The sequence below is a fragment of the Sciurus vulgaris genome (assembly GCF_902686455.1).
Source record: "Sciurus vulgaris genome assembly, chromosome: 18".
In the NCBI taxonomy this organism is placed as follows: Eukaryota; Metazoa; Chordata; class Mammalia; order Rodentia; family Sciuridae; genus Sciurus; species Sciurus vulgaris.
In genome coordinates this window covers 25366504-25487569 of record NC_136479.1, presented here as the reverse complement: position 1 = coordinate 25487569, position 121066 = coordinate 25366504, and the positions used below count along the sequence as shown (strand labels likewise).

The following is a 121066-nucleotide window of genomic DNA, read 5'->3' as shown; positions in this document are numbered from 1 at the left end:
GCGGGGTGTCCTTGGATACAGTCAGGGAGGGGGGCTCAAGGGGAGTCCCGTGCCCTGGGTCCCCTGCGCCTGACCACAGTGGGCGCAGAACACTCGGGCGACTGCAGCCGGTGCCACCCAAGCCAGTCAGTTCTCTCCCGGGGTGCGAGGTGGGGCGGGGTGGGTCCCGCGTGCCGGCGGGCGCGGCTGGGCGCGGGAGGAGGCCGCTCTCCGCCGCTGTGCGCCCGCGCCGCTGGGGGCCGCCCGCGGGCCGAGCCGGCCAGAGCGCGCCGTGCGCCTGGGCCCCGCCGCACAGCTCCGCGCCAGGCGGCCGGCGGCGACACACGGGCGGCGGTGGAGCCGGGCGGGCAGCAGGAATGCGGAACCCGCGCGCGGGCTGAGCCGCGGGGATGGCGCAGGGGCGTCGGCGGGCGGCCTGCGTGCGGCCCTAGCGAACACGACCCCTGGCCCCGGCCCGGCATCGGCATCGCAGGCGGCATCGCGGCCATGGCCAAGGAGCGGCGGAGGGCCGTGCTGGAGCTGCTGCAGCGGCCGGGGAACGCGCGCTGCGCTGACTGCGGCGCCCCGGGTAGGTGCGGGCCGGCTGGCCTGGGTGCGGGCCGGGCGGGTGCAGATCCAGGTGGATGCGGGCCGGGCGGATGCGACTCGGGCAGGTGCCCGCCCGCCCCAGGGACCAGGAGGGTACCCAGAGCGCCTCCGGAGGTGGGGGCGTCGCCGCCCGGCTCTGACCGCGCTAGGGTGGGGCACGGCCCCGAGTGCACCTGCGGGCGGCGGGCTGGGGCGCCTCCCGGCTCGCGCGCCGCCTCCTCCCCTCCCCCGCCAGGCTGCGTGTTTCGCTGTCACCCGCGGACCGCCCGCCGCCTTGCGAAACCTCGGGCTTCTCAAAGAAAGAGGAAATTGCTGGGGGCGGCCGGCTGCAGGGAAGGGACCGCCAGCAGTCCAGGGGTTCTGCTGGGATGTGGGGTCCACCTGGCTCCCAGCTACCTGGAGGTGACGTCATGGCCCAGGAGGCACCTTCTTACACTGGCGGAGAGCGGGGGTGGGGCAGGGAGCTGGGGGCAGAGGAGGCCCTGCCCAGCCGCGAGGACCCTGTGGGGAAGGACTCCAGACTCCAGCTCCCTGCACCTAGCTGCTCTGGGGCAGGTGGTCTGGACAGATGGGCATCAGGACAGGTGAGGCCATGGAGATAGGCCCTCCGTGCACCTGACGCTCCATCTTCCTTGCCAGACTTCAGACTTTGTCCCTTAGTGACCCCTGGTCTGGGTGTTTTCCAAGGCGCCAGGATCCAGTGGGCCCTGTGGTTGACTGTGCTCTCATACCGGCCTGAGCCTGCTCCTCAGCTGCTGCCCAGGCAGGTCCTGGGCTGTGGAGTGAGGGTGGCCCCTAGAGGTTCTCCTGCTCTTGCCACCCGCAGCAGCGGAGGTGCCCCACTCAGGGCCCTCATCCAGGTACACCAGGAGCCTGGGGGCTCCCGGCTGGAGCCCCTCAGAGCAGATCTCTCACCAAGGGGTGGCAGAGACCCCCAAGGGATGTGCACCATGCCTGGGATTATTGGCTGGAGATATATAGCCTGCGGACACCCTCAGAATAGGACCTGTGTGACTGTCCCCACCTCCCTTCCCTCTGGGCTGGGAAGGATCTCTGACAGCCCAAGGTCCTGGGGATCTGCTGGGCGGCTTGGAGAGGCCACACCAAGAACCCCTTGTCCCTCAAGGGACACAGTGACTGGATTTCCTGGGAAGCTGGCAGAGTGTGGGGCTGAAGTGGCCTTTTCCCTGGCCTCCTGGGCCCTGCTGATGGTGCAGTGGGGCGGAGGCTCCTCGCGCGTGCAGCGCCCCTGCCAGCCAGGCTGGCTCGACCAACTCCCCACCTCCTCCTCCAGGCCTGCACTTCCACATGCTCAGGAAAGCTGTGCCAGGCAGAGCCTGAGAGGGAAGGGCGGTCAGCTCCCAGGCCTGCCTGGAGGCCATGCCCAGGGGAAGGGGAGCTAACCTGGGCACACATCCACTCCTAGCCACCTGTCCTCCCAGCCCGGGAGGAGAAAAGGGGCTTCCTTGGCTGTCAGGGCTGCAGTGACTTCTCCTCAGTGGAGCTTCCATGGCTGCCCACTTAGTGTCCCCAAGCCCCTCAGTCCCAGGGCCATGGCCCTGCAGCAGCCTTGCTGGATGCTGGAGCACAGCCTTGGCCCTCTTAATGCCCAGCACTTTCTGGCACTGGGCCAAGCCACCAGTTTTTCAGAATTGGTCCATGACATCAGCTGCTTGCCTTATCTGACCAGCAGTCCTGTGGAACAGGCCAGATCTGGGATTGCTTCCACTTTACAGCCAGGGGAACTGAGGCCCTGAAAACATGGGCTTTCCTAGGGGACGGGAGCCCCCAAGCAGACGAGGCCTGCTGATACCTGGCCATGCCTGCCCAGGCTGCCCATGCCAACCCCCCAGCTTTCTGCCTGGCTCCAAGCTGTGGGCACAACCCTGCTCTTGCCTCGTGACCCCCAAAGCATGCCCACACAGGCTCTCCGCTCCTCTGCTGAAGCTGGACTCTCGGTCCCTGTTCTGTGCCGCCGTGGGACAGAGCAGCAGGGGCCATGCTGGTGTTGGAGCTGGGGAGGGAGAGCATGTTTTCCCCACAGTCACCAGAGCACCATCATGTGGGCTCATGGCTGCGTTTCCTGACTATGCCAGCAGGCATGTCTCTGGACAGCAGGACAGCAGGGCAGTCCCAGCCACCTCTGACCACCACCTGGGGACCCTGGGGTGGACTTGGGCAGACCCTCCCAGCTGGCTATGCCTGAGGGTCTCTGCAGCCCCCGCAGAAACTCCTCCCACACTCTTCCCCTTCTCTCCCCAGTAGCAGGCTCCTGACCTTGAACCTGGACCATCCACCAGCTGTCAGAGGCACTTTTATTTTCACAGGCTGGGGTGGGTGGGTGGGTGGCTGTGCTTGGGCCGCTTCTCCTGGGGGAGCTGCCCTGGGGTCCCTCTCCTGGTAGGGGCTGCAGCAGGGAGGAGGTGCCCTGGGCCTACTCTGAGCAGCCCACCTAACTGAAGCAGCTTCCAGTGCTCAGGTGGGCTTGGGAGTCTGAGCTCTTTGGTTGGGTTGGGATGTGGGCAGTGATTCCAGGAGATGCTGTCACCTGGGCGCCCCTGGGAGCCCCTGGCCTTCCAGCTGTGGGGGTCTGGCTCGCAGAGGAGGCCTTTGCTTCTAACTAGTCCAGGGGGTCCGAGGCCTTCACGTGGAGGTGAAGTGCTTTTTCATGCCACCCAGGGGCTGAGGATCCTGGCAGGTCAGCTCTGGGGGGCCAGAATGCAGGGATGGGGTGAAAGGGACCCTGAGGCCTGGAGCAGGAGCTGCAGGGTCAGGGGAGTGGGCTCAGAGTGGGAAGTCCTCATTCGGCCCCAGGGCTCCAGGGCAGAGCCATGATTCCCATTCAGACATTGCTGGCAGTCAGGTGGGAGGAGTCAGGAATCTGGCTTGGTTTGGAGGAGGGTTTGTGTGGTGACAGGGGGCTGCCAAGAGGCAGGCCTGGCAGGCCCACCCTGCCCCAGGCAGCAGCGTACCTGTTGCTTCTTGTTGTGGTAAAATAAAACGTTTGCCATCTTAACCCTCTGTGACTGTGTGACCCAGTGGCATCCACATGTTCCCAATGCTGTGCAGCCATCCCCACTTCCATCTCTGGGTCCTTCTCATCTCCCCAGATTGAAGCTCTATCTCCGCTAAACACTGACTCCCTGTCCCTCCCCTCCCCTGGCACCCACTATGCTACTTCCTTCCTCTATGGATCTGACCACTCTGGGGACCTCCTGCCAGTGGAATTGCGGTGCCTGTCTTTGTGACTGACTGTTTCATTCAGCAGCATGTCCTCAGGGCTCATCCATTTTGGAGCGGGTGATGGAATGTCCTTCCTTTTCAAGGCTGAATAATATTCCACTGTGATCACTGATCAGCTTGTGTGTTCCAACCCGTTGGTACATGGTGGCTGGGTCGCTACTCCATCCACATTTTATCTGTAGTGTCTAGTGCTGCTGTGAACACAGGGATACAAGTATCTCTTTGAGATCCTGCTTTAGAAGTGCTGAGTCCCACGGCAGCTCTAGGTTTCCTCATGTGTTTTTTTTTTTTTTTTTTTGGTGTGTGTAGTGGGGTGTACCAGGGATTGAACTCAGGGGCACTCACTCGACCGCTGAGCCACATCCCCAGCCCTATTTTGTATTTTATCTAGAGACAGGTCTCCCTGAGTTGCTGAGCACCTCGCTTTTGCTGAGGCTGGATTTGAACTCTTGATCTTCCTGCCGCAGCCTCCTGAGTCACTGGGATCCTCACCTGGTTTTCGCTCAAGCTACAGGACCCACGTGCCTGCCCACCACAGCCGGGCGCGGCTGGTGCTGGCAGCAGCTCTGTGCTTGAGGAAGTCTGGAGGCCTTTCCCTTTGCTCAAGCGCTGGGGCCCTCGCCTTTCCCTCCCTCCTAGATGGCAACTGTCTCCTCACCCCTGGGGACCTGGCACCCTGGTCTGAGTTGCTGGCTGAGGTCGCTCCATAGTGGACTTCTTGGGCGGCTGGGCCAGCCCTGGTCTTCACTGGTTTCTCCTTGAATGCGGGCACTCTGACCAGGCTCACACAGTGCGCAGGTGGGGGTGACATTCCCGCTGGCCCCAGGCCCCGCAGGCTGCTGCAGGGGCATTTGCTAAGGCCTGCTTGGCCTCAGGTGCCAGCCAGGCAGGTCTGTTCCTGCCTGCTTCCTAGTCCCTATGAGACCACTGCATAATCCCTCTTCAAAACCACAGGATCCGTGCTTGGACCCAAGAGGGCGCTTCGCAGTGCTGAGAGTGGCGGAGGTGGCCTGCGGAGGTGGCCTGCCGAGGGGGCCTACGCAGTGTGGCTGGGAGCTGCGTGCTCATGTGCCTGACGGAGCTTCAGCCAGCGCCTTGCCCCACACCGGGCCAGGGTGCTGCGTGCCTGGCTGCGGGCAGCGCTGGGGTCTGGGGAGACTGAGGCAGACGGGCACAGAGACAGGCAGGGTGCGGCACCTGTCCTGCTTCCTCAAGTAAGAGCCTGAGTGTGGCCGTGCTGGACAGCTGCTCTGTGAGGAGTGGTCAGGCCGGAGGCAGACAGCTGAGACCCAAAGACAGGAGCAGGATCGTAGGCATCTTGAGGAAGAACGTCGTCCACTGGCACAGCGGATCCAGAGGCCCTGCTCTGGCCTGGCCTGTGTGAGAAACAGGAAGAAGAGGAGTGGAAGGTGGGGAAGATTCTGGAACAACAGGGCAGAGGTGTCACATCACGCAAGGTGGTCTGAGTTCAGCGGATGTCTTTGAGGTTCCTGGTTCCCTGATCTCCCAGGCCACAGCAGAAGGCAGGGTGAGGGAGGTGGCCCTGAGCAGCATGAGGTGGGAGCAGGGAGGCGCAGGGGGCTGGAAGCTCGGCAAGTGAGCTGGGCTCTCAAAAGGGGGTGCTGCCTGCAGGAGAGATGCGGGGACCAGCAAGTTGCCCCGGGCTCTGTGGGGTGCAGGCTGGGAGCTGGCGGCAGCACTTGGAGGCATTCTGATTTTGCTCTGAGGGGAGGGGTCCCTTGGGGGAAGCTGGGGCTGGGGGTGGGGAGGCTCAGCAGGCTGGGAGGGATGCTGTGGTTTTCCTCCTAAAGAAGAGGCCAGACCATGGCCAAGAGGGAGGCTTGGGGTGGGAGGGCCCGTTTCAGAGAGCTAGAAGGAACTGGGAAAGTGTGGCTGAGAGTGCAGGGCCCACAAGGTCTGTGGTCCTGAATCAAGCAGGGTGCCTTCTATAGGGCTGAGTCTCTCTCTCGAATGTTCTGCGTCTTGGGCACAGGCCTCAGTGGGTGGAGAGGAGGGCTCTGCTGGAGTGGCAGAGGGAGGGGCCAAGGATATACTTGGGCTTGAGAACCTCATGGGATAAGGGGGAAGCACAGACGTGGGGGTGGGAGGAGATGGGGTGGGTGGGGTCTCGGGAGATGGTGGGGGGCAGGGCTATCGGAAGGGCAAACAGGGAGAGTGTGCGATTGGGGGGCACTGGGTGCAGGTGGGGCTGCCAGGCGCCTGGTTTGGGGTGGGGGATCTCCAAGAGATGTGGCATTGTCACAGAGGGACTTGAGATCTGGGAGCAGCATGAGGGGGTGGTGGAGGGAGGGGCCCGGGCAGCCTCAGGGTGGGAGTGAGGCCCGCCATGGGGCAGGGCCTGGGGGCTGGGGTGCTTCACAACCTGAAGAAGTGAGGCCCGCGTGTCCCAGCCAGAGCAGGAAGGCTAGAGGGCCCACCAGGGTCCCTGTAGGACTTGCCTTTACTCTGGGTCACATGGGAGCCATGAGGCAGGTCTCATGGGAATGATCCAGAGCGAGATGTGAAGCAGGACCCTGGGCTGGTGGGACAGACGGATGGCACTCGTCAATGTGGAAGGGTGACTGCGGCCTGGGTGACATTCGAGGCAACAGGATGTGCTGGCAGCGGGGCTGTAGGGTGTGCTGGACAGGGAGGAGCCAGGAGCCCCACAGTCTGGAGGATGGAGATGCCCGCAGCCCTGGGGAGGGTGGCGGAGGTGCGGGAGCTCCTGGGGGTGATGGGCAGCCGTGGGGAGCGGAGCCTGCGGCCCAGCCAGGCCCTGAGGAAGGAGGCCGTGGTGGAACTGGGCGCCGTCCGCATTTAAATGTTTCTTTCTCCTTTTTAAAAAAACTCGAGGCAAAATCCACATATGATAAAATTAACCGTTTAAAAGTGAAGACTCAGTGGCATTTAGAACATTCACAGTGTTGTGCAACCACCACCTCTATCTGGTTCCAAAAATACGGCTCTCGCAGCCGAGCGACCAGATGAGATGCAGAGGAGGGAGCCCAGGCCGTGCCCTGGGTGGGAGTCGCCGTGGGGCCGGCAGGGGCTGTGGGAGGCCGAGGGGGAGCCCAGGCCAGGGGCTGGGGAGGTGGGGTCCAGAGAGGGCCTGTGGCATACCAGCAGGTCTCATGGGAACAATCCAGGAGGCTGGGTGGGTGCTGCCTTTGTGGGAGACGGGCTGGGGGCTGAGCCAGGGGGAGAGGCACAAACCTTTTACCCATCCAGGGTCCTGATGTCCACTGGTGCCCATGGCTGAGGTGTCCCTGTGTCTCTGGAATCTGCCGGTGCCCGGAGCAACATGGCTCCCTTGGGGAGGTGCGATTCCAGCAGGGAATGGAAGATGGGCAACATGACAGACACCTGGTGACGTGGAGTGCTGGAGCAGGTGACGCCATGCAGGCAGGAAGTGGAGCGGCAAGGAGTCTGTCTCAGTGCAGGGTGGGGTGCTGTGGGCTGGGGGACATATGCCCTGCTTCCCAAGACCCCTGGAGACCACTGGAAAGGGTGGCAGGCACCAGAACCCCTCCCGAGGGAGCCCGGCTTGCCCTGAGGTCCACCCTCCCACCTGAGCTGCCCACCTGCCCTGCCCAGAGCCAGGCGCTGCCACGCCAGGACCTCATCTGTGTGTTAGCACCAGAAAGGACAAAGGTCTCTGGAGCCAGGCCACTGGGCTATGCCAGAGCTGCAGTCCCAGCAATAGGGTGCTCTGCACCCTTTATCCACACTGTGTGGGCCTCAGCCAAGGAGACACACCTGCTGCACCTGGCTGAGCCCCAGAATGAGCCTCACCTGCCCAGGTGCCTGAGACCAATTTCCAGAAATGGCGAGGGGCTGAGTCAGCTCAGGGAGAGGCAGGGCCAGAGGGAGGCTCAAAGGAGGTGGACAGAGCTAGGAGGAGGGGTGCAGGGGAAACTGGCAGCAGGGTCACACCACCATGCCCCCACCAAGGCCGGGCCTCTGACTTGATCCCAGGCTCGTGGTCCCTGGAGGTCCCTGGATCTTGGAGGGATCCCTGAATATCGTGAGTACACAGTGGGGGGAAGGCCCAGTGTTCCTCCTTCTTCTGTCTTCCGGGATGGGGGCTCAGAGATGCAGCAGTTCTGTTTAAAGTTCATCTCTGCTGGGATGTAGTTCACACCCAACACGTACCCATAGAGTTGGAAGAAGCGACCACAATCACACTTCAGATACGGAACACTTTTATCATCCCACAATGTCCTCAGGACCCTCCACAACCAGCCCTGCCCCCATTGATGGCTAAGGGTGCTGGACATCTTTCTTGTGCCTATTGCCACCCACGGAACCTCTCTGGTAAAGTGTGTTTCGATCTTTTGCCCACTTTTTGATCGGGTTGTTTGTTTTCCTATCACTGAGCTTGAACTGTTCTTTATCTGCTTTGCATACAAATCGTTTATCAGATAAATGATTTGCAAATGTTTTCTCCCAGTGTGACCTGACTTTCACTCCTTCGGTAGTGGCTTTCAAAGAGCAGATTTAAAAAACAAAAAAAAAAGTCTGGGCCGGGTTTGGCGGTGCACGCCTATAATCTTAGCAGCTGAGGAGGCTGAGGCCGGAGGATCGCAAGTTCAAGACCAGCCTCAGCAACTTAGTGAGGCCCTAAGGAAATTTGTGAGACCTTGTCTCAAAATAAAAAATATAAAAAGGGCTGGGGATGTAGTTCAGTGGTTAAGTGCCCCTGGTTCAATTCCTGGTAATAAATAAATAAATTAAAAAAATTTCTCATCAAGACATTTTATCTCTTCCCACCCCTCAATTCTGATCTTGGTGATGTATCTAAAAAATCTTTACCTAACCTAAAATCACAGAAATTTTTCTTCTGTGTTTTAGTTTAGAAGTTTTATGGCTTGGAGTTTACATTTAGCACTAAGGAGGTATTTGGAATTATATCTTCCATCTGGTAAGAGGTAGGGATTGAAGTTTATTGTTTTGTAGATGATATCTAGCTGGTGGAAAAATTATTCCTTTTCTACTGATTTATATTTTATCTTTGTCAATCATTAAATGCTTGCCTATGGGTGGGTCTGTTTTTGGATTTGCTGTTCTGTCCCATTGATCTATTTATCCATTTTCATGTCACTTCCACACTGTCCTGATAATTGTCATTTGATAATAGGTTCTGAAAGCAAGTAGTGTTAGTGCTCCATCTTTGTCCTTTTTCCAAGCTGTTTTCACTATTCTGTCTTTTGCATTTACATATTAATTTGAGAATCAGCTTATGTTCTGCTTTTAAAGTACTGTTGGAAATCTGATTAGGACTGCATTGAACTTATAGATTAATTAATTAATTTTGGGGGGTACCAAGTATTGAACCCAGGGGTGCTTTACCACCTTGTTATATCCCCAGTGCTTTTTATGTTTTATTTTGAGACAGGGTCTCACAATGTTCCTTAGGGCCTTGCTAAATTGCTGGGGCTACCCCACAACTTGAGATCCTCCTGCCTCAGCATAGCTGTGTGCCACTATGCCCAGCTGACCCTACAGATTTGGAGAAAGTTTTTTTTTTTTTTTTTTGAGATGCTGGGGATTGAACCCAGGACCTTGTGCTTGCAAGGCAAGCACTCTACCAACTGAGCTATCTCCCCAGCCCTCATATTGGCTCTTTTGATCATGAAAGCTGGATCTCCCTTCACATCTATTGATCTTCTTTAATATCTTGGAGCAATATTTTTTAGTTTTCTGTGTACTAAGTTTCATATCTTATGTCATATTTATCCCTAGGTATATCATACATTTTGTTATTATAAATGGTGTTTTAAAAATTTCAATTTCTGGTTGTTTATTGTTAGTATATAGAGCTACAATGATTTTTTTTTTTTTTTGTATATTTGTCTTGTATCCTGCAACCTTGCTACACACTCTCATTAGTTCTAGGAGTTTTTAAAATAGAGTCCAGTGGACTCTCTACATGGATGATTATGTTGTCTGTGAATAAAGACCATTTTATCTCTCCCTTCTCAGCCTACATGCTTTTTATTTCTTTTTCTTTTTTTACCTTATTGCACTGATTAGAACCTTAAGTTCAATGTTGAGTAGTAGTCTTGTTTTATTACTGATCTTAGAGTGAAAACATTTAGTGTTTCTATTTTTTTTTTCTTTTCATGGTACTGCAGATTGAACCTAGGGGCACTCACTCTACCACTGACTATGTCCCAAGCCCTTTTTATTTTTCATTTTGAGACAGGGTCTTACTAAGTTGCCCAGGCTTGCCTTGAACTTGTGATCCCCCCGGCTTAGCCTCCCAAGTATCTGGGATCACAGGGGTGGCCACTGCACCTGACTGAAAGTAGTCTTTCTCAACGAAATATGATGCTCATTGTAGACGTTTTGTAGATACTCTGTGGGGATGCTTCCTTCTATCCCTAGGTTTCTGAGAGTTTTTATCAGCATGTTGTAGTTTGTCAAATGCTACTTTTGCTCCTATTGAGATGATCATATGGCTTTTCTCTTTTAATCTGTAAATATGATGACAGATTTATTGTCAAATATCAAACCAACCTTGCATTCCTAGTAAAAACCTGTTGATCATGGCATATTCCCTCCCTCCCTCCCTCCCTCCCTCCCTCCCTCCCTTCCTTCCTCCCTCCCTCCCTCCCTCCCTCCCTCCCTCCCTTCCTTCCTCCCTCCCTCCCTTCCTTCCTTCCTTCCTCCCTCCCTCCCTTCCTTCCTCCCTCCCTCCCTCCCTTCCTTCCTTCCTTCCTTCCTTCCTTTCTCCTCTTTCTTTCCTTCTTTGTATCTTTTTCTCTCTTGTCCTCTCTCCATCCCTTCCTCCCTCCTTCTCCTCGTCCTCTTTCTTCTCCTTCACAGTTCTAGTGATTGAACTAAGGGTGACACTGTCATTGAGCTACATCCCCATCTCTTTTTAGATAGGGTCTGGTTCAGTTGCCCAAACTGGTCTCAAACTTGCAATTCTCTTGCCTCAACCTTCTGAGTAGCTGGGATTATAGGCATGCACCACTGTACTTGGCTATTATTTTAAAATATTATTGGATATGTATATCTTTTTATGAACATGTTTTGAATTCTCTCGGGTAAATATCTCAGAGTAGAATGGCTGGGTTATGTGGAATGTGTGTGTGTGTGTGTGTGTGTGTGTATAAAACCACTCATCCAGCACTGCCTGCTGACTCGTCAGAGGTGGCGACACTAGAAGGCTGTAGTCTTCTGTGTCTACTTGTTTGGGGCTGCCTATCTTTCCCTCTAAGCAGGAGTTGGCAGATCTTTTCTTAAAAGCTAGATGGTAATGACCTCAGGGCTATTTGGTCTTGCCACAGAGCTCACCCGTAGGACAGGCATGGTACGTTCATGTGCCCTGGTGCAAAAGGAGGCAGTGGGCCCAGGGAACTAGTGTGTCAGCGGCTGCTGGAGGGTCTGGTGAACAGCACTCCCAAGCCGGGACCAAGACAGCCTTGCCCTGTAGCTTCTCTGAAGCTGGAGGGTGGGTGGGCACAGGCACTGCAGCCCTTGGCTGGGCAGGAGCTTTTGGCACTTTTGTTTGGCCATGGAGCAATTTCCAGATTAGTAGATGGAGGCCACAAGAAGGGAAGCCTGCTCACTGGGCCACACTGTCAGAGCAGAGTCCTGCAATAGCACCATGCAGTTGAGAGTGGAGTTCCCAGGCACCCAGAGATTGTCCTAGTTGGCTCCTTGCATCCACCACCCCTTGTGGGTGGATACCACTGTCCCTTCTTACAAATGGAGAAGCCAAGGCCATAGATGGGCTGCAGCTTGCCCATGGCTGCACACCAGCGGGGTGCCTCATGCGCAGCCACGTGACTGAGCAGCCTGCTGAGGGTTCCTGAAGACGGAGCTCCGAAGGGGACTGGGTCTCTCCTTTCTGGGACATCAGTCCTTCCCCACGTATTCTCCAGGAAAGCATGTGATGTCAGCTAATTGCCACCCCTTCAACCCTGCACTGACAAGCTCCTGGCACTGGGCCAGTGCCACTCTGCTGAGTGAGGGTGAGGGGCAGCCAGGGCTGGTGAGGAGGGACCAGCAGGTGGTCATCCACTTGCAGACACACGCAGACCTGGCCTGGGCCAGGACTTAGTGCTGCAAAGCCCACCATCGAGGTGAGACAGACAGGCTCCATCAGGCAGCCTGGCTGCTGTGACAGGCAGCTCCCACCCCTCAGACACAGAGCAAGTTACCTTTTACTTCAGCAGAGCACTGCCATAGTGCCCACCTGGGCTCTCCTGGGTGGGTCTCCTCTGGGCACTGACTCGAGGCCAGGACCCTCCCACCCTGTGCCCCACCCCTCCTTTTATCAGAGCACCCCCCACAACAGCCAAGGACAAGGACTGTTATCAGCCAGATCTGGAGGGACCGAGGTCTGCTCTGCTCCCCTTTCATTGGCCAGAATTTGGTCCATGGCTACATCCGGCTGGTGGCAAATGTCTTGATTCAGTGGACCTCACCTAGGAGAGCCTTTGCAAAAAGCATTTTGGGGGTGTCGTACCCCTTTCTCGAGAGATTGTTCTCTTGAGGACTCCTTTCAGCCCCCAGTGCCCCCTTTGCTCAGTTCTTAGGATGGGATGTATAAACGGGAAGAAAAATAACCACGTCTTCCAACAGGCGCCGTCACCCAATTTAAGCAGCTTCTCTGTTCGCTTTGTCGTGTTCAACGTGGAACATTTCAAACACGTGCAAAAGCGACACAATTATTCCACAACACTGGCACACGGACCATTTAGCCCAACCATCATTAGCACGTCATCGTATCTGAATCATTTGTCAGGTACGGGATATTTTTGACCATTCTTTTTCATACTGGGAATTGAGCCAGGGAGCTCCACCACTGAGCTACCTCCCAGCCCTTTTTAGTTTATTCTGAGACAGGGTCTTGCTAAATTGCCCAGGCTGGCCTTGAATTTACCATTCTCCTTCCTCAGCTGCTGAGATCGCTGGGATTACAAGAGTAATTGCAGCCTTGTTGAATTTTGTAAAATAAACTAGGTACCAAGATGTATAGTCCCTGAGGACATCGGAATGCAAGGTTAGGGCGCAAGGCCATCATCGCCCCTGACTACCTGAGTGCTGGCCCCGTGCACTATCCGTCCGGGGCATCTCTCGTGACTGTGTTGGCGGGAGGTCGCTTGCAGACTCAAAACCTTCTCCCAGTTTTCTCTTCCAACTTGGCCTCTTTGCTCTGAGAAGTTTTCTGCCTGAAGATGTCCCCAGTTCTGCTGGGGTCTCTGGAGTGCTGGGTGCTTCTCCAGCCCTGGGGCCCAGCACTCACCATGACCCCTATATGGATGAACCTCAGCAAATCTCTGGAGTTTCTTTTTTCTTTTCTTTCTTTCTTTTTTTTTTTTTTAATATTTTTTGAGTTGTCAATGGACCTTTATTTTACTTACTTAGTGGTGCTGAGAATTGGAACCCAGTTCCTCACACATGCCAGGCAAACACTCTACCACTGAGCTACAACCCAGCCCAGTGCTCTGGAGTTTGAGGGGAGCACCGTCCACATTAGGGGGTATCCAGGACAAACAGGTGGGGTTACTCCTCTGTGGGAGGCAGGGAGCCCTGCTTAGGCCACAGAGATGCATGAGCCTCAGGGATCATTCCTGCAGCTTCCCCTGAACACAGGCCGGTGGTGGCTTCCGTCCAGGAACCCTGGTGACCCTGATTCGATGTTCACGCACCCTCCAGAGTCCCCAGCCGAGCTTCCCTGACATCTGCCTTTCCATTCCAGACCCTGACTGGGCTTCCTACACCCTGGGCGTGTTCATCTGCCTGAGCTGCTCTGGAATCCACCGGAACATTCCCCAGATCAGCAAGGTGAAGTCAGTCCGCCTGGATGCCTGGGATGAGGCCCAAGTGGAGGTACGGGGCTGGAAGAGGGACACGGGTGGAAAGCAGAGGGACTACCTGCTGGGGGACCCCAGACCCCACCTCTCTGGGCTTCAGACACCTCTGAGGTGGCCCCCTCCAGTCTGGGGCTCTGGGCAGCCTGGCTATGACTGGTGAGGGTCTCTTCCTGCTCCGAGGGGCTGGGGCTGACCCAGGACTGAGGGTTTTATTGCTGACCCTCCTGGGGAACCACAGAGGGTAACTAAAGCCAGGACACTCGCTCATTCACTTATTCACGCATCTTCTGACAAAGGCTTATCAGCACTCTCCATGCCAGGCAGAGGGCCCAGCAAGGCGGAGGAGTCCTGTCCCCTGAGAAGGCCCGGGGAGGGGGAAGGGCATGAGCAGAGGCCCAGGATGTAGGGCAGCTGGCCTGATGCTGCTGGGGAGGGAGTGGCTGTTGAGACAGCAGGCGCAGCCAGCACAGGGGCACCCCACACAGAGTAGAGGGGACGTGACTGGGGGATAGCAGGCCAACATAGGGTGGGGGTTTGCTCTAACCCCTGATGGGGGCTGTGGGGACAGGGGCTTTGAACCTTGGTGATAGATCTGAAAGCCCACCCCCCACCGTGCCTGGGCTGCTGGTGACTGGGGCTCCAGGAGGCCATCGTGGCCACCAGATGAGAGCAGGTGGGACCAAGAGGCAGCTGTGGGAATGGGGTAGGGCTGGTGGCACTTACCCCCACACACCTGGGAACAGCAGTTTAGAACCCTGGAGCTTGTTGGAAATGCACTTCAGGCCTAGCCTGCAGGCCCCAAGGCTGTCCTGTGTGCTGTGCAGTGGAAGGTGTCCCTTGCCCTGCAAGTGCCTGTAGGCTCCCCACTGGCGAGACCTTGGCACTCCTTGGGCTCACTGCCGTGGGCCCCGAGTTGGACGCTTGGATTGTTGTATCAGTCTTTTTGCAGGCAGCCTCGGTTTCCCTCTCTGAAAAATGAGCAGGTTGGTCTCTGGATTGTCTTCTCTCTAGTGAGAACCAAAGATCAACGTCAGGGTTGGGGTTGTGGCTCAATGGTAGAGCGCTCACCTGGGTTCAACCCTCAGCACCTCATAAAAATAAATAAATAAAATAAAGGTCCATTGACAACTAGAGAAAAAAAAAGATCAAAGTCAAGGGGTGCAGTGGTGCACATCTGTAATCCCAGCAACCCGGGAGGCTGAGGCAGGAGGATCACGAGTTTGAGGCCACTTTGGCAACGTAGAGAGGCCCTGTCTCAAAAAAACAAAAAGGACTGGGAGTGTAGCTTGGTGGTAAAGTGCCCCTGCATTCATTCCCCAGTACCGTTAAAAAAAGAGAGAAAATAAAGTCAAAAAGAGGGCAAGAACTGTTGTCCCAGTTCCAAGTCACCCTGCCACGGTCTTGGAGGGAAGAGCAACTGGCAGGGCCACAGGGGCCCAGACCTCTCAGGTTGGGGGTGAAGTCTACAGGTCGACCCAGGGACTCCAAAGGCAGATGTGGCCAAGCACCAGGGTAGACTCCACTGTCATTGCTGGAAACAACCTACACGCAGTGGAAGAGAGACCGTGGCCCAGGCAGCCTAAGAGCAGCTCCTGGGTTCATGAGGCTGCACCCACGGGACTGGGCACAGAGGACTCTCCTCTCCCTCTCCCCCTCCCTCCCTCCCTCCCTCCCTCCCTCCCTCCCTTCCTTCCTTCCTTATTGAACTCAGGGCTCTTAACCACTGAGTGGCATCTCCAGCCCTCTATCATCATCATCATTATTATTATTTATTTATTTTGAGACAGAGACTCACAAGTTGCAAAGGGTCTAAGTTGCTGAGGCTGGCCTTATACTTGGGATCCTCCTGCCTCAGCCTCCCGATCTGCTGGGATCACAGGCATGCGCCACCGCGCCCAGCCTCTCCTCCCCTTTTCTTCACATTTCGTGGGTCGTTCTCTTTTCGACTTTATATTCTTCTATAACTTCTTTCCACTTCATATTTATTTCTTTATTTTTTTCAATGCTGGGGATGGAACCCAGTGCCTTCGGCAGGCGCTCTACTGCTGAGCCACACCCCAGCCCTAGGCCATCCTTTTAGACAAATGTTTCATTGACTAAATTCTCATACCAAACAATTCGCCCACTTAAAGCGCACAGTTCAGGGGTTTTAGCGATTCGAGTTGTACTGCCAACATCCCAGCCAATTTTAGACGTTTTCATCACCTCAGAAACACACCCCTTTCCTTTCAGGCATGACCCTACCCCCCACCCTAAGCAGCCACGCAACCTCTCTTTATAGATTTGCCTATTCCGGATACGTGGTGAAATGGGATCACATATGATGAGGCCTTCGGCGTCAGGCCCTCTGTGTTCAGCTGTGGCAATGCCATGTTCTCTCCTATGGCTGATGTTTTGCCATGTGGATGCCCCACGTAGTGTTGGTTCAACCACCAAGGGACCCTGGGTTGTCTCCACCTTGTTTAGTGGGTTTTTTTTTTTTTTTTAGGTTTGTTGTTGTTGGTTTTGGTACCAGGGATTGAACTCAGGGGCGCTAAAGCTGAGCCACATCCCCAGCCCTTTTTTATTTTTTATTTTAAGACAGGGTCTCCTTAAGTTACTGAGGCTAGCCTCAAACTTGAGATCCTCCTGCCTCAGCCTCCCAAGCCACTGGGATTACAGGTGTGCACCACTGCCGCCCAGCTTGTTTAGTATATTTTAATAACTTGGTAGCATATGCACATGTCACACATCCAACAGCTTCAGCAGAGCCTGAGTGGGACACAAGCCCTCCTTGGCCTTGACTCCAGTCTTTCCCAACCCCCAGCGTTTTGTGCATCTTTCTGGAATACCGTCCTTTGTGGGTACAAGTGTGTGTGCATCTTATAATCGGTACTGGGGACCTTTCCATCGGGTCCATGGTTGTGCTGTGGTCCCTCAAGTGGGACCTGACCCCACCCCCATGGACGTTTGGGTCGTTTCCAGTCTTTCTCTGCATGATGGTGGGCTGGTGGACTGCCTCATCGTGTGTGACTCTGCGTGTGTGGGAGTTTACTGGCGGCCTAAGTTCCTAGCGGTGGAAGTTCAAGGTCAAAGGTCACACAGCTTGGTATTTCTGAGGGGTTTTGCCCAACCCCACCTAAGCTAGGCCTGCAATGTGAGTACTGCCATCCCTGCCCACGTGTGGCCCCTGGTGGCTTCTTTGCTGATCTGATAGTGGAAACCTTCTGGGTGGGGGTGGGGTCTGGACTTGGGATTCCTCATCTTGGATGGAAGGGAGCATCTTGGGATGTTTTTCCCTCAGGAAAAACCTCTTCACACCTCTCTCCTCATGGCTGTTCGTCATCTTGGTTTCTTTTTTCCCTCTGAGAAATTTCTGGAAAACACTTTTTCAGGGTTGTCTTTCAGCTTTGCTCATGGTGGTTTTAGCATGGAAAGTTTTTTACGTTGACTGAGTCAAACCCATCTACCTTTTCTTCTGTGGTTTTAGGGGTTGTGGGCCCAGACTTAGCTGGGCCCGCCCCCCTGCCATCTGTCCTAGTAGAGCTTTCCTGAGGTCCCTTCACGCGCCTCCAATTCATCCTGGTTCAGCGGCCGGTGCGGCAGCTTCAGACCGGCCTCAGAGCGGGGCAGCCCTAAGCGCCATCTAGTTCAGGGCACTGCCATATGCCAAGCAGCCACTGCCCGTGTCCCACCCCAGGGGGACAGACCCGCCTGTTCTGGCCTCTGCCTGTGCCTGCCTGGCGCTTGCGGCTGGGCCTCACGGACCTCACCTCAGTGCTCACCCCTCTGCAGAGCTGAACGGCCCCCGCCAGCGCTGGGGACACAGTCTGTCCAGTCGCAGTCGATGGGACTTGGGTTTTATTTCCATTTTCTGCTATTCCGAATATATTGCCAGGAGCACGTCTCCTCTCCCCGGAGAGGGATGAGCCAGCTGGGCCCCGGGGGACACCGTTCAGGTCACGCGCCCACCTGCAACCCAGGCGGCTGGAGCGTCGCACATGGCCAGGTCCCGCTGGCTTAGTCACCCTTGCGTGTGTGGGCGAGGCTCACTGCGGCTCTGACGGGCACCTCCTTGGTGAGTGGCGCTGAGCCCATCGACGTTTGTACCTCTACTTCGCAGAAATGTGCGCTCGAAGCCTGTACCCATTGAGAAACTGAGGTCTGTCTTTTACTATGGAGCCAAAATTCTTCCTATCTTCCCCAAATCTCTTATCCACTGTGGCTTTTCAATAGTTTTTCCTCATTCTGTGGGGCTTTTTAAACTTCCTTTTTAAAAATAGTATTTTAAGAATGTAAAAAGTACAGTTTATATTTTTAAGGAACTATGTGATTCTTTTTTATTATTGAGGTGAAATTTACATCAAAAAATTAGCTATATTATTATTATCATCATTATTATCATTATATGTTTGCAGTACTGGGATGTTCAGCTTCTGTACTACATCCCCAGCCTTTTCTTTTCTTTTTTAACTTATTTTTTTAATTTATATAGGTACTGGGGATTGAACCTGGGGCACTTAACCACTAAGCCACATCCTCAATCCTTTTTAATTTTTTTTTTATTTTGACAGGGTTAAGTTACTGAGGCTGGCTTTGAACTTGTGATCCTCCTGCCTCAGCCTCCTCAATCGCTGGGATTACAAGCATGTGCCACTCCACTGTGGCTGGCTCTTTTTTAAATTTTGAGACAGGGTCTCGCTGAGTTGCTGAGGCAGGAGCCTGGCCTGGAAGTCACAGTCCTCCTGCTTAGCTTCCTGAGTGACTGGGATTCCTGGCAAGTCCACCGTCTGGCAGCTTGTTAATTTTTAAAATGAACTTTAGAATCATCGCTAGCTTGAAAAGTTTCAGTTCCTACTTTTTGGTGAATTGTAAAAAACATAGACTAACAAAGGAGATGAGGGTTTTCCATCTTCCCAGGTCCTTGTTCAACATTTTTTCTGCATCCTTTAAGAATTGGATTGTGGCTCAGTGGTACAGTGCTTGCCTGGTATGTCTGAGGTACTCAGCACCACATATAAATAAATAAATTAAATAAAGGTTCATTGACAACTAAAAATAAATAAATAAATAAGTAAGTACTGGGTGTGGTGGAGCCCCCCTCTAATCCCAGTGACGTGGGAGACTGAGGCAGGATCATTGTAAGTTCAGGGCCAGCCTGGGCAATTTAAAAAGACCCTGTCTCTAAATGAAAATGGGAAGGACTGGAAGTGTTGCTCAATGGTTAGCACTTGCATGTGTGAGGCGCTGGGTTCTATTCCCAGCACTGCAAATAAATAAATAAATAAATAAATAAATAAATAAATAAATAAATAAATAAATAAATAAATAAATAAGAGCATGTGATTTTTTTCCCCCAGGAACTTTGAATGCATCTTCCTGAGCTGCATCTTGGCATTTTCTCCAGTTAGAGATGGAGACATCACCGATATCTATTATAGCTCCCTAAAGAATCGACACTTAGTTAAAAAAAAAAAAAAAAAGCCTTGGAATTCAGAATTTTAATGTGGTACTACTCATCACGGGATGGTCTCATTGTCTGTCATTTCTTTCAGTCAGTCCCTTTGGTCCTCCATGTTCATGACCACAGGGTCCTCAGAACACAGTGGGGACAGGACTTTTGTCCATGTGTACCTGGAGGCCATATCCCAGAAGAAGCCTCCGTCAACCTCAGCTCCAAAGGCTACAGTGGCTTCCCAAGCACACTCCTGCCCTCCAGACCACTGTGGTGTGTGGTCTGGCCCTTGGCTATTTGGCTCCTTCCTTCCTGCTCAACCCACCCAGCCAAGCTGCTGTGGCACCCCCTGTGCAGCCTCAGGGCCTTTGCACATGCCATGCCTCTGGTCAGAACCCCTTACATTACTAGCCATCTTGGGGGCTCCCTGTTGGCCTTTGTGACCTCTCTGCCCTGTTTTTTTCTTCTTAGTCTTCCCTCCAGTGTGAACAATGTTCTTGGTGCCTGTGCCCACCTCCTGTCTGGGCTGGGACTGGGTCCTGTCTCTGGGCCTCTCTGAATGTACAGACGCCTGCCAGCTGGGGTTGGGTGAGACAGGAAGGCAGACCTCAGCGAGGCAGAGATGGGGCATCTCAAGGCCCAGCAGGCGGGAGGCCTGGGTGGTGTGTGGGGTGGAGTCAGGGCCGTCAGGGTGGGGCTGTGCTCTCGGCCGCCCCTCTGTGGGCTGAGGAAGGTGGTCTCCTCCCTCCCCACTCACTCTGACGTGCCCTGGGCAGGGCTGTGGAGTTTCTGTCCCACTGCTGGCCAAGCCCTCCGTGTCTGGGGTCAGCCTGCCCCTTGGTGGCCTGAGGGGCAGCAGCTGCCCTGGCAGCCAGCCCTGTCCCCGACCCGGGATCCCAGCGCTCTGACCCTGGCCCCCTCTCTTGCAGTTCATGGCCTCCCATGGGAACGAAGCCGCCAGAGCCACATTCGAGTCCAAAGTCCCATCTTTCTACTACCGGCCCACGTTTTCTGACTGCCAGTAAGTACAACGGGGCCTTGTCAGGGTCTCCGGTAAACAGCCTGGGCTGCGGGGATGGCGCTGGGAAGACCCGGAGTCTGGGGAAAGGCCGGCGTGCCTGGGTCCTTGGGAGCCCAGCAGGGAGGCCGGCGAGAGGTGCCTCCTCTCCTGCTTCCCATGAGTTTGGCTTTGGTGTCTGGTGTGGTAGGCGGAGGGAGTGGGGGTGGGAAAGGCTTCATCAACCTGGGTGGGCCATGGGCAGGGGCTTTTCCTCAGGGGGTCTCGGGGGTCTTGGGGTCCTCCTGGTGCTCCCCATGGCCTGGGAACTGGATGATGCTGGCATGGTGCTCCTCTCTGGGGTCCACTAGGACCACTCACCTACCTCCCTGAGCCTCAGTTTCCACATCTGTCCAGCCAGTGGGATGGTGAGGAGGTGACAGCTTCAGTTGTACTAGCGTCCTCTTACCCCACCCAGGGAGGGGACAGTGTGACCCGCTAGGCTTGTCCATGTTCCCAGCCCCAACTCCTTGTCCAGCTGGGTCTCCCCTTTCCTGATCCCCCTACACCTTCCCACCTACTCTGACCTTTGCCCACTCTTCCCTCTACCTGGAATGCCCTCCCGGCTCTGCCCGGCCCTGACCAGCGCCTTGGGCAGGCTCTGGTTGGCTGCCGCAGTGTCCTGGGGTCCCCTCCCTCCCTTGAGCTGGGTGGGGCTGAGCCCCTCCCTGGTTCTCCTGTCGCCTTGCCCAGTGGGCCAGGGCAGGCAGGGCAGGGCCTCAGGCCTGGTTTTCCTGGGACGCAGCACAGGCAGGGCACTTGGGGAGTGGGGCCAGCACAGCAAGCTGCTGTGTTTGTGAGGCACAGCATGGGAAGGGGTGTGTCCACTGGGGCCACCCTGGTCCTTCCATAGCTGGGGGCTCCCAGGAGACCCTCCCCTGCTCCATGGCGACTCCCCCGGGCCTGAGTGTGTCACCTCCTTCCTGGCCCTGCCCTCTGGAGTGTCCCCCAGGACACTCATGTCCCCCTATCTTCCCAAAGCAGGAAGGGCCCCTGGGTCAGAGCCCTCCCCTGCTAGCCACAGATTGGGACGAGGCCCACATGACCATTCAGTCCAGCCCTCCTAGCTCGGCACTTTTTTTTTGGTATCAGGGATTGAACCCAGGGGTGCTTACCCACTGAGTCACATCTCCAGCGCGTTTTTTATATTTTATTTTGACGCGGGGTCTTGCCGAGTTGCTTAGAAGCTCACTAAGTTGCTGAGGCTGGCTTTGAACTCACGATCCTCCTGTCTCAGCCTCCGGAGCCTCTGGGATTATAGTGTGGGTCGCTGTGCTGGGCCTACCTGGGTACTTCTGAGGCCCAAGGAGCTGAGGACACAGAACAGGGGATCTCGGCCCAGAATTTCCTATTCCTGGGCCAAGTAGGGGTCACCCCGACAGGGGTCAGAGGTGGCAGGCTGGCAGGGGGGAGGCCACTTGGTACTCAGAACTACACAGCAGGCCAAGTCGCCCACCCTCCTGTAACCTTCCCTTTCTTGGAAATGGGGTCAGCACCTGGCCCCACCCCCAGGCTGTGGTGAGACCCACTCTCCGGGCCCCATCCGTGACTCAGTTCCGGCACACCTGGGCTCCACCCAGTCTCCTCCTGTTTGCTCAGCAGTTTTCTCTGTTTGACTCACCTGTGACCCCAAACTCCTTGGACCCACCCACAGGGACGCCTGCAGAATTGCACAGGAGTGCCCCCAAATGCCTGGGCCCCAGGTTCCCCAGTGAGCGAGGCCACCCCCCACAGTGAGGGTCCCAGATTGCTGCTGCCCTGGCTGGTTCCTCAGGAGTTGCTGGTGGGGACTGTGGTTACCCCTGGGCCCCATGGAACCCGTGTCAGGGTCCTGTTGGGGTTGACCCCAGCACAGTGAGAGGGGAAGGGGTTCTCATGGGATCTGCGGGGATCATGGGGGTGCAGGTGGGAGGGGGTGGGTTTCTTGGCTGCAATCCCAGCCCATCTGGTCATGGTCAAGGCCTGTCTGGGGCCCTGTTATGGGAGGAGGAGCCAGGGGCGTGTCCCAGGAACAGGTGACTTGGTGTCTTTCATTGTGTTTACTGCTGACGGATAACGGGTCACCATGTGCCAGGCCCCGACAGGCTCTTGGTGGGGACTTTCTTTGTGAGCCTCACTGGAACCTGGAGGCAGGTCCTGTCGGAACCCCGCCCCACGCCCGTCACAGAGGAGAAGGCAGGCTGGCTGCTCAGCCCGATTCTTCAGGGGACATCCTCCCCTGGGTGGGAGCCACCCCTCCCCAGCCCTCATGCTCTCAGGGACATCTGCCACCTAAGTCCTGCCAGGTCCTGCTCAGGAGCCCAGGCTGTGGGCAGCTATTTTGGGCATGAATTGTCACCTAGAGGCTGCTCTGTGGCCAGGTCATTTATATGTGTGCCATAGATACCACCTGGTCCCAGTGGAGACCAAGGCGACAGTGGAAGCCCCTCCACTTCCTCCTCCTTGGGCTCTGTTCGGCCTGGGGGCCTCTCTAGTGACCTGGCATCCTAGGCGGGGTCTCTGGGGCTGACACTCCCCCAGGAGAGCATGTGAACCCTTGTGTAAACTGTGGAGTGCTGTAAAATGGAAGGAACGGGGTAAACCGTAGAGCTCAGGAGGGCAGGAGGTAGGGACGTCTGCAGAGCGCTGGAGGAAGTGGGTGGGAGGAGCTTTGTAAACTGTAAGGTGACAGGGAGTGGTGGAAAGCTGGAGTAGGACTTCCTGAGGAATGCACAGGGGCCCCGTGGCCTGCTGGCATTACCAGGCGGACCTGTGAAGGCCCCAGGCTGCAGCGCTTGGCTGCCCAGGGTCCTTGGTCCCTGAGTCCCCAGTGCAAAGACCTTGTCAGAGCCTGTTTCCAGGGCAGCCTCCCAGGGAGGACCCCACCAGGACAGTGCCCACAGGGACCTGGAGTAGGACAACACAGGGCTGCAGGTTTGGTTTGTGGACCTTGTGGCTCCGGCGGGCCCAGCCAGTGTCCCCCATTCTGGGGGTGTGTGGGTGCTGTGGTTGGTGTGATCCCCCCGCCTGCCCCAGCCTGCAGCACTCAGGCCATGGCCAGCTTCACGGAAACGTGCTGCACAAATGGCGGGCCCCAGGTGGCCAGTTCCAGACCAGCCTGGGGAGGCCTTGATGTTTCCCTCTGTTCCCTGGAGCCCAGAGCCCCTGACAGGCCCAGATCAGAGGCACAGGTCAGTGTCAAGCTAAGCACTGCATAGGTGCTTTGGTGGCATCTTTGCAGGCATGCAGAGCAGCAGCAGGGACACTGGGAGGGACAAACAATTCTGGGAACCCCAGGATTCAAACCCTGCTGCCGTGGCTTCCCAGTGTGCACTGAACATCACCTCCATGCAGGACAAGCGCTGCGTGGCCTCCAGAGGCCTGTGTACCTCAGCGCGAGACAGGAGGTCGCAGCCTGCTCAGGGCTGTCGTGAGGAGGCATGTCAGGTCAGCTGCCTCCCTCCCTTCTGCACTGTGGAGCCCTGGGAACTCTGAGGGTCCCTCCCGTGTCATCCTTGGTGGCAGGAGGGCCACGACCCAGTAGAGAACAGTGGGACACCCTGTCCTCCTGCATTGCTTGTAGTCCCCAGGCCTCTCTTGCTGATTGCTCTGCTGAGCTGCTTCCGGTGTGGGCGGGAGGCTGCACGGGGGTTGAGGGGGAGGCCTGTGCAGCTCTGCGGCTGAGCGCCATTGCTGGCTGCTGGTCTCTACTGAGGCTCCTGGGCACCACAGGTGGGCAGGGTGTCCTCTGCCACTTGCCTGCTCCATGCTGATTTTCTGGGGCCACTCATAGAGCACCACAGACCAAACCCCAGAACCTGGAACAGCCCTGGAGGCTGCAGGTGCAGTGGGGGCTGGTTCCCCTGAGGCCAAGATGCCACCTTCTGTGGTGTCCCCATGTGGCTCCCCCTCTCGTGTGTCTGGGTCCAAATTTCCCCTTTGAGGGCTGTAATCATATTGCATTAAGGGTCAACAGCAGCAGTACGACCTCTTCTTCATTTGACAAATCTGCACTCACCTATTTCCAAATAAGGCCGCACTGAGGTCCCAGGGGTAGGACTCCAGCATAGGACTTGTGGGGAGGAGGACAGTTCAGCCTGGAGCAGCCTCAGTGTTTGCCTAATGTCTGGGGTCTGCAAGTGGCGGGCCGTCTGCAGACTTGGCACATGACCTGTTTTCTCAAGATACAGAGGAAAACCAGAAGCCACCTGCAGGAAGGATGCTCAGAGGAGGGGGCTGGGCTGGAGGTCACTTTTATAAGAGGCAAGCCTGGCCTTTGCCACCTCTGGGCAGGGTTTTATGATGTCCTAATCCATGTGGCAAAGACCGCAGCCCTGAGGGCAAAGGATCTTCACCCACGAAAGCAGGGGATGCTGGAGCAGCAGGGGACCCAGAGCCAGGTAGAAGGGGCACAGCCAGTACAGCCAACCCCGATGCCTGGGGGGACTGTGGGAGAGGTGGGCCTGGGGCTCAGGGCGGGAGAGAGTCACCTCCAAGCACCTGCCTAACCCTCAGCCCGCCGGCTCCAGGCAGTGGTGGCCTAGCTGTGACCCAGCCCAGAGTCTGCTGCAGGTTGAGGTGACCCATCCCCACCCCAGGGGCCCTTAGGGGTGGGGGGCTGGGTGGCCTGGCTTCGGATTTCCCTAACACAGGATTGACCCCAGGGAATGGGTGGGCAGGGACCTCTGGAACCCTAGGTGGGATTTCCATCTCGGGCCCCTAGGAGCCATCCACCGACTGCTTCATGGTCAGCCCTGGGCGACACACCCCGGGGCTGTGGAGGGTGAAGGATGCCTATCAATACCAGCTCGCCCAATGCAAGGATAGAATACTTGCCTGGGTGGAGGAAGGCCCAGCTGGGCACCTGGCCTTCTCAGGTTGAGGCCCATGGTGATGGGTGGGCATGGGGACCCTGCAGTGGCTGTTTGCAGTGTTTTCAAAGCCCCTCTGGGTAGCCGTCCCTCCCATGGCATGGGGTCTCCTGTGACTCACCCCCAGGTTAAGTACTGGAGTCAGGAGGGGAGCTGGCTCCCCAGCGAAACCCCGGCAGAGCTGAGTGTGTCCCACCATGCTGCCTCTGTTGTGACCAGAGCACCTGTGAAGGCTGGCATGTCGGGAGGCAGGGCCTCTGCAGAGTCTTCAGGCCGAGAGAGGTCATCCTGCAAGGGGCGGGCCTGGCTGGAGTCCCCGTGAGAGAAAGGAGAGGGACACAGAGACACAGGGACACTTGTGACAATGGAGGCAGAACATGAAACGTCACAAGGCAAGGGACCCTGGGAGTGTCCACACCCTGAACTCGGACTTCAGGCCCCTTCCTGTTACTTTAAGCCGCCCAGTTTGGGGTCATTCGTTTCGGCAGCTCAGGACCACATCCACACCCAGACACCCAGCCAGAGGCACCAGGGGTCCCCACCAACCTGGATTTGAGCCCCTGCTTCGAGGCTGACCACAGGACCCCATGTGAACCCAGAGGTCCCCTAGTCTGTTCCATGTAATCGATCAGAAATGGAAACACCCAACCCTGAGGAACAGCGCTGAGGCCACTGGCCCCGCGTGGCCTAGAAGGTAATGGTTTGACCTCATGTGAGTCAGGAGAGGCAGAGAGGCCATGGTGGCCATGGAGGGGTGGCCTTCTGGGTCAGGTGTCTCTGGACCCCCTCCACTCTCCCACTCTCACCTGCCATCAGCTGTTCATCCAACAGTTTTTTCCTGAGGCCCCCAGGGACGCCCATCTGGCCAGGGGGCATCCCTGACCTCTGAGCTGCAGAGATATCCCTGGTATCACCAGGGGGCATCCCTGGTGAGCTGTGGACAGGGACTGAGAGCCACCTGCAAGCTGCAAGCAGGGAGGCCATATCCCCGGTCTGACCAGCGAGGCCACGGAGAGGCGGGGAGGGCCCAGGCGTCTGGCTGCAGGGCCCTGTGTGACCCCTAGGCAGACTGTCACTGAGGGGCCCTGGAGGACTCTGAGCACAGGGGCTCAGGTGCCTCACTGCAGACCTGGCTGCACAGGGAGACCAGGACCTGGGGCAGCAGGGGGCCAAGAAGAGGCACCTGGAGGGGCAGGGAGGGGCTGGGCCATCAGGACTGCTGCTGTGGTGAAGGGGCCAGAGGCCAACCTCCATCTAAGCGCCTCACCTGAGGTGGAGCCACCAGTACGTGCTCACTGCTGGAGCCTCTGACCCACTGGTCACTTCTGGGGCCTTGGCCCAGGCTGACCCCAAGTCTGGAGCGTTTCAGGAAGGGCTCTGTCCACAGCCGGGTGGGATCAGGGTCCCTGACTGAGTCCCCTCCCCTCTCCCAGGCTCCTTCGAGAGCAGTGGATTCGAGCCAAATACGAGCGGCAGGAGTTCATCATCCCCGAGAAGCAGGAGCCCTACTCTGCAGGTGAGCGGCCCGGCCTCTGGGTCTGGGCCTCCGTCTCTCTCTCCCTGTCTCCCTCCGCCCTCCCCATAGCAGAGAATCTTTCTCTGTTAACCTGGTAATTGGCACCTGGGCTGGAACCCTGTCCTGCCGCGTTTTGCTTTACAGCATGGAGCTGAATCCCCTCTGTTTGGTGGCCGTGAAGGCCACAGGGCTGGATGGCCCATTCCTCTGCAGGGCCACAGGAGGACTGTGGGCAGGGGCCCTCATACCTGGCCTCAGTCTCCCCAGCACATGAGCTGGGCCTGGTTTCAGACCACACCCTTCCCAGGTGGCCCTGCAGCGGCCGGCATCCTGCATCTCATTTAAAATGAGATGCCGGGTACCCCGTGGATCCCCAGCCTGGGTGCGCAGGGCTTCCTCCTGCTCACTATTCTATGTGCAGTGGGCTTCCGGCCTGCAGGGCTGAGCCGTTTCCCCAGGGCAGGGGAGGTAGCTCCATGCCACTCCAGCACAGTCTCCAGGGCTTCCATGCAGACTTTGCTGGGCAGCTGACCCCTGGGCCAGGCTGGCAGGTGCTGCAGGTGGGTACCTCCCAGCTGAGACCTAATGCAGACGTGGCTCCACACCAGGCTCTGGCTTCATAAACCTCCCTTCTCTACTGCGCCCACGGTCGACAGAGGAGGAAACCGAGGCAAGGGAAGGCGCAGACCGAGTTTTGAGTGTTGGCACAGTCAGCATGGGGTGGGTTCAAGCGGGAGCTGTTTAGGGGGCCTCATGCCTTCTATGTGGAGACAGAGCCTTGGGCTGGCCTCACCTTGGATGACATAAGAACCGCCCTGTGTCCGCCTCACATACAAACTGCGGAACACAGAGCTGCCGGGAGCCCCAGCAGTTCTGCTCCTCAGCATCTGCCCAGGAGAAGGGCAACGGGCCTGCAGCAGATTCTTGTGCACAAATGCCCACAGCAGCTTCAGCCAGAAGTTGGGGGCAGCCCAGATGCCATCAGTCAACAAAGGGATGAGCAACGTGGCCCTCTGCACAGAGGGACATTGCTCAGCCACAACAGGGACGGACCTGGACCTGGTGATGCCGAGCGAGAGAAGCCAGACCTGAAGGTATAGGTCACGATTCTGTTCTCAGGCAAGTCCTGAGCAGGCGCCGTAGGACGTGTCTAGGGCAGGCTGGTCTCCAGGGGAAGCATGTCAGTGTTGTGGGTGGGGGCGAGTTCCTGCTAAGGGGTACAGGGTTTTCTCTCAGGATGCTGAGGAAGTTCGGAACTGGACAGAGGTGGGGGTTGCACAATGTCGTGAGTGGGCTAAAGGGCACAGTCCTTTGCTTTAAAATGGTGTCTGAAGAGCTCAGCTCAGTGAAAGCAAGATGGCTTCCTTGGCTGGTTGGAGAAAGGACAGTGTCCTCGCTGCCCTGGGCAGAGCTTGGAGCTGAGACAGCCAGGTAGTCGGGTTCTGGAGGAGGAGCCCCACCCCATCTCCAGACCCTCTGATTCAGCTACTGTCCACCCCAGGCATCGCATCCCACCTCTTCTAATGGCCCAAACTTCAGAGCAAACGGGAGAAAGAGCAGTGGGCACCTGTGCCAGCTCAGCCCCAGATGCTCCTGTGCTTGTCCCTACCCAGGTCGCTGATGCCAGAACCCCAGGAGAGTCATTCAGAACTCCTTTGTTCTTGGCATAGGCACCTTAGCAATGTACAACAAGATGGCGTACAACCTCGGGTCAAAGGCAGGTGTCGGCTGGGCTGATGTAACCACATCCCTGAATGTGACATCTGTTCTTATAACTTTCTTGTTGTCAGTGACAAAAAAAATCAGCTTAACTGGGGATAAGCAAACCTAGAAATGGGTTGGCTCACATAATTGGGTCTAGCTTCAGCTTCTGGCTGAAGCTGCTGTGGGCATTTGTGCACAAGAATCTGCTCCAGGCAGATTGGCCTAGGGGTTTAAGTGGTGTTGACAGGACTCAGTTTCAGGGTCACCACCTTCCAGTTGTGCTTCTCTGGGCTAGCACCAACCTGCTGGGGACACCTCGACTCTCGCAGAGCTGGATTTCACATCCCCTCTTGCTGGGGCTCCAAGTGGGACGCACAGAGGTAGCTGGAAAGACCAGTGTGGCTGGTCTGACTGGTCCAGGTTGTGTGTGTGACCCTGTCACTATAATCAGGGAGATGGGAGACCCTGGGTCATATGCTTGCCTCTGGAACCACAGGTTCTCCTGAGAAGAATTGGGGTCCAGGTTCCAGAAGTGGGGTGCATGCTGGCAACAAAACCAAGAGATGACACTCTGGTAGTTTGGAGGGCGAAGCATTCTGTGGGTGCACTTGGGCGTCAGTTCCTGGTACTTAGGTTGCCAGGGACCTGGTCTTTCCCAGCTCCTAAGCAGGGTTCAGGAAGTGGGGACACCACTGTCAGTCAGGAGGCCTCCCCAGGCCTGAGAATTCCATATGCCTTGTGACGGATCCCAGCTTGTCGAGAGTGTTTGCGATGGAGCTAATGGCACTTGCTGGGCCACCGGGCAGCAGAGGCCTCCCCGCATGTGGACCGGAGAGGTTCAGGTGTTCTAGGGCGCATACTGTTTGGGCGAAGCTTGGCCTGGCATGGGCCTTGGTGGGTCACGGCTAAGCAGATGATGGCTTGTCCTTTCAGCCCAGCCTTCAGATCTGGGCTGGGATTCACTCATGGAGGGCTGGCTGTCCCAATGCACTTGTGTCCTGACTGTGCAGCCAGGACAGCGCGCACAGGGCAGGAGGCAGCAGCCATCTGGGCTAGGTGAGGGCTGCGGTGAGCACTTCGTCTTTCTAAACGCAGACTGTGCAGGAGAGGCAGAGATCAGCTGAGCCCGGGAGACTCAGGACGTACCTGGAGCTTGGCTGTGGACACAGAGCAGGAGATGGGGGTGCAACCATGGGCGTCCACCCAGATGGAGGCTCCCGCTATTAGAGGTGGCTGTGCCTGTGGCACCCTCAGGGCCCTGTGCTCTCCGACCCATGGACGGCCATGGAGAGCTGGTCAGGAGGAGCAGGGCTGGACCCACTTCATGGTCCTTCCGTTCCAGCCGGCTTCCTCCTCCGCTGCAGGGGACCATCGGCATCGAGGTCGGTCTGAGTAGGGCTCGCCCCAAACGAGATAAAACTCGCCCTGGCAGGGAGTTGGCGGCCTTCTGGTCCTTTCTGCATCTGATCTCTTCCCTTTTACCTTCAGCATCTCTACCCGGAGCTCCTCCCAGCATCCACCCCCAGTGGAGCTCAGATCAGACCCCCCTCAAGGGAATAAGACCCTCAGCCTCCCAGGTGCTGCCTGCACAGAGGGATTAATTACAGACCCCACACAGGGACCTTTGGGGACACATTTATATCCCATTCCCTTTAAAGCACTTCCACTCAGAATGCTAGCTCCAGGCCTGAACATTCCACCCTTGGGTGGCCCTTCCCAGCGGAACCCTGGGTGTGGGCAGGACCTGGGGTCATCAGCACACCTTCCTCCACCACCCACAGACAAGTCACCTGCAGGGTCATGTGGTAGGTACCAGGCCATGGGCCGGAGCTTGGACATAGGAAGCCCCTGTGGTGGGGAGCTGCTTCAGTCCCCTTGGATCCAGGAGCTGGAGTTGCTTGGCTCTGTGCTCAGGTCCCCTGAAGTCACCTCTGCACCCCACCTGCTCTGGCAGAGTGTCTGCCTCTCCTGTCTACCCACTGCCTCATGCCCAGGTTTGCTGACAAGAAAGAAGCTGGGCTCAGAGTAGTCAAGCCCCCAGCCACCGTCCCTGCTTGCGGGGTGCGATGTCCTTCGAGAGCTTCCCTGCCTGTCCCTGCAGGCAGAGTGAGTGTTCAGAGAACCCACAGATGCCTCTCTCTCAGACCTGCTGGCCGCTGGTGAGTCCTGGGTCCTGCACCCCAAATCCCACCCGGAGCTCTGCGGGGTAGACAACAGGAGAGGTCCTAAGAGCTCAGGTGGAGCCAGAGCCCCCCCTCCAGATCCCCTCATCCTGCAGTGCCCAGGGGGTGGAGTGGGCAGAGGAGACTCCCCAGGCAGGCGGGGAGAGGGCTCTCTCCCAGGCCTTCTGGCTCCACCCCTCGCTGGCCACAGAGGCTTTCTTACAAGTGCAGGTGGGCCCCACCCTGCTGCCACTGCGAAATGCAGAAGTCCCTCGTGGTGGAGAAAGGGGAAACACAGGGCTTGGGAAGGCCTGGGACTCTGCACCAAGAAGTGGCCCCAGACCTGCCCTGGGATGGCCGGAACTGTGGGCTCGCTCCAGGGGCTGCTGCAGAGGGGACAAAGTTCCACCGAGGGTGGCCAGCAGGACCCAACAGCCTGAGCGGAGGACAGGCTTTGCTCAACGCGTCTTACCCAAGGCCGGCTAGTGACCCAAGGCCAGGTGGTGACATCTGGGAAGGGGGGGACCTGGACGCCCATTACTGTGGGTTGACAGTGGCGTCATGGATGACGTGGGCACCTGGCCCAGCGCACCGAGAAGCCAGGTCCTGCAGCATTCTTGCCGGAAAGGTGGAACCTCACCCCCACCTAAACTCAAAGGGAGGGAAGCTGAAGGAAATGACAGATCCGCCCTCTGCCCGCGGGCCAGTCATCAACTCAAGTCAAGCCCCAGATGCGGGGAGGGACGCTGTGCACATGGTGGGTGGTGCAGCAGGAAGACTCAGCGTCACCAGCGCCATTGGCTGAGCTCAGGTGCTCACCACGTTCACATCCAAACTCTAGGTCCCACAGGCTCAGGGTGTGACAGCCAGCGCCCCTTCAAAGCAGTTCACCCGGGAGGAGACTCATCCCTGGGCTGCTGCTGCCAGCCTCCCCCAGCCCTGGCATCCACCAGCTGCTCTCTGTCCCTGTGGGTTTTCCTGCTCTGGACGTTGCACATAAATGGAATTGTGAGACATGTGGCCGTCTGTGTTTGGCTTGTCACAGAGCACGGCGCTCATCCACGCCGTTGCATGTACTATTTTTGCAACTTTCCTTTAAGTCTAAAATTAGTTCAAAAGAAGAAGTCAGACAGAAGGACTGGCTTGTGCTGGGAGGGGGAGGTGCCAGACAGTGGGGTCTCCAGGTATCCTGGCTCCCACCAGCCTTGTGTCCTGTCCCCCACCCTGTGGGTCCCCATCTGGACCCTCCCCCCCAGGGGAGCCCTGTGGAGGCAGAGGCCACGCCTCCATTCCAGGTTGGATGCCCCCAGGGCCTGCCAGCCACCGTTCTCCTGGGTGTCCGGCTTTGTTATCCCACCTGGGTGGGTGGGTGGGGCAGGTCCGGGGGTCCTGGGCATGTCTTCTCCTGGAGTGGGGTTTGGAAGTGGTCTTCATTTCTGGGGGGACCAGCACTGTTGAGGGTGGGTGAGGGAAGTCTTGTCCTGGGCTCAGGGTCAGGCAGGTGCTGGCGGCCCCAACTGTGCCTGCCCTACCGGCCAGGGGGTATCTACTGGGAATAGACCTGCACCCCCAGGGATACTGGGGGATTGCAAGTGCTCAGGAACCAGGGCCACCTCTGACTCGGGCTGCCCAGGGCACCAAGGGAGCAGATGGGGGCTCCATGGGTGGACTGGACCCTGTGGTGGGTGCAGGGGTCAGGAGCCTGCAAGCTCTTTGGTGACATGCTTGCCCCCAGGGGTCAGCTGACTTGGCTGGCCCTGCACTTCTGTCTCTCCATGTCCTGGAGCCAGGAGTGTGGGGTGTCAGGGGTACAGATCCCGTCACAATAACGTCCCTGCCACCCCCACTCTCTGAGTGGCCCTCCTTGGCCAGAGTCGTGGGTACACGGGAGAGGCCCAAGCCTTCCCAAGACTTGGAGATGTTGGGCATTGTGGGTGTGTCCTCATGCTGCCCCTCCCGGGCTCCTGCTCTTGGATTGACCCCGTGAGAGCTGTCCCTGCCTCCAGCCGAACCTCAATGGTGGCCTTTGACGGGCCCACACAATGCCCCATGTTGTCCAGGGGGCCAGGCCACCGCTCACCAACAGACCCGGCTTCCTGCCCATGGCTTCAGAACGGGTCCCTCTGGGAATGGCCCTGCCTCCGCTCCGCCTCCCTTCCCTGGGGCCGAGTGGTGGCCCTCCTTGGACGCCTGGTTGTACCAGGCAGGGATGTCCCAGGGCTGCCGCCACCCTCAACCTTTGTCCTGTCGTAGGGAGATGGAGAGGTACAGCGGGCTGGGGCTTCCCGAGTGCCAGGGCCTTGCCCAGCCTTGGCTTGCCCGGATATGTGGTGGGTCAGCCTGGTGCCCATCGCAGGGGATTCCTAGGTGCTTGGCAGTGTGGGTGTTCCTGGGCGAAGATGCCAAATACCTCGACGTGTTTGTGGGGTTTGGGGGAGGTGGGTGGGGCTGCCTGTCCCTCCCTGGGGCAAGATCCTTGCTGGACTCAGGACTGTTGGCCCTACTTCCTGGCAGCACTTTCCCTGTGGAGGTGGGTCTCAGGGTTTGGGGGTGTGCAATGGGAGGGGCTCTCTGATACCCAAGGGGTGGCCCCTGCAGCTCTGCTCAGGCAGCCTGACCCCTCCAGGCACTGTGGCGACCGGCTGGCCCCTTCAGAAGTGCAGGGGCTCTTCTGGGCCTGGTGTGTGCCCTGTGCTGTGGGGCGCAGCCAGGAGAGGAGGTGAACACTGGCTCGGGAGCGCCAGCCCCATCCTCTGCTCTCACCTTAGGATCTGTGGTCACTGTTCCTGCCTGTGACGTGCTGAAGTCACACCAGGGGCCCTGTGTCTGAGTTGTGCTGGATGCACTGGATAAGTCCAGTGGTCTCGCTGGCCCTCAGAAACTGTGGGCCCAGGAGTCCTCACCTCAGCCCTGCCCATTTGATAGAGCCAGGAGGTGGCAGTGGAGGTCTCAGTGGGGCCAGCTGGAGAAGCCCTGACTCAGTGCCAGCTTCCATGCTCCTCACTCTGCAGCCCCACAGAACCAGGCAGCGTCTCTGGGCCCTGGGTGGCTTGGGAGCAGGGTGGAGCGGGGTTCACACGACCCGAGGAGGCCTCTGCACCTAGAGCCCACTCAGGATGACGGCCCTGAAGCCTCACTCCCCTGCTTGTCCTTGCGGCCCCCTCCCCACTGTGGAGCTTAATTCTCAGCGTGAGATCCCAGCGGGCAGCGGGGCCTGGGGCAGGCAGAGTCCTGAGCAGGCTCACAGTGTGGCCCTGGGCTCTGGGTGGCGCTCCACAAGGTGTGACTGGTCCCCCATGAGCTCAAAGGCCCAGAGACCAGTCCTGAGCCTGGGCTGGGGCAGGCTGGGTGAAGGGGCCTCAGTTTCTCTGGTGGCCCCCGCCAAAATCCTGGCTCCACGCTCACCCCTTCGTTGGGGGCAACACCCTAGCAGGAGACCCCTGATGGTGGGAGGGGACCCCACAGCTGCCCAGCCCCAGCCTTGCTGGCATCCTCAGAGCAAGGCTGTATAGACTCAATTTAAACACACACACACACACACACACACACGCACACACACACACTTTATATTTATGTGGCATGATTTGCATATATTTTGCATATCCTATTTAGAGCACAGCTCTCAGAGCTGCAGCAGATGCGAGACGCAGTACCATAACTTCACAGAGAACCCTGCAGTGTCCTCTCGCCTGCTTCCTGGAGCCGTTGTCCTGTCTTCTGCCCGTAGCTCTGCCTTCCTGCGTCACTGGGTGGAAATGGCTCCCTCCCTCAGCCCCCTGCAGGCCCAGTGTCGCCCTGTGGCCGGGCCACGGTGTGCTCTCTGTTCCCGCCGAGCGGTTTGGGTTGTGTCCAGGTTGTGACTCTTAAGAGTAAAGCCGTCAGAAACACCAGTGAGCAGCCACTGTGTGCACGTCCCTGTCATTTCTCCTGGACTTTCACTCCTCTCTGGTCACATGTACGTGTGTTTCCCGTAGAAGAAGCCGGCAACCTGCTTTGCTGGTGGCCTGCTGCCGTCCCCAGGGCAGCCTAGCAGTCCAGCCGCCTTGCGTCTGGCTGGGTTTTGCTGTCCTTGGGTGCAGCGAGGCCTCGTCCTGACGGATGCTGAGTGTGCTCGAGCATGCGTACTTCAGTCATCCGAGGAGTTTCTTCACTGTTGGGAAGAGGCAGCTCCTGGGGCGCTGGGTTCACCATGCAGTAGGTATTCAATCAATGCTCCGTAAGCTGACGACCTGTGCGCTGGATGGACAGTCCTTCCAGAGAAGCTGGTCGCTTGGTCTGCTGCCTCGAGTGTGGGCAGGAGGACAGTTGCGCAGGTGCCCCTGGGCGCATCCTGGAGTGTGTGCGGGGCCTGGGCAGTGGAGGTGCAGCCCTGTTGGCTGTATCACTGGCCAAGGGCCCGGGCTGGGGTGGGCGGGTGTCTGCTAGCCAGGTCGTTCGGGGTAGCAGAGGCTCTGGAGGTTTGGACTTGGGACTCTGGCCAGGGACCCTGGCCAGCCCATCTGAAAACACCCTCATGTCTACATGCAGCCTCCTACTGGCTTGCTGTCGGGAAAGACAGATGGACTCCACACACACCCCTGGTCCTGTGGCCTCAGATGTGTGCTGGATCGGGAGCATCCAGAGCCGGCCAGAGCCTGCCCTGCCCTGCCCTGCCCGGTGTCCTGCCGGTTCCTGAGGCACTGCTGCCACCTGCTGGGCACTGCGGGCGTGGCAAGCAGAGAGGCAGTTCAGGGCCTGCAGCCCCGCAGGGTGGGCTGGGGGCGCGCTCCTCGGCTGTCTGTAAGATGGGCTATTTTACAACCACAGGTACCTCGGAGGTTCTGGCATAAGTGAGGCAGGCGTGTGAAGTGCCTGCCAGGGCTACATGGTTTGTGTCCAGGGCTGGGGGCACCTTGCTACCAACATCCTTCCTCCGTCCTGCTGGGAAGGCACTGCCCAGCACTCCTTGGTGTCCTGCTCAGCAGCTGGGGCAGAGAGGCTGGACCTGATGCTGAAGGGGACCAATTGGTCCTGCAACCCTGCCTGGCTTGGTGCTCGCTCAGTTGGTTAGCGCATGTTCTGAGTATCCCCAACACACAAAGGGATCTGCCCACTGGTGCCATGGCGAGGGTGCCAGGGGTAGGTCAGCCTCTCCACAGGCTTCAGAGATTCTTGCAGGGCCCCTTGAGTTGTAGTGGTGGGAGTGGGCCATGCCTGTCACCGTCCTGAGACAGGCTGGCAGAGCCACCGCCCCCTCCTGACACTGGGCTTCTGCCTTTTTATGGCCCTGTGTCTCAGGGAGCAGAGAAAATAGCCCTTTGTTTCTGTTGTTGGGGATGAGGCTGCCCAGCGGCTGAGGGGACGGGATGGGGGACTTGGTGGTCAGGATCGAGTGGTGTCCCAGGCCACTGGGGTCTGGCTCCGTGGCTGCTGGGTATGATGAGGACATGCAGGAGCTGTTTTCCCATGATGCATTGCCAGCCCTTCCCTGCGTCCAGGTGAAGTTTCTCTCGAGCCCCTCAGGTGGACACCTCACAGGGCTTCCAGACCACAAGGGCAGCAGGACCCTCTTCTTGAAAGAGAGCTGCTCTGAACCCCAGCAAGCCCCTTTCCCGGGCCACTCAAGAAAGACACCGGGAAGCACGGGCTTCACGCACTGATGGGAGGACACATTCCTATAGCACAGGAGGGCCCACGATAGGCAAACCCAGAAGCAACCTAGATGTCCCTCAGCATGTGGGACGTGTGGGCCCATGGGCAACTCACAAGGAAATCCTGTTGCATATGGCAGCTCAGTTATAGCTCCAAAAACATCCCAGGGAGGGGAAGCAGCTGGCTACCTGATTCCATGAATTCCAGATGGATGGGTGGATGGATGGGAGGGTAGGGGGATGGAGAGTGGGATGGGTGCAGTGGGTGAATGGATGGATGGATGGGTGGATGGGTGTGTGGGTGGAGGAGTGGAGGGGTGGATCGGCGGGTGGGTGGATGGGAATGATGAAAAGTGAAGCCAAGTGGTGGGGGGGACAGATGCTTTGGAGTTGGATGGTGCATGAGTCATTTACTCAGTGACCAAAAACCACCCACGTGTATTCTCTTAAGTTCTGAACTCCAAAGTGATGCTCCGGCAGCTAGAGCAGGTGTGCGGGGTGCTGGTCCTGGGTGCTCCGTGGTGCCCAGACATGGCTGGGCGTCACTCCAACTCTTCCATCTCATTTCCCTCCTGGCCTCCCTGTGGTGACCACGTTCCACCTGGCCACCCAGGATACCTCCCATCCCATGGGTCCGCAACCATGCCTGCAGGTCCTTCAGTCAACTTTGTGTGGGGAGACAAGTAGACACTGGGGCCTCCACTGCCAGCACAGGTGGTCACGTGGGCGTGCACCTGGGCGACAGGTCCAGCTGGGCCTCCCAAAGGGCAGTAGGTGCAGCCTATGTGCTGGTGGGGAGGGAGAGGGGTGCACCTGTGGCTTCTTGGCAGTCGGGGGGCCAACGTCAGGGAGGGAAGGACAGACCCAGCCCTGCTGCCTCCCGTCATGGCTCCTGCCCAGCCCACAAAGGTGGCAGAGAGTCCCTGGAGAGAGGTACAAGGCCAGCTGGCTAAAGTCCCAGTCCCTCGTCCCCTTGCAGGCTGGGATCTCTCTGGTCAGGGCCTGGTTCGCGCTGACCTGCTGACCCGGGATCTCCTCTCTACCCCCAGGGTACCGCGAGGGCTTTCTCTGGAAGCGTGGCCGGGACAACGGGCAGTTTTTAAGCCGGAAGTTTGTGCTGACGGAACGAGAGGGGGCCCTGAAGTATTTCAACAAGAATGACGTGAGCGGGGCGCAAGGGCCAGGGCGGGTGCCCATCCAGAGGCAGCCCAGCTCCCACCTGGGGTCCCGCAATGTCAGACTTTCAGCCCCTGGACAGGAGCTCAGCCTCCCTCATGCAGTTCCCAGGAACCATGGCCATGAGAAGACCTCCCATGAGGGGGGCCCCCCCGGCCATGGGTCACCCCCCCAGGAGGCCAGTTCCAAGGGGCACGCCCCTAACCCTCATGAGGCCACAGTTCCAAGGGACACACCTGGAGGATACAACCCAAGGACACACCCCCACAAGGACACACCCCAAGGGCCTCTGGAGGGTGTTGCCTAGGAGAGCACAGGGCCTGCGGCCCAGGTGCAGGGAGGGCACAGCGCCCTGCCCACTGCCTGGCTGACCCCGCCAGAGCGCACCACTATGGCTGCATGGCCCAGTGCAAAGGGAGGAAGGGATCAGAGTCTGAGCCAGCCAGGGGACAATCCAGATGGGAGGGGGTCTGATACTGTGTGCCCACTGCAGAGTGGCATTTATTCCTCATGCCCAGGGAGGGAGATATTGTTAACTGTGACTTATAGGCTCAGAAAGGTTCAGTAACTTGCCCACGGTCACACAGCACAGAGGTGTGCCACCAGCATCCATACACAGCCCAATCTCTCCTTCCTTCTAGCTGAGCTTAGACCCAGTCTCATTCTGCAGGCCAAGGAGCCCAAGGCTGTCATGAAGATTGAGCACCTGAATGCCACCTTCCAGCCGGCCAAGATTGGCCACCCCCACGGCCTGCAGGTCACCTACCTGAAGGACAACAGCACCCGCAACATCTTCATCTATCATGAGGATGGGAAGGTGGGGCTTGTGGGCTGGGTGGTGGGGGCTGGGTGTGGGTCACCCAGGTGACCCTTACTGTCTGGGGAGGGCTGAGCCTGCCCCCTGCAGGGGTCTCCTGCTCAGCCAGCAGTATCCATCACCTGCCCCTGGTGCCCAGTGGGGATCCTGGCCTGGGCACCATGTGGCAGAGCAGAGGCCGCTCTGGCTCTGGCTCTGGCCGGTCTCCTGAGCTCCCACAGGCCCTGCAGGGGGAGGCCAGTACTCCGTCCCCACCTGGCATCTCTGGAGGGGTGTGGCAGGCCCCACAGGCAGAACTCCCTGGAACCTGTCCTTTCGTCCCTGGACCAGACTGCGGGGTCTCAGTGGTGAACCCCGCACTCCTCATTCTGGTGTTCATTTCTATTTTCACCGCAGTGCCCATTTTAAGTGTTCTGCGGGGCTTGGGGATGGGTGTTTGAGGCTCTCCCTCTCCCGAGGTGCCTCCTTTCAGTTTGCTCTGGCAGGTCCTCTGGGAAGACCCTCTGGGAAGGCCCTCTGGTCTGTAGACACCATGTTCAGGTGGCTGCCAGATCTGCCGCTCTCTGCACTTTCTGGAGACTCCAGCTGGGGAGGGGTCACCGGTGCCTGCAGATCCCCTCCTGATTCTCATGCAGTCTGCTCACACCACCCTGACCTCTTGAACATGCCATTGGGCCTGAGCAGCTGTGACACTCTTCCCGCCTGCCCGCCGTCTTGTTTCCCCAGGGTAGACACGTGTGCTTCCGTGGTTGGCTGGTTGGCTGGGATGGTTAGGCACCAGGCCTCCTGCTGATCCGTCTCACCTCATCCTTCTTCCTCCTGGACCCCAGTTCGCTCTGGTTTCCGCCCTCCTCCTGGTGGAGCACACCCTTAAGTAGCTTCCTGAGAAAGTGCCAACATCTGGCACACTGGGAATTCTGCCTTCCACTGGATGTAGCCTGGCTAGCTCGGCAATTCTAGGTTGGAGGATTTCTTCCTAATTCTGAAAGCTTGCATGCTGATTTTTCTGCCCACCATCATCCCAGGCTTTTCATGGTTTCTGGTGACATGCCTCCTCCTGGGCCTGTCCCCCTTGGTTGTGCTGGCCCTTTCAATCCAGGGAGCATTTCCTTGAATTATGTCTTTAATAATTTTCTCCTTCCATTCTTTTCCAAAAGCCCTGTCATCCAGAGTTTATGCTCTGATTTATTATTATTTTTTTTAATTGTCTGGAGAATTTCTCCAACTTGTCTTCCAGCTGTGTCAGGGGCTCACTTCTCTCAGATGGTTGACTCCTTGGGTTCCTGGGATGTTTCTCTCCAACCCTTGATTCAAGATTGCCTCACCTCATCTCTGATGATCAGTGCAAATCCACGAGCTCTCATTTGCTTTGATTCTTCCAAGTCACTGTCTCCTGTGTGTGTGCGATTTGCTGTCTTTCAGGTGCCCCAGCAAAGGTCCCTTCCCGGGGCGAGGAGGGGGTCGGTGCTGAGTGCGGACACACACCGTGCCTTCCGGGTCCTTCACCCACCCTCCGCACCCCCAGGACAAACCTCTGTCTTGGGGAAGGTCTTTCAACCAGTGCTCCTGCCCCCAACCTAGGGTCGCCCAACTCCCAGGCAGGCCCCGGGGTGGGCAACATGCAGGCTGCAGCCCAGCTCCCCCTCCCTGCCTAGGTCCCTGCGCCCTTGTTGGTCTGTCTGTCTGTCCTCTGCATCTCAAGGCTGGGCAGTGTCAGCAGACGGTGGAGGAAGCCTGGCTCAAGGGGTGAGGGGATGGCTTTATCTAGGGGTCTCTGACTTCACTTTCCTCTGGGGCTGCTGCCAGGGGACAAGAGGGACTTTTCCTCAGTGAGTCTTCTGGGACCCTAGTGTCCCACCCTCCAGGGACAGCTGTGGTGTCTGCTCTGTGCTGTGTCCCGTGTGGGGGCAGAGAGGATGAGTTAGCCTGGTCTGCCTTGCCCTTGGGCAGTCTGTGGGGCAGAGAGTGTGCAGACGCCCCAGAAGGACCAGAATCCCAGCTGTGCCGGGCCCAGGCAGGATCCGCCCTGGAGCAAATGTGGGGACAATGCTTCGGGAGAGGAAGTGGTTGTGAAGGCCCTGGGGCGAGAGGACGGGCCAGGGAGGCACGAGAGTGGGCGCCTGGCCTTGCGGAGTGCTGGACCTGGGGTCCTTCCGCCGTGTGCGAGAAACCGCGTGATGGCGGCTGGACCTGGTTTGCGTTGGGCCAGGCAGTGCGGGTTAGCGGAGGCTGCAGGGCAGGCCAGGCCAGACCTGTGGTGCTGGGGTTCCTGAAGGGTTGGCATGGGCAGTGCCCTGAGTACTGAGGTGGCCAGCACCAGGCTTGGAATGGGCAGCACTGACGTCAGGGTGTGAGCCATGGAGTGGGGTAGTGGGCAGTGTGGTGTGAAGCGGGTCTTCAGCACGGCTCCACAGAGGGGATGGGTGGAGGGCAGGTGAGGGGTGACGTGGGGCAGGTGGGGCCTAAAGGGGTGGGGTGAGACAGCGCAGGTGGCTCCCAAGCCAGCGTGGTAGTGGCCTTGCAGGACCATGGGATTTAGAAGGTGGCGGCCCTGGGGAGCCCTGGCCTCAGGGCCCGAGGGGCGTGGTGGGGTGAGAGCCCCTGCATCCTGAGCAGCTGACGGCTGGGCACCAGCACACACCGGGGGAAGGTGTCCCAAGTGGGGGCCCAGCCTGTTCCCACAGTGAGGCTGCCAGGCGCCTGCGGAGCGTGAGCAGAGGGAAGGGTGTGTCTGGTGGGCTTGGGGGAGGCGGGAGGACCAGGGCTGCAGCTCACACCGCCTTTGGCCCCCAGGAGATCGTGGACTGGTTCAACGCACTGCGAGCTGCCCGCTTCCACTACTTGCAGGTGGCCTTCCCAGGGGCCAGTGATGCAGATGTGAGTGGCTGCCCCATGGGTTGGGGGACACCTAGAGGTGGACATCTCAGCCCTCATACCCCCTAGTCTGGGATGGCTTTGGGCTCCCCCCGTGGGTCACAGGACTGACCAGGGGCTTGCTCGGGGCCCCCCAGAAAGGCCCTACTGAAGACTGGTCAGCCCCAAAGTGACCACAGCTCCCTGGGGAACTTGAGCTCAGTGTGGACAGAGGGGCAGGGGAGGAGGAGAGGAAGAGACAGGGAGAGCGGGGGAGACCTTCACTGCAGGTGCACGGGGCTGGACCCTGGTGCCTGACCCACGTTTCTGCCCTAGCTGGTGCCGAAGCTCTCCAGAAACTACCTGAAGGAAGGCTACATGGAGAAAACAGGGCCCAAGGTGTGTCTGCAGGGGGTGCTGCTTTCCTGCTTCTCCCTGTCGCCTGGGGGGGAGGGGGCAGGGACCTGGCACAGGGCACAGCGAGGCACGACCATCCAGGTGCCTCCCGAGTCCTGTATCAGGGCCTGCATCCCAGATGGCCCTGGGCTTTGGGTTGATCCTCTCAGCCCCTTGCCTATGCCGGGTGGGAGTTCCAGCCAACCCAGCTTTGGGTGCTTGAGCTCTGGGTCAGCCTCAGCCCTCTGGCCCCTTAACAGGGACCTGTGCACCCCCATGGGCATGGGCCAGGCCCCCTGCTGCCATTCCCTGCTGCCTGGGGGTGGGGGACTAAGGTGGTCCCAGAGGTGGGACAAATGCTCAGTGAAGAGTAGGTATGGGGGCCGGGGAAAGATGAGCACTTGCCAAGACTTCGTGACTCTGGTTGGTGGGCAGAGCAGGGCCCAGCCGGGGACACATGAGGGAACCAGTAAATGACCCTGGCCCCCAGGGTGAGCTGTGATCAGCCAGGGCAGGGACCTAGTGGGGCTGGCCTGCTGGTCACAGTCTTCCATGACCCACAGCAAACAGAAGGCTTCCGGAAGCGCTGGTTCACCATGGATGACCGAAGGCTCATGTACTTCAAAGACCCCCTGGTAAGGAGGGTCCAGCTGGCAGTCACCCACAGAACCAGCTGACTGGCTGCTTCCCAGAATGGTCAGTGGCTGTGTTGATGGGGATGGTTCCCAGGGTCCTTGGCCTCAGCCTCATCCAGTTCTGCCAGTTCTGGGTATAGTGGAGCTTGGACTTGATGCATCCTGGGAAGAGCTGCCGAGGGCCCCCAGCTGCCCAGGTGGGGATCAGGGGCAGGGAGGGTGGCCAGCTCCAGCTTGGTCCCCATCGTAGGACGCCTTTGCCAGAGGGGAGGTCTTCATTGGCAGCAAGGAGAGCGGCTACACAGTGCTGGAGGGACTCCCACCGTCCACCCAAGGCCACCACTGGCTGCATGGCATCACCATCGTTACACCTGACCGCAAGTTCTTGTTCACCTGTGAGACGGAGTCGGACCGGAGGGAGTGGGTGGAGGCCTTCCAGAAGGTGGTGGACAGGCCCATGTTACCCCAGGAGTATGCAGGTGAGGGCTGGCCACTGAGGTGAGGCCCTAGGCCCTGTGTCCACAGTCTGTGGGGTGGCCTCTGGCTGGACGGAAGCCCCAGGTGGGTCGTGGGGAAGGCTGGGGCTGAGCTGACCGGCTTGACCAGCCTGTGTCTGTCCCATCTCCAGTGGAAGCCCACTTCAAGCATAAACCCTAGCGAGAGATGGTTCATCCAGAGGCCTAAGGACACTGGACTCGTGACGTGCTGGCAAGGAGGCAGCTGGACTTGGAGGCCTTCTCCGGGGCAGCCCTGGGCTCAGCTGGGTGGAGCCTGAGCTTTAACCACTAGGAGGCGCTTCTGGAACCTCGTCACAGGCCAATCTGCCTGGCCCAGCCCAGCCATGCTGCTGCTGACCACACCCGGCTGACCTGCTCCCCTCCCTGCTCCCGGACACTTCTCCTGAGGGCCCTGCAGGGTCTCCCAGCTCAGGGGCATCCCCCATGAACTCCTGGATACCTGCCCAACATGAAGGGACATTTAGGCCTCCAAAGTGGGACCTGTGCTGGGTGGCTGTGGACAGCAGTGAGCTGGCTAGGCCCCTGGGGACTCTGGGACCTGCCGCATGCCTCCCTCCCTTCCCTCGTCGTGACCAGTATTTATTGGGTATCTGCTGTGTGTCCGCCACGGGTCTGGGGCCAGCAGAGAACGTGGCCCTGTCCTCAGGAGCAGTTTTCCAGGGGAATGGTGTGTGCAGATCCTGGCCCCCCCACCAGCTGGGGCCCTGGGTTCGGGCAGAAGGCAGGAGGGGTTCACCCGGGGGCTGCCAGGTGCCATGATGGGGACCTAGCCACACCATCTGCTCGTGGGCATCTGTGCCCAGCTTGGTGCTCAGCCTTGACCAGTGATCCATGCCCACCGGCCCTGACCTTTAAGGATGATGGCTAGAGCCACCAAGAGGCCCCAGAGGCAGGGGTGACCCTGTACCACCTCTGCCCCTGGGCCCCTGCTTGCTGCTGGCAGGCCAGTAGTTAAAGCCACTTCGTATTTATTTCACACCTGGTCTCCCTCACGTGCTGCACTCTGGCCGTCCAGGACAGCTGGGCTCCCTTTCCATGGGATCCCTGCAGGGCAGGTCCCAGCCAGCTGGACGGGCTGGGTGGAGCTCTTTGGTGGTAGATGCACCTAGGGGTGACCTGGGTGGCTCTAGCCCTTTCTAGCAGAGTCACGCCCTGGAGGAGATGGGGGAGGGTTCCTAAGGCCGGGCACCCTGCTGCCCCATGTCACATCCTGGAATAAAGTGTGGCTCTGGTGTGGTCCCATCTATGTGTTCAAGGCTGGGATGGGAGGGGGCTGAGCTGGGAACCCCTCCTCCACCTGGGCAGACAAGGAAGACTCCCTGCAATGACCTGAGGGCGTCGGCCTGTTTGACTCCAGCCCCAGTCTGAGCTGGCACATCCACTTGTGGGGAGCCAGGTCCCAGAAAAGGCTGACGGCCCCACCCTGGGCTCACTGAGGCCCAGTTCCCAGGGTCTTCCTGGGTGCCCCTTCCTGAACACCTCTGCACACACACCTGCCCCAGGCTAGGTCTGGGCCTGCAGCAGAGGCCCTGGGATGCCCCTTTCCCAGCAGGTCCTCCAGGGCCCAGCCCCCTTCAACTTGCCTGCAGGGACCTCTGTCAAGACCCACCATGGCCTGAGCTGCCCTGCACCCAGCCTGGGCTCCATCCACCCCCATGCCTCCCACTTCTAAATGAGGAAACTGAGGCCCTGCGGAGGCAGAGCCACTCTGCCTGGAGTCCCCTCCCTCCTTCATCCCACCAGAAGAGGCTGGGTCGGTGCTCACGGCCCTGCAGAGCTGCAGCTTCTACAGACACCTGGGTTCTCGGATGTGGAGACTCGAGTCCCAGAGACCACAGCACTGGTCCTGGGTCAGAAAAGAGAACACAGAGCCCTGCTTTTACCACAGCAGGTCCAGCTCTGCCCACAGCCTTCATGGGCTGATCTTGACACTTCTTCCACCATGGGCACATGGCACAAGCTGTGTGTTTGCCCAAGTACAAATTCATATGAGCGCATGAATGTGTGCACCCTTACAGTTAGGGGGGAAAGTTTTCCAAACAAGGTAGGAAGTCTGCAGTCATTGAAGGACAGTCACGGGTTCCACAGGCTGACTCTTGGTAGGGACAGAGAGCTGCCTGGACACTGGGTGTCTGGGCTGCTGCCTCAGCTGGGTGCCCTGGCTGGCACAGCTAAGCCTGAACTAGGACTGTAGGGATGGTGCCATCTTACGGACCAGAGTGTCAAAAGCACACAGTAAATGCCACAGTAAGCAGAGCACATTACTTTGGATGGTCCTGAGGTCTGTGGCATGATGGGAGGTTGGTGGCACGGCAAAGGTGTGCTTGGGGACATACCATGGCCATCCCCACCTGGCTCTGGACAGCTGCTTTCTCTGCATTCACCTAGTGTGAATCCTGAGCAAAACTGCACATAAACAAAATCTGAATTGTGCTCAAACTGTTTCCAAATACATCAATCACATAGGATCTCATTTGTGGTTTCATGTAACCCAGCAGAACTGGGGTGATTCCACCTGGGCCCTGCCAACTTTGTCACTTCCTTCCCCGACCCTCTGGGACTCCTTCAACATCACCCCTACTGACAACCCCTGGCGTCTCCCTCCCAGTACCTGTAGCAATGGCTACCATGTGACAGCACAGTCCACTTCCCTGAAGACCACAGGCCTGCTCACGGAAGCTGTGGTGCCCACACCTGGTGCACCTGACTTCGATAAAACTACACATGCATTTATTTCCACGATCACAGCTGATGAATTTTGACACTCTGCGGATACTGGCCACTCCATCTACATACAGGCAACCTGGACTAGCGCAGGCAAGCTCTCGGACTGCACACGCTTCCTCCCAGGGGTTCACAAGGCCTGGCTCAGACACAAGGAGCCAAAAAGGCTCTGGACAACCCAGGGCAGGGTAGGGCCAGGAGCAGCAGAGGGCCACAGTGGACCCCCACTCCACCCCACCTGGGGCCCTACACCAACAGGTGCGGGGCTGGATGCCAAGACCCCACAGCAAGCCCCATGACCAGCCCCCAGAGCTCATTCAGAAAGGACCAGTGCTGCGAAGCCCAGTATAAAGGATTTATTTATACTCAACAGTTGACACAAGCCTTCCTTTAAATTCCATTTTTACAGTAAATAACGTACATCTCCCTCCTTCCCATGCAGGATCGCTGTGTATTAATCTACAACTCTTAATCGTGAAAAAATAAAGTGTTTCCCTTTATAATTATACTGGTAACATGTGGAATATTATAAGTGATAAAGGACAGATTTGCTCATTCCTGGACTGGTTATTTGGTTAAAACCTGAAACATTAGGTCAAAGAAATCCATCACCCAATAAAAATAAATACTGCATCATGAAGGACGTGGAAAGTTCTACAGTACCCCTCTTTAAGGGGCATTTCTGGAGAGGCAGCATGGTGCCTGCAGAGACCAGCAGGGCTGTGGCTCAGGACTTGCACAGAGGAGCTTTGCTGGCCATGCCAGGGCACCACTGAGCCCATAGCTACGGCCGAGGATGATGCAGGCATCAGTCTGGCCAGCTGCTGCCCAATCTGCAAGGAGCCCAAGGATGACCCCACAGCTCACCCATCCCACCTGTGAAGGGGGCAAGTACACCATGATTGCAAAACGACCCCGTGTTCAAAACAAAGTAAGATAAACAAGAAACTCGCGCATGTTTACAAGACCTCAGGAGGCTGGCTCATTTCCTGTCTTGGTGGCCACTGCCTCCTCTGCACGTCACAGGCTGTGCTGGACACCCGAAGCGGGGACGTTGGGTGCAACTTGTCTAGTCACTGACGATAGGCTGCCTGTCATCCCGCAGCCCACCCCAAGGAACCAGAGACAAGGACGGCAGAGGGACGCCGCAGCAAGGCCTGCGCTTTATTGTGATTGAGCTGAAGGGACACGGGTCGCCCACAGAAGCCTGGGCCTCAGTCTTGAGTCCTGGCCACGCAGTAACAGGCGGACCATGCAGCCCTCAGCCACCTTACATAAATAGGGACAGACGCCACATAGGCGGCCCCGCCAACCACAGACCAGGAGCCCGCTGGGTGTGAGGAGCCGCGTTCTGGGCCTGGCTCCTGAAACTGTCCGGTGGTGCCGACCGTGGGTGTCTCTGTGCAGGCCGGCAGCTCAGTCCAGCTCGATGGGGCTGCTGTCGTCCTGGCTTTCCTCCCCCTCCTCCTGCTCCGAGGAGCCCATGAGGCTGCTCAGCAAGTTCCCTGGAAGGAGAGACACTGTAGCCACAGTGGCACAGGTGCGGGGTAGCTGCTGGCCCTGCCCCAGAAACCCTTGGCCGTGCCAGGCCTCCAGTATGCTGCTGGGATAAGCAGAGCCTCATGAGCTTGTGCCCAGGAGGGCTCCTCAAGGACGCAGTGCTGATGCTCAGAGACAGGCTCAGGCCTGTGTGTGAAATGTGATGGGAAAAAAAGACCCTAAGCATTCACCAACAGGGAACACCAAGTCCCCCTGAGGTCACAGGAAGACTGTTTCCAGCTGGGGAGAAAGCTATGCAATGGCCACACACTGCACCCTGGAAACAAAAGCAGAGCCTCAAGGGCTATTCCCTGTTGTCACCTGTGCATGCCATCACTGCCAACACACGCCACGTCTAAGTCTGAAAAGTCCCCTCCACCTCATGAGGGAGCAGTGCAAACCAGAGTTCAGCAGTGCCACAACCAGCCTAAGACACAGACTCCTTGAACCTCCAGCTTCACCTCGACACTAGTGCATGCTGACCTCTCGGCTGGGGACAGTCAAGTATGGAGAGCCAGGAGTGAGCAGAAGCAGAGCCTGAAGGACATGAAGAACCACACTGTGCTCCCAAGCTGAGACAGGTGCAGGTGACATGCCACCTCTTCACCCAGGACACTGATGGGGCTTAGGGACGGCAGGGTGGTGAAATGCCACAGGGACCCAGCATGGACAACAGGGCCTCAATAAAGTCTCCTTTCCACAGCTGAAGGCCAGAAGGAAAAGGAAAAGCTAAACTCCAGAGAGATGAGAGCCAAAAGGACAAAGAAGAGCTTATGTGTAACAAAGTGGGAGCAAACGTTAAGAGGGTCTCACAAGGAAGCCCCTGCCCTAGAGGAGTTTGGCCGTCTCCACCTGAGCCACAGATGCGTACTGGCCAGCACACGTGGCGTGACAGTCACATAGTCATCACTTAAGAATGCTGCCAACACAGCTATGTGCATGCAGAGCCTAATCATCCTCTTACATGCTTTGGCAAGAGTACGTGCAGTGCGGCCTACAGGTACAGCCTGGAGCCACCTGCTAGGTGAGGGGCAGCAGTTGTATGCCCTGGCACCTGCAGAGCTGCCTCTGCCAGGAGTGAAATGGTAGGACTGTGCTGCAAGGAGACCAGGCAGGGAGCTGCTGGGATGTGGGCGCTCTGTACTTCTGAACCCTGGGAAATGTGGTTCACTACTCAAACAACACAATTAAAACATTTAAAGTATCAAGATATAAATCAGGCTTTCACAGAGCACTGCACTGCCTTGCCCCATGGGGGGGAGGGAGACACTCAGAAGTCTGGCCAGCCTGCACACAGACAGCCAGACTTTCAATGGCAGGTTAGAAGGTACCTTCAACAGCAGCCCTTGGAGAGGGTTCCCTGCAGATGGGCATTCACAACTCAACTGTGGGAATGTGCCAAGGATTCCACAGGTTCCAGTAGGGGAGCCGATAAGGAGCCCACTGCAGGCCAGCAGAGCTTACCTAGCAAGCCTCCATAGGACGAAGTCTGCTTGGGCGGCACGCCAAAGAACAGCTGACCTATCCTGTCGAGGTACTGCAAGAGGCAGAGCACTGGGTCACTGAGGTTGTAGGCAAGGCAGAGACGCCCCAGCCCTCGGGGCCCCCAGGAGCCACCCATATACTAAGGCTCCCTCCTCTCAGTGGCTGCCTCGACCTGACAGTGAAGAGTCCTCACCTCGTTGTACATTGGGTCCCTCCGGAGGGATGGCTGATACTGCTCACACAGCACCGTGAACACGGCCAGCTTGCCGCTGCAATGAGAACCAGAAATGTGTTCCCAGTGACAGAAGTATGCATGGCACCTGCGCAGGCTCACCCAGCACACACCAGCAGACAGACTTACCCGTCCAGGGCCAACAGCAGAAACCAGATGAAATTGAGCAGGGGCTGAACGAATGGCGGCCCATCCTCGATTGATGGGTGCTTCTGCGTGTATGTTGTGAAGACCACCAATGCACTGTTTTTGTTTTTTAAACAGAGAAACCTGGAAATAAGAACACCCTGGTGGGTGGAAATACTACAGGAAGGCTTGTTTCTACAGATGCTTAGGAGGACCTGAACCCCTTAGGCTGCTGTCCTGGTCCACACCAGCACCCGCACAGGACACAGCTTTATGGGATCCTGAGGGGGCACCACAGCTGTGTTCAAGGGCCCAGCAGGACTGCATCCTGGGCCATCCCTCATGTGTACACCAATGCCATGGGTTTTTACACCTTCTGGGGGATGAACGTTAAGGCTGGGAAGGGGACGCAGCTGCTGAAAGTCAACAGGCTAAGAAATGGGGCCAGAACCTGAGCCCACATCTGCTGAACCCATTGAAGCATGGCCTCTTTGCACCTATGCATTGGAGCATGTGCAGGGGCTGGAGCACAAGTGGCTACAGCTTGATGCTTCATGGGGTGCTGGACAGGCCTGGATTTCGCTCAGGGAGGACTTCCCTCAGCAGCTCCAGAGGTCAAGGAGAAAGAGCTTAGAGGCCATGAGGCAGTGCCAAGCCCAGCCCAGAGAAGAAACTGCACTGTGCATGGCCAAGCTGGGTCGGGGAGTCTTAGTCTGAACAACTCGTTTTTAAAGTCACAGATGTCAATAATGACAAGTGCGTGGCAGGGCTTTGCAGCTATGGATGATGTTAAAGCATCTGTAGGCCTCTGTGACTCTACCTGACACCACCTGTGTGGAGATGCAGTTGAACTTGATCACAGGGAGAGGAAGAGTCGGAAGGGGCAGGCACTGGCTGATGTGTCCTGTGTCACCGGTGAGCAGCCAGGAGGCTTTGTCAGCTCTTAAACATGTTTAAATACTTTCAAGATTAGCTGTGGGGTAGCTAAACTATGGAACCAGCCTAGGTGCTCTTCAACAGATGAATGGATAAACTGTGAGATACACACACACACATGCACACACAATGGAATATTACTCAGCTTTAAAGAATGAGATTATGGCATTTGCCAGTAAATGGATGGAACTGGAGAGTATCATGCTAAGTGAAATAAGCCAATTCCAAAGAACCAAAAGCTGAATGTTTTCTCTGATATGTGGATGCTAATTCACAATAAGGGTTTGGGGGAGAATTGAGGTATTTTGGACTAAACAGGGGAGAGAAGGAAAGGGAGGTGGATTGGGGGTAGAAATGACAGTAGAAAGAATCGAACATGGGGCTGGGGAGATAGCTCAGTCAGTACGGTGCTTGCCTTGTAAGCACAAGGCCCTGGGTTCAATCCCCAGCACCCCCCCCAAAAAAAAAAAAAAAAAAAAAAAACGAATCGAACATTATTGCCCTGTGTGCATATATGATTACATGACCTGTGTACCTCTACATCATGACAAAGGAGAAATTCACCATTTATGTATGATGGGTCAAATGCTTTGTACTGTAATGTATAACTAATTAGAATATATATATGTAAAAATAAAATATTAAAAAAATAAAAAAAATTTAAATAAATAAAAAAGACCAGCCATGGGACAGGCAGGTCTGGCCAGAGCAGACTACAAACCCCCCTGACAAAGGGCTGCTGAGGCAGTGGAGGAGCCTGTCCACATGCTGAAAGGATGGAGACCAAGGGAAGAGCTGTGAAGACAGCCCTTGAAAGAGAGCTCCTGCTTCTCAACATTTATGACACCTTGACATCCACTGTGGGCAGTGATCAGGAGTGAGTGACAAGTGAGCTCTGTGGTCAGCTCTAGTGAACCAACACTCTCCCCCTCCAGCATGCTGCAGCCAGGGGACACTGTGGCCCACTCAAGGCCATCTCTGGAAGCCCGGGAGGCAACGCAGGTGCAGACACCACAAAGCGACACCGAATACCTACTGTAGCACTGCCTGGGCCACGAACATGTCCACCTCACTGCGAAATCCCCGGGCGGTGGAGTACTCCACAAGCATGTTAGCGCAGCCCTCACCGTCAGTGGAGTGCAGGAAGTGATACCGAGATTCGCAGTAGTTTTGTTCTTCAAAGGGAAAAGAAAAAAAGGCAGACAGACATGTCACAGAGACTGCTGAAGGCTCCACCTTCCCTGGTCCCCAACTGTGTTCCATGTGCACACCCCAACGCACTACAACCGTGTGAAAACTGGTGAAAAGATTCATCTGACCGTAACAGGACTGCTTACACCAACACCCCCAACTTCCTTGTGTTCAAGTAACAAATGCCAGAGAGCTGAAGAGCAGAAGGTTGCCCCAGCAAGACCTCAATTCTCCAAGTTGTGTGAAGATGCTCCCCACAACATAAATGCACATGAGGCAGGACAAAAAAATGACTAATATTTGATCCACCTGATTACTTGAAGGTGCCTGATTGATGGATGTGTCTGGGTATGCACTGTGAAGACTGCCAACCCACTGCTTTTCTTTTAAAAACAAGCAACTTAAAATGGGCACAGTGGCGCACACCTGTAATTCCAGTGACTCAGGAGGCTGTGGCAGGAGGATCCCAAGTTCGAGGCCAGCCTCAACAACTTAATGAGACCCTGTCTCAAAATAAATAAAAAGAGCTAGGGATGTGGATCAGTGGTTAGGCACCCCCGGGTTTGATCCCCAGTATAAAAAACAAAACACCACCAAACACAAGCAACTTAAAAAACCATGTAAGAACCTAAAAAAAATCCTAACAATGAGTTCCTCCAAAACAGTGCCTTGAGCTCTTCTCTCCCATAGATCCCCGATACCACAAAGGACCCTGTGGGTTACCCAATTCTTTTTTGTTTGTTTGTTTAGGTAACAGGGGTTGAACCCAGGGGTGCTCAACACCTGAGCAACATCCCCAGCCTTTTATTTTTTATTTTGAGAGACAGGGTGTCACTAAGTTGCTTAGGGCCTCATTAAATTGCTGAGGCTGACTTTGAACTCATGATCCTCCTGCCTCAGCCTCCCAAGCTGCTGGGATTATAGGCTTGTGCCACCAGACCTAGCTGGGTCACCCAATTCTCACACCTGCTTGTTGCTACCCACACCCCACTCTGGGCTTACTACCCTGGTGGACCCATAAGAGCACCCTTCCTACCCCTGACCCAATGCCATCCTAAGAGCCCTTCTCGTCCTCTGAACTGGGAGTAACAGAGTATCTCTTCCCCTACCTCAAAGGAACTGACACTGGATCCCTGTCCCCTGAGCTGTCTTCAGGGCAGTCAGACTTATGTGGAGTCATGTCTCTTTCTACTTGTCTCGTTTGTCCCCCAGCACCCTCCAAAATAACCTCTTGGATTTGGGCATCCACACAAGAAGACAATGCATACCTAAGCCCAAGCATGAAATCAACTCTGGTTCACACAGTGACAATGTTCACAGTGGGGCTGTGATGGACAGCAGCCCCATCTGAGCTGGTCCTGCTCCCAGTTCCCAGCTCCCAGCAAGTGCTGAGTATACTGCAGAACCCCCATGACCTAGGGACAAGCACCTCACCCCATCCCCAGAGGAAGTCACTATCACTGGCTTGTTCCTAGGTGGTTCTCTAGACTCTGCTTCTCAGCAGGGAAAGGCTGTCCCTGACATACCAGAACACTGGTCCCTCCTCCTGCCAAGGCTACCAGTGTCTGGTAGACAGGGGCTGCCAATCCCTTTGTCAACAGGACGTGGCCCGTGATAAGCACCCGGCTTTGTCAGCCAGGTGGACGAGAGGGCGGAGTACAACCCAGGTTGTTGACACGAACATCAATCCAAAGACGGCGCCACTGGTTAGCCTGCAACTGTTCCCAGGAGGTGCTTGCTGCCTGAGGTCTCACTCACAAAAGTAATCTGTGTTACCTGGAGGCCACTCTCTCCCATCTTTGAGAATCCCCAGGGCTTTAGAGGAAGAGCTGCTCTGTACCCTACCGTCTCCACTGCCTGCCAATGTAGCCTTCCCTCCTGTTGACAGTCACAGGCCAAGAGTGGAAGCACCAGGGCCCCAGATACCAGCTGTCCCCAGGAACGCCACTATCACATCCCTGCAACTGTGTCATTCAGGTCATGGAAAACCTTTACTGAGTGCTTTCTTCCAGTCCCCGAGCAGAGACACTGACCACCCTAAGCAAAACATCCATGATCCCACCCCATGGGCCAAATAAGGCCACAAACATCTCATTAGAAAATGAACTGTTGAGAAAAGAACCGGAGAACGAGGCCATGGAGGGGCTGCTCCTGGAGGAAGAACAGGAGGACAAGCAGTCTAAGCGAGGATCTGCATGCTCCGCAGGGGCTGGCGGTTAGAGCCAAAGATGGCAGAGCAGACTCCTGTCCTGATGCTCCTCCTGGAGCAGTGTCGCCTCACCCAGGGCAACTCAGTACAGGCAGAAATGTCTGGTCCAGCCAGGGAGAGGCAAGCTGGCCAGCCCTGCTGCAGAGCTGCCTACCCCTCAACAGCGGAGGACCCCAGGCCTACCTTTCCACAGGGTGAGGGCCAGCAGCTGGTGGAGCCGGGGATGGCCCAGTTTCCCAGACCCTCCACTGGACCACTTCAGGGCTCTGGATACAAAAGCCACTCGCTCCGGAGAATTTGGATCCATCAGACTAAATACTTTAGCCAGATTTTCTGAAAACAACACAAACAGACCCTCATCCCAAGGAACACCAGGGAACTGGGCAGTGGCCACAACTGTAATTCAGTGATGTGGAAGACTGAGGCAGAAGGATCACAAGTTTGAGGCCAGCTTGAGGCCAGCATAGACAATATTGCTAAGACCTGTGTCAAAATAAAAAAATAAAAGGGTCTGGGGGTATAGTACAGTGGCAGAATGCTCCTGGGTTTAATCTGCAGAACAACAAAACTAAACAAAAAACCCACTAAACTCAAAAAACTGCTCTGCTCTTTGTGCTGTGCATCTTGCAAAACCAACATATTAACTCCAGCTGGGTGCAGTGGTTCACACGTGAAATCCCAGCAACTCAGGAGGCTGAAGAAGGAGGATTCCAAGTTTGGGGCCAACCTCAGCAATTTAGCAAGGCACTAAGCAACTTAATGGGACTGTCTTAAGAAAAAAAAAAAAGGGGGTGGGGATGTGGCTCAGTGGTTAAGTACCCCTGGGTTTAATTCCTGGTACAAAAAAACAAAACAAAACAAAACAAAAAACAATTATTTAATTCCAAAAGAATGCAAAGAAGCCACTGATAAGTTGGTGGGTGTCCCCCATGTGTGTCCTATGGACTCTAGAGCTATCCAGAGTCACTCCAACTGACGGCTGTCTGCTACTGCTGCATGTCCCAAAGGGCCACAGACAAGTAACCTTTCATTTTTGTGACCTACCTGGGTCATGCTAGGAAGGGTGGGCTGTGGTGAAGAGCTAGCCCTGAAGCAAGCCAGGGATGGGCTTTTGCACCAGGTGGGGGTCCAGAGTGTTCCCTCCTCCAGCCATGAGAGCAGGAGAGGCAGTGGGGTCTCCCCAGTCTTCCAGCAGACCACAGAAGGGCTTTACCAACTGCACACTCACCTCACAGGACAGAACAACAAGGCTAGTCTCTGGTCACAGGGCACCAACCTCTCTGACTGTCACAGCAGGGGCAAGACTTTGTCATGCTCTGTATGTCCTGCTATGTGCCCAAGCACTTGGAGCAGGCCAGGTGGGTGGGCATGGCCACTCCAACTCAGCAGGAGCTACCTCCAGAACAAGATCCGCCCCAGAGCACCAGAGATTGACACACGGGCACTGAAGGGGGTGAAGTAACTAGGGAGGTGCTACATCAGAACGATGGGGCAGCCGGCCACACAGAGGGGTCCTCACCCAGCAGGTCATCGGCCACCTCCACGTCTGCCTTCTCCAGGGACTCCAAGACTAGCATGGACAAGTCTGCAGCACTGTTTTGCTAGAAAACAAATAAACAAAACTCACAAAGTTAGAAACAGACCTGAGTCATTCAGAGCAGTTCAGACAAGACCAGCTGGTGGTCCTTCTACAGACAGCAGTCGTGAACACACCAGCACCAACAGGAACTGAGGACCCCTGTCCTGCATGCAGACCACTCAGTCATGCAGCCCAATCACAAAGCTCCCAGCCCTGGAGCAAATAAAAAATGGAGAGAGCTGTTTAGATCAAAATTACATGTTGCAGGGCTGGGGCTGTGGCAGAGTGCTCACCTAGCACATGTGAGGCACTGGGTTCCATCCTCAGCACCACATAAAAAAATAAATAAAATAAAGGTTTCTAATGTAGCTAAACAATTTTTTCTTGTCCTCCAGTTACAATATATCTTACTTAAATAAATATACCATCAAGGAATATACCTCAATAAAAATTTGGGTATCTAATAGATTACTAGAAATTGGAGCAATAAAATGTTCAAATTTAAAAAAAAAATAAAAAAAAAAATAAAGGTACTGTATCCATCTACACCTAAAAATTAAAAACAAAACATGTGTAGTGTAACACCCCAATACCCACAAATCCAGCACTTGAGATACCAGCCATGAATGGCCCAAAGGAACAGGCCCCTGAGTGTAAAGCATCTGCAGCCAAGGACAGAGGACCTTCTTCCATTTGCAGCCAGAACCACGGATGTCCTGATGCCTTCTACCAGGGCTTTCTTTGGCCATTCTCATTTCGGTCCTCCCACCACAGCAAAGCACACAGGAAGGGGCAAATCCGCTTACCTGGCCGTGACTGAAGAAGAGCAATGCTCCTGAGTACATGAGCTCTCGGGCCTCTGCGTGTTTGCTTTGGGACATGTATCTGCAAAGAGAAGGAACGTGTGAGCAGGGAGCCCAGGAGTGTACCCTATAGACACTGCATCCTGACCTAGCTGGGTGCAGACGTTCATGCTAATTATGTTCAACCATTGGTGGAGAATGTAAACTAGACTAGTCCCAAAGAATGAGAGACACTTTGCTGGGCAGGCCCTCCCCACAGGAGCTGCATCCCTGGCCCAGCTGCTTCTCACCCAACAGGTCAGGCTGCCAGTGGAGGGGCACAGCAGGCCCACCTGTGCTCACAGGCAGGAGGTGAAAAGCAGCCCCTAAGGCAGCTCAGGATTTCCAGTAATGAAGGCAGGGCTTGACTCCATCTTTGGTGCAGGCCTGCCTGTGCAGGTGCTCCACAAAGGAGCAGGAAGACAGATGTCATCCATCTGAAAGCTGAGGGGCAGTGGGGCTCCAGGACGGGGTCTACTGGGGACAATGACATCTGTGACTGCCCTGACTCAGATTCAGCCACAGGCCAGTGTCCTCCAAAGCCTGCTTCATGGTCTCCCTCCCTGCTGCATTGTGGAGGCATCCCCATCCCATGGTGAGTACAGGTCCCTACACAGCGCAGGAGACTGCGAAGAGCTGGTTCCTCATCGTACAGGACAGGGGGACGGAGGACAGAGTGGCCAGAATGATGTTGTCAACACAAAGGGTGAAGGTCTATCTCCTGGACAGTGTGGAGAGACACAGACAGCCTGAGCCCTACTGCAGGAGTGCACAAGGCTGGAGTTGGCTTCCTAGGGCCACTCACCCAGCTGACGCTGGGACACCTTGCTTCCCTGCTATCAGCATCTTATTACCATCAGAAAACAAGCCCAGCACCTCTGAGCCAAAGTCCCCTGGGATAAAGCTATGTTCAAAAACAAACCAAATTACACATGATCCTCAAGCAGTAGTAGGGTGCCTCAGAGAGGAAAGGACAGTGACACCCAACTCGTGTCTGGGAGTGTGATTTCACCATGACCAGTACAAAGGAGTTGTGGGGACGCACAGTTTGCTATCCAATCAACCACAGAAAAGGCCCACAGCCAAACCCCGGCTAGCATACCACAGCCCTCAGGGGACAGGTCCCAGGAGAAACCCCACCTTGCTGGTCGGGGGTGGAGCCAGTAGGCAAAGCCAACTCCTTAAGAAGGAAGCCTCAGTCAGCCTGCAGGCCACATGGATCAGTCTTCTCAGCATTACTCCCAAGGGTGGTCACACTATGGTGGCCCTACCAGTAGTTCCCTGATCACAGAGGAGCCACAAACCTTCCAGCACCCAGACCCTTCCTTGCACTGCCATCTGCAGGGACACGGAACCCCATCAACCATATGGTAACTGCGGGTCTACAGCCTTCTAGACTCAGTTCTTAGGCCCAGCAAGAGACGACTTCTTGGAAATCCAGATCAATAGTTCCCTGAGATGCAATTGAGCCAAGTTCCTGGGAAAAGGGAATCTGCCTCAAGGGCTGCTGGTGAAAGCAGCCTGTGCACTTGTAGCCACCTCCCTACAAAGCACTGCGAGCTCACGGAGGGCAGAGAAGGCCAGGTAACAGTTGAGGATCTGTGCATCCAGCATTGGAACCATCCACTGTCACCCACATCCTGCAGCAATCACCTTGCCACAACAAGGAAAGATGGTAAAAAATGAGTCTTGGGCAACCTTAAGAATGAGTGTCTTTCTCCACTGCAGCTGGGAGCTGAGAGTAGTTTTTGTGTCTGGGTGACTGAGCAGGGTGGGGGACGCCCAAGGCCACAGGTGAGCCGGGAGCAGCTGGCCTTCCCAGGAGCCTAACAACTTCACATAGTCCTGCCCACTGGACACTGAGCAATGCTTGACATCACACAAATTCCAAGACCAAGGGCACTGCACCATCCCCACACAGAGGTGGACTTGGCATTGCTGGCGAACACTCCAAGTTGGTGTCAGCCAAAAATGGACAGCAGCATCTTATCCACAGACCACTGCATCTGTGCAAGAACTGCTTCACTTTGCTCTTACTAGTTGAAAAAGCAGAACACGGAAATTCAAGCATTAACACTAGTGATAAATATATGTGGGTGTCAGTAAGACAGGTGGAGTTCATGATTTGCCCAGCCCCACAAGAGCTCACTGGAGAGTTGAGGGAAGCATGGCCAGTGCCTGCTGGCAGCCCAGAAGCTCCAAGACCCAACATCACAACTGCCAGGGTGCAGCTGCCTCCTGCATGAGGCTGTGTATGCAGAAATGAGCTGTGGATTTCCTTTTTCAACATTTATGTGATTTAAGAGGCAACATAGGGCTATGGGCCACAATTAGCAATCCAAACAAGTCTCAGGAAAATGGCAGCAGGACGGCCCACTTTCCTTGAGGGAAAGGGGGCAGAGGCCAAGGGAAGACGGGAACCACACAGGCAGTATACACTGCAAGTCACAGCCTCCTGGAGCAGCCTCTCAAACACACCTGAAAGCAAATCTGCAAACACTGCAGCCACAGTGAGGACCCAGAGACTAGGAAGGTGGCACTGTGGCCACTCTGGCAAAGCTATCCCCAAAGACACAGATTTTCTGACTTTGCAGGTGCTGATAATCCAACAGGCCTGCAAAACTTAACTCCGCCTCTGACCTGGCAGAGTCTGAAGAGGCCCAGGGAGCTGAGATAGAAGGAAACTGAACCAAGGCAGCCAGGTGAACCATCCAACATTTGTGGGACAGACACCATCAGGCTGCCCATTCCTTCCCTGTCCTCCACCTTCAACTGATATAGGCTCTGCTCTACCTGAATCAAAACAGTATGTTGACATCCACAGGGGAATACCATAAAGCAATACAAATGACCTACAACCCTGGTCAGTCTCAAAGTAATTATGCTTAGTAAATTCAGAAAATTGAGCGCGTGCACGCACACACACACACACACACACACACACACAGAAGAAAAAGAGAAAAAGAAAAAAGTACACACTATGATTCCACTTCTATAGAATTCAGAAAATGCAATTTTACCTGCAATGACCAAGCAGACAAGGGGATGCCTGGGGGCGGGGTGGGGTAGGGGAGGAGAGTAAGGCCTCACAAAGGCAGAGGAGAAACTTCTGACAGCTTGCTCCTGACAGGATTCTGGGTCAGTTCAAATGTCAAAGTTCATCCAAATGAAGGTTTAACGTAAACACTTAAATGTAAACGTGCAAGCACATATTTACTGATAAAAAGACATTGAAAAACTAGTATAATTTGGGGATTAAAAAAACAAAACTAGTCAATAAGTGCTAAGAGTACTTTCTTTAAAAAAAAGTTTGGGGATTCTTTTTTCTTTTTAGTTGTAGATGGATACAATATCTTTATTTATTTATTATACGTGGTGCTGAGGATCAAATCTAGTGCCTCACTTATACTAGGCAAGCGCTCTACCACTGAGCCACAACCCCAGCCCATAATTTGGGGATTGACTACTCCAACAGCCAAATACCTGTAGTCTTCCCTGCGTGGGCCTCCTGGGTGAGGTTAATGGAGTGACTCAGTGAGACCAAGGCTCAAAGAGGCTCTGAAACACATCCAGGGCCCTAGAGAAGAAGTGGCCCTGGGCATGGCATTCACTACACTGCCTCAGCGTTGTTAGCAGGTTCCTTACTAACTTCGCAGGTCGGCCCTAAAACAAGTGGTCCAGAGGCAGCAAGGATGCAGAGCTCACCTGTCGGCACCTTGTGTCACTGTGAGATATACCCTGGACCAACAGGCTCACCACATAAATGCTAAGTTAGGCAACTCCCTAGTCACAGCAAGGTTGGTTCAGAACAAGGAACATGGTGCTTATTTTTAAGAAGATCCACTTTTACTGATTAGTCACTGGGCAAATATTTATACACAAATCCCCAAGAACAGCAAAGGTCAAGGTGAATCCTAAGTGCTTCAACTGTGCACAGATGTGTGGCTGGAGTTGGCCATCAGTGTACATGGCAGCAGTCAACTCTAGCACCTGCTGCTTTTGGCTATTCCTTCAACAGTCAGATTAAAGGGCCTGTGACAACCCAGGGTTCTTGGAAGTACAGAGGCAGTCACAGTTCAACTGTTACACTTACCACTGTGACTACCAAGCATGCACGTCTCATTTCTACCAGCAGTAAAATTAAAGAGCTTGCAATTAAAGGGAAAAGCAAGTCTTTTCCTAAAGCAATTAAACAACAAATTTCAAAAAAGCAAGGAATTCATAGCACAATTATTAAACCAGATGCAACCTGACTGGCCTGTGTTTATAGTGTGTCAGGGTTTAGTACACAGAAAATTCCAGAACAGGATTGTCCTTCAGGCCATGTGAGACCATAGGAGGGGCTAATATTTCTCCCTAAGCCTAGAGTCAACGACTAAACCCAAGGCCTCTAATCCTGGCCACACGGGATAGAAACAAATGGAAAAATCTTTTTGAAAACAAGGGGCCAGGGCCTCACCCAGGCTGCAAGCAGGTGGGTCGACAGAGGCAGGGCTCTCTTCTCCTCCAGCACAGGGCAAGGCTCAGGGTGGGGACTCCCAAACTTGGCCTGGATGAAGTGTCCTCTCCCACTGTATCCACCCAGTTGCTTGCTTGCCTGGGGCTCACTCTGGGCACATGGTTCAAGATTGAATGCACCCCAAATGTGAGTAAGAGAAAGGGCCCAGAGAGCACTTAAGATGATCCCAGGTCCAACAGCACACACTAGGCTGAGGAACCACTGTACAGACCAGTATCTTTGTTCAGTCCAGAGAACACGCAGAGTAACTGAAAAACACCCCACTGTGGCAGCTCTAGCCCGCGGGAAGCTGGGGCGCGGAGCAGTAGAAACCACTTTCTACTCAATTTTGCTATTAATCTAAAACTGCTCTGAAAAGCGAAGTGTGTTAAAAGGAAACTGCAGGCTAAAAGGTGTCAAGGCCAGATCCACATCCTTCACTACTGGACAGGGGCAGTCCTGCCCTGCAGTTAGGAATAAAGCCACAGTACAGGGCGAGCTGAAGCCAAGAATATCAACAAACATGCCCCAGGCCCAGTGGACAGTCCAGTCGCAGAGAACTGTACACCTGGGACTCCCGAAAACAGGAAGTGGTCACTGTCCCAACACTCCGGGTGATCAGGGCCTCTGTTCTCCTGACCAATAGCTGATCATGACTGCCTGCAGAAAGGGCTGCCTGAGAGGCCTGCTCTGGAGCCTAGGAGCAGCAGCTCTAAGACACAATCTATGGGAAGGAACAGGGTGACAAGGACAGGGTGCGAGGCCAGCTAGAGGTTGGAGGAAGGGGAGGAGGAAGGTGAGAAGGGAAGAAAACCGGGAAAAAGGAGTATGGAGAGGGTATGGGAAGCAGGGAAAAGGAGGCCATGAAGGAGAGGCTGGGAAAGAAGGGGAGGCCAGGAAAGAAAGGTGGGGCCCAGGAAAGAGAGGTTGAGAAAGGGGAAGGGGAAGGCGGCTGGGGAAAAGGGCAGGGAAAGGGAAGGAGGCGGCCAGGGAAGAGACCTGAGAAGGAGGCCCGAGAAGGGGAAGAGAAGACCAGAGGAGAAAGCCAGGGAAGAGGGAGACCGAAGTAGGAAAGGCACACCGGGGAAGCGGGACAGGAAAGTTAGGAAGGAACAGGTAGGGCTCGGGAAGGGGAAGAAGGAAAGCGAAGGCCACGGAAAGGAAAGGGAGGCCGCGTAAGGCAGGCCGCGCCGCGCACCCCGGAGCCCGCCGCCCCCTCGCCGGCCGCCAGGACAGGCAGCTGCGCAGACCAATCGAGGCGCGGGGCGCCGCGGAGCGGCCAATGAGCGGTGGGGGCGGGGCCTCGGCGGCAAGCCACCGCCCGCGCCCACCTGAAGAAGAGGGTCCGGTACATCTGGTGCGCCTCGTAGTAGTCGCCCTTCTCGACGCTGGCGCGCAGCTTGCCCTCCACGCGCTGGACGCCGCCGCGGTTGCGGGCGCCGTTGCGGGCCCCCTCCTGCTCCGCCATCGCCGCCGCCGCCATGGGCCGGCGTTCCGCGCAGGGCTGACGCTGTCGCAGGCGCGGTCGGCGGCGCCTCTCGGCTTCCGTCCCTGCGCCCGCCCGACGCCCTCTACGGTGGCCGTGAGGAGCCGCGCGCGGGCCGGCGGCTGGGGGCGACACGTGACAAGGAGGGGCCGTGGAGCCTGAGGGTGGCCGCGTGAGCAGAGCGGGGCCACGTGCCCTGGGTGGAGCCGTGGGTAGCCACGTGATCATGAGGCGGGGCTGTGCAACGCAAGCGGGGTGGAGCTGGAGGCTCTGCCACGTGCCCGGGGCGGCCACGTGTTTGGGCGGGGCGCTGCTCACTACACAATGCGCGCGAACGGAGGTACGGCCGCTGGCCCTTGAATGCGGCAGTTCCAACCCTAGCTTCCCGTGGTGGAGCGAAGCAATCGCCCTTCAGAGGTCCTGGGCGCAGGGTTTTCAAAACACGTTGACAGTAAATAAAAGCATTTTTGGAATATTAAAGAGGCCTATGCTTTTATGAGGCCGCCTTGGGCTTTCCTGGCAGAGAGCCTATTATTCCGGGACCAGGATGAGCAGCAGTCACACCAGCCCCTACAGGTGTAAGGATCTGTGGTGCAGCCTGCGATTCCCGGTGACACAGCCAGACAGGGTGTCCTGGCCATGGGTTAGAGTGGGTGACGGCTGGGACAGGATGGCCTGGCCTTGAATTATGAGCAAGGGCAGATGGGACAGGGTGGCCTGGCCATAGGTTAAGCTGAACCTTCGCTACACATGAGCCTTTTATCTGTGGGGCTGGCTCAAGACCTGGGGGTGCTGGAATGCAGACAATCTACAAGAGCTGTTAACACCCCACCCCCGGAGACTTTAATTTATAAGTTGGGCATAGTAAGAGATTAACAATGCAGTGGGAGTTAGGCACATGAATGTGGACTTGCTCGCATGTCTGCTTGTGCTATCCTTTTTTTTCTAGTGGGGATATAGGATGATGCAGTGCCTGCATGGTGAGAACAAGGGCGCTATGACGCAGGCATGTTGTGATGAGGCACTACCTAGAGGTCACCTGAACGCAAGCACTGTGATGCCACAGCTGTCCATTTGATAATCACTAAGTGACTAACCAGCCAGAAGTAGGCACAGTGCAGGGAAATGGAACAAGGGATGACTTGTGCCTGGATGGGAACCAGTAGGATGGGTCTTTCTCGCAGGACAGTGTACAATGTGAGCACTGCTTATTATACAGACCCTTAAAAGAACCAGAATTGCTTAATCCCAGTTAGTCATTTAATTGGCCATGGGTAACTGGAAGTGGAAAGCAGAGCTACTCTATTGTTTATAATAGCAAGGAAATGGAAACTGTTATCTACAAATTAACAGTGGAATCAACACGATACATATAAACAAACCCAAAGAGCTGTTAAAACAAGGTCTTCACTGATACAAGTCTACAAAATAAATTTGATAATTGGAAGAAAGCAAGGTGCTAACAGTGTGGTGAGTATGCTGCTACATGTGTAAAAGCGGGAGGAGTCCCTAGGGTATTTTGCAGCACCCCCCTTGAGTGACAGGATGCTTCTTAGAGCAGTCCCTCTTTTCCCAATGGGTTCATTGACTGTCTCTTTCTGTGATGCTAGGTATGGAACCCAGAGCCTTAGGCATACTTGGCCTTTGTGTTATCAGGGCTTTCTCTACCCTGTATCTGTTTCCAGGTGGACTCCCCTAAGCAGGAAGAGGTGCCCTGAGAACGTGTGGACTGCAGGTCTTGGAGGATAGCACCAGTGCTAGCGTACCCAACCTCAGACTCTCAGCACACAAACCTAGTTGTCCCTTCCCCACAAATCTCGGGCAGAGACAAAGCAAACTGAGAAAGGAAATATACCGTTTATTATTCATTTAAAATATCACATGCACATTTAAAAATTTAAACTCTTCAAACATCTCAATAGCATCTTATCAATTTGGTGGCAGCAAAAGAAACACTACCAAAGACAAGTATTTTGAAAAGCATTTACAAAAATACATTGCACAAAGTCCTATCTTGCATCTTTAAAAATAAATTAATATTCAAAATATCTCCACCCCCAACTCCCAAATTTAGCTTTATAAGAAATTTGACATATATGTAACCTATAATATAGGAAACATCTGTACACATTTCACCCAACCTAGCTGCATGGGCTTCTGTTCAACTCTCGGAGCAAAAGCACAGATCTATGTGGCTGATGTACTTGAGGACTGTACAGCACACACAAAAGTCCAGAGACCAGTGAGCACCACCATGCTTTTTCTGAAAGTATAGCATTTATGGTGTGGCAAGGCTGTCTTGACCAAGAAATTGTAAATAATTCTTAAAGTAAAACATCTGTAACACTTGAAGTGCCTTGTAGATGTCTCCATTATAAAGTCTGCTCATAAAATAGTCTTAAGTATTAAATATTAATTATAACCCAAACAAGTCTCACAAGAGTCAAGTGAGAAAGCTGACAGCTTGATAAAAGCCAGTCTCCACTGACAGCCAGTAAAAAGTGCTGCCATAGGAAAGACTGAACTCTACAGTGAGGACGTCATGCCCTGGAGCATCAGGGGCCTTAGTGTTGCCCCCGAAGCAGAACTCAAAACACCATCCAAGGACACCAGAGGGTGAGATCTCTTAGTTGCTGTCCATGCTGCAATCTCAACTGGAAAAGTCGCCTGAGCCCTGAGAGTGTTATAGCTGGGACCCAAACTGGCCCCCAGTTCTGGCCACCCTCACTCCCACCCTCAGCAGAAAAACACTGTCTTGCTCAGCACCAAGGAGGCACAGGTCATGTCTCAGCCCTACCCAACTGGGGAACCTAGGTGCTGAAACAAGGAACCTACCTGATGGAAGGTTCAGAATCCAAAAACTAGGAGATGGTTTTCCCTGAAAGAACATTGTAGGTTTGACAGATGGACTGTGTCTGCCCTCCTAAAGGTCCAACAAAGCTGTCAACTCCACCTGCTTTGCTCCTGATATCAAGAAATTTAAAGAGCTTATGTTCAAAAACAGATCCCCCAAATAAAATGAGTGTCTTTAAGAACCATACATTCAAATGAGTTTCCAGAGAACTCGCCACTGAGCTCTCTGTGGACCACATATGTGGCATGCAGTGCTCGTGAGGACTCACCGTGCAGGTCCTCTGCCACTGCGTATGCTTTTTGTAGGGCTGACGAGTTAACTGTTCTACACATGCCCTCACCCCAAGGATCCAGTGTTTCCAGCAGTTCTGGTATATACAAGCATGTACAAAACTAGGGAATCCTTTATTTTGCGGGTTCTCCGTGAACTCTGAACCGATACAGGCAGGTATACTCAGGATGGCCCCAGTTGGACAGGATCCGGAGTTCCAGTATCTGGAAGGCTCTGTCAGGTCTTTCCTAAAATCGAGAAAAACATATGTATTTCAGACTAACAGCCTGACACCATTACTTCTCCTAGTATAATATCTGACAGGAAACAGCCAATGGAAATTAGAATTTTCAGTGTGAACTTTCTAAGTCACAAGCTCAGAAAGACTCTAAGAAATGACGAGTCACAGACTCTCTTGCTGTCACCACCAATACCTGCTCACAACTCACTACAGCTAGGAGGTATAGGCTGACTTAGTCCCAAAGCTGATCCTTGTGAGCCCCTTGACAAGACTTTCTACTGATGGAGACGGTGAGGGGATGAGGGCCCCAGTCCTTACCGAAGCATGGAACATTTGCAGCGACTCCCCTTCTTGGTCATATGTAAACTGTCCCAGATGCTGCCCTTCTTCTTGATACTCATTTTCTAACCCCTGAAAATAAGACCATGTAGTCATCAGCCAATGGAAACAGGAGTCATCAGGACTGTGTCCCTTCAACTCCATGTGCAGTGCTGAGGCCCTATCTGGAGGCTTCAGTCATGGGCTTTTCATGACCAGAGCTATCCTCAGAGCCAGGTATGACTGCTCCCATAATACAGATGGGGAAGACTGAGGCCAATAGGACAAGCATGCAGGTAGCAGAGATGTGACTGTTCAATGGCAGAGATCACACTCACAACCCTCCAACACACAGCTGCCCTCACCACTCCAGTGGGAATTATAGGCTCCTATGAGCCCAAGGAGACACTAAATTTTGTACTGTATACATTCTATCACAATGAAAAATAAAAACTAAGAAAATATAAAAGACTATTTGATGTCTATTTCATAATGAGGAAGGACTTTACAGGTATAAAAAATGCCATGAAAGAAGCTATAGGCCATAAGCAACTAAATACATAACTGAGAGTGACAATGGGAGTCTATCTGTGACAGAGTGACAGTGACTAAGGAGAGGGCATGATCTCCAGAAAAGTTACCAGAAGAACAAGCATTCTGCCCCAGGGTTGGCAGAGACAGGAGCCACGCTGGTACAGTGACTCCATGCCTTGATTGCACTCTTGCTTGCTATGGCCACTGCACTCATGCCACCAAAGGGGACATGGAAGTGTTCTTAGTTGATAGGTCCATGGGCTCAGCTGGGCAGCATTCTCCTCTACTCACAGATGCCTGGAGACTCTAACGGCCACAGAGAGATGCTTCTGACAAAATTTTTTTTTTTTTTTTTTATGGCAGAAAACCAAGTTTTGTGAATATGTCTAAAATAGATTTTTTTAAAAGGGGGGAAAGTCACAACAGTAATGGTGGCTTTCTCTAGGTGTTGGAGTTGTAGGTGTCCTTTTTGAATTTTTTTTTTTTTTTTTGGTACTGGGGATTGAACCCAGGGGTGCTCTACCTCTAAAACTATATCCCAGTCTTTTTATTTTTATTTTGAGAGAGGGTCTTACTAAGTTTCTGAGGCTGACTTCAAACTTGCAATCCTCCTGCCTCAGCCTCCTGACTCACTGGGATTACAGGTGTGGACCAATGCACCTGGCTCTTTTCCAAATACTATATTTAAATTTTAAAAGTAAAGTAACAAAATTTGCTTTATTGTTCATCATTCACATGCTTCAGCACCACACATGGTCAGAACTTCCTTTATAAGTGAACTGATAGATGGAGAACACAGCTCTCAAAGGCAGGCACATTTAACCAAACCAGGTAAGCATGGCATATGGACTGCACATTGATTGCTACACTACTTGTGAGTGACCCTCCCTGGAAAAGTGTCAGAATGTCTCCCTAAACACTGAATGTACTAATTCAGCTGAAGAGAAGAGGGAGAAGGCAGAGGAGATCTGCCATCAGTCTTTTGGTCATTCATCTTTTGAAATTCCCATACAGGGAAATTTGTCAGCATCTTGGTGCACTTACGTAGACTGCAAAGTCCTTGGGGGCACTGGAGATGTTGCCCGTCGGTGACAATGTCTTTGGTATGTGCTCCACAGTGAATGTGGTAGGGTAGATCTTCATCGACAGCCGCACTACCAGGTAACCCTGGGAGCCTTTAAACGCCCAGCAATTACCTGGATATATGTCAGGCTAGGGAAGGGCAAAACACAAGAACTCAAGAGTCTGAATCAGCTCTCAACCTCTTAAATAACAGAAGCATTAAGAAAAAACAATGTAATGCTGAAATAAAATAAAAGGATTTTTGCATGAACAAAACAGAAGGCAAACAGGGAAAGGTGGCTACACTGTGTGCCTACAAGGGTCCCTTCCTTTTCCCCTGGAAAAGCGGAGGTGCTGATGATTGAGTTGGTCACTAATGGCCAAAGATGTAATCAATTATGCCTATGTGATGAAGCTTCCCAAAATCTCCAAGCTGAACACACGGAGGTGCCCAGGCAGTGGCGCCCAGGGAGGGTAGGTATTATGGTTTGAATGTGAGGTATCCCCCAAAAGCTAATGTGTGAGACAACTCAAGAAGGTTCAGAGAAAAAATGAGTAGGTTGCGAGCATCTTAACCCATCAGTGAATTAATCCCCCAATAGGGATTAACTGAGTGGTAACTAAAGTAGTAGGGTATGGCTGGAGGAGATGGTTCATTGGGTGTGTATATATTTTGTATCTGGAGAGTGGAGTCTCTCTGTTTTCTGATCACCAGGTGAGCTACTTCCCTCTGCCACACTCTTCCCCCATGATGTTCAGCCTCACCTTGAGCCCTAAGGAATAGAGCCAGCCTTATATGGACTAAGATCTCTAAAAACATGAGCCCCGAAATAAACTTTTCCTCCTCTATAGTTGTTCTGGCTGGGTCCTTTTAGTCATAGCAGCAGAAAAAGCTGACTAGAACAGTAAGGAAGTGCTGAACCACTCCCTCAGCATGAACTCCCATGAGCTGCCTACCCATGATCCATGCTGCACAGGGCCCCGGTTGGGTGAAGGACCTCAGCCACCATATGGAGATGGTCAGCACCTACTCACCTGGATCACCACACGGGGCGACTGGGAGAAGTACCACAGGGGGATTCCAAACAGGCTTAGCAAGGCCGTTTTGGTTTCATATGTTTCCGAGCAGCGGGTGCTCAGGATGCTGCCACCTGGAACAAAGTAAAGTTCATTTCATCATCTGACTCTACCACCAACAGCAAAGACCACTGCCTGTTAAGCAATACCCAGAGTACTTTGAGCTTCTCAAGTTTCCACTCCCACAAAGAGCCCTATATTAAGATCAGCTCTATTCCTCTCCTTTTAAATTCTTCTAGATAAAGAATCAAAAATTCTGCCAAGCACCAATTCTAGGGGTAGGTAAGCTTTCAGAGGACTACTTCAGGGGCAAGATAATGCTATGACAATTGCCAATTAAAACCAAAGTCTTGGAGATCCAAGATGGCGGACTAGAGGGAGGCTGCGTTCCTTGTAGCTCCATAACGCCGGATTCAAGCAGAGGATATCTGTTTCTTGGTGAGGCAGTTTTTGCTGCATATTGATCCCCTGGTGTTCACCCATTTGTCTGCTGTGATGACCTGCAGTCTGCCAGCATATTGATGCCTTTTTTGAGAGCAGATTGCTCACTGTCAGGCGTCTATCATTTGCCATGTGCGTGCCTCTCGCCTGTGCATCGCCTGCCTTACCCCTATCCATCACCCAACACGCGAGGTTCACCTCCCGATCGTCCGACAACAGTCAGCAAAGTGATCGCCAACTGCCAGTGGAGCACCAGCTGCCTGCTGCTGCCTGGAAATTCACTGTTACAGTACCTGCAGGTTTGATTACATGTGGCTGCCGCCATTTTGAGACAACAGCCAGGTCCTGTAGGACCCCTGGCCGGACTGACTGAGCCCCATGTCCAGGATCCCTCAGCCCGACCGATCACTCCCTGCCTCTGGGGCCCTCACATGGACTGACTGCTCCCTGCCGCCAGGATCCCCAGACCAACTGACTGCGCCCTATCACTGGGACCCCAGACCGACTGATTACACCCGGCCTCCAGGAACCCACAACCACACCAAACACCCGGGACCTCCAGGAACCCTGCCGGACCAACTGCATCCCGTCTCCAGGACCTCCAGCGGACCACGTCCACACCTGAGCTGCAGCTCCCCATTTGCCAACACATTTCGAAGCCAGAGCAGCCATCTTGGATAATCCTGGAAGCCGAAGTTCCGATCTTTGGGTGGGGCAAATCCCATCCTGAGACGCCTGCTGGAGGCTTGAAGCTCATTGTCAGGTACCTCTCATGCATCAGGCTACTGAACACTGGGAGGTTTCATTAGTATATGACTGGTATACAATAGATTTACACTCTCACACTTTCTATTTTCTAGAACTTCTGTATATTCTTTTCTTATCCCATTAACAGCCACATTCTACATCCCTCTGCATCCTCTTTGTCCTCCATTAGAAACTGCAGACCTTATTGCAAACCTGTTTGTTTCACCGAAGATAATATTTGAAGTCACTTTGTTTATTATGACAATATTGTTATTGTCCCCATAGGGGCTATTTGGTCTAGGATTGCATAGTGTCTGATTTGGGCACTGCTAATATTGATCTCCCCTTAAAGGAAGGGTTTTGGAAACCTATAGGGCCACTATAAGCCTATAGGGGGAAATCTGCAATACCCCAGATCTGCACTGCTAGAGGGGAAGATACATGAACAACATGAAAAAACAAGGGAAGAAAATGATCCAAACAAATCTAGATTCTATAGTAACAGAATCCAATGACAGTATGTTAGAAGAAATGTCAGAAAAGGACTTCAGATTATACATGATTAAGATGATTCGCGAAGCAAAGGATGAGATAAGAGAGCAAATGCAGGCAATGAATGATAATACTGATAAGCAGAAAGAGCACCTGCACGAAGCAAAAGATCATTTCAAAAAAGAGATAGAGATTCTCAAAAAAAACCAAACGGAAATCCCTGAAATGAAGGAGACAATAAACCAAATAAAAAAAACTCAATGGAAAGCATCACCAACAGACTAGACCACTTGGAAGACAGAACCTCAGACAATGAAGACAAAATATTTAATCTTGAAAATAAAGTTGCCCAGAGAAGATAGTAAGAAATCATGAACAGAATCTCCAAGAACTATGGGACATCATGAAAAGACCAAATTTAAGAATTACTGGAATTGAGGAAGGCACAGAGATACAAACCAAAGGATTGAACAACCTATTCAATGAAATAATATCAGAAAATTTCCCAAACCTGAAGAATGAAATGGAAAATCAAATACAAGAGGCTTACAGAACACCAAATGCACAGAATCACAACAGATCCACACCTAAACACATTATAATGAAAATGCCTAACATTCAAAATAAAGATAGGATTTTGAAGGCCGCAAGAGAAAAGCATCAGATTACATATAGAGGGAGACCAATACAGATAGCAGCTGACTTCTCAACCCAGACTCTAAAAGCTAGAAGGGCCTGGAACAACATATTTCAAGCTCTGAAAGAACATGGTTGCCATGAATCCTATACCCAGCAAAACTAACCTTCAGATTTGAAGATGAAATAAAATCCTTCCATGATAAACAAAAGTTCAAAGAATTTACAAATAGAAAGCCTGCACTACAGAATGTTCTCAACAAAATATTCCATGAGGAGGAAATGAAAAACAACAATGGAGGTCAGCAAAGGGAGGAACTACCTTAGAGAAAAAGCACTCAAAGGAGAAACCAAGCCAACTTAAAAACCAAAAATAAGCCAAATGACTGGGAATACAAATTATTTCTCAATAATAACCCTGAACGTTAATGGCCTAAACTCATCAATCAAAAGACATACACTGGCAGAATGGATTAAAAGAAAGACCCAACAATATGCTGCCTGCAAGAGACTCATCTCATAGAAAAAGACATCCACAGGCTAAAGGTGAAAGGATGGGAAAAAACCTACCACGCACATGGACTCAGTAAAAAAGCGGGGGTTTCCATCCTTATATCAGACAAAGTGGACTTCAAGCCAAAGTTAGTCAGAAGGGATAAAGAAGGACATTTCATACTGCTTAAGGGAACCATAAATCAGGAAGACATAACAATAGTAAATATTTATGCCCCAAACAATGGTGCATCCCTGTACATCAAATTCGTCTCTATTTCAAGAATCACATAGACCACAACACAATAATTCTGGGCGACTTTAACGCACCGCTGTCACCACTAGATAGATCTTCCAAACAAAATCCAACCAAAGAAACCATAGAACTCAATAACACACTCAATAACCTAGACTTAATAGACATATATAGAATATTCCATCCATCAACAAGCGGATACACTTTCTTCTCAGCAGCACACGGAACCTTCTCGAAAACAGACCATATGTTATGCCACAAAGCAGCCCTTAGGAAATGCAAAAAAATAGAGATACTGCCTTGTGTTCTATCAGATCATAATGGACTGAGAGTAGAAATCAATGACAAAATAAAAAAGGGAAATTACTCCAACACGTGGAGACTAAATAATATGCTATTGAATGAAACATGGATAACAAAAAACATCAGGGAGGAGATTAAAAAATTCTTAGAGGTCAATGAGAATGATGATACAACATATCAAAATCTCTGGGACACTATGAAAGCGGTACTAAGAGGAAAATTCATTGCATGGAGCGCATTCAAGAAAAGAATGAAAAGTCAACAACTAAATGACCTAACATTACAGCTCAAAGCCCTAGAAAAAGAAGAACAGAATAACAGCAAAAGTAGTAGAAGACAGGAAATAATTAAAATCAGAGCTGAAATAAATGAAATTGAAACAAAAGAAACTATTCAAAAAATTGACAAAACAAAAAGTTGGTTCTTTGAGAAAGTAAATAGACAAACCCTTAGCCACACTAACAAAGAGAAGGAGAGAGAAGACTCAAATTACTAAAATACATAATGCAAATGGAAATATCACGACAGACACCACTGAGATACTGAACATAATGAGAAGCTACTTTGAAAATCTGTATTCCAACAAAATAGAAACTACCAAAGACATTGACAAATTTCTAGAGACACATGCTCCTCCTAAACTGAACCAGGAGGACATACACGATTTAAACAGATCAATATCAAGCAATGAAATAGAAGAAGCCATTAAAAGTCTACCATCCAAGAAAAGCCCAGGACCAGACAGATTCTCAGCCGAGTTCTACAAGACCTTCAAAGAAGAACTCATTCCAATACTTCTCAAAGTATTCCAGGAAATAGAAAAGGAGGGTACCCTACCAAACTCATTCTATGAAGCTAATATCACCCTCATACCCAAACCAGGAAAAGACACATCAAGGAAAGAAAATTTTAGACCAATATCCTTGATGAATATAGATGCAAAGATCCTTAACAAAATATTGGCAAACCGTTTCCAAAAACATATGAAGAAAATTGTGTACCACGATCAAGTGGGGTTCATCCCTGGAATGCAAGGATGGTTCAACATTTGTAAATCAATAAACGTAATCCATCATGTCAATAGACTTAAGGATAAGAATCATATGGTTATTTCAATTGATGCAGAAAAAGCGTTCAACAAAATAACAACACCCTTTCATGCTCAAAACACTAGAAAAAATAGGGATAGTAGGAACATACCTGTACATTGTAAAGGCTATTTATGCTAAGCCCATGGCCAACATCATTCTTAATGGAGAAAAACTGAAAACATTCCCTTTAAAAATGGGAATAAGACAGGGATGTCCTCTTTCATCACTTCTATTCAACATTGTCCTCGAAACTCTAGCCAGAGCAATTAGGCAGACTAAAGAAATTAAAGGGATACGAATAGGAAAAGAGGAACTTAAGCTGTCACTATTCGTGGATGACATGATTGTATATTTAGAGGATCCAAAAACCTCCTCCAGAAAACTTCTAGACCTCAATGAATTCAGCAAAATAGCAGGCTATAAAATCAACACACATAAATCTAAAGCATTTTTATATGCAAGCGACGAAACAGCTGAAAGGGAAATGAGGAAAACAACTCCATTTGCAAATATATAAATATATAAATAGCCTCAAAAAAAAAAAAAATACTTGGGCATCAATCTAACCAAAGAGGTAAAAGATCTCTTCGATGAAAACTACAAAACATTGAAGAAAGAAATTAAGGAAGACTTTAGAAGATGGAAAGATCTCCTATGTTCTTGGATAGGCAGAATTAATATTGTCAAAGTGGCCATACTACCAAACGTACTATACAGATTCAATGCAATTCCAATTAAAATCCCAATGACGTACCTTACAGAAATAGAGGAAGCAGTCATGAAATTCATCTGGAAGAATAAGAAACCCAGAATAGCTAAAGCAATCCTTAGCAGGAAGAATGAAACGGGGTATCACAATACCAGAACTTCAACTATACTACAAAGCAATAGTAACAAAAACAGCATGGTATTGGCACCAAAATAGACAGGTAGATCAATGGTACAGAATAGAGGACATGGACACAAACCCAAATAAATACAATTTTCTAATACTAGACAAAGGTGCCAAAAATATGCAATGGAGAAAAGATAGCCTCTTCAACAAATGGTGCTGGGAAAACTGGAAATCCATATGCAACAGAATGAAACTAAACCCCTATCTCTCACCCTGCACAAAAATCAACTCACAATGGATCAAGGACCCTGAAATCAGACCAGAGACCCTGCATCTTATAGAAAAAAAAGTAGGTCCAAATCTTCACCTTGTTGGCTTAGGATCAGACTTCCTTAACAGGACTCCCACAGCACAAGAAATAAAAGCAAGAATCAATAACTGGGATAGATTCAAACTAAATAGCTTTCTCTCAGCAAAGGAAACTATCAGCAATGTGAAGAGAGGGCCTACAGAGTGGGAGAATATCTTTGCCACTCATACTTCAGATAGAGCACCAATTTCCAGAATATATAAAGAACTCCAAAAAACTCTACACCAAGAATACAAATAACCCAATCAACAAATGGGCTAAGGAAATGAACAGACACTTCACCGAAGATCTACAAGCAATCAACAAACATATGAAAAAATGTTCACCATCTTTAGTAATAAGAGAAATGCAAATCAAAACTATACTAAGATTCCATCTCACCCCAATTAGAAGGGCGATTATCAAGAATACAAGCAACAACAGGTGTTGGTGAGGATGTGGGGAAAAAGGTACACTCATACATTGCTGGTGGGGCTGCAAATTAGTGCAGCCACTCTGGAAAGCAGTGTGGAGATTCCTTACAAAACTTGGAATGGACCTACCATTTGACCCAGCTATCCCACTCCTTGGCCTATACCCAAAGGACTTAAAATCAGCCATACTACAGAGATACAGCCACCTCAATGTTCATAGCTACTCAATTCACAATAGCCAGACTATGGAATATTACTCAGCCATAAAGAATAATAAAATTATGGCATTTGCAGGCAAATAGATGAAACTGGAGAATATCATGCTAAGTGAGATAAGCCAATCTAAAAAATCCAAAAGACGAATGATCTCACTGATAAGCGGATGATGACACGTAATGGGGGGTGGGAGGGGGGCAAGAATGGAGGAAGGAGGGATTGTATAGAGGGAAAAGAGAGGTGGGGGGGAGGAAAAAATAATGGAAGGAATCAAACATCATTACTCTATGTAAATGTATGAATATGCAAATGGTATGCTGTTACTGCATGTACAAAGAGAAACAACATGTATCCCATTTGTTTACAATAAAAAAAATAAAAAAGGGGGAAAAAAAAAACAAAGTCTTGGGGGGCAGGAGTGACAAACAGGTATATGTCTATTTAGGGTAACTGGAAAATTCCAGAATTGGTGGTGATGACTACACTCACAATCACTGGGCTGTACACTTTAAATGAAGATGCTTATGTCATATGAACTATAATCTCAATCAAAACAAAGAAGCAAAAGAAGGTCCAGTTTGCTCCATAGAACACAGCAGACAGGACACTGGGAACAGCAACAAACAAGTAGATAAGACAGAGCTGTGTCAGCCCTGGGTCTCTGCCCTTGGGCCCTCGTGTGGCTGCACAACAAGACCCCAATGCAGTGAGTGTCCCCTGGGAAGAGATGGGAGGGATAGGATTTACATTTAAACAAGAAAAAAAGGTGTTTGATGTGGCATTTGGAGATTTGATTTTCAGAACCACTGAAATACCTTTTAAAAATGTTCTACTATCAATAAAAACAAGAGTCTTCATAAACACAGTGCTGAAAGCTGACAGATGGAACCTGGGTGGGCCTCACAGTTCACCAGGATTTTGAATTAATTACATACAAGTCTGTAAGGACCATTAAGGTTACAAGAATGAAGGATGACTACTGGCTCTACTATGTGATTAAAATGTTACTTGATGCCTCTGAACTCAGAGTAACCTCTAAGTTGTTGAATTTCAGAGGTGTAACTAAAATCAATGCCCTAAAGAAAGACATTTTAGATAATACATGCTGAGAGCAAAGAACATCAGTGCTGGCTTCTGTTGAGCACATGAAGAGTCTAGTGTCCCTGTGGAGCACTGGGGCTCACCCACCACATTCAGAGCCAGGAGATGTTAATGTGCAGATTTAAACCCAGCTATTCTAGCAACAATGGGGTTAGGTGCATGACCTCCATTGCCAGGTTTCCTAACCTGGGATAAGCCAAAGAAAACAGATTGTGGGTTATTAAAATCCCTATTTCCTCTGCAGGCTCCCCAACCCTTCTGTACACTAGTGAATATTCAAAATATCCTAATCTCCCCAAGAGTCGTTAGTCCACCAGCCCCCATCTACAATTCCTAAATTTAAAAATTCAAGGTGAGTTTCATGGTGCACACCTATAGTCCCAGCTACTCAGGAACCTGAGGCAGGAGGAACACAAGTTTGAAGCCAATCTGGGCAACTCAGCAAGACCCTTTCCCAAAATAAAACCAAGAGGGCTGGGGATGTAGCTTAGTAGTACAGGGCTTGTCTAGCATATGTGAGGCCCTGGGTTCAATCCCCGGTATTGCAAAAAAAGAAAAAAGTATCAAAAGACCAAGATTTTCTGCACTATCCATGGAGGTGAAACCATCATGAACTCACCAATGCTGTCCAGGTGGTATCTGTAGAATGCTGGTGTGCTGACCTGGCATGCAGTCCCAAACCCACTGCCAGCATATATAGATCCAGAGTTCTGATTTCCCACACATTACAGACCACAACTTCGGAAGACCAAAATAATACTACGTGCTTCTACTCTCAGCTTCTTCCCTACTGTCCGCCCTGTTCATCATCTTTCCTGAAGGCAGAGTCACCACACTCATTATCGGCAACACTGACCAACCTCAGATGTGCTCTGTGAATGCATAGCCCTGGTGTGTTCCAGCCCTTCTGGGGTGTGCCCTGCAAGCATGTGGGCCTAGCACATTCCTGAACTTCAGGAATGTGCCCTGTGAGCATGCAGGCCCAGTGTTCTAGCCCAGTGTTTTAGCCCTTCTGTCAAAAAGGTAACTGTCCAGAGAGAAAAAAGCACAAGGGACTTGCCTAGAATTGCACTCTTTTCTCAGATTGGTCAATGTTCCACCAAGTCCCTTAATACTTTGAGTTCCCAGCCTGCTAGCAGGTGATTCAGATATCTGTGTACTCACCACCGGATTCCAGAGCAAAGTCCACCATCCCGGTCTTATCTTGGGAATAGAGCTTCAAAGCATTGTTCACAAGGACACGCACTTGCTGGACAGACACATGAGCAAGGGAAGTCCAAACACCAGTGTGGGAGAGAAAAGTCATGTTCAGTGATGTGAACAAAGACCAGAAGTGCAGTACACTGGGGTGACAGGTAGGGGATGCTCCGGTCCTGCATTCGAGGGCCAAGACATTGGAAGGGCAGAAGAGCCAGACCCGCTTTACTAGGACTTAGACACGTTACAGGTCACTGAACCAGAAATCTCCCCAGGGCGCCACCAAGGAAAACAAAGTAGGGATTAGATTTTGGAGCTGTTAATTTGGGAATCTGGGAAATTTGTGTATGACTGAAAACTCTAATTCCCAGAAAGTACACCACAACACAAGTAGATGGGATCTATGGGATCTTTGGGATGAAAGGTTTCAGTGTATAAAGTGCTTCAGGAAGCAGCTGGATGTGACCATGCCTATAGCAGGCCTTTGCAGGCTCTGTATTACACCTGCACCTCTGCATCCCCTTGTTGAACTGACATGGCCCTGGAGACCATTCTCAGGATGAGGCTTCACAGACTGCCTATGTGACACCCATATATCCAGATATCCAGTCTCATGACTATGCAGGCTGAACCCTGTCACCCCTGCTCACCTCCTCTGTGATCCCAGAAACTCCAGCCTCGCTCATGGCAGACACTACAGCCTCAGACGTTGGGGCCCGTCCTGTCACTGTAATGTGGTGGGTGATGTTCTTCAGCACCTTCAGCTCTAGGTCTCGCAACAAAACCTGCAGGTCATCCTTGCTCACAAACTGAGAAGAAAATCTCTGCAGCAGCCACTCGAGGGAGCCACCTTGCTGGTCCTCGGAAAATAGGAGCTTGATGGTTTCTCTGACTTGGGAATCCACCTGGCAGTCATTAATAAATACAGGGTGAATTTGCTGTTTACATAAACCACACCAACACAATATAGATGCCTCAGAAGTACCATATAACTTTATAAAGTATTTAATATAAATGTGACACAATTTTTTCCCTTCATATTAAATTTAAGGCCCCTTCCAAAAATGCTGAAATACTTTTTTTCTAGGGGTCCAGGGAATGAACCCTGGGGTGAGCTATACCCCAGCCCTTTCTTCATTTTTATTTTAAGACATGGTCTTGCTATTGCTCAGGCTGGCCACAAACTTGGCATCCTCCTGCCTCAGCCTCCCAAGTCACTGTGATTATAGGTGTGTGCCATTGCGCCCAGCTAACACTTAAATGAGAATAGAAATTGAGTATTGTGTAAATGCAATTTACACCACAAAACTAAAGAAAGAGGGTAGAGTCCTCATTCAGTCACTGTCTGCACTCAACAAGCCTCTGCCAGCAGCCCCACAGGTGAGGCATGAAGATGAATGACAGAACTACTCATCTTCAACATATTGGGCCTGGTTGAAAAAACCAGGTCAAGCCAGGCACAATGGCACACACCTGTAATACCAGCAGCTCAGGAGGCTGAGGTGGGAGGATCACAAGTTCAAAGCCAGCCTCAGCAACTTAGTGAGGCACTAAGCATCTTAGGGAGACCTCGTCTCAAAAAATAAAAAGGGCTGGGGATGTCGCTCAATGTCCCAGTACCAAAAACAACCAACAAACAAAAAACTGCGTCAATATAAAACTTAGAAAGTAATATCATGAATGCTAACATTTCTAGACATACCTGTGCACATGAACTTCTTGCTTTCTAAGGAGCAGAGTACAGGCAACTGCACAAGACACCCCTGTTCATCTTTCTTTTATGTTATTTTATTTTTGTACCAGGGATTGAACCCAGAGGCGTTTAACCCCTGAGTCACCCCCAGCACTTTTTAAATTTATTTTTTTATTTTGAGACAGGGTCTCACTAAGTTGCTGAGGCTGGCTTTGAACTTGCAATCCTCCTGCCTCAGCCTCCTGAGCTTCTGGGATTATAGGTATACCAACGCTGTCTTCATCAACAAAACGTACCCCACTCCACTCAGCAACATACCTCTTCTTTTACAATGCCTGTAGGCCTGCCTCATTCCTCTGCTTCCTCTGCTTCTGTCTAGCACTCCATGAATAGCTGCACCATGTACTATACTTCCCCTGCCCTTCCCTCTTCAGTAGTACCCTGAGCCCTACCCATTCCACTCTCACAGATTCTGCTCTGCCTCTTTCTGCACAGTGTGGGTGCCAGTTTCAAACAGTATTTGTATTTATAATTGGTTAACATAAAATTCACCCCAAAAGCTGTATACATGCACAGTCAACCAGCTGCAAGAATGCCTGCAGCATGGCTAGTACTAGAGGTGGCCACTGTTCACATGTGGCTGGAGGCAGCTGTGTTCCTGTACTTGCTCATCAGCCATGAGCCAGCACCCTGCCTACATGCTCCGCCCTCTCCACTGTTTCTTTTGTCAGTTCTGAGAGCTTTCTGCAGACACAACTTAACCACTCCTGTCACAAGTAACTCTCTGACCATCTGGGACTTCTGAGGACTTCTGTCAGTCAGATGTCTGCTTTCATTCCCAGCAGCCATAAGCATCTGGATGTTCTCTGCCCAAGGACAGGTGGGCCTGAAGCCACATCCACAATGCCACCTGTGTGCACAGGTAGCTGAGTGCTGTGGTGAGATGATGCACAAATGTAACACATTTGTGAACAGAAGGACATGTGGAAAGTCACATGCCACATGCTTATGTTACATCACTATAACGAGGGAAATTCAAGGAGCCATGAATTTGTTACTTTGACATGTTTAAAAACTTCAAATAGAGGGTAGGGGAGCTGGGGAGATAGCTCAGCTGGTAGAGCGCTTGCCTTGCAAGCACAAGGCCCTGAGTTCAATCCCCAGGACTGCAAAAAAAAAAAAAAAAAAAAAAAAAAAACAGGGAGGAGTTGTGGCTCAGTGGTAGAGCATGTCTCTGGCAGGCATGAGGTCCTGCATTCCATCCCCAGCACAAGACAAACAAAAGAACTTAAAATATAGTGAAATAAGTTTTTAAAGGAAGTCAAAATTAAACACTTTGATAAACGAAGGTCATGGCTTTCTTCTATTTTGTTACAAAGCAAAAGCCTGGAACCCAGCAGCCTGGCAGTTCCCAGGGTTGCCCTTACCTCCTCACAGCTGGCCTTCTGATGCTGCCAGTCTGACAGCTGTGTTCTCAGCAGGCCCAGCTCCAGCTCCAGGCGCTGAACATGGGGCAGGAGGGGCTGCTCCTCAGCTCCACTGTAAAGCAGCGATCGGAAGGAGAAGTGAGTCAAGACCCAGACACACTAGGAGGAACCTAACCCACCCTGGCCCTGTCAGCACAGTCAAGAGATAAGCAGAACTGTGGTCCAAATCAGAATCATGCAGAATCTTTTCTGGATCAGTTTCATGTATGCATATTCCAATGAACACATGACACCTACCAGGATGCTATCAGCAACGATTATGTGCTCATGAGGAAAAAGTTCTTTCTGAAAACTATTTGGTACTCAAATATTAATTCCTTAAAGTTATAAATAAGAGGCAAAATTTATCAATAGTTATTATAAACTGAATCTAAAGTTTTCAAGCTAATGGAATGACAACTGCACTAAAAACAAATGGCTTGAGAATTTGATAATTCTACTTTACAGAGATAATGTCAATACAACATGATACTTATAATAGTTGCTGAGATGCTAACAATTCCTATCTCAAACCACACTCTTCCAAAAACACTTTGAAATCTGCATCATGGCATATCAAAACCACTTCCCACTGAAACCAAAGCTGCAGGGGTGGGTGCGCTGAGCACTCGAATCCCCCTAGCATAGGAGTAGACATGGGGCATGCGCGCAAGCCACCCTCTCATCAGCTAACATCCTCAACACAGTTACAGGAACAACAGGATGGCAAAGGCTGTCACATACAGACCCAGGAGGGGCAGAGAGCTGGCTGTGTGGAGAGGACTAGGGGCACATGTGGGAAGATGCAGCTCTGGGAACATCAAAGAAAGGAACATGCTCTCTGAGGGCCTCAGGCAAACTAAAACCTGTAGGAAAAAGCAAGCAGTGGCAACAAGCACCAGAGCCCTGAGAACAGCTGGAGGACAGAACTGTGTAGAAGCTGGGAAATGACGCTAGGGCCACCAACTTAAGTTGCAGCTATGAAAAGGCCCTGACAATGTGGGCAGATTCCAGCATGTGAAGGGTCATCCAGCAGGCAGGTGTCCTGCCCACCTGAGGGCTATGAGCAGAGAGACAGTGACTGCTCACCAAGACACTAAAGGTGCCAGTGGAGGCCTCATCCACACATCCTTCAACATGAGCTCCAACCCAGGTCACTTGATCTAATCCCTGAGGGTAGCCCTCTAAGGACACCAAGTTGAGGTTCCTGGGGTAAAGCAGAGGCCCTGTCCATGCTCTATGGGGAGGTGATGTCACAAGCTCCTCAGGGCTCTTTGTCCTCCCATGGCCCCAAAAGGGCACCCAGAAAGATGTACAGGCCAGTGACTTCAGGTGAGATACAAGTGGGCACATCAGAACACCACTGTCAATGACTGCTGTCATCTTACAATCAGAAAAAGAAACACAAGGGACAAACTACAGAACCATTTGCAATCGTCCTACCTAATTGTTCTCAGCTTGATCTGTTCTAATTCCTTCTGGATGGCCTGAAAAGTATGAGAAACAATCTGTTTCAACACATGTCACATACAAACTTCATAAAATTATTACTTGATTAACTTAAAATTATGTTTTTCTGGAATTTCCCCAACCTTGGCCTTAATTAAAAGCCCAGATCTACCTGTTGGAGAGGGATACTTATTTCATTTTTCAAAGTAAATTTTAAAAGTAATGTATTCAGAGAAGTGTGCAAATCACATGGAAACAGCCTGGTGAACCTTTCAAACACGCAGCCCCTGGAACTGGCAACCAGGTCGAGAGAGGAATGCTGCCAAGATGGAAGGCTAGGGAAAGGGCAGTCACACCTGAGGATGCAACTTCACCTGGGTTGTACAGAGGCATCCAGACCACAGCATGTGCCAGGCAACTAGCAGCCTGCATTTCAGGTTGATCAGAGGTGGTGTTCAGGCTGCCCCAAGGGACGCATACTTGCAGCGCCCTGGTAAGGTGAGTCCCTCACCCTGCTGAACTTACCTGGCTCTCTCAGTGACAGACTCTGGCCCCAAGATCCCCACAGGGCTGTATTTCACTGACCCCCAGATAAAATGCATTGTAGTGAACATGAGTATCTACAATGCCAGGCTCTGGGCTAAGCTCTAGAGATGCCAAGAACCTGACTCCACATCTCAGACTTGTGCAAAAATCCCTGGCTTTGCCTGCACCACACAGTGACTGATTTCCCAGACAAAATTAATTGTGCCCACTAATTCAGGTTTTCATTCTCCCTCCAGACAAGGAGACTTAACCTAAGCTGCATGGTACCAGGAAGAGCAGGGAGGGCTGGATGTGTAGCCAGAACCAACTGCCTCCTCTTAAACACAGCCTGACTCCATCCCCAAGAGTGACCAGGAACCAGGAATCCTGGTCAAGCACTCCAGCAATAAAGTGGACAGCCAAAGGAAAAGGACGGTCAAACAAATGATCTCGTTTTATAAAGACAATGGAAAATACCCTACAGAAAGCACATTCATGTCTAGGGAACTTTTAAAAACATTACTGGTAGTTGGTTTTTCTTTTATTAAGAAAGCCACCTGGGGACTGGGGTTATGGCTCAGTGGTACAGCGCTTGCCTACTAGCATGTGTGAGGCACTGGGTTCAATTCTCAGCACTGCATATAAATAAATGAATAAAAGTAAAGGTCTATTAACATCTAAAAAATATTTTAAAAAAAAAAGAAAGTCACTTTGTTAGAAGTTACAATTATAAGGTCAAGAATAAATACCTCAGATGTTTCTCTCAGTTTTCCAAGAATATCTTCCAAACTTGAGAGACGTACTTCATGATCATGGTGGAAAGTCATGATGTCAGTCTGAGAAATAAAAATCAATGAACAATTTTAAAGTTAAGCAATAAACAAAAGCTAGCGAGTGAGGCCAAGTCACTACAACCAGATTACAAGGAAGTGAGAGGCTCTGGGGTCACTGTGTGGCTCGACACCTGGGTGAGGCATCACCTGATGACATCCTCTACCTGACTCAAGATCTCTAGCCCAAGCCTAACTGCACAGATGCTCTTCTGGTAATATGAGAGTGTTAAGGAAGACCAGCAGACACCTGATGCAGAAAATAAATCAATGGTCCTCATTCAGCAAAGCTCACTAGACACCACCATGTTTAATGGTTCAAAGTAAAGCAACCCTAGACAAAGAGATTCGTGATACACTTGCTTCCCCTTGATCATCTCACTTTCATATAAAACTTGCAACATATTCACACTCACTAGGAACAACCCATTAGAGGGTTGCCCATAGCAACATCCAGAAGAGTTCTCACCAGGTGACTAAAGGAACACAAGAAGGTGACCAAAGAAGTGGCTTTTCAGGCTCAGTGAGGCATGTGATAAACAAAAGCACCAAAAAGCAAAGAACAAGGTTTTCTGAATATTAGCTAACTGCTAAAAATAGTGGTTTGTTTCCACCAGCATCTTTGGCAATTCTTAGGAATGTGAAATGATTTGAGATAATCAAGAACACTCCCTGAGAAGGTACAGACACAGCACTGAGCCACAGGAAAAAGGGCAGTGACAACAGAGAGCAGCAATAACAGAAGCCCCATGCATTAAGAATGACCATGGCCTAGACCACAAGACAAAAATGGAGGAAGAAAACAACTAAATGACTGGAATCTAAGCATAAATGGGACAAACCAGAGCAAAGGGATGAAGGTGAGCTAAAGAGATGACCCCAGGTATAGACACATACAAAGCCTGGCACCAACTTGGTTCTCAAAATCTCCTGAGATCAGCATCCTGGTCCACAGATCCGTGGGCCAGGACAGACTGTCCTATGGCTGAGCTGTACAAGATAGCAGCCACCAGTCATGTATGGCCACTGAGCACAGTAGCCAATGACCTAAGAAAATATATCTGTAAAATCTTATTTAAGATTAACTTAAATTTACATGGCTACATGTAGCTAGTGGCATGTTATATCAGATGGTGCAAACATGAGGTAAATGCATGCAGTGACCCAGGAAATGCTTGCAGAGCACTAATTATCAGGTAACTAGAAAACTGCACATGCATGAGCTGACTGCACCAGGATCACTATCAGGATCATACCCGTGGACAGGGGACAACATGAGAAGAATGAACTAACTCTGTATGGGTATCCAATATGAAAACAAACCCCAAATCCATACAATTCAGTTTATGAAACACCAGATAAACTGATTTTCATTTGTCTTGGGGGGTTTTTGGTACTGGCGATTGAACCCAGGAGGCAATTAACAACTGAGCTACATTGCCAGCCCCCTTTTTTTTTTTTTTTTTCCAGTGCTGGGGATTGAACCCAGGGCCTTGTGCTTGTGCGGCAAGCACTCTACCAACTGGGCTATATCCCCAGCCCTTGCCAGCCCTTTTTATTTTGAGACAGGGTCTTACTAAGTTGCTTAGGGCCTCACTGAGTTGCTCAGTCTGGCCCTGAACTTGTGATCCTCCCACTTCAGCTTTCTGAGTTGCTGGGATTACAGGCATGCACCACCGTGCCTGGCTGCCTTGGGTTTTTTGAGCAATTATCAACTGTTTCTTTACAGGAAAGGGTGACCCTGTAACCAAAGGTCACCAGGCCACTTCGAGCCATTCTGTGGGCTGAGTGCCTTGGGCTGCCCCACACGGCAGTGTTGCTGAACACCAACTCTCTCTGGGGAGTCACTGCCATGCAACTGCATGCCTATAGGGACTGGACTCTTTCATCTGTACCAAGAGGATTCTGTATGTATCAAGAGAATTCTGCTCCTGGTTCTTCACCAGCATCTCTTTCTGAGTTGAGCTAGTCTCAACGCTTTCTACAGTTTTACCACATCTACAAAGAAGCTGCAAAATTCAGATTTATGCTTTTCTTTCTCCCTTCTGTCTAAAAGGTTTGAAAATGGCCAACAGGAACAGAACAATACTATGCCAATTGGATCTTACTGAAATATTCTCAATTTATGGTTGAGAAACTAAAAATAAGCAAATAGGAAGGAACCAAGTGCGACACCAAGGTATTCTCCGAGTTGATACAAAAATTCCAGGAATGGCATTCTGGGGCTATTCAGAGAAGGTGGGAACACCCTGGGGGCCTCAGGATCCCTTGGAGTCAGCACATTACAACATGACTCAGCAACTCATATGCCAAATGCCAAATCAGAGAAATATTCAATTATTCACAGACATTCTTTATAGCTCCTATCAGGTATTAGAAAGCAGTGACAAAAGGCTAAGATGGCAGAACCCAGACCTGCAGCAAGTCACATACTGGGAATGTTCTAGGCTTGGTGACATCCAGCCTGAGGTAGGAGCTGGCCAAAAAAGATAGGCCTGTTTCAGACAGTCTTTAAGCTCAGAGGAGGGAGACTGAGGGAAAAAGCTCCACTCAGCAGGTGACAAGGACCCTCGTGTCCATAGCACATACAGCTCAGGGCATGCAGCACTGCTGGAGGGCTGAACTGGAGAGCCCTAAGTGAGGTCATTGCTGGGCTTTGGACAGAAGGAAAGGGAGTGGGCTCCCAGCTGACACCAGAGTGTGAAGGGAAGTATATGGGTTAGACTGCAACCAATTAAATCATCTTGGAACATAAGAAAACAATTACTAGATCTAAGGAAATGAACTGACACATCTTTCAGTGAGAGTGACAAGCCACATCTCATCTGCCAGAGGCCTGTGGTTTCATATGGAAGAGCAGTGACTCTCGGCTATTTACCTCATAGTCTCAAGAAGCATTCGTTCAGCTCACCAACCTGAACTTTTAAACTAGTGGTGACAGGGAATTGCAAATCAAATTAGTGCTAGCAGAGCAAGTAAAAGTATGAACAAGACTTCTTTGTATTATGTTCAGTATGTTTGCAAAAGCTAACACACGGGCTGGGGTAATTCACAGGACAGGAAGTCAAGTTTCTCCCAGGAACTTCTGGGTCTTACCTCAGTGCCTGGCAGCCCAGCAATGCCCATCTCTTGCAGGTGCTGTTCAACTGTGTCCTTAACCCAGGACGATAGCCCTTCCCTGCCGTCGTCCATCTGGTCCACCCGTACCTGCAGCTTCTGGAGTAAGACTGTCAGCTCTCTGAACTTCTGGTCATGGTTCTGGCACTGTGCAGATAGAGAGGCCACCTGCTGCCCCACGTCACTCTCCTGATGCCACTGGGAAGCCCTGTGGTCAGCCTGAGATAAAACCAGGCATTTTCAGTCAAACCACTGAGGGCCATTCTAGCAGGATGCCTACTACAGGGTATCAACACAGGAGGGAGACATGCCAAGCCTTGACTGCTGGCAACTATCCTCACATGATGACTACAAGCCACTGTTTCCTTCTTCATGCTGTATTCTGCACAAGTAACAGCAGATATTCTTCAATTGATTATGAGATTATTTAAATATACATTAGCTGGCTATTTTAGAACATTTGAGGAGCTATACAACTTGCCTATTTGACATTTAACAATATTTTCTATGCAGGGTCCCCAACTGAGCCACCCTATTCACAGTCAGGTGTGTAACTTACACTGAACAGCTCTTGCAATGCCAGTGAGAATATCCACACTGTTACCTGCATAGGTTGGTTTGGGTAAGAAGCCCCAGGTCTGAGCATGTCCTTAGGGTCATCAGCCCTCTGTGCTGGATGCATATCTGTCCAGTTTAATACAGGCAGTAGTGAAAGGAAGTCACCCTGGCCCCACAGGGAGAGGCCTGCACCTTGAAGGAAAGAAAACAGCTATGTACACATGAACATGGCTCCCCAAATGCACGGAAATGAGGGATTCCCACCGAGTCACCTGTGTGCACATGAGGATCATCTAAGGCAGTGAAGCAAATTTTACTCACCTAGTAAAAGTAATAGTGGAATGAGCAGGATTAAAAACTTGCAAATATTTCGAAGGCACCTGGGAATAAAAATGAAAACTTTTAACTTGGGAAAAGAAAAGAGCAGGGTTCACCATTCTATTTCCCCCCTCTTGATAATTTTATGCAACCCACCCCCTACAACATTAGAAATGCATTATAGTTTTATCTGCAAGGCTTGGATACACCTACAGGAGGCTATTCCTACAAAACACTCAGATCATCTGCAGTGAAGGTGCCAGGCTAGAGCCCAGGGGCGCACATCCCTAAGCCTGGTCACTGCCCACTGAGGTGAGCAGCTGTCTTAGTTCGGCTCCAGGATGACTAGACCTCTAGCTGGGTACCACTCATACTTTCACTCTCCTTAACAATGATACCCATCCTTTGCTCTCACAGGTGGGTTGGAAAAATCAAGTATGAACATGAAAACACTGTAAAATATAAAATGAGCCAGGGCTCAGAGGTTGAGTATTTGTCTAACATGTACAAGGCAATCCCCAAGAGAAATATAATTTCTATTTATTAATTTATATATTAATATATTAATAAATTTATTTATATTTATTAATAAATAAATGTAAGAAATGAACATAACAAATGACAAAACACTATAAATATAAACTAAATCATTATAAAATAACTCAACCTGCAGTTAGAACAGAACTGTCATTTTTTTGGGGTACTGGGGAGTGAATCCAGGGGCACTTAACCACTGAGCCACATCCCCAACCCTTTTTTATATTTTATTTAGAAACAGGGTCTCACTAGTTACTTAGGGCCCTGCTACGTTGCTGAGGCTGGCTTTGAACTCATGATCCTCCTGCCTCAGCTTCCGGAGCCGCTGGGATGACAGGCATGCACCACCACACCCAGCCAGAACTGGTTCTTTAGAACACCATGCTGACATGGTATCAGTTTCCTTACCTTGTAAGAAGAAACACATTCAGCCAGGAAATCAAAGTAACAAACTGGTACCATCCAATCCCTAGCCACCAAAGCGTTCCAGAGGCTGCCTTCCCTGAGAGAGAAAAGGTCAAACATTCTGAGGAAATGTGTTTAAGGAACTGAGATCCCAGGTGGGCTGTGAAGGCAGAGCTAGAAGCAGAGGAAACTTGCTATAGGTTTTCTGGCAGCATGTTAAGATGAGTCAGGGAGGAAAGGAGTGCACAGAATGATGCTGGGGCCACAGCAGGAGAGCAAGGCTCAATGTTGACAAGCACACGGATGAGACTCCTGAGGAGGCACCACGTCCATGCACCTTGTGTACATGAAAGCTGAGCAGCCAGCTAGACTTACACAAAACCCAACACGTCAGAGAAAAAAGAATGCCCATGCAACCCAAAGTATAGGATGTTAACATTTCTAAGTAAGAAGAATGGAATGTGCTACATCAAGGGCTAAAACATAGGAACCTCCAATGAATTTTTTATTTGATTAGGGGAATTACTTATTGCAGGTGCTTAGCTGCCAAAAGCTTGGCGAGAATGCTAACACAGAAACCCAAAATAACCACCTGGAGCAACAACAGCCAACCAAAGGACCGACCGCACTGTCTCGGACACAAGCCATCCAGCAGCTCCGACCCTTCGCAGCATCTGCATCAGGAAGTGACCTGCGATAGATGAGACAGGAGCAGGAGGCACCCTGAGACAGGCAGCAGAGCGCCCGCCTACACGCTTACAGCTCAGCAAAAAATACGCTGCAACATTAGCTCTTTATCTGGTAAGTGAGAGGTCTCTGCTCAAGGGCAAAAAAATTCAAGTCTAGGCAAGATACTCAATGAAATTATCTAATGAAAATCCTGCTTTTTAAATCATTTTCATTCACTCCTGCCTGCAGATACTTAAAGTGTAAAATGTATACATCCCCTTTACAAGATCCACAGGCAGAACTGGAAGCTGTCCTATGAATGCTGACAGTTGGTGCAGGCAGAAATTTGTGTCAGAAATATTGCAATCTTGGAGATGTATTGAAATTCCAGACATCAGCAGTCACTTGTGCAGGGTAAGAAAATGATTACTCGAAGACCACAGTGAAAATTATCTTAGAGGCAATATTTTCCAGTGAAAAAGTATTTGGGAATGATGAACTGGACCCAGTGAATTCAGCCATGAACATCACATGCTATGTAAGAGAGAAAACTCATGAAATCAATTTTGTTCCATTTTTTCAAGAGCAATTGTTAACAGTCTTATCCTCATAGTAACTTAATATCTGCATACCGACTCCTGAAACTACTAAGCACTTCACTGTGCTGAAGCACAAAAAAATATAACTTGAAGATTTTTTTCACTGTTTCAAGTTTATTAACTGTTATGAGACAGTTTTCTAAAATTTTATTATTATTTTTTGGTACGGGAGATTGAACCCAGGGGTGCTTAACAACTAAGCCATATCCCCAGTCCTTTTTATATTTTATTTTAAGACAGGGTCTCACTAAGTTGCTTAGGCTAGCTTTTACCTTGCGATCTCCTGCCTCAGCTTCCCACGGTGGTGGGATTACAGGTAGGCACCACCACCCGGGGCTGAAGTAACCTTCTTCTTTGTGTATACTTCCTGGACTCAATGAGATGTCCAGCAGTAAGGGGTGGCCAGCAGCTACCAGCACATACTCCAACACAGGAGGCAATATGCCTTTTCTCAACTTGCATTCTCACCTCGACTAAACTGCTTTCTATATATCTAGCTCATCTTAAATAAACTTACAAAGAAGCTTTTCAACAAAGAGAGTCTACATTTTTTTTAACCACAATTGATGTTACTTCAGTCAGGTTTTAAAGTGGTTTAGAACTTTTGAATTGCAAACAAATCAAACAAGGACAGCAACACTGTAAAGGCATGAGACAAACAACACAAACAAGATACAAAACACAACCTGCATGGGTGAAGAGGCGCCCCATGGCCCCTGCCACCCTGCGTGTCCTGGATGGCTGCAAGTGGGCGGTTGTGTGGGTCTCAAGGTGTTTCTTCCCCTTACAGTCGTCGCCTGTGGGTGTGGGGACAAGCAGTGGAGTGACAGATTAATATGCAAACCCTGTCAATTACAACAGCTGGAAAAGCCAGGACACTTGATTTCCCAAAAAAGGATAGCAAATGCAGCCTGTGGTGATTAGTTTCTATTATTGAGGGTTTAGCAAGAGCTCTAACAGTCTCCTAATTATGAAGCCACCAAGCTCCTGCAGGCTATTTGTTCTCCATGGTCAATGTCCCAGTATTACAATGAGGGAGGAGGCACTTCCAAGACCAACTGCTTGTGTGGGAGGGGAGCCGTACTCACACTGGGACTCCCCATGCACACTGGGGTGACCATCCTCTCTGGAAAGCTCTCTGACAGCCATCCTCCCGAGGTAACTGCGATGAGCTGCAACACATGTGCAAGAGGCTTAGGAAGCTAATTGCACAAGCTCAAATGCTTCCTACGCCCCACAAAGCCAGAGCGACAGAGAAGGCTTCCCAGGGTTTCAGAGTCACAATATGGGTGAATACACGCGACAGGGCTTTGGATATGACAAGAGATTGTAAAGCCTCTGGGTTAATAATATGCACGGACAATACCATACAAAGACTGGCTTGCCTAAAAATTTTTTGAATATGATTCTAAAGACCTTTCAAATAAACTGGTTTTGCTTTTAAATGGGAATAACCAAAAATCAAAGGCTGAGCATATTAACTTTTTATTTAAAGAAAAGGAACTTAACATTTAAATAGTGGCCACCTTTCAGGAAGGTGAGTTACACACAGATCACGTTAACACTCCCACAAGCTCCCGATGGAAGATCACTGAAAGCAGCCATGAGGAGGCAGTGCGGAGACCCGCGATAGAGCCAAAAGAGCTTGCAGAGGAGCAGCATCTTCTCCACCTTGAAAGCGAATTTGGCGGAGAAGGGAGGAATAAATATTTAAATACCTCTTAATTCATGGCTTTTTGACTTACAGCTTTCTGATTCACAATCTTTTGATTCATAACTTTTCAATTTGTAATTTTCTGATGCATAACTGAGCTTCATTAAAACCACTTGAAAAAGTTGAACTAAGAATGATGAAAAAGATGACGAAGTATATTTGGCCAGCCACAAAATCCTATCCACGTAGAAAGATGCACCGCCTATTAAAAAACCGTGAACACACGTTATTTCTTCCCATGAAGCCAGCATTTTCTCCCGACTGGCCAAATAGTCACTAATTTCCAGAAAAGCATAAGGAAAACACTTTTTAAATGGACACCAGAGAGGACCACCTACAAAGAGTGTCCTGACTAGTGACAGAGACAGAGCTGCAAAAGAAGTCACTCGTCCGGTCTCTTTCCATATGGTACCCTTGGGACCATCCTATTCAGCACTATCTACACAGACACCATGACATTTACATGTTGCCAAGCAGCTGCCTCCTCATATGACCTCTGACCTATCAGTCTCTAGAGTGATTTTATAGAAAAATTTAAAATAGGGCTTTATAATTTTCAAAAGAATACGAAAAAGGCTATTTGTGAGCTGGAATCTTGTGAGAAAACAAGCAAAACCAAAAATCAAAAAAAAAAAAAACCCCTTATTTTCTTTTGTGCACTAGGCATTAAATCCAGGGTGCTCTACCACTGAGCACTCCTCAGCCCTTTTATTTTTTATTTTGAGACAGGGTCTTGCCAAGGTTGGCCATGAACTATGAATCTCTTGCCTCAGCCTCCAGAGTTGCGGAAATTACAGGCATGCACCACTGGCAAAAATGACAAAAATTTAATTAGAGGTAATGCATGTCACTCCTATTAATAATTAGAAACATTAAACTTCATTTATCGTCCATCAAATTGACAAGATTCAAACAGGTCAAAAATATGAAAATCAGTATTAGTGGGTGCTGGGGTACAGTTCACTGTCAGAGTGCATACTCAGCATATGCAAGGCCTGGCTTCTATCCTCAGTACCAAAAGCAAAAGAAGTAGAGTGGAGGGGATCCTTATTTCACAGCAGGGGACAGGAACTGTAAATAGAAGAATGTCTATTTAGGTGTACTGGGGGTTGAATTCAGGCATTCTGCCACTGAGCTAATCCTCCTTTTTATTTTTTATTTGCAGATAGGGTCTTGTCAAGACTGGCCTCAAACTTGCGATCCTGATAGCTCAGCCTCCCTCCCGAGTCACAGGGATTACAGACATCTGTTTAAATTGAAACTGCACATAATAATGAATATATTCATTCTACTTTTAGCTTATCTACCCAAGAGGCTTGCACACATACACAAACATACAAGCAAACTCACTGAAGAAAATGTTTTTAATGGCATACAAAAATAAACCTGGATGCTCATCCAGGAACTAACTAAATTTAGACACAACCACAAATATTGTGATAAGTCCCAAAAAGAATGAAGCTAATCTCAACTAGCATGTAAGATGAAAATGGTTATGAGGTGACATATGTCATCTCAGAATTCAAGTGAAGACACAGGATATCTCCCTTCCTAGTACATAAAAGCAGAACTGGGTGATGATTGCCAACTCTCTGAATACACTAAATTCCACTTGATTGTATACTTTAAGATGATTAATGGTTAATTTTATGTTCTTTGAATGTTAAGTCATTAAAAAAACTAAAATGTTCCACTTAGAAAAGGAGACAACCTAAGTTAGCTGTGCTTGATACCCCAGGCACTCCCAGAGGCACTGGAGGATCAGGGCCAAGCCCCATCACCCCCCATTAGCAGGCTTCCTAAGCTAGCTGCACCTTGTCTGCCCATCTGTTGTGATCACCTGTGCAGAGTGCGTGTCCAGCACAAGTACTCAAGTAACACTGGTTAGCATCAAGGTACTTGAGCACTATGTGGTCCTCAAAGCATTATTAGGAAACACATATCATTTTGATTCTGTCATCTACTCCTTACCCTTTCAAGCTTTGTTATTTTGTTCTATTAATGCTGACAGTATCCACAATGCCACAACAGACAAACCAGAGGCTAAGGCACAAGAATAAGGCTGGAAAAATAGAAATAAATGAGGACTACATTCTTAGCCCTACTACCATCCTTTATTATGTCCAGTCACTGGAAAAGCACAAACTGAGTGTTGAGGTGGTGCACTGACAGACATGCCCTCCTCTGGGCCATCCTGCTTCTCCAGAATGCCAGGCTGGGACACCACAGATAGGCGCAAGAACTCAGAAGGAGGGCTGGGGTTGTGGCTCAGTGGTAGAGTGCTTGCCTAGCATGTGTGAGGCACTGGGTTCAATTCTCAGCACCACATATAAATAAATGAATAAAATAAGAGTCTATAGACAATTAAAAAATATTAAAAAAAAAAAAAAGAACTCAGAAGGGGACAGCTCACACCAATCAGGGTTTACCTCTTCTTGCCGTAGGTGTGACCTCAGGACAGGCTCATGAAAGGTGTAGAGTCCCCAAGCCTACTGGGATACCACAGTTATACCTATTACCTGGAAAGTGGGGGTCTGTGGCTGCCTTCCTGTGGGCCCAGAAAGTCCCACTATCCCGACCCCCCGCCCCAACACTGTCACATGACCACCAGACCAGTAGCCATGGAAAGAACCTCCCCCAACACTGGCATAGACACTGGCAGCAGCAAAGGTGGAAGTGCTATTACTCAAGCACATCTGAACATCTGCACCACTTCCTAAGAAAGAAGAAACACATTTGCAAGTGGCTATGTTTATTAGAGTATATTGAAGTAGGAATTTTCTTTTGCTTAAAGTTCCAACTTATAAAATTTTAAATCTTTCTAGGTATAAAAAAAAAAAAAAAAAAAAAGAACACATAAAGTGCAGGCTGAAAGAAGACAAGTACGACAAAGCTAACTGGGTGTATTTGTTTACATTTACAGAAAATCATTTCAAGTCAAGTCTACAACAGAAATAGTGCAGACACTGAGGCCTTATAAAGTCAGTTTCAGAACAAGAAAAGGAGACCTGTGGTCACTGAATCTTTTTCTAACTTTAGAAGTGTGAGACTTACGTTTTGGGTTCCTATCCCTAGAATAAACCCTTGATGAGGGTCCCTGGGACGCCGGGTGTGCTGTGAGAGCCTCTGTGCGCTGGGAGAGCATGCTGCAGTCCCTGCAGATGTATCCATTGCGGGCAGCTGCATCTGTTGCCAGGTCGCCATTTCCCTGAGTGGCAGTTTTATTTCCACCTAAAGTTTTCAAGAAGTAGACAGAACCTGTTTATCACAATCTACAAATAACTAACTGTAACTTCTATCCTGAAAATATACAGAAGATCTAAAATAATTACCTTTAAGATCACCATCATCATCCAGACCTGAAAAACACACACATTTTCACTGTTGAACAGAACAAAACCCACGGGGTGTGTGTGTGTGTGTGTGTGTGTGTGTGTGTGTGTACACGTGTGTGTTGGTGGTGGTGGTGGTGGCGATGGTGTGTGTTAAATGAAAGTAAAGGCTAAGATGGTTGCTAAGTCAGCATCATGGCCCTGGTCAGGATTCATCTACACTGCACAGACCCACGGAGACTTCTCCAGATTTGAGCAGGTGGAGGCACACTTCAGGGCCCACGCATACCAACATATACTCTGACCCAAAGAGGGAGCAGGAAGTGTGGAACAGACTGGTAAGGTCACTCAGTGCCTGGTCCAGGAAGCACAGCCCCTACCTAGCAACACTGCTCTTGCCTGGTGACTGCTCTCAGCAAAGGAGTGAACATCAACACCCATGCAGCACTTCTGGAACTGATCTGGTTCTCCGCTGCCTCGCAAGGGTCAAGCAGACCACAAGCTGCACTTGACAAGCAGCTCCTCATTTCTCACCAAAGGGCCATCACCCTTGCTAAGCCCCAGTGGCACCATAGCTTCCCACAGGGTGTGCATCACATTGCTACTGCTGCTTTTGTCAGGGCAGCCAGCTCCTTCTCTGTGCCAGTTTCTCCACACCAGAGCTCCAATGACTTAGAAAATACTCTGGTTGTTTTGTTGCTTAGAGCTTTCTGGAAATTTACCGGTCAATTTTTATACTGCCTTTGTTTAAACATCCTACAAAAGCAATGCGTTTAGAAAAAGTTATCGGATTACTGCCTGATCACTTAATCTTACACACCATAATAAGCAATTACACACTTGCTAAGCAGCCGGTAACAGATGGGACAGTGCCCAGTGCATTCCTACTTGAGTCTGGAGCAAGTCTGACCTCACCAGTGCTCCCCCCAGAGCACAGCAAACCAACCACCTAGCCATATCTTGCCTTCTTCCCAAAACAATCTCAGAAGTGACCACATTGTGGATGAGTCCATAATGCCTCACAGCAACTCACCCCAGAAGTGGTCCACTTTGGTCTGTTCACGAATCAGAGACTCATCCAGCACGGGTGGCCGCGGGGCTGCAGTGCCCCGCATACTGCGAGAGCTGCCCTGGTTGGTGCCTGAGGATGTGGCCTTCCCTGACAGGTGGTTGATACTAAATGCTGGCTTGCTTGCACTTTTGCGCTGCTTGGCTGTTCTAAAAAGAAAGGAATGAGAAACAATTTTATAGACCTTTTCTAGTAAATACAAAATGATTAGAGTTTACCAACACAAAATCTGTGACCAAGAATAAATACAGCATTTTAAGGTAAACCATTTTCTTATGCCTTTCCTGCTGTGTGAAATTATCCATTTATTTAAAAAAAGATTTCTAAGCAGGAACCAAGAAGTACCTCTAAAGTCATAAACACAAAATAATTCAGATAGTTTTAGGCCCAGTGATCCAAAGTGGTTCAAACCTAAAATAACCTAAAAATAAATATGACCTAAAAATCTATGATTTATGAGTTTGAGCCCTCACCTTTTCTAAAGAAGCAATTGCATACACATAAACATGCCCTCCTATGTTAAGTACAGCAAAAATAAATTGTAACCTAAGATAATTTCTGCATTCATATTAACCACAAATGAGCCAGGTGAGGTGGTGTATGCCTTTAATCCCAGCAGCTCAGGAGGCTGAGTCAGGAGGATCACGAGTTCAAAGCCAGCCTCAAAGGCAAGGTGCTTTTGCCTCAGTGAAACCTTGTCTCTAAATAAAATACAAAATAGGGCTGGGGATGTTGCTCAGTGTTTGAATGCCTCTGAGTTCAATCCCTGGTATCCCCCAGAAAATAAAAAGAAAATAAAAATAAAAATAAAAATGTTAACCACAAATAACAAAGAGTAAAGCCCTTAAAAATAAACTGTACAAACACTTGGCATTGAGTTAATGGGGGGGGACATACAGGTCAAAGGAACAAGACTCTTCCCTCCTGAGACTCAGTGATGGATAAAAGCCAGCACTGATAGCAACATCCAAGAATTACTGCCTGAGCACAGTGTAACCACAGCCTGGTCTTCTGTCACAGAAGCCCCCTGGTTTCTACGTGCTGCAGTGCAGCTGGAAGAGCCTGGCACTGAGCTACACACTGTGTCAATTGGTTCTCAGCTGCTGCCAAGCACCTGCTGACCAGGCTCCACAGAGGCTTCCCAACTCCTCAAGAGAACAGCCCAGGCAAGCCATGGCGAGCACTATTACAGGTCCCTGGGCAGCATGGTGAGGCACCAGTACTCCCACCTCCCCCCTGTGAGCAACATAAAAGATGACTTCTGTTCATTGTCTTTAAATGGCACAGATTCTGCAAACTTTGTTCCTTCTGGAACAGGAGCTGTGATGGGACACTGTTCAGAGGCAAATGTACTTGACAATCAAACACAAGAAAGTACCTCAACTGTACCTCTGACCACTGACTCACATGTCTTAATAAACAGACTTAACTCATTTAACAACAGACACCAGCTCTGTGGCCCGTGGCATTCCACAAGCCTCTTTCCCTTCAATATCAAGTACGCAGGTGAAGTGCTTATTCAAAGACAAGGCATATCTCCCTAGAGCACATGGAGCATATCTGTGCCACAGGGAGTGAGCCACCTCAGCTATACTCTGCAGAACATCCATCCCAGACACCCTCACACATTCCAGAATTAGTTTCAGTCTTTATTCATAGCAAAGATGTGACTTTGTAGGGAACACCTGAGCATGTGTGTACAACACACACATTTTGTTAAATTCAAGAGGGACTGCATGGTTTCACAGACCAAAAGAGCTTGTAAGCTTGGATTTATTTAACTAGTATTGGAAGTCATGTGATGGCAAGACCAGCAGTGCTCACCTGGCAGCTCCACCCTGGTGGGAGGCAGCCCTGCTGGTGCAGGAGTGCAGGTCCACAGCCTGGCCATCCCCGCTGCCATAGGTTGTTGTGACTAGGCGCAAACTACGACGGGACATCCTCGGAGAATCAAATACAGGATCCAATTTGTGCTCAGTCTCAAAATCCAGAGCATCAGAAGAATAACTTGAACTGGAAGGAATGAAATGTGCCAGAGATAAATAAAGCTTACAGTCTCAGGGCTGAAACAAACTGACCAAATAATGCGTGATCTATCAGGTATTGTAAAGAGCAATTTTTATCATATAATAACTTTATTAGAAAGCAAAATGCAGGTGGCACAATAGCCAGCCAATGAGGGTCTGACACATACATCCTCACCACTCCTCCTTTAGATGCAGATGCCAGAAGTTCCCTGAGAGCAGCTGCTTTAGGATGAGTTATAAGAATCCCCATCTATGGGGAATGATGTTGACAGTGTGGAAAATCTAAGTACACTACTAGTAGACACCAGGCCTGACAGAGCAATTTAGAGGAGTGACCATGGTGTGAAAATTAACCCAGTAGGCCAGTATGTCACTGAATGAGTCAACATAAGAAAGGGAAGGCCAGCTCCAGAGCCATCCACAGTGCACTGTGTCTAACACTAAAGCTAAAGATGAAAGCAAATCCACCACAAGTCCATGACAAAGTCACTCCCAGTACCTGCCATGCGACCTTTAATCCAACGCAATCAAATAAAGAATTGTGCTCTACTGTGCGGCTAGCAAGTTTCCAAGTCAAAACACTGAGTAGTCTGTGTCCCTGGGAGAGGGCAGGTGCTACACATGTCAAGCTGCCCAACAGTGGAGGCAACCCCTGCATAATCAAGACAGGAGCTACAACTGGCCAGGAAGGAAGCTGCACAGATGGCCCTGGCAGGGCAGATCCCTACATTCTGCATTGTGGCAAACTCAGAAGTTCCTCACCAGGCAGGCACCCCATCCCTGTCTCCTCTCTGCAGAGCCTCACGCCACCTAGCCATCTGTTGGCTACCAGTTCTCCATCTACCCTCTGATGTCTCCTCCCTTCCATATGGAAGACCCACTTCTTTCTTCCTTCCCAGAAATGCCAGACACTGTAAGAGTGCTACCTCATCCCTACCAGATCCACATGACAGCCAGTCTCAGGATGCTTCTGTACCTTTGTAGTTAGTTTTGTGTGCTGTCTTGACTGGCAATGAGGTGCTCAAATATTTGGTCATAAAATTTCTGTGATTAGGAGGGGGCTTCTGGATGAGATTAAAATCTGAATCAAAACACGGGAAAACAGCAGGCACTCACAACATGGTGGGCCTTGCCCAATCAGATGAAGGGCTGAGCAGAACAGAAGGCTCTCCCAGAGCAGAAAGGAGTCACTTCAGCCCTAAGGCCTCCAACCTGGGACACCAGCTCTTCCTGGGCTGCAAGTCCTGCGCCTTCAAACTGCATCTGCACCTTTGGCTCTACTGGCCACAGCTGCTGACTCACCTGCATGTCTTGGGACTTGCCAGTTCCTTGTCCTCAGTCTGTCACCACACACCCGCACACATACGTTATACCGGTCTGGCTCCTCTAGGGAACCTGACTCACATAGCCTTCCTTCCTTCTGCAATGGAAAGAGAATCCTACAGCCGAGCCTATGTGCTCTGGACCAAGTTTCCCACTCTCCAAGGACCTTCCCTTCTGTCATTTCTCGCCCTCTCTCCTGAATTTTCAGCTCTCTCTACTGCTCCTTACCATCAGCATCTACACAGACTCTTAGCCAACCCTGTGGAAAAAATAACTTCCACTCGCTGCCATACCCCTCACCTGCATCAGTTGGGCTCTGAAAGCCACTATGCCAGCTCTGTCTGTCCTATTCTCACATGGCTCAGCCAGGGCCCCTACTTCCATGCCCTGGCATACCAGCCTCATCTTGCCCAGCAGTCCAGGGGTACCTGGCTCCAGGCAGACAGGAAGCCCTGGGGCAGGCACCCACAGCCACTTTCCCACCTCCTGCTGGCAGCTCACCTCCCACCAGAAGCTGAGAGTCAGAGAGTGCCAGTTCCAGCTTTGCTTGCCTCAAGAACATGTGCAGGCAACAGGACCTATGCCTATAGATCTCAGGCCTCTTATGGTTCCCAGGAGTGTCCTCTCTGACTTCAAAGGAAAGGTAATACAGTAACTATGGTATGGGAAGCTGATGGGAACTTGAAAACAGACAGATCAAGTTGATAATACTGAAAAACCCAATAGCACAGGAGAAGGGATGATGGGTGGTATGGGGTGAGGCTGGTGTTTTGGTTAGTTACTCAGGACAACCAGTAGAAAGGGCCTGGGCAGACCAGTGCTGACAGTGTTGGGCTCATGGAAGGCAAACACACTTCTTGCTACTCCAAACCTTCACACTGTGTGACATTTCCACAAGAAAAAAAAAAAAAAAAACTATTAAATACATGGAGTGTGGAGTGGTCAGGACATTAAAGATCCTTTGTATGTTCAGTGAAACTGTTAAGAACTCTGATTAGAATCCTGCCAGAGCACAGTCACAGGATATGGAGGACCCAGGTGATATCAAAGAAAGCCAAGGTGACTGCTCACCTCCAGCAGCACCCAAGGAACCAGGCTCCCCTCAGGTTGGAAGATGCTCAGTTTTCAGAGAAGAGACTGGGAATCTATAGAGCCAAGCACAGGAAAAGAAGGGCAGACAGAGCAGCTACTACATGAGGACGGGACACTGGCAACTGCAGTAGGACTGGCCAGCCCCAGAAGCCACACCACAGGCTCTCTGTGACACAGAGACCGTGGGTTGCTGCTCTCAGTGGGTCTTCCACTAGCTCTGCCAGCCCCAGTCCCTGTCCCTCTAGTCTGCCTGGGCCCTGCTTCCCTCAGCCTGTGGCAATCTCACTCACCCTTAGGACCCATTCGCTACAGGCTGATGAATGGCTCCAACCTGCTCACGGAGTCAGAATGCCAAATCTCCCATTTTCTGTTGTTGGCCAAGTTCTCCCAACCCTTCCTCCTCTGAGCTCCCACTCTGGTGGCCCAAGCCAGGATGTGAATACCAGCCAGCCCCCAAGCCCATTCACCCACTGCTCTTCCTGAACCTCTGACTCAGGACTTCACTCTGCCCCATACAGCCAGTTCCAGGGCACCTGTCTTCTGGCCAGGCCCCTCCCACTCTATCCTTCCTAGACTTTACACATAGCTCCCTAGATTAAAATCCTCTGTTGTCTTGCACCCCCCTTAAATAAAATCTAAATCCCCGAAACAGCATGTGGAACCACACCTGGCCAGCCTCTGCCTAACTTTCCTTCATTTTTCACTCCACCTGCCCACAGGTTTACCCACAGGTCCAACTGCAGAAAGGATGTGAATTTTACTGAAATTAAGGGTAGATTTCCCAATGGAGAGACCCTACATGTAGCATTTTCTAAAACTGTCTTTAGAATAAGTCATAAGAGCTAAAAATAAATTACCAAGAATAACTTTCTATGCTCCACTACAGGAACAGAGAACATTTTAACTTCAGCTGGCAAATGACAGGCCTCCAACAGAGCACATCCCAGTGTGAATGCACTATGACCTGGAATTGTGAACAAAAAAAGCTCAATCATCAAATGTGAGCTCTGACCAGCACTGTTAAAAAAGTATTTTTCTTAGCCGGGCATGGTGGTGCACACCTATAATTCCAGTGGCTTGGGAGGCTGAGAGAGGAGGACCAAGAGTTCAAAGCCAGCCTCAGCAAAAGTGAGGCACTAAGGAACTCAGTGAGACCCTGTCTCTAAACAAAATAGAAAATAGGGCTGGGGAAGTGGTTCAGGGGTCAAGTGCCCCTGAGTTCAATTCCTGGTACCCGCTCCCCAAAAAAGTATTTTTTTCTTAAAATAGTTGCTAATTTTCTTAAGGTTTCCATTATATTTTAACACTTTTTCACATTTTCTAAACAAGTCACTAAATAATGATACAAGCAGCTTCCCCACGTGCCTTATGCAGCTGGCAGGTGCCCAGATTTTTCTCCTTCCAATCAGATCCTCACCAACTTAGTCATGTATTCTCCTTTGGCACTAAGCCACAAAGGTACAAGACTCAACTTCCATTTCAGTCATACTTTTTATTGGGGACAGGGCGAGTGGGCAACTTTTAAGACTCAACTGTCAAACTTTAGGATATCAGACCATGAATTAAAACAAACAGCACTCAATAAAAGTCACAATCTTGAAACCATGGGCTCTCCAAAGGCAAACCCTTTTCCAGGTTATTACATACACCATGCCATCTGTATAAATCCCCCAAAACTGGTCACAGCCACAGACTTATTCCTGAGATCTCAGCCCTGAGGTGGGACCTAAATCTGCGAGTCATTTGCAATGACTGGCGTGCTCACGCACAGGTAAGCTAACTCAGAAGTATGTAGCTCTCAGATCAGCCTCTCAGTCTCTGTATCAACACATCAGTTCTGTAATCTAATGAGACACGAAGGCTGCAGGTTTCTTCAGTTTCACCACCTGACCCATTGCTGGCGGTGCTCTGCAGCCCCTGTAGCTCTACCAACTCGAGCAATGTGTGGCCTCATGGCCAGGCCCTGGTGGGCACTGCACCTCACCTGAGTGCGTAGGTGTAGCCGGTATTCTCCGGCACACACTGGGGCGGGGTATACGTGTGCAGCCGAGAGAAGTCCATGTTCGCCGTCTCAGATCATGCTGCAGAGGCAGAGAAAGGGTGGTAAGAACTCTGACGACATGAGCCAGTCTCAGTGGTTTTTGATTTCTAACAAAGGAGACAAGGTTTCTATGTTAAAAGCCAAGGACTTCTGCTACATCTAGTCCCCAGCATATCCATAGCAAAGTAATGGGAGAAATCCTGGGCAGGACTTAGCATCATGAAAATTTGGCACTTTCAAAGAAATACTCAAAGTATTCAGAATCCTTTTTTGAAATGTATTTTTAAATTCCTAAAGGGGTCAAAATGCTCTTAAGTCTTCTGGAAGAGTTTTATTGTTACTAAGACAGAACTAATTCTTATTCCACAGTCAGAAAGTGGCATTATAATACTTTATTCACTAATTAGCTGAAGTTTTCACAAGTACCTCAGAATCAGAAAACAAACTATGGTATGGGATGAATTTTTTTGAAAAAGTTTAGGGCATTGATTATACACCCTCTGAAAACAGATTGTTTTTAATTAAAGGGTAGTGAGTTATGCACACAGTAATCCCAATGACTCATAAGGTTGAGGCAGGAGGATCACAGGTTTATAGTCAGCATCAACAACTTAGTGAGACCCCCATTTTAAGATAAAAAATAAAAAGGCTGGGGTGTAGCTCAGAGGGCCCTTGGGTCTAATTCCTAGTAGCAAAAAAAAAAAAAAAAAAAAAAGGCAGGGTATGTGTGTGTGAGCACATTGTTCTTCAGGTTGCCATTTTAATTTCTTTGGAATGACTCAAACTTTCCACTAGCTAAAAATATTCACCCAAGAGTGCACACATTGCACAACACACACACTCTGAATTTAGGAGTACCCATAGTAGTAATGTGAATCAAAACCTGTTGTTGAAAAATCTAAGGAAGAAAAAACAAATCTAAATAACACTCTGGACAAGGAAGTATTTGTGTATAAATGATTGAGCTCTATAAACTAAAACAAAAGTACTTTAACGCATATCATTTTTTTTTTTTTAAATGGCCCAAACTCCCCGACCCCTCCTTCCTTTCTTTTACAGTACTGGGGATCAAACCCAGGGTCTCCTGTACACTAGGCAAGCACTCTGCCACTGAGCTACATACCCCTCCAGCCCAACAAATATTCTTTTGAAAATTAAATACTCATATACAAATAAAGAACACTGGGTGGGTATGTGTGCATGCATATAAATGTTACTGCATCTACTAATTTCTTTTTCAAAATCGAGTCTCTATGCTGCCCAGGCTGACCTCTAACTCCTGAATTTAGAGAACCAGATTCAAGAGGCCTTAGCCTCCCAAGTAGCTGGGACTACCATCTACTACTACTGCCACCATCACACTCAGCATATCTATTAATCTCAACAAATATCACAAAGCTCCTGCACATGAAGAACATCTGGTAACCCTTGGGTTCTTCTTGGGGCACCTGGCCCACCAGAATATACTCAACAAGCACAGTGCACTCTTAGTTGGCTTTCTATTCATTTACATAACAATGTTTTTTGCAAGTAAAATTAACTACACTTATTTAATCCATGTAAGGTTTAATACCTGTTTAACTGCCTTAATCTCCCTTTTCCTACTTTAATCAACACCTAGAGAATGTCAAGGTATAGAGCGTCCCGCCTCTACACTTGCTCTGTGAGCCGTTAAGAGAGCCCCAAGCACGCTGCCCTGTGGAACAGAGCCACACCCCAGCAGCAATGTAATAATGGCTTCTGGCTGCCCTTGTGTTTGGTAATGATTCACTAGGCAACCATAACACTGGATGAGTAACAATTTTATATCCCATTACCGTTTCATCCTTTAGGGTAGACACCAAACTGATTTGTTTTCATCCCCTCTTACTCCCCATCAAAACCAAACTTCTACTTCATTCTCCAAAGTGATTTTCACTTTCATATTTCACTGCCTGCACTGTTTCCCACCATTAACCCGAGGTTAAAAGTGTACTGATTTCTACCAAGCCCTGCAATCAAGAGTCTACAGGTACTAGTGAACTGGGCCTGGGACTGGCTTCACATGGCTGAAGTCTGCAGAACAATGCCATGAGCAAATGGATGCATCCTGGCATTTGGGTGATGAGGACACACGCATGCAGGCGTGGACTTAGACCCCCTCCTCTGCCCCTGTTGCTGAATGACCTGCCTTAGGCTTGTTGGGTGAGGCCAACCGGGTGGGCAAAGGTGGGCATGGCTCAGGCTAAGGCACACACAGGGGAGTGTGTGGCTCTTAGACAATGGATGCCAGGACACAAGCAACCACATACACATGAGAGACCCAGGGTAACAAAGGAACCTGAGCATCTGGACGCACACAGGATCAGCAACCATCATGGCTCCTGCAGTCAGTGGGATGTGTAATCGACCTGGGCCATATACAGCAGAGCCCCATGCCACAATCTAAGGAGCAATGTAACTGCCACCTCTGAATCAAAGTCTGTTGAAGAACCAAAGCAGCTACATGCCATGAGTTCAACTTCGTATGTGGGACACAACAGTCTATAGCAGAGAACACCAGAGAAGGACCCATGGGGGAAAAGTTTGATGAGTGGAGCTACAAATATGACAAAGCCCACATCACCACAGAGAACCAAGGTGCACATGTGTTAACTCTGGGCAGCCAGGCCTAGGGTAGGACCATGAAAAAAGAGAAGGCAACTGTGGAGAAGAGACTTCACATTCACAGCTCAGCAGTGCCAGGCACAACTGAACTCTCCCCATCCTTGGTCCTTCTTTTCCTGCCTCTTTCCTTCTCAACAGATCATGAGAACGACTCAGAACATTTTCATCTTCAGTGCTAAGACTGAATGTTAAATAAAATTGTAGGATAAAATAAAGTTTAAAAAGGACTAAATGACACAATGCATGTAAGGCAGTGCCTGATATTGGCCAAAACGCAAATGCTAACCATAATTATTCAATGGAATAAAGTTAGATAATCTATGCTTTAAATTAAAACAAACAAAAAAAGACGACGGCATTTTCCCTCCTAGGTCAGCAATCCTCAAAGTGAAAGATTAACTGTTGCTGCTCTAAATAAGCCCCTGGTCAGCGCACACGGCTCAGTCAGGCACAGAGCATCGGCTTCTCACAGACACAGCTGAACACTTGGGGGTGAGATTTAGTGACACCAGTTCTACTGGTGGCTAAAGGAAGTGCTTAGCATTTCCACTTCCACTGGGGTGGGGCTGCAGCCTGAGACTCAGAGGAGAGGAAATCTGCACTCACAATCTGAATAGTAATGACTAACTGAAAAAAGGGATTGCAAATGTTTTTGATGGCATCAGAAGATCTTGGAAAGAACCTCTAAGTTAACAGTTTGCAAACAGACATGTCACAGGAGAGACCCTGTCTTCAGGCTTCATGCTCCTTGCTCCTATAATGCCCTCCTACAGCCCTGTGTCAAGTGTCACAACTGCCATCATCTAGTTCAAGCTGTGCTCCTCCTAATGGGTGCCATGGACTCTAAGAAGGGAACAACTTGAACCCAATTTTGTGCAGAACTCAAAACAGGAGCTGGGCCTGCATCATCTCAGAGGGCCCCATGCATGGCCCAGGTTTCTGAGGGTCAGCTCAGTGCACTGACCAATGGAGGATCACTCCTGAGCCTGGCAAGAGAAGGGACCATGAAGAGCCAGCATATCAGAAAACACACACCGTATGAGATGCAGCCAAGAGAGATACCTTCGAGTAGAGAAGAACGCACTGCTACCTGTCACCTAGGCAGAGGTTCTCCCATTTGTCCTGCGTTTTCTGGTGGCCAAGAGAACACAAAACTCAATGATAGGCAAAAGGAGAGGGAATCTGTTCAGACAGCAGAGCTGGGTTCCAAATCTAAAGAAGTATCTTTATAAATATTCATGTCCTAGCATGGTTTTAAAATTAGATGTCAAGATTCTTTTTCAGTTACACCAGGTTTCTCCTTCAAACCATTTATCTCCTATATTACCGACTGTAAGATTCACATTATATGGTTGAGATGAAAATATAAAAGCCTAATTTTTTTTTAATGCTTTCATCAAAATGGGTTTAAGCCACTCATATCATATGAATCTTTACTATTTAGACTATCTGAACTCACTGCAATTCAGAAAACATGGCTGCAAAAAAATCTTAAAAAGAACAAGTCACATGAGGTTAAAAACAGTACAAACCTAAGGACCAGATAAAACTGTCTTTCTGAAATAAAATCAGGACACAATATTTCATGATAGGAAACACTATCAGTTCCAGATATAACTAGGAAAGGCAAACTTTAAAATTGGTGTGTGGCACTTCCCTTGGGCCCCTGGGCTCTGAAGCATGCCCTGCTTTCAGATGGCATTCTACCCTAACACCAGATCTAACCCTGTGGCTCAATCCTGTAGCTTATCCAAGATAACAGCATTCTGAGTCCTTACTATAATCCAAGGCATGAAACCCAGGTCCTGCTCCCAACTCCCCAGGAAGTGGCATCTGCCACAGGGCCCTTCCCTCAGGGATGCTCTAAGCTCCTGACCCCCTCTATAGCGCACAATGGATGCTCACTTGACCCTGCCAGGCAGATGCTTAACCTTCTAGAGAAACGCCAACAACATACAAACACAACACACACAAATCCATGTGTACACACTTGTAACCCCAATCTCATAAAGCCTTGACCGCTGTAGGACTTAGTTTTCTACAGCAGCTAGGCTGCTATCAGGAAGTTCATTACAAAGATGAACTAAAATTCTGAGCAGTCCTTTAAATAAAATCAGTATTAACACAAGAGCAGCGGTGCATGCCTCAGGAGGCTGAGGCAGGAGAATCAAAAGTTCAAAAGCTAGCCTGGGCAACTTAGTAAGACCCTGTCTCAAAATAAAAAATAAAAAGATTGGGAATGTAGCTAAGTAGTACAGTGCCCTAGGGTTAGGGTCCAATCCCCAGTACCAAAAGCAAGAAAAATCTTTTAGAAAAGTACAATACTAGATTTGTGGTAAACCCATCTTCACATGTTAAGGGATATGGGGCAACCAGACCCCTTGGGTTCTTTTACTCTCCCAGCCAGAGGACCCAAGGCAGGGCAAAGGCTCTAGCTGTGAGCCAGGCAGCAACAGTGCCTTCACCTCTGATGAAACTACAAACACAAATTGCAGCTCAACTTATGGTACAGCTAGAGGAGTGCTTTAATACTCAGCCTGCTTAGCGCTGGCCACCTCGGTACATGGAACGATCCCTAAAAATGAATCAGCATCAGTGGTAGCTCTAGACTGGAAGATGACCTCTCACCATGCTGCACTAAAGTTTCTACACACTTTTGGAAATGATGAGCAACAGGAAGAGGCTAAGCTATGTATGCTTGTTGGCATCAAGAAAATTGCTCCACGTGTAAGGAGAGATCTTCAGTGTGAAGAGGCATGATCACATGTATGCATCTCCTAATGATAAGAGCTCCAGACTTTCCAATAAAACCTCATTTCTTCCTATAGTGACAAAGAGCCCAAGATCAAGTTATTCCAGCCTTGTACATGTTAAGGTCAAGTATCTTTCTGGAATACAGAAATATTACACAGTTTAGACAGAAATCTAGAGTGCACTGAATTCCCTCCTGAGCAGTACAATTAGGACTGCCCACAAAATTTCTATAGCAAAGACCCATGTAGGGGGGAGCAGCCTTGCATACGGGCCTGCCATGATGAGGCCACTGAAGCCATGAACATATGCCACCAGTCTGATAGCATGTGTTAGTTACCAGTTACTTGAATCTTCCTTTTCTGTATTTTTGCTGACTGTATTTCTTATGCTCTTAGGGGTTTCTCATTCCTATTTCCTTAGAGGACCACAATCATGTAAGATCTTGGCTCTTTCCACATGACACATGCCAGAGATGCCCCTTGTCATATCTTGGCCTGGTCTTCCCTGGCTCATGTACCACTTCTAGAAAGGTGCTCTAAGCCAAAAGCAGAGGGATGGTCTATAACAGTCTCCTACTTAACTGCTCTGACTTATCCACATTGAGCCATTTATAATTTATTTGATTTATCTGTAATTCAAGTTTGTATACAGAGAGGACGGCATCTGTTTTTATTTCCTATTGGACCTTTCCACCAGGTCTGCCAACAAGTCACTCATCCCCAGTCTCCATCATCCCAGAAGCCGCCTTCTTCCTCTTCACTCTGCCCACAACCTGCCATCCTTGGCCAGTCCCTTTCATGCACTCAGATGGGCTTCCTAGCCCCCTTTTTTCCCCCTTAAGTCAATCCTTTATAAAGCTACCTGAACAGTTGACCTACAAAAAGCCACTTTATTTTCTAATATCCTTTCCATCCCTGGGTCTAGCTACCAAGTGCTGGCTAACCTCCTCACCTTAAAGGCTCAGCAGTGACATCAGAAGCTCCATGGACCCCAGTCCTCCAGCCCAAAGCTAATGCTCCCGAGGACTTCTGTTCATTAACACAAACCCTAACCACTATGTAGTAATGAGTGTCTCTAACCAGACTCTGAACTCCAAGGGCAGGAACTGTGCACTGTTCTCCTGCAGGTCTAACCCCCAATGGCAGGACACACACTATGTAAGTGCCTGCAAAGCAGGAGCGCTCACTGTTATGCAAAGTGCTATAAGAACTCATGAAAACAGGAACAGTCACAGTGTACATGGGCCTCTTTATTCCTCCTCTTAATGGATTCATGCAGCCCAAGCTCATGGGTCAGTCATTTCATTTCCAACTATAACTGGGAATAGTAACAAGAGGACCAAATAAAGGATTTTATTTGTCCCAAGAACACAGCTCATCCATTCATACCTTTTCTAGATCACTCCTGTGCTGCTCTGTCCTCCCAAAGAGGAAGGGCCAGGCTAAAGATGAGTACTCTCCAGTACTGAAGAGGTTTGCACATGAATATAAATGGAAAGCAAAGAAATCAGAAATTGATCTGTTTTTCATATTCCAGATATAGCTCCCATCTTCTAGTCATGAAAATCAAAGTAAATAGAATGACTAAGAAAAAGGCAGACAGACAATGGGCTACTTTACTTTTAAACTGCACACATCCCAGGGGAACCCTCTCACTCCCACTGGCAACCACTGGTCTAGAATGAGCACCTTTACAGCAACTTATCTGATCTTCAGTTTAATTTTGCACAAAGGTCAAAGAGCACCCTTCACAGAGATCTTATCTCCTACACTAAAATTTGTAACCTACAGCCATTCACTGGGTGCCTCTAGCAATTAAATGAAAACCAAGGACCAGCATGACAAGTATATTTGCTTACAGCCAAAGTTGAGTCGCAAAACTGGCTAATGAGTTATACAAGTTGCTTAATGAAACAGAGTAAATGATAACCTATAACATAATAAACAGCTTTATAGGCAGCAGTACCATGCTCTATATTTTTCATCTGTCACCTCTTCATTTATTCTGGCCAGTGGAAGTAAACTGTTCACATGCAGAGTTAGCATTCCCAGATTCGCTACCTGAATTTGAGTGTGCAAGTAGTCCCCAAAAGCAGTCAGTTCCAAATTTCGGGAGAAAAAGATAAGAGCCCAATTTCAACCAACTAAATATAGAAACCCTTCCTACAGATAAACAAAAGGCAACACACACACACCCGCTCTGAATGTTCACAGAATCCTAATGGCTCAGGATCACTTACCTGAGGCACAGTGGCCTTAGGAAATTCCTGTAGTTCCCTAGACTTCCCTCCTTTGAGAAGTCCAGGGAAGAGTGAGCTGCAAGGCTGAATGGAGGTCTCCTCAGTCACCACAAACCCTAACCCCAACTTCTCCTAACAATGTGCCTGCATTTTTTTGTAAGCATATTCAGGTTGGCTTTGTTTCCAGGATCTGGAAAGGCTATAAGCAGACTAGGAGACCATTCGACTGTCATAAATTCAGAACCAAGAGACAATGGTTATGAGCTGACAGCATACTCCATTAAACACCAGCATTCTTTGAAAATAGGTCACCAGGAATTTCCAGTTAAAAATGTTGTGATGAACACAGATGTCAGATTCTTCTCTCTTCTAGAATCTTCAAAAAATGGTTGTTTTTTAAAGGCACATATCCATGAAAACAAAAAGAGCCACAACAAAGAAACTTGGAAATTAGATGAATAAAAACTAATTTAGGCCAGAATAGCTGTATAATAAGCTTGCTATGGGGATTGCTGAAAAATATCTGATTTTCATCACAGAAACCTGCCACCTCCGCAAGACTCAAGAACTGTTGCACTTATTTACATTTGGAAGTGAGGGTGGAGGGTGGAACTAAAAAACACAGGAGGAATTGAATCCTCAAAGTCTGTTTAAGACACAATTAGACAAAACCACATGATCATCTTAACAGGTGCAGAAAATACCCTTAAGAATCCCATACTACTTCATGACAAACCACTCAATAAACCAGGAATAGAAAGGAACTTCCTCAGTGCTATAGGGGCATCCTTGAAAAGCCCACAGCTAATAAATATCACACTCAAAGGTGAAAGGTTAAAAGCTCCCCCTAAGATCAGGAATAAGACATGGATGCCTACTGTCACCACTGCTGTCCAATACTATCCTGGAAGTTCTAGCCAGAGCAACTAGTCAAAAAAAAGGGGTTGAGGGTAGGTGTGAAGCAAACAATTGAAAGGAATAAGTAAAACTACCTTCTTTCTCAGATGATATGATCTCATACATAAAAAATCCTAAAAATAACTACTATAGCTAATAACCAAAGGCAGCAAAGTTATAGGATACAAAATCCACACACAAAAAAGTTGTACTTCTAAATACTATCAATGAAAAATAAGAAGCTGAATTTAAAGCAAGTTCTTTTACAACAGCATCAAAAAGAATTAAAAACCTTAAAAGCCGAGTACCGTGGTACACACCAATAATTCCAGAGACTCAGGAGGCTGAGACAGGAGGATCAAAGTTCAAAGCCAACCTGGGCAACTTAGCAAGATCCTGTCTCAAAATAAAATAATAATAATAAGAAAAGTGGAGGTGGGGCTGGGAAAGTAGCTCAGAGGTAGCACTCCCCAGTACTTCAAACAACAAACAAAACCTTCGGAATTTAACCAAGTAGGTATAAGACTCGCATACTAAATACCAAAAAATACTGTTGAAAGAAATTTAAAAAGTTCTACCTTTCAAGCTCAAGGATGAAAAAACTTAATATTGTGATGATGGCAATATTCCCAAAGTGATCTACAGATTCACCATGATCCGTATCAAAATCCCAATGGCCTTTTCTGCAGACATGGAAAATCTAAACCTTATATTCACATGGAACTGCAATGGGTCCTAAACAGTAAAAAACAATCTTGGAAAAAGAACAAAGTTGAAGGATGTACATTTTCCAATTTCAAAACTCACTACACAACAATGTAGTCTGGCATAAGGACAGACATATAGACCAACATAGCAGGAGAATCCAGAATCCAGAAACAATTATCTTACATCTATGTCCAACTGATTTTGACAAGAGTGTCAAAATCACAACAGGGGAAAAAAGTCTTTTTGACAAATGGTGCTAGAACAATTGAGCTTCCACAAGCACAAGGATGATGTAAGCAGGCCCCTACCACACATCATGTCCCAAGTCAATTCAAAATGGACGGAAGTCTTATATGTCAGAGCTAAAACTATAAAACACAGAAGAAAACAGGTAAGTCTTTGTGACTGAGGATTTGGCAAAGCCTTCCAAGGTGTGATACCAAAAGTACAAGCAGCAAAAGAAAAACAAATACTTGGACTCCATCAATTTGTACATTAAAAGACAGTGAAGAGATAGCCTTTTATATCTGCTAAGTATCCAGAATATATAAAGAATTCCTACAACTTAACAAGAAGATAAACAACCCAACTAAAACACAAAAAAAGGAAACAAACATTTCTCCAAAGATATACAAAAAAGACATGAAATAACATTCAACAGCATTGTGTCATTTGGGAAATGCTAATCAAAACAAAATGAGATGCCACTTCACACCCACTAGAAAGTCCAATTTTAAAAAAGGAAAGTAATGAGTGTTGGCAAGAATGCAGAGAAAGTGGAACTCTCATATATTATTGGTGAATGTAAAATAGTGCAGCCACTGTGAAAAACAGTCTGGCTGTTTCTCAAAAAAAAAAAAACAAAAAAACAAAAAAAAAAACTCTACTCCTAGGAATATACTCCAAAAATTGGAAACAGGTGCTCAAATAAAATCTTGTACACAAATGTTCACAGCAGCACTATTCACAATAGAACCAGGGAGATACAACCCAAATGTCCATCAACAGATGACAGAAAAATAAAATTGGGTACATATATACATTGTAAAATTATTTAGCCATAAAAAGGAAGGAAACACTGGTAAGTGGTACAGCATGTTAAGTCAAAAAAAGGCAGACACAAAGGGTTACATGCTGCATTATTCCAATGATAAGAAATATCCAGAACAGGTAAATCCAAAGGTAAGTAGCAGATCAGTGGCTGCCAGTGGGTGGGGAGAAAGAAAAGCTGGGCGTGACTGCTTAATGGCTACAGGGTTTCCGTTTAGGGTGATGCAAAGTTTTGGAACTAAATAGATGTGGTGGTTGCATAACCCCATGAATGTACTTAATACCACCTAACTGTACAATTTAAAATGGTTAAAATGGTAAAGTTTATGTGCATTTTACCAAAAAAAAAAAAAAAAAAAAAGAAAAAAGAAAAAAGAAAGAGAAAAAGGCAGCGAGCTACCATGCCTATCCCCTTCCTGCTCACCCCCCAAAAGGAAGGGTAATCTGAGGTTCCTCTAGACCCAGGTGATAGGATAAATGCCTCTCCGCATTGACAACTCTTCCCCTCAAGTCTCAAGTGAGGCAGGTTCGAGTGCCCTTCACTGGGAATATAAAACCCAGAGAAAAAGACCAAAAGGGGATGACAGGGAGGTTTCCTCAGGACGCTGATCGGCCATCACCCCCAGCTGTTATCAGGCATGGTGAGAGACACGGGAGTCTAAGACTTGGTCACGTTCAGAAAGGGAAAACATGCTCAAGGAAATTTAAAATAGATAGGGTAGTCAAACTAAAACACGAACAGGTGCACTATTAGAAAAGACCCAGGTAACCTAGCAAAGAAAACAAAACACAAGTTAGGGGTCTAGCACCTTCTCAGGGGTCTAGTACCAAGAAGCCTGGCTCGGTGGCGCACGCTTAAAACCCCAGCGCCTTGGAAGGCTGAGGCAGGAGGATCACGAGCTCCAGGCCAACCTAGGCAATTTAGCAAAACCCTGTCGCGTAGAAAAAAAAAAAAATTTAAGAAGGCGGGAGTAGCTCAGTGTAAAGCACACAGGGTACAATTCCCAGTACCCCGTCCGCTCTTCAAAAGAAAAAGAAACCCCACAGCAGACAAGTCAGAAGATACTCCCCAAAACTAACGGCCACGAGTGTTCAGACTCAGCGTCACTGCGAAGCATTCAACGACGGACGGCGACCACGGACAACGCGGGCCAAGGCCCACGAGCTGGGCGTGCGAAGGCGGGCAGCCGGGACACCGGCGACACTGCCCGCTCTGTGCCCCGCCAGGCACCTGCGTCCGTGGGGTCTGCGCCGCAGGGCCGGGCTCCGGCTGCGGGGTACACCGGGCATGGGAGCTCGGGGAAATGGGGCCCGGGCTCTGGGGCGGAGCGTGGGCACCAAGGCTCCCGGGGAGAACCGGGTCGGGTTCGGGGAAAACCAGGACACCGGGAGCTTGGGGGCTGAGCTTGGGGGCTGGGCTTGGGCACCAGGCTCCAGCACCTAGACACTCAGGGAACCCAGGACCGGCTCAGGTACCAGCGCGCTTGGGGGCCGAGCTTTGGTACTGGGGGCGGACTCCGGCACCAAGGAGCTCCGGGCACCGGGGAAGGGGGGTACAAGGGCGCCGCGGCCTGGCCGCGAACAGGGGCGACGGGCTGGCCAGCACAGAGACCGTTGACGGCTCTGCAGCCCGGCCCTGCCGTCGCCGCCTCCACCCACCGTGAGGGTCGTCCGGGGCACAGGTGCGAACCCGGCAGCCCCCAGCCCCCGCCCGGGCCAGCCCCGCGAAGCTCACCTGCCTCGCGCCGCCGCCTCAGGCCTGGTCCGCGCCGCCCAGGCCAGTCCTGGAGGAGCCCGCCGTGCCAGCCAATCGCGCGCCGCGTCTGGGCCAGGGGCGGGAGCGATGCAAACGTTAGCCAATACAGAGCCCGTCACCTAAAGACCCGGGCCAATGAAGAGTCAGCAGCGGGCCGCGGACGCAAGGGCGGGGCGGGCCCTAGGGAGGGGTAGGAAGAGAGGGCGGGGCCGGGATTGCGTCGCGGGGCGGGGTGGGCGCTCCTCGGAAGGGAGGGGTCGTGTCTCTGGTGCCGTGGTGTCTTGTTGGAGGAAGGTCCGCATTTCCCCGAGGGGCCGCATTGGAGGAAGGGTTTCATCTCGGGGTCTCTCGTTCTGATGAAGGGTCTCTCAGGAAAGGGTCTTATCGCGGGGAAGGATCTCAGGTCGGGAAGAAGGTCTCATCCCGAGAAGGGGCAGCCTCTGGGGCGCCCCGCCTCCGTGATGCTCTCAAGGAGCCCTACTCCCCTCCTGGCCTTGCCGGCGTCCCTCCTCGGTCCCCACGCCCCGCCCCAGCCATGCCCCTTCAGACCCACCCAACCGGAGGGTCCTTGCTGCACGCCGCAATGCGAAGCTCCCTGGCGGTGGCGCGGTCAGGCCCCGGTCCGCTCGGCCCACCTAGGCAGTCCTGTGCAACTGCCCTTAGCTCCAACCTAACTCCTCTATCTGGGTCAGGGGCCCACTGTATTGTGCCGCTTTGGGACCGCGCGTCTGGTGTCTGCCTTCGGTGGAACAAGCACGCAAGAGGCTGGTACCTACCGGAGACAACGTGAGCCTCCTGTTTGTTTTCTCTCCTGGCTGCGGGAGGGAGATGGGTGGTGGCGGGGCGGGGCGACTGACCCTAAGAAGGGTGGGTCTGCTCTTGGAATTTCACAAGTGCCCTTACCTACATGCATGGGCAAATATTGGTTTGTTTTTTGCATTTTTTAATTGAAGTATTATTTACAGACCATACATTAACCTTTTTACAGTGCTCACCTTGATTTGTTTTGACAAATACATGTAGTTGTATAGCTGCCACCATAATAAAAATATGGGACATTTCCCTCACCCCAAAAAGTTCCCTCCTCCCCATGCGGTCACTGCCCTCTGCCCATCCCACCCATTGTGTCCTCTATCCTCTAGCCTTGCCTTTCAGAAGGTGCTGTGAATGGAACCCCTTCAAGATGTTTTCTTTTGCTTAGCTTGCAACTTTTTTGTCTTTTTTTTTTTTTTTTTTTTTTTTTTTTTTTGAGGTTGGCTCTCTCCAGACTGGCCTTCAACTCCTGTGCTCGAGCAGCTAGCTCCCCTCACCCTCCTGAGCAGCTGGGCAGCTGGGCAGCTGGGACAACACACAGTTGCTTTTTGTGGGACACTTTTGAACCTCATCCATGTTGTATGTAGCTGTTCCCCTTATGCAGCTAGCATTCGGGTTTGTTAATCTAGTACATTCAGTAGATGAGGGGTTTGCAAAGGCCCAGCTGGTAGACATTTGAGGGGTCATGGGCCATGTGGCCTCCATAGCAAATGTTCAAGTCCACAGTTAGGGAAAGTAGATGCACACAGTTGTGTTCCAGGGAAACCACAGGTGATCGACTCCACAGGCCCCATGGCTATGATCTGTTGGTGGACATCTGGATTTTGTCCAGCTTGGGACTATTATGATAAAAGCCTTTATAAACCTTCACAGGTAGATATTTCTCATGTGTACATTTCTCTTAGTTCTGTGAGTTTATTATCTGTTCCCTACTTTTCTCTCCATAATAGTTTGGATGTATAAAATTTGACTTTTTTAATAGTGCACTTCAATGGCACTTATGTGACTATTGTAACCTTAGATTATATCTGTTGTTCAGTCCAATTTGTAGGGGAGAGATTTTGACACATGGTTCTGTCCCCTACAACCAGAGCCCATTGCCTGGGTTTCTCACTAGAGACACAGACAATTCAAGTTCTAGGCTTTTACCCCTGAAAGTGCTGCCTCTACCTTGTCCATTCTGGAGGCCAGCACACCACCCAGACTGAGGCCATATTGAATGAAGAACAAGGAAGAAAAAGGCAGGAAGTTTGGGGACTCTGTGTCCCCAGAGCACAGCCTGGGTCTGGTACAGCCTGGCCAGTCTCACTTCACAGTAGGATGCTGGCCACACATTGTGCCCCAGAAGAGCATCTGTCCCTGAGGCTCTTCCCATCTCCCCTACTACGTCTAGCAGGACAAGCAGTATGGCTATTCCCGTTTCTCAGCAAGGGAAACTGAGGCAGGCTCAGACAGTAGCCTATGTAGCCAGGCAGGCCTCTCTGTCATCAAGGCCACGGTCTGCTGCAGGGCCTGGGGCAGCCACGCCTATTTTGCTAAGCTCCCAGGAGGCAGGAGTGCTTATGTCTTGGTGATCTCACACCTCAGAATTGGCAGCATTTCTGCCTGTCAGTTGTAAACAGAACCTGACTCCTGAGAGAGAAGTAAGGACAGGCTGGGTAACCCGAGCCTGGAGGCTTTGTGCCATGTGGATTAGGGTGCTACAAGGGGGTCAAGGGGCAGGGCCAGCAGAGAATGGGGTGAAGGAAAAGAAAGCAGCCGACCCTCTGGGCTCAGGAAATCCCTTCCTCTTAAGGAAACAATTGGACTTCTCCACGAGCCAGTCCTAAGCCCTCTGGCTTCTGGTTCCTGCTTTAACACCATAGAGGAAATGGTCTCTGCCCCTGGTGGTTGTGCCCTGCGGCTAGCGGGGCGGCTCCTAGTCCTGCTGTGGTTTGGGGTGTGGAAGTCCTTAGAGAGTGGTAAAAGAACAAGGCAGAGAGGTGAGATGACCTCACTTAGCCAGCTTTTCCAAAATCCAGAATTCTTACACCAAAGGTCACTACAGAAAAGGGCTCCTCTGTTTCTACTCCCCCTCTGTCCCTACAACCACTACCAAGAGCATTGCTCAAAGACAAGAACAGTCCTTACTCCCACTGGTGGGGTATGTCCCTGCAGTGCAGAGCTCACCTTAGGTGGCAGGATCTGGATGGACTCTAGGAAAGGGTCTTTGCTTGTCCCTCTCAGTTTCTGGAGGTTCCAGGAGTCCCTGGACCTGAGGCCATATCATACAGAGGCCAGTCTTTGCCTGTCTTTCGCTGAGCCTCAGTGTCTCCTTTTTCTGTATGTCTTTTGCTAAAGGCCACTCGTCATTAGATTTGGGGCCCACCGTACACCTGGTTGAACTCATCCACCCTACACCTGGATGAGCTCAGAAAACCCACTTGCACCTTTTTAGCAACTGAGTTTTCCTCAGTTTTCTGCACTCCTTCCCTCCACCTGTCTTTTCTGCTTGAGCCCGTCCTCTCCACACTGCAGAGATCACCAACTTGTGGAGGCCACTGGCAGCTCCCACTTCTTGAAGCTTGGGGCTTGTTCTTAAGCCCCAGCGCCCCTTAACTTTTGGCATTTGACCAGGGCCACACCTGGATCTCTGCCTGTCCCTGGCTTCTTCCTGCCTTCTTTGCAGGATCCTCCTATCCCTCTGACTACCAGATGCTGATGTCCCTGAGCCCCAGATACAAATGTCCCCCACCTACTCTTGGGTATCTCATGGCATCTCCAACTTGACATCTCCAAACTGGAATTCCTAATCTCACCCAACTCTTCCTCCTCAGGTCTTCCTTCCTCACATCAGTCAAGGACAACCTGTTCCTTCTCTTCCTGAAGCCCCCTTGGCCCCTCCCTCTGTCACACACACCCTTGGGTAATGCTCTGGCTCTACCTTGAAAACAGATCCAGAATCTCAGCATGTTTGCCCCTTTGCTGCTAACTCAGCCTAAGCCACCCATAGCCCTGGCTGGACCACAGCAGCCCTGCACAGCTGGCCTGGCCTCCCTATATATTGGCCTTCTGATTTCCCCATGCAGTCCAGCAGCTGGGCAGATCCAATCATTCCAGGCTCAATCTATAAGGGCTCCAAAATCATCCAGAGGAGAAGCACCACATCTAATTGATGGCCTTCCATGACCTCTGCCCCTTTCTCCCTTCATTGTTTTTCAGTTTAGGTAAAATCCATGTGACATAAAATTAACCATTTTATGAGTGCAGGGTTATGGAAAATAATATTCCTACAAGACAGCCCCCAGGAAAATGGAAAGACGGTGTGGCTCAGGAGGGAGAGAGAGAAATTAGCCAAACATTAAACCTCTCCCAGTAAATCCTTTTCCAGGAACAACAAGCCCTGAAGGGAGGAAGCAGATAGTGAAACCCTGGGCCCTGGACTTTACCTTGTCCCCTTGCCAGTGAGTCCCAGAAGGAGAAAAGCTAATAGTGAAGCTCTGGGAAACAATGAATCTCAGAGGGGGAAGAAAGGCAATGGTGGGGTTCAAGTACTCACTCATCCCTAGGGATCAGAGCTCCTATCTCTCCTGGTAACAATGAGTTTCAAACTTTTTACAACTACCTTCCTGAGTTAAAATTTTAACCTGCTCAACTAGTTCCCTGTCTGATCAGCACATGCGCAGTTTCCAATGATTAATTCACCCTCATTGTAAACCATAAAACTCAGATTGCTTCTGTAGCCCTGGGGCCATTTTCGTACCTGGAAAATCTGTCCTCCTGTGCCTGACTGAATGACTGCACTATGGAATAAAGGAAAACTTGCTGATCCGTTTGAGGTTTGCTTCTGTCCTGGTTATTTGTATTTTCATTACGATGCATACTGTGCATACTGTGTGTTGGTTATTTTTGCTTACAATGAAAATGTACAGTGGTTCAGTGACTATGGAAACCAGTATGGCATTTCCTCAAAAAATTAAAAACATGCCAGGCACGGTGGCACACCTATAATCAGAGCTACTTGAGTGCTCGAGACAGGAGGATCCCAAGTTCAAGCCTCACCTGGGCAACTAAGTGAGACACTGTCTCAAAATAAAAAGGGGTAGGAATGTGACCCAGTGCTAGAGTACTGCTGGGTTGAATCCCCAGTACCACACACACACACACAATTAAAAACACAATATACATAATTACCATTGATTGGACCATAGGATCCAGAAATTCCAACTTCTGGATCTATACCCAAAAGAATTGAAAGGAGGGTTTTAAAGGGATAATTAGTCACCCGTGTGCACAGCCTGAATCACTCAAGTGTCCACCTACGGTGAATGGATAAAGAAACTGGTGAGTCAGGTGTGGTGGTGCATGCCTATAACCCCAGCTGCTTGGGTGGCTGAGGCAGGAGGATCACAAGTTTGAGGCCAGCCTCAGCAATTTCATGAGAACCTGTCTCAAAATATAAAAAGGGCTGGGGATGTGGCTCAGTGGTAAAGTGCCCCCAAGTTCAGTCCCCAGTACCAAAAGAAGAAAAAAAAATGTTAACTGTGGTATACACACAGAGTGGAATGTTGTCCTCAAAAAGGGAGAGTCTTGGGCTGGGGCTGTAGCTCAGTGGCAGAGTGCTTGCCTAGCATGTGTGAGGAACTGAGTTTGCTCCTTGGCACCACATAAAAATAAACAAATAAAAGCATACTGTGCATACACAACTACAATTTTTTTTTTTTTTTTTTTTTTTTTTTTTTTTTAAGGGAGAGTCTGACAAATGCTACCACATGGATGAACCTTGTGGACGTGATGCTCAGTCACATAAGCCAGACACAAAGGGATCGACAGTGTGATTCTACTTCTATGAGTTCCTGGAGTTGTCAGATCCAGAAATGGAAAGCAGGAGGAAATGGAGAGTTGTTTAATGGGCAGTTTGTTTTTCAAGATGAAAAAGGTTTAGAGACCAAAGGTGTTGATGGTTGCATAGCAACAAGAATGTGTTACTAAACAGTCCATTTAAGAATGGTAGTGAAGTGGTTCATGGTGGTGCCTGTCTGTAATCCCCAGTGACTTGTGAGGCTGAGGCAGGAGGACTGTAAGTTAGAGGTCAGCCTCAGCAACTCATTGAGGCCCTCAACAACTTAGCAAGACCCTGTCTCAAAAATTAAAAAGTGCTGGGATGTGGCTTAATGGTTAAGTGCCCCTGGGTTCAATCCCCAGTACCCAAAATAAATAGATAAAAATGGTAGTGATGGCAACCTTTCTGTGATGTATATCTTACCACAATTTTAAAAAGCTAACCATTTTAAAGTATGCAATTCAGTAGAATGTAGTCCACTTATTATGTGGGTAGCCACCACCTACATGGAGTTCTGGAACCTTCTCCCTCTGGCTTTGTTTAACTCATCACTGCTTCCCTAATTTATCTCATTTGGTATCTGTCTCCCCACCATGGGAACACAACTACCCCATGGGATGGCATCTTCCTCTGTCCCCCAAATCTGGCACAATCAGGCCTTCGTGGGCAACTTGGTACTGAGCTTCTCAGACGAAGACCGGTGTTTCTGTATCTGAGTTTCCAGATGAGCAGCTGTGGGCTTGATGCAGATAGATGCACTGTTGACCCTGCACAGTGTTTTTGGAAAATGTGAATTAGTGGCCTAAAGGGCTTTAATATTTTTCCCACTGCTGTGTCTTTTTTAATGGACTTAAGAAAAAAGGGAAATTAGTTTAAAAAATACTTTATGAGAAAGAAAAAACAGGATACACTTTATGCCAGATTGTGAAGTGGAATTAACAATGCATTCCTGGAAGGGGCCATCCCCACAAAATTGGGGCCGAATCCTTTAAATAAGAAGTGAGGCCCTTTTTTCCCCAAGATCACCTTCAGGCAATGGAGAGGTCCAGGGGACATGACTTGGTTGCCACTGGCTCCAGCCATAGTGTTCAGCTGATCTTCCGAGATAAAGTCTCACCAAAGATAATTGCTGCTGCGTTTTTACAACTTCCTGTGGACATGTCAGGATAGCTTCCACTGTACCGTCACAACCCCAGGCAAACATGCTCCAGCGTGTCCCTCTGGCTCATTCTCTCTCCTGCATGTCCTCCTAGCACTGAGGCCAGACATGGATTCAGCTGCCTGCTATCACCAGAGGCTACCATCCTGGGAGGAGCTGCATGACATCCCAGGGACAGCGCGGGGAGCCCATGGAAACATGGTTGCAGAACGTCCCCAGTGCAGCCCTCCCCGCTGTGATGCAGCCATGCCACCAACTCGCTCCTAGCTCAGCACTCTCAGGCAGAGAGCCAGGACTTGAATATTAAAAATCTGGTCTTCCAGCTTCTCTTGAGAAATCAGAGCGGCTGGCAGTACCAACCTGTCCCATGGCCACACCCAGTAGGCAGAGGAGAAAGGCCCTTCCTTTCAGCACAGATGGGTGGCTCCCAGGCAGTTCACATCCCAGACGCCTCTCCACCATCCAACTGATCCAACCGCAGACACCTTCAGCCCTCAGGTATTGAATTGCGGGGAGGGCTCAGAAACTAGTCAGCCAGGCTGCCCAGCAGTCTGGAAAGCAGCTGCCCCAGGGTCTCCTGTGGATGAAACCCTCCACCCAATTGTAAACCCACCAGTCTGGAGCTTTACTTGTGCAGAGAGAAAGGGGCAGGATGAAAACAGTGACAATAGGGACCAGGCCAGGCTTCTGTTTTGGTGGGGGAAGCATTGTCCTGGGCCTTTGGGCTGAAGGCCACCTTCCAGAACTTGCCTAGGAAAAAGCTGGAGAAATGCAGGAGGCAGTTGGGGTACTGAGGCCAGAGCCCGCAGAACTTTGAGGAAAGATGCCCACTGAGGTGTGGAGGTCTAAGGAGGAAAGTGACTGTCGCTGAGGCACCTGGTTTTAAGTCCTTGTTATGTTTCCATCACAGGTTGTCAAAGCCCTTTTAAGAAACAAAACCTCTCTGCAAAAAGTGGGGAAAGCTTTCCCTAGAGAGATCTGTGAAGAATGGCTGCCATTGCTTTTTTGGAAGATTTCCTGACACTGGTCCCTTTTTTATTTTTTACTCTTCATTTGGCATTAGGGATCAAACCCAGGGCCTGGCACTTGCTAGGCAAGCACTCTACCCCTGAGCCGCACCCCCTAGCCCTTGGCTTGTATTTTATTTTACTTCTTCATACTGGGGATTGAACCCAGGGGTGCTCCACCACTGAGCTACATCCCTAGCCCTTTTTATTTTACTTTGAGTCAGGGTCTCACTAAGTTTGTTGAGG

At 50.8% G+C, this 121066-nt stretch overlaps 3 protein-coding genes across 25 annotated transcripts; 1 reads left to right on the top strand and 2 right to left on the bottom strand.

Annotated features, from left to right (window-relative positions):
• The first annotated feature begins 216 nt into the window (after positions 1 to 216).
• On the top strand, positions 217 to 43651 carry ADAP1 (ArfGAP with dual PH domains 1). Of its 2 annotated transcripts, XM_079120658.1 has the most exons (11): positions 249 to 568; positions 13550 to 13680; positions 20028 to 20119; positions 26439 to 26521; positions 37067 to 37179; positions 37864 to 38010; positions 40804 to 40887; positions 41200 to 41262; positions 41823 to 41894; positions 42145 to 42373; positions 42523 to 43651. In XM_079120658.1, the coding sequence occupies exons 1-11, from the start codon at positions 487 to 489 to the stop codon at positions 42549 to 42551; spliced, it is 1125 nt and encodes a 374-aa protein (XP_078976784.1). In that variant the 5' UTR covers positions 249 to 486; the 3' UTR covers positions 42552 to 43651. The 2 variants fall into 2 exon arrangements, with proteins under 2 accessions (XP_078976785.1, XP_078976784.1); XM_079120659.1 differs by lacking the exons at positions 37067 to 37179; positions 37864 to 38010; positions 40804 to 40887; ... (2 more) ...; positions 42145 to 42373; positions 42523 to 43651 and adding an exon at positions 31229 to 32805 and having other exon boundaries at positions 217 to 568.
• A 1826-nt stretch (positions 43652 to 45477) lies between these two features.
• On the bottom strand, positions 45478 to 61390 carry GET4 (guided entry of tail-anchored proteins factor 4). 7 transcript variants are annotated; one of them, XM_079120645.1, is made up of 9 exons: positions 61105 to 61387; positions 55240 to 55318; positions 54374 to 54455; positions 53038 to 53187; positions 50491 to 50629; positions 48522 to 48662; positions 48354 to 48429; positions 48140 to 48212; positions 45478 to 46656 (listed from the first exon to the last, which is right to left on the bottom strand). In XM_079120645.1, exons 1-9 carry the CDS (start codon positions 61254 to 61256, stop codon positions 46553 to 46555), a joined length of 996 nt encoding a protein of 331 aa, XP_078976771.1. In that variant the 5' UTR covers positions 61257 to 61387; the 3' UTR covers positions 45478 to 46552. The 7 variants fall into 7 exon arrangements, with proteins under 7 accessions (XP_078976771.1, XP_078976772.1, XP_078976776.1 ...); XM_079120646.1 differs by having other exon boundaries at positions 45478 to 46641; positions 61105 to 61367; XM_079120650.1 differs by lacking the exon at positions 61105 to 61387 and adding an exon at positions 59735 to 60700.
• A 1704-nt stretch (positions 61391 to 63094) lies between these two features.
• SUN1 (Sad1 and UNC84 domain containing 1) lies at positions 63095 to 113827 on the bottom strand. 16 transcript variants are annotated; one of them, XM_079120619.1, is made up of 24 exons: positions 113796 to 113827; positions 112999 to 113086; positions 100913 to 101009; positions 96311 to 96499; positions 94451 to 94635; positions 93418 to 93444; positions 93140 to 93316; positions 90090 to 90287; positions 89460 to 89543; positions 89058 to 89168; positions 87696 to 87794; positions 87107 to 87200; positions 86165 to 86223; positions 85890 to 86029; positions 85265 to 85504; positions 82088 to 82174; positions 80808 to 80851; positions 79326 to 79437; positions 76856 to 77110; positions 76173 to 76257; positions 67574 to 67689; positions 66521 to 66688; positions 64943 to 65035; positions 63095 to 64631 (listed from the first exon to the last, which is right to left on the bottom strand). In XM_079120619.1, the coding sequence occupies exons 3-24, from the start codon at positions 100987 to 100989 to the stop codon at positions 64518 to 64520; spliced, it is 2754 nt and encodes a 917-aa protein (XP_078976745.1). In that variant the 5' UTR covers positions 100990 to 101009; positions 112999 to 113086; positions 113796 to 113827; the 3' UTR covers positions 63095 to 64517. The 16 variants fall into 16 exon arrangements, with proteins under 16 accessions (XP_078976745.1, XP_078976734.1, XP_078976746.1 ...); XM_079120608.1 differs by having other exon boundaries at positions 85890 to 86035; positions 113796 to 113825; XM_079120620.1 differs by having other exon boundaries at positions 85890 to 86035; positions 90117 to 90287; positions 113796 to 113823.
• Between the last annotated feature and the right edge of the window lie 7239 nt (positions 113828 to 121066).

Excerpts from the sequence above, each read along its gene's own strand:
- ADAP1 (XM_079120658.1), top strand. The coding sequence starts at position 487 with ATGGCCAAGGAGCGGCGGAGGGCCGTGCTGGAGCTGCTGCAGCGGCCG. Across the intron at positions 20,120-26,438 it reads CCCACGTTTTCTGACTGCCA|GCTCCTTCGAGAGCAGTGGA; the intron begins GTAAGTACAACG and ends CCCCTCTCCCAG. Across the intron at positions 40,888-41,199 it reads CAGGGGCCAGTGATGCAGAT|CTGGTGCCGAAGCTCTCCAG; the intron begins GTGAGTGGCTGC and ends TTTCTGCCCTAG.
- GET4 (XM_079120645.1), bottom strand. The coding sequence starts at position 61,256 with ATGGCGGCGGCGGCGATGGCGGAGCAGGAGGGGGCCCGCAACGGCGCC. Across the intron at positions 48,213-48,353 it reads GGGACCCAATGTACAACGAG|TACCTCGACAGGATAGGTCA; the intron begins GTGAGGACTCTT and ends TGCCTCTTGCAG. Across the intron at positions 46,657-48,139 it reads GTCCTATGGAGGCTTGCTAG|TGTCTCTCCTTCCAGGGAAC; the intron begins GTAAGCTCTGCT and ends CTGTGGCTACAG.
- SUN1 (XM_079120608.1), bottom strand. The coding sequence starts at position 100,989 with ATGGACTTCTCTCGGCTGCACACGTATACCCCGCCCCAGTGTGTGCCG. Across the intron at positions 82,175-85,264 it reads CTGGGCTGCCAGGCACTGAG|ACTGACATCATGACTTTCCA; the intron begins GTAAGACCCAGA and ends TTTATTTCTCAG. Across the intron at positions 77,111-79,325 it reads AGAAGGCCAGCTGTGAGGAG|GTGGATTCCCAAGTCAGAGA; the intron begins GTAAGGGCAACC and ends AATGACTGCCAG.